General features: G+C 30.8%; 11 protein-coding genes across 11 annotated transcripts; 5 read left to right on the forward strand and 6 right to left on the reverse strand.

The window, feature by feature from the left end:
- The first annotated feature begins 9,244 nt into the window (after nucleotides 1–9,244).
- Nucleotides 9,245–11,241, forward strand: LOTGIDRAFT_238221 (hypothetical protein). The gene has a single exon (XM_009049442.1). It carries the CDS (start codon nucleotides 9,415–9,417, stop codon nucleotides 10,807–10,809), a length of 1,395 nt encoding a protein of 464 aa, XP_009047690.1. The 5' UTR covers nucleotides 9,245–9,414; the 3' UTR covers nucleotides 10,810–11,241.
- Nucleotides 11,242–13,754: 2,513 nt separating this feature from the next.
- Nucleotides 13,755–15,239, forward strand: LOTGIDRAFT_205140 (hypothetical protein). Its single transcript, XM_009049443.1, has 3 exons — nucleotides 13,755–13,832; nucleotides 14,227–14,320; nucleotides 14,797–15,239. Exons 2-3 carry the CDS (start codon nucleotides 14,256–14,258, stop codon nucleotides 15,167–15,169), a joined length of 438 nt encoding a protein of 145 aa, XP_009047691.1. The 5' UTR covers nucleotides 13,755–13,832; nucleotides 14,227–14,255; the 3' UTR covers nucleotides 15,170–15,239.
- A 1,707-nt stretch (nucleotides 15,240–16,946) lies between these two features.
- Nucleotides 16,947–21,812, forward strand: LOTGIDRAFT_225261 (hypothetical protein). The gene is made up of 14 exons (XM_009049444.1): nucleotides 16,947–16,961; nucleotides 17,080–17,127; nucleotides 17,412–17,513; nucleotides 17,794–17,907; nucleotides 18,104–18,225; nucleotides 18,400–18,523; nucleotides 18,723–18,818; nucleotides 19,029–19,134; nucleotides 19,524–19,599; nucleotides 19,775–19,814; nucleotides 20,170–20,352; nucleotides 20,626–20,689; nucleotides 21,085–21,170; nucleotides 21,687–21,812. Exons 1-14 carry the CDS (start codon nucleotides 16,956–16,958, stop codon nucleotides 21,738–21,740), a joined length of 1,221 nt encoding a protein of 406 aa, XP_009047692.1. The 5' UTR covers nucleotides 16,947–16,955; the 3' UTR covers nucleotides 21,741–21,812.
- Nucleotides 21,813–35,162: 13,350 nt separating this feature from the next.
- On the reverse strand, nucleotides 35,163–37,197 carry LOTGIDRAFT_180286 (hypothetical protein; the record flags this gene model as incomplete). Its single annotated transcript, XM_009049445.1, has 5 exons — nucleotides 35,163–35,381; nucleotides 35,629–35,744; nucleotides 36,015–36,181; nucleotides 36,445–36,544; nucleotides 37,134–37,197. The coding sequence occupies 5 exons, from the start codon at nucleotides 37,195–37,197 to the stop codon at nucleotides 35,163–35,165; spliced, it is 666 nt and encodes a 221-aa protein (XP_009047693.1).
- A 5,510-nt stretch (nucleotides 37,198–42,707) lies between these two features.
- Nucleotides 42,708–61,858, reverse strand: LOTGIDRAFT_238227 (hypothetical protein; the record flags this gene model as incomplete). Its single annotated transcript, XM_009049446.1, has 27 exons — nucleotides 42,708–42,853; nucleotides 43,046–43,157; nucleotides 43,920–44,016; nucleotides 44,269–44,383; nucleotides 45,613–45,633; nucleotides 46,361–46,407; nucleotides 46,838–47,091; nucleotides 47,525–47,602; nucleotides 48,874–48,957; nucleotides 49,155–49,241; nucleotides 49,588–49,727; nucleotides 50,853–50,915; nucleotides 51,548–51,599; nucleotides 53,130–53,171; nucleotides 55,066–55,151; nucleotides 55,394–55,529; nucleotides 55,758–55,847; nucleotides 56,060–56,143; nucleotides 57,388–57,494; nucleotides 57,815–57,933; nucleotides 58,225–58,322; nucleotides 58,580–58,707; nucleotides 59,039–59,176; nucleotides 59,663–59,769; nucleotides 60,030–60,158; nucleotides 60,311–60,551; nucleotides 61,804–61,858. 27 exons carry the CDS (start codon nucleotides 61,856–61,858, stop codon nucleotides 42,708–42,710), a joined length of 2,856 nt encoding a protein of 951 aa, XP_009047694.1.
- A 3,260-nt stretch (nucleotides 61,859–65,118) lies between these two features.
- LOTGIDRAFT_172554 (hypothetical protein) lies at nucleotides 65,119–66,925 on the reverse strand (the record flags this gene model as incomplete). The annotated part of the gene is made up of 3 exons (XM_009049447.1): nucleotides 65,119–65,132; nucleotides 65,483–65,568; nucleotides 66,603–66,925. The coding sequence occupies 3 exons, from the start codon at nucleotides 66,923–66,925 to the stop codon at nucleotides 65,119–65,121; spliced, it is 423 nt and encodes a 140-aa protein (XP_009047695.1).
- Nucleotides 66,926–67,379: 454 nt separating this feature from the next.
- Nucleotides 67,380–73,522, forward strand: LOTGIDRAFT_238228 (hypothetical protein). The gene is made up of 11 exons (XM_009049448.1): nucleotides 67,380–67,552; nucleotides 68,283–68,378; nucleotides 68,625–68,738; nucleotides 69,007–69,357; nucleotides 69,545–69,800; nucleotides 70,188–70,286; nucleotides 70,541–70,713; nucleotides 71,093–71,639; nucleotides 71,913–72,111; nucleotides 72,501–73,040; nucleotides 73,355–73,522. Exons 1-10 carry the CDS (start codon nucleotides 67,466–67,468, stop codon nucleotides 72,586–72,588), a joined length of 2,010 nt encoding a protein of 669 aa, XP_009047696.1. The 5' UTR covers nucleotides 67,380–67,465; the 3' UTR covers nucleotides 72,589–73,040; nucleotides 73,355–73,522.
- A 9,542-nt stretch (nucleotides 73,523–83,064) lies between these two features.
- LOTGIDRAFT_200201 (hypothetical protein) lies at nucleotides 83,065–84,734 on the reverse strand. The gene has a single exon (XM_009049449.1). The coding sequence runs from the start codon at nucleotides 84,471–84,473 to the stop codon at nucleotides 83,271–83,273; it is 1,203 nt and encodes a 400-aa protein (XP_009047697.1). The 5' UTR covers nucleotides 84,474–84,734; the 3' UTR covers nucleotides 83,065–83,270.
- An 814-nt stretch (nucleotides 84,735–85,548) lies between these two features.
- LOTGIDRAFT_172557 (hypothetical protein) lies at nucleotides 85,549–87,591 on the forward strand (the record flags this gene model as incomplete). Its single annotated transcript, XM_009049450.1, has 5 exons — nucleotides 85,549–85,728; nucleotides 86,147–86,267; nucleotides 86,666–86,736; nucleotides 87,031–87,157; nucleotides 87,470–87,591. The coding sequence occupies 5 exons, from the start codon at nucleotides 85,549–85,551 to the stop codon at nucleotides 87,589–87,591; spliced, it is 621 nt and encodes a 206-aa protein (XP_009047698.1).
- Nucleotides 87,592–88,561: 970 nt separating this feature from the next.
- LOTGIDRAFT_238231 (hypothetical protein) lies at nucleotides 88,562–99,703 on the reverse strand. The gene is made up of 20 exons (XM_009049451.1): nucleotides 99,569–99,703; nucleotides 98,084–98,227; nucleotides 97,733–97,880; nucleotides 96,949–97,075; nucleotides 95,670–95,757; nucleotides 95,190–95,290; nucleotides 94,803–94,915; nucleotides 94,468–94,582; nucleotides 94,037–94,246; nucleotides 93,486–93,611; nucleotides 93,037–93,155; nucleotides 92,810–92,828; nucleotides 92,410–92,590; nucleotides 92,015–92,118; nucleotides 91,429–91,603; nucleotides 90,423–90,511; nucleotides 89,955–90,035; nucleotides 89,667–89,800; nucleotides 89,324–89,398; nucleotides 88,562–89,098 (listed from the first exon to the last, which is right to left on the reverse strand). The coding sequence occupies exons 2-20, from the start codon at nucleotides 98,190–98,192 to the stop codon at nucleotides 88,951–88,953; spliced, it is 2,262 nt and encodes a 753-aa protein (XP_009047699.1). The 5' UTR covers nucleotides 98,193–98,227; nucleotides 99,569–99,703; the 3' UTR covers nucleotides 88,562–88,950.
- A 4,740-nt stretch (nucleotides 99,704–104,443) lies between these two features.
- On the reverse strand, nucleotides 104,444–118,053 carry LOTGIDRAFT_172560 (hypothetical protein; the record flags this gene model as incomplete). Its single annotated transcript, XM_009049452.1, has 12 exons — nucleotides 104,444–104,660; nucleotides 104,831–105,102; nucleotides 105,442–105,619; nucleotides 106,006–106,160; nucleotides 106,408–106,595; nucleotides 106,992–107,097; nucleotides 107,712–107,873; nucleotides 108,210–108,377; nucleotides 108,553–108,653; nucleotides 108,867–110,502; nucleotides 116,306–116,521; nucleotides 118,051–118,053. 12 exons carry the CDS (start codon nucleotides 118,051–118,053, stop codon nucleotides 104,444–104,446), a joined length of 3,402 nt encoding a protein of 1,133 aa, XP_009047700.1.
- Between the last annotated feature and the right edge of the window lie 14,695 nt (nucleotides 118,054–132,748).

Here is a 132,748-nt window from a genome sequence, read left to right on the forward strand (position 1 = left end):
TCAAAGTGATGTTGATTTTCAATATCTTTTGGTAATTTAGACCAGTTCAAAACATTTATGAGAGAAAATTAGTTTTTTACACGAATATCTCAAAAAAAGTAATTTATTATGAGTTGAAGGAGAAACATATTTGAAATAGATATAGAGAAATTTTCTGGTGATAATTGTTGATTTTATGGCTTCCATTCATCATTCAAACATCAAAATTATTTTACTTTTTCTACCATTCATCTTCTTTCTTTTTTAAAAATCTTAATTACTGTAAATTGCCTTTTTTCTGGTGATAACAGCACGCTTTTAGATCAGTGTCTCTGTAGCATTTAGAGCACAGCACAGTGTAGGCCTACTGGTTAATCCAAGCTATTCCAATTGACTAGTTACCATTTACCAGCATCGAGCTCACAAGACAATAAAACCTACAATCCTTATACAAAAGACAGATTATTGTTTCGGGGACTTTCTTCATTTCAAGCGAACATCCCTACTTTAAAAGCATGATTTGAATAAATTTTAAAGACCACACCCCATGAAAGTTTGTAATATTATTTATTGACCTTTAGACCTTTGAGTCTAAAATATAATCCCTACAACCTTTTGTCGTCGTTCTCCGTTGAAAAAACTAAACTGTTCTTGTATTTTGAACATGAGAACACGAGTTGATCCCGCACAGAAACAAAAAATATATCGTCTGCTTTTCTTATTCAGCGGCCAATAGGAGACGACGTTAGTTGGTTTCCGGTTGGCCAAGCAATCAATTGCCGCGACCCGTACAGTTCAGTTACTGTATTATCACAGGCGCTTGGAGTTTGTATGAAAGATAGAAGAAAACAGTAGCTATTTGTAGATTTTTATAGGAGGAACAGTTTCAAGTGGTTATATTTAATAATTATTCAACATTCTGGTATGTGTCTATATAGATATATAACATTAAGGTAAGCCGCTACAGTTATTTTTACACTATATTATATTCTCTTAAAGGTTACATGGGAAACTAGAAAGTTTTCTCTATTTGCAGACGATATTTGATATCAGCTGGCAACTATTAGAACTACTATAACACGAGAAATCTCAACTTGAACAGCCAAAAACAATTGTAAGGTCGGGCGTACGAACCTAAATATCTTGATGTTTCCTTGGAAAACAAACCATTTTTATTTCTTTACAAATGGCAAAGTTGGCTGTGAGTTTTTTTAAAGTCTAGAATGTTACAGTAAATTATACTGGGTGTGTATGTGTTAGGATTTCTCTAGGCAATATTTTAAATCTGAGAATTCAGAAATTACATGGTTTCTCTCGAATATCTTCATGTGTTCTTCAGTAATCAAAGCTTTTGTAGTCGACCCCCTGGGTACCGAATCAATTTGTTACAGGCGCTGCACTTACTTCAGATGATGTTCCATTACATCAGTATATTTCTGAATTATGTATTTCCTAATCGCCGTTCTGGTTTTGATTACCTTTCCTCTGAAATACATGTGGGTTTGAGGGTGCTACTTTTAAGTGAAGATGATTTTGCCTTTTATTACCTGATGGACGTCAATATTTCCAGCAGAGTCATTCCGAACGCAAAGCTTATTGCAAGCTGCCTTTTTCGAAATTCCTTTAATTTATAATTTGGTGGTATTAGGCTTAATTTAACATCCAAAAAGTGGTAATTTTTCTTTAAAACTCCCATTTTACTAGTATTTTTGTTTTGTCATTTTGTTGGTGAAAATTAATATCCTATAAAATGTGTTTTATCTGTATTTTATCTTAAAATATTTTATCATGAAAATCTGAAACTGGGTACAATATTCTTGTTGTGATTAAAATTATTAAAAAAAAATTCTCTCTCGAACTTGGCCATAGAAAATCATGGGGGGCTAAGTACATGTCGCATGTAAAGTATTAAGATGTTCTAGTGTAGCGTGAACATGAAAGAACACTAAAGCTTTTTGTCATGCTAATCTTAACAAAAGACACTCTCAAGTTATTTAGTTTTTATTCAATAAGTAATAAGATTCTACATCTAATCATCAACATTGCACTTACTAGACCAGTTGTGAAGTCAAGTGAAACAGATAAAAAACTTATTATATAAAAGTCATTTTGGTACAATATGTAACATTTTCCTTACTTTATATTCAATACACCTATTGCTCTTTTAAAAGATAATTACTGTCTTTATTATGACTAAATTTTCGATGAATTAAACCATAAATTACTATCAAGATATGCTATTCATTTATTTTTTACGCTTTATTCAATGTTCATTCAAATCATAGGTTCATGTTTCTAAACAGATTTTGATTAAAATGCAAAAACTGATGAGGTGAGATAGTTGGAGAGCACGTCATTTACGTCAACTCATATTCACTTGTAAAATATAAGAAAAGGTAAGGTGCTCATAGGCAACCTTGCTGTACCCCGTCATTGATACAATGTGAAATAACGTTTATAGATCAAAGAATTAGTTTGTACAATCCCAGTACTTGTATTTATTCCAAGATTTGATTTAGTATAATGTAACTGTTTGTGAGATATTTCCTACATCTGGAGATCTGGTTATTGTAAAGTGCCTCAAAGAATGTCTACAGAATTGTTAGCTTTGTGATGTTATGAATAGATTCTGATAAAATCATCATTTTTGATAACATTTTTGAGGTTAAAAAACACTGTATGCACATATCTTTTGATCTATATTATTAAATTATGTGAAGGAGAGAGGTAACTAAGGACTTTTATTCAGAAATAACGACGTAAAAACTAACAAAATGAAAAGTTAAACACACATCAGCATGCATAACTTGCCGATATCTGAATATTTCTGTCTTGTTTTTGTCAAGACATTTTTATAGTTTACCTGAAATTGTTCCTCCCTATTCCGATAGGTTATAACTCCGTCTAGGTCGCAATCACTTATTAGGCACAACCCCTTCTTCAATATGGATAAGGGGGCCACTTGAAGTTGTCGTGTTATTGAAGAGTTTGTTATATAACTAGATGTAATTATGGACTGTAATAAGGGGACTTGATTTGAGATTAAAGAAGATTTATAACAGTCTTATAGGCCGACATTCTATATTACCTTGTGTCAGAATATTGACTTAGTATCTATACATTACACTACAAACCATCTTCAACAACTCATTTTAAACATGTCAAGTTTAGTCACACACACAATTTCAAAGATAAAACGTAAATATTGTCTTTAAAATATGTCAGACCTTTTTGTAAGGGTTGTTTGCTTTTTTTGATGGAAAAAAACTTCTGGTGTCCAACACAAGCAGTGCATGTTTTGTATGGTGAGATGGTGGGATTTATTTTGAGATTTTGTAGGCCTACTTGTGCACATTATTTTAAATTAATGGTATGTTGAAACTTAATGTTTTTCCTTAGGCGAGACTGACATTTGAAAAATATTTAAAATCTGTATACAATCGAAGTGCAAAATTCAAATAAATTTGATTTTTTAATCAAGTTGGGTTAATTTATGATTATTTTGCTTGATTTATTTTACAAGATAACTTTTACAAAACAATGATGAACTCCAGGGCGGTGTCTACAAAGTCATTTCTATTTCAATATAATCGTGCGTTCGCTTTATTTTAGTTTTTTTGTTTTCAAGTCATGTTGAACCTTGGTCTTTAACTAAATTGAAATTCGACATTTTGAATTAACTGCGAGTTTTTTGTTGAATGTTATGTTAATTGAATTGGCGAGTATATCGGGTGAAGTTAAAGTCAGTTTGTTTATTTTTTCGATGTTTATGAATAAATGGAAATTGTTAATTAAATGAAGTCGACGGTGAAATATTGGAACAGGATTTACCGTGAGTAACAAATTATTTATCTAAAGATTAGTAAGGATTACAATAGACTGGTAACTAGACTAATATAACTAAGTTTGATCGAGTTTATATACTGAGTGTGACTTTGAAAAAGCCTTCGACAACATTGATGGAATTGTTCTATGGCAAATTATCAAACAATTTATGCCCGTTATGCAACACTTCCTCCCGAGAGTTGGAATGGGTAAAGTGAGCTTGAGCTGCAGAGGCATGGAGAGATGGAATGGAATAATGGAATTCATAATTGCCTTTATATAGTCTAAGAATTATTTTATCGGCTATTCTACTTAAATTTACGACATCTTGATAAGCCACATATAATTATTTTCAAAACGGAAATAAATTTTCGGAGAATTTAAGGGAAATATTGTATTAGAATTGGAAGTATTGTTTTGACTAAGGTAAAATACATGGTTTAGCCTCCCCTTCGCTCATTCCACAGAATCTACAGCAAGTGTTATATTTAAGTATTTGATCTGTAGGGGAAACTCGATAAAAAAAATCAGATGTCGAATGCATTAACTCGTGTCAAAGAATAGAAAGGCTATTTCTTTTCCTTCTTTGAATAAAATCTTAAGTTGTATACAATATAGGTTATTGTTATTTTCTTTGGCTCTAGAATAACCGATTCCTCGAGTTCAGCTATGTCAGAAAATCTGTCTTTTGTATAAAACTCAACTAGAACAATATTTGGTTAAGAATATTATGTATTTTGTCTAAATATTATAAAAACAGCTATTCAAGGCAATCATACTTGCAGAAAACATGCAAACTTTAGTGCGAAAAAAATAAATTTGAATACAATTATAGCCTATACAAATACAATGCTATAATTATTGCTCTATAATTTATTGGCTGCGTGAAAAAAGTATCACTTCGCTGTTACGACTAACTGTGTTGTTTAATAGGAAAGGCCGTGCACTCATATGATCACAGATTGCATTTTATTTATATGTTAAGTTATTTCCAGATTGTCGTGAAAGTGCAGGATTAAATGACTTAAATGTTTCATGTGTATCGAGAACACTGATAAAGCTTTGCACCATTCCCATTTAGTGGTGCAAATTGATGCTATCAGTGTCCCCGATACACATACAATTTTTTCAAAAACCTCTTTACATTCCCTTTAAATTTTTTTTGGTGATGCCATGGTTTGCTCATATTATAATGCTTGCAAAAATGCAAATGTTAGTTGCGACAAATTATCTTGACGACCATTTTCAAGATATGAACTTATGTAGATAGACCCTCCTTTTCTATACTGCTATCTTAAAATGACAAGACACTTTAATCTTTATTAATGGCTTTCAATTGGTTTTAAATGGGATCAATGTTTATAATGAAACTAAACTACAGATAAGCGACATTTTCATTCGAGACACTAAATCATTTAATATCAACTCTTTCTCAAGGAGATATTGTTTACAGATTATTTTAAACTTTACATTATTCTTATCTATACCGTAAGTTTAGTTTTAAGTTGGGAGGAAGTGACTCAACTGAAATCATAATTTATTAGAAAAGGATTCAAGCCTCTAAAGGCTAGTAGCTTTTAGAACAAATGACCAAAGGTAAATACTCTACAAATCCTATTGTCGTATTCTTGACTTGTCATACTTTTAAAAACTCTGATGTTTCGATCTCTAATTGCTTCACCAAACATTCTGATGTTTTGTTGAGCATGACTTGGAAAATTGCTTAGCTGCTGATGACCACAAAAAGCATCACACCATAATTATGAATAGCGAAAGCCTGATAGATACTGGGAAGATTTGAAGGTTAAAAAGAGAAAGGCTGGGTTATCAAGATCAAATAGAAGACGAGTATTAGCAAGGATAAACAACCAAACAAAAGACCTTTTTTGAAAAGTCGTTTTTAACGTCAAACAAAAAATCTCTGATGTATTGTTGTCAATTGAAACAACATTTACAACAACACGTTTCTTGAAAACAACCGACAATATTCTTTTCTTTACGTCATCAAACAGAGAAGACGGAAAAATTCAACTTTCCAAATAAATGCTTTGACTGGGAGACAATATTAAATGAAATGCTCCATATTTTCCTAATTCCTATAAATATATTTTTTAGAAAGAACCTGAACTACATCATCACGTTTTTGTAAATGCCATCTTGTTCATTTTTCTGACAATTCGCGGTACAGTATCTACTGTTGTTGATAATTGACCTTAAACAATCACGATGGTCACTGTTGTGGGCAACCGCGTCATGTTCTGGCCAACGATAATAATGATTATTGTATAATGTATCGATAGAGTTCAGGTTTTAAATGAATAATGTGACCTTTCGTATATTTATAGACCACCCTCTGGGATAATTTGAAGTCCTGGATAATTGGGGTGGTTTAAAATGGTATGAATATTTTACTAAATGGCAACTGATATCAATCGCTATGAGAATTCTCTTGCTAGGTGAGGAAATCGTTTTAACGTGCAATATTTTCAATTTTATTTTCGGTTTTGACTTTATTGTCCTAGAATGTACAAAAAACAGCCATTTGGAAGAGTTGTAGGGCCATGATAGGACTTAAATTAATCCAATGTTTGTTTGAGAGAATTTTAATAGAAGAATTACTTGGTTAGTTTGTGACCATATCAATGATTTGATGAACTACTATTTTTAAGGCGTTTGTGAATGATTTCAATAGAAAATTCAATTTGACGAAAATTTGGAGAAAGAATAAGGGATTTAGTCAAAACCTTTATCAAAGAAGGGTTATGTTTGTTAAGACCACAAGGGAAAAGCTCAGTTTACCGTCTCGGCTATCTTGTGTGCACTATACTCTGTTTACAAACAAGAAAAGAGACCACGGAATAAAGTCCAACATGATTTTCTATTGTTCAACTCACGTCAAAATGAACAAATATCTTTCTTGGCTTTCTGTAAATGGATAGCGTTCCAAACATTAGATGACGAATATTGTGGGTGAGGTATTTGAATTGGGCACGATGGTATGGGTAAATTTCACCTCTCCCATTCCTTTGTCAATTCATTCTCACAAATACAGCTTTATTTTTACTATGACAATGCACGGAGGAACGCTCTTATATGAGCTTGGTCGGGTATTTCGTGTTGCTTTATTACTCAATTATTGATATGCGGTACTTTTTTCTTCTTAGGTTTTTCAATGATAGATATTACAACAAAAAAAAAACAGAAAAGGGGATTGAAACCAGTAAAACTAACGTGATATTGTACTTGGAAATCTATTTTGATAATATTTTGCTAAAGGTGGGGTGTGGTAGTCATTTTGTTACTGACTAGGTTTGTGACATTTTCACTTTGAATGTCACCTCCATTGGGATTCTGATTACAGTTTAAACGATTCCAGCTTTCTCTTTTCATTTGCCTTTAAATACCCAATATCAAACATTATTTTATAGCAGTTACTCTTTTAACAATGTAATTCCGATGATCTTTACGAGTGTAACAACCATCTGAATCAAATTTTCGAAAGGAAAAGGATGTAGAAAGCAAGGGAAGTGATCAGATTGTCTATCCTTCACTTATAAAAAGGTGTGATGATACAAAACGGGATTTCTTAGCATATATGACGCTGCCTATAGATACAGGACATGCTTTTCGTTTAGGACATATTTTTGCTTGAATGTAGAACCAAGAACTAAGAACCAAACTGAATGACAAATTTGCCAGGTCTACTTGACAGGCGTTAAGAGGATATTTTTGAATAATGTCTGGAATTTAGTTGAGTTGAGATAACTAAATGTTCGTTTCAGACACTGACTATATCCTTTGTTATCTGCTTCAGTTCAACAATAAAGACAGTCTCCAACTAAGCAGTGTATTGTTATGTATTTTCGTGGATCAAATTGCTAGCGATTCTAACTTACTAATGACAGCCTGCCAAGCCGGAGGCCCGACTAGCATTACTGGGTTATTGAGGTGCAGTGGAGGGGAATAACCTCCTAGTGCGATAGAAGCTATACACGAAAAAAGAACAGCAATTTTCGCTGCGGAGGCGAATATGAAAAGAAAACGCTATCAAATTCTATCCTCCATTCAATCTTAGTATGTCGTTAAGGGTTTGACGCGAAGCATTGTATTTCTATGTCAGTTAAATTATAATCCATCCGATACATTGGGTCGCCTGTTTTCTTCTCGCTATATAGCTCCAGTCCGCTATTAACGGAAAAGATTAGCTGAACTTTAAATTTGAAGAGGTAATTTTAAGCTGTTTCTCAACCGAAAAGAATTTGTGTAATTATAAAGAAGAGATATATTGTGCTGACAAATGAGGAAAGGTTGTCAGTTTGACTTATGAGAGGAACAGGCGCAAATTCTGTTACAAAATTTCAACTGAAATTCGATCAGCAGAAACGAAAACGTTAGCAGACGACAGAAAATGTCGGTTCAATGAGTGATGGCTTTTGGAATATAACTTTTCTGGCTTGCACCCGTTTTCTCTCTACAAGTTTAAAGTTCAGAGATTCAATTGCGAAGAAAATAGAAAACATTTGTAACGGTTTGGCCTCAGAAATATGCTAGGATCATAATATGTTCAGACTTTCTACTAAAAGATATCTGTGGATAAATTACTTACATGTTGCAAGGATCTATTGATGTTCTGATAAACTGAATTATTTTAATCCTCGGGGTAAGACAAGGAGACGTTTTTTCACTGTGATGTTTTGCGGAATGTGTAAACGCACTTGAATGTATTTTGATACTTATACACGCACATGTGAATGGTATTTTTTTATTCACTGGGGTATTGACTTTTCTCTTCTCGACCAACTACAAAGACATTTCTTTCGCTAATGTTTGACTTTACAAGATAACGTTTGGTAATTGCAAGGGCTTAAATACTACTTGTTTTCATCTTTCTTTCGCTGTATATTCAAATTAAGCTGGGTGTATTTTGAAGGAAAATGTTGTAAGTTTGTATCGAGTTGTGAGTGAAAACTGTTATTTTTTCATTTGAAGGAAACCAAGTAATAGAATTCTTACATATTTCCATGTAATATGCTAACATTTGATAAAACTAAACTATTGGATACTAGAACTAGGCTATATATAATTTCTCTCAGCAAATGTAAAGTATTATCTGGGAATAAGAACACACAATTGTTGAATTATTTCCGTTTGGTATGTTTCTCAGACTGAAGATATGTGGAATTCCCCTCTCTCTTCTACAAGTAACATTCCTGACAGTGATTCCAGACTATTTAGCACCATGTATTTATTAGATGTAAGAGCTACATCTGATTTCTATTATTTATATCCACTCTGTTTTATATTAAAGTAGTATTTATTGTTATGTAGAAGTATTTCTCATATTATTTAATGTCTGCTATGTTTTCTATTTGCAGGAACCAGTGAGTAATTCTCATTTATCACTTAGAAGCTGAACGATTAGGAACATTTTAAGTGGTCGCCATTCAGTCGCCATCTGAAATACTTTATATTGGTTTGAGAGAGAAATGTAAGATGAACAACGCCAAACCATGTACCAACTTAAAACTACTTAAACTCGACTGTTTGTGTTTTACAAGAGAAAACGAATAAAGCGTTAAGGAATGCGAATAGAAAGTGTGGAGAAAAGAAATGGAGAAAACACATTATAGTAATTTAAGTCGACTTAATTTCGATACTGTTGGCTTTCAAGGATCGATTCATACAGCTACTCTCGCTGTGTGCACAGTTCTTGTTATTTTTGTGTTGTTTCTGGGATGTGTTGGTAATGGTTCAGTGATACTTCAAGCTTTAAGATGTAAAAAACTGCGCTCTAATTTTGATTTATTGGTCTTAAATTTGGCAGGAGCAGATTTTATTTTGTGTACATGTCTCTCACCAGCCTTCTTATATTTATTATTTAAAGATCCTCCGTCTCCGAAAATATTCTGTGGTAGTTTCTTGTTTTTAGGAATAACTTGTGGATTATTATCCTTATTAACCATTGTGTCGATTGCCGTTCATAGACAGGCTAGAGTGGTGGGTCAAGCTCGTGGAACCTTAACTTTAACACAAGTTGCTGTTATTCTAGGCATTGTGTGGATTCTTAGCTTGGCTACTGCTTTAGGGTCAACGTTACAGATGACATTAAATTGGCACGATTCTTACCAAAACTGTCAAGTTATAATCAACAGTCCAGACATTAACAGTCATAATTATATCTTATTCTTTATTAGTCCATTAGTTACCGTTAGCTTTGTGATAATCATCGTATCTTACTCGATCATTGTTCGTGTCGTTCAAGATCAAGGATCGGTTCGTGTTCCACTTCAACCTGTGCCACATCGGACAATAGGCATTGAAAGACGTGCAACACCAGTGGTAGTAGTGTCAAGGAGAACAGTAACTAGACCATGTCCTTGCTGTGCTCGACAACCAGTATTAGATAAAGAGAATAAAGCCATCACAATGTGTTTAGTTGTTATATTGATGATTTTATTGTGTTGGAGTCCACTTGTTATATCACAATTTATAGAGTTGGCTACTGGAGAATCTATCATATTATATCAAGTAAAACTATGTGGCATTGCTCTTTTATTTCTCAATAGTGCTTTAGATCCTTATGTATATGCTCAAAACAATGACAGGACTAAATATAGATATGGACGGGTGTTGTTGAATGCGTTGCGATGTCGTAAACAACGTACAAACACTACAAGGACTAATGTTCGAGTGTTTAGTCGGATTAAACCTGACTTTAAAAGACAAAAATCATCTCCAATCAACACAGAAACAAATACTTTACAAATAGTTTCTCCTAAACCAACTAATAAGATTAGTGAACCTCAGCTAAAACTTTATTATACAGACTCGATGAAAACAGACATTATGTCGAGGTTATTGTTAGTAGAGCCGTGGGGGTCGGCACAAGGGAATAAACGTGGGATGAGCAACCATCTGGAAGATATTCATATTCATAATAAACCGAATACTACCGCTCGTAAGTCACCGACATTAGCTGAAACCCAAAATCTAATTGACTCCTGATGCACTGCATTAACTCAGCTGTAATTAGAAATTTAAATATGGAGTCTTCAAGTCTAATCGGTGAGCTTTAAGAAGATCAGTCAGCCATTACAAATTAAGATGTTTTAATGCACACAGTCAGTTTACTGTGAGAAAGTACAGTCATTATTATTTATTGATAAAAGTAATTATTTCTAAATAAAAGTGCTTATTGTTGGTATTTTGAATAATGCAATGGAGGATTCGGTTGATGGTTGTTGAAATTATACCCCTCTAAAGACAAGAGAAGGACTTCACAGGCATTTATTTGATCAATTTCCATTCGGTATTTAGATTCCGTCCCAGAATAACTTAAATGTTACTTAAGTGGAGAGGTTGTTTAGTAAAAACTGTACCCTCGACAAGAAATTCTGTGATCTAAACGTCAATAATTGAAATAAAAAAATACCTCACATTTTCTCTTTCTTTTTTCACTATGCAGAAAGCAACTATCCAATATCGCTTGCATGACTAATATACAACAGATGCTGGAGAATCTGGTCTAAAGAACATGATGGTGCAAATGAACTAATTTGTTTGCTACAATATTCAGTAACCAATTTTAGAAATCTTGATTTGATTTATTTGGAGGAGATGCGACTTTTGTCCTAAAGATCTGACTGGTGTAAATGAAATCAATGGAGTTCAACATCTTTGTGATGGAGATTAACACTGATTAAATCAACTGAAGAAAACGAAAACGACATAATAATACTTCATTTAGAGTCGTAATGGCTACGTATCAATTATCCAGAGCTTTCTCCAACCGGTTAAAAAAAGGTCCAAAGTAAAATGAAATCTACCATCCTTAAAATAACAAAACTTATTTTAGCGCAAATTTTTATCAGCTTTCGAGCGGTAGGGTGGTTGGGATTTAAAACCCACCTTTGAGATTACCAATACGCTATATTATACTCTGTCAATATCCACAGTGTTGTTTAACCAATTCCATCTGAAATAACTAATGCACATGTATTCTCTCCGAACCAGACTCATACAAATAGTTGGACCTATAGTTAAAACTAATATATTATGAAGTGTTTGTATGTTTTTCTTCACAATACATAGTGAAATAATTAGTGTTTTTTACATCATGTTAACTAGTTTTGGAGTATATACTTAGGTCTACTCCAATTCACTTGACGACACAAATACCATGTGATTTCACGTCATGTGTTGGCAATTTGAGCTAGTGAAGCTGTGGGCTAACGAGTTATCACACGACTACTGGGAATTTAGCGACGTGTCCATTACTGAACAATTGACAATAAAACCCGTTTTCTCAGGTAAATAATAAAACTGATCAAGCCCAACTTTTGTTATACTGTATTCAGATTTATACCAATTTAAATCAAATGTAACTCAGTACAGCATACTGACTAAAATATAATATAGTATCTTAACATATTGGGTTTGTCAGTGTTTGGTTTGCATTGCTGCTTATTTCACCTTTTAATTAGGTGGTTATAGGTACCTATTATCCCCAATATCCATATCTGTAATAAGGGAAATGGGCGTTTTTCTAAGAAGAAATTCAGTGATCTGATTGAAACGCCAGTGAATACAGCCAGTCATACCCCACCACAGTAAGATTGTAAACATTATGGCTTTACAGACGTTTTGTCTGATTGACTGTATTCGCTAGCGTACTATCCAAACAAATCGCTGTATTTATTAACTTTTGTGGCAAAGGTGGCTATTGCAGTCAAAGTATAAGACAAAGTCCGTAATAGCTTAGGCATTTGAGCGCCCCGGTGTCCCTTTTCGAATTTTAGAGGACAGGTGGGGGCCAGGGAAAATTTTCTAATGTAGGAAGCAGGAGAATGGAAGTGAAGGTAGAATAAATTAAGGGCATTTTCTACGTCGCACCCATTTGCCTGTACCATAATAATGTGTGAATATATGTGTGAACTGTTTCAATACTTATTCGTTCCGGGGGGTAAGGATAGAAAATTTCCACACGACTGATAAATCATAAAACACCACATGATTTCTTTTTCTTATAAAAGAACAGATAATACCGCTGGAATACAATGGGGTTTAGATGATAGACATACACAATGTCAGGCTATAATATATGCCTGAACTATGTATTTTGAAATAATGTCATAAGTAAACTCTGAAAGAAGCAAGTAAACTCTGAAAGAAGCAAGTAAACTCTGAAAGAAGCAAGAAGGGCAAGAGAAAATGAAGTCGTATACACCAACGTGTAAAGTAGGTCCTACAGTAGACCCAAAGGTGTACCTCTATTCCAGCCTCTGATATAGCCATAAGTTGTCAGCTGGTGAGACAAACAAGGCACTGCTTTGTGGATATTTTCCGCACCACCAAAAGTGCGGGGTTTTAAACCTATTTCTTTAAATCGGATCCACGAAACCCCGATATACTCGGAAAGATAAATATTTTTGTAGCTCAGTCATACAATCATAATCCCCTAACACCAATTATTACTCGTCTGCGGTTCCATCCAAGTTTTTTTTTCGACTTAACTGATGTCTCGTCGGCTATTCAAAACTGCGTGTGCAGCCAAAAGTTCAAGGGTTACGGATAAAACGAAAGATACGGTTATGCCCTACACTTATTACAGTCACCGTAAAGGAATTTAATTATTATGTTAGAAATGTTAATAATTTCAAGTTCTATATTATCTTATAATGGACCAACTCTTTCCGCCTGTACCTCAGGAAGTATGCAGTAGGCCAAAGGTTTTATACGAAAGGGATATAGTATTCTAAATGTTTGCTTTCTCATCCCAGCATAGCTTTTCTGAATCCTTGTTTAACTATCTTAGCTTACTATATTACCTAAATTCTTTACCTCGCGGATACATACTAATTTCATTGACATCTCACAGAATGTTTCGGATTATCCGAAGACTATAGTCAATCGAAGGGAAATTACTCTGTTTTTTTTTTACAAGGGAAGTAATGAAATCAAAATGGCGTCCATAACATGAGTTGATTAATAAAGTTTTTTGATTTGACCTTTAATATATTTCATGCCAGGTGTGTATTTGTTTTATTTATTATTCCTAATGAAAATTGAAAAGGATTATTTGCAATTTCTGTTTCAGTCCGACCACAGTGTTTACACAATCGTATATTGCCGCTTGACAGTAAATCGAAAATACTGCCGCTTGACAGTAAATCGAAAATACTGCCGTACACTACAACACTGACTGGTGAACTGAGAGACTCACTGGGAGTGGGAGTCTGTTACTTTAGACTATCCAATCTTTGGATATTTTCACTGTTGTTAGAATAGTGTTCAATACCGTACTAATAGTGATACTGTCAATACGACAATAGAGCCTACAACATAAACTGTAGAGCGATGTATCTATCCTACAGGAATTATTCTAATGCAGAATGAATATAGATATATTATGTCTATTTTCAGGATTATTGAAGTAGATTTAACCTGTCAATATGAATATGAATGTAGTTAGATCAATACAACCAGTTGTTAATTCAATTAGTAGTAGATTGTTCAGGTAAGTTGTATCGGTACAATTAAAAATAGTATTTGTATCAAGAACCTATGACAACAATTATAAAGTATCACTTATTTATGTACCTCTCTACACCTTATTATATTGCTGAAAAGTTAAATACAAGCTTTATAGTCAAACATCAGTCTAATGTCTTTTCAATTATTTTTCCTGCACAGGTAGTAATTTTGAGAATGAAAATAAATTGTTTCCAGTTGTACTGGTTCTTGAACTTAAACAGAATTATACGATGTGTATGATTACTTCATTGTCTTTTATATTATGATTATCTGACCATTGGAATAATAAGTATTATTCAATATTTCAAGATCATGGTACTGTTAGTTGTCATATGTTAATACACTTCTTTGGATTCTAATCAATTCCTGTTTGAAGTTTCACAGTGAAAATTCAGAGATAAGCACAACATAAGTGAAATGAATGATCAAGTTAAGTCAATTTAAGTTTTTTAATTTCAGCACATCAACATGTTTACAAGAAATAAGAAAGATGGCTAGAATGAGAGTTGTTGACAATAGTAGTTTAGGTAAAGCAGCCAGAGTATCAGGACAACCAGCCCGTGTAATACATGTTTATACTAAAAATGGTGTGGCTACCTTAGGTGACAAGGTATTAGTGGCAGTCAAAGGACAAAAAAAGAAAGCCTTCATTGTTGGTGTAAAACAAAAGCAAAAAGCTAAAATACCGCGATTCGACACAAATAATATAGTTCTCATTGAAGATAATGGAGCTCCTATAGGTAATAAAATAACTGTTCCTTTGCCATCACTTCTACGTAAAAAGGAAGGTGACATTACTAAGGTTATGCCTTTAGCAAACAGATTTGTTTGAATATATGTTTAGTAGACATTTTCATATGTGTGGTGTAAGAATGCAAAATAAAAAGTCTTTTTATATCTCAATTTGTTTTTTTTTTGTTTTGTGATTTATGTGTAAATGTAAAAACTATAACTGAGTAGAATAGGCTCAAGAAGAAAGAAGATGCAATAAGGAAAATAATGATTGGAGGTTACATGTATAGTCACATAGTAGTATATTATTTACTTTATAGGTTTAATATGAAATTCTATTTCCATCTGTATCGCTGATATTGTTAAGTTTCTGGTTTGCCCACAATATAATAAAAAACCTTTCGGTTTTGCTTACATACTTAACTGATAGGTTGGTATTGACTTGAGCAAGGCTCCTCTAGTAGCCTCTTACATGTCCACATTGAAAGATAATGTCTACACTTCGGACAAGTTCAAATTAGAGTGCAATTCGACAGAGTTACATCCCTTGATATAACTGAATTTACGTTATAAATGGATTGTAAACACAATAGAGGTCACGGTTGTTATTTCGAACGTTGTGTGCAGCTATATATTCACAAGATGTTTGAGTTGAGCACCGTCCGACAAATGCTTGAATATAGAATGATGACTCGTCATTTCTTGAGACTCTGGCCATATAGAAAAGGCATATAAAAAAGAGAAAGAGTGAAATCCTAGTTTGAGATATTTTTGAAAGAATTATTCAATTTTTTAACATTTCTGGTACTTCTGAAGATTATTAACATATATTCAATACCCAAATCAACCGCCGAAAATGGCGAACTCAGCCCATTTAACAATCAATAACCTATAAAGTATTAATGAACACAAGAGGAAATATTTTTAAAGTCAGAATTCCTGTTTTAATGAGTAAACTCCAACCATTTAAAAAAGCATAGGCCTATATAGTCAAAAGAAGGACGTCAAATTGGGGCATTTCATTCGACTTTGGTCTCTTCGCTAAAGTTATGTTAATTTAAAGGAACAGATTCTCCATTTTCGGAGGTTGATTTGAATCTTGAATATCATATCTATACAGTTTTCAGAAGGAATTCACAAAAATTGTATAATTTCTTCAAAAATACCTCAAACATATACATTGTAGGGTCTTGAGAATTGACGAGGCGTCATTTTAACATACGCGGATTTGGAGTCTCAGATTTCGATGGTGAACTATGATTACTATTACTGAGTAGTTTTACAAAAAAATTACCGTTCTGGGACTAAGGTACAATATTCGTCGAACTGTCCCTTTAAAAGACGAAGGCCTATTCCTCTAGAATTTGATGAAGGCCAGTGGCCTATAGTTTTAATTAAGTAGCAATTTGATTGGATCATACCTTAGAATATACAACCAACCAGGGCCCAGACAGCAAGACTGTAAGCCATAGGCTACTCTAGTTATAGTCTGTCTGTCAAGGGCTCTGATTGGCTGTAATGCGCTGGCGTAGGCCTACGATCAATCAAATTGCCACATTCTGTGATACAAGAATAGTGGCTATTGCAGTCAAGGTATAGGACGCAAGTTCGTAGTTTGACATTGTGAAGATCAGTACTGGAAAGTTTAATCATACTAAGACGAATATTTCGGATTATCTCGATGATCAATGAAGATACGAAAATAATGTTTTCTCTATTCAAAAACCATTTAATAAATATATTTGGAAATTTATGTAGGATGTCTCATTTTGGGAGGATGTTTCGAATTTGATATTTAATATTATACTCATAATACCTTGCTGTCAAATATGTAATACGAAACTATTTGATACGAATCTAATTGCATCACGTGATCATCTGCAGCCATGATGGTGGGTGGTTTCTTTTCTTATTTGATATTTTTCTGGTTTTTTTATAGATTTACGACCGGTAAATAATGGTTTTGTATTTCATTACGCAAGTAATGACAGTTTAAATTTTGTTTTTTAGGACGGAATCGATGACAGTCCTGACCTCTTAGCCGAGGACAATGTTAAGGTAATGTTTTGTTAAAGATATATTGATATAGATATAGACCAACAGGTTCTACAATTGACTACACTGCTTTTTCTACAGCCTATGAATTTGCATTATTAAAAAGATAGTTTAATCTCTCTACCATAAACATCTTAAGTGATATTATATAAAGTCAATGTTGCTAGCCTTTACTCAAGTAGGTATGTGAGAATATGAGTTTGAGTCACACTCACAGGCTATCTAACTTCTAATGAGTCATATCATATTGCTAAATAAAGCTTTATTTTAAATATATTAAATTAAAGAGTCGATCAGATACAGTTGACCTGACAGATACATCATTAGTTGTAGATATATCAGATGCTTTGAGTGAACGAGATAAGGTTAAATTTACAGTGCATACTAAGGTAAGTACACTAGACACTATCTTAAAAGACCATTCAAAGGAATAATCAAAAGCGGTCTCTTAATGAAGGTGACTTTGTTTTGGATTAATCAAATTGTTTAGCAAATGGCCAATAAACTATAAGTTGTTTAGTCTCACCTATATGTAATGTAATATTTTAAGCAACACACTTTCAAGTAATGTAGAAGCCAGACTTCAGTATATCTTGTAGGCTTTAAGAAGTTGAACATGATTAAATTGAGCTTTTTCAATATTCAATTAATTGTTGTTATTTTTTACAGACCACTTTATTGCAAAGATTTAAACAAGCTGAATTCTCAGTAGTGAGACAACATGAAGAATTTATATGGTTACATGATAGATATGTTGAAAATGAAGAATATGCCGGTATCATTGTATGTATACTACCACATTTCATTTTAATATGATAAGGCTTGCAATTTGATAGAACTCTGCAAAATAGTCTTCTGGTCAAATATTAATCTTGGACACTAAAGTAGTTTGTCTGAAGACTCTATTCATGACAAAGCTAAGATTATTATTGCTTAAAATGTACAGTTTCACCTTGAAGTCTTGTATATTGTTTTATAGATCCCTCCTGCTCCCCCAAAGCCAGATTTTGATGCTTCAAGAGAGAAGCTACAAAGACTTGGTGAAGGAGAGGGGACAATGACACGGGAAGAATTTGTTAAAATGAAACAAGAGTTAGAAGCGTAAGTTATATATAAGCTCATATATATTATTATATAGAATACTAGATCAGACTAAAATACAAGTAAATTTAACAACCGTCAAAAGATTTTTGAATTTTGTTCAGTTTCTAGGAAATATGAGCTTGTAACTAGTGTGTTCAAGTAAACTGTATTTTAATGATACTCTATTTTCAGAGAATATTTAGCCACATTCAAGAAAACTGTAGCTATGCATGAGGTGTTTTTACAAAGACTTGCAGCACATCCTGTTTTAAAAACTGATGTTAATTTTGAAGTTTTCTTAGAGTTTGATTCAGATGTAAGTAGCTAATAGTTCAACATTTCCATTGTGTTGATGATATGAAATGCAATGGGTGTTTTAACTTCCTACTTTTGTGCACCTGTTGCTGATAATGATCGGTCAAGATAACTGCAACATATTATTGGGTGTTTTTATTAAAGCTAACCTAATGTTTACAGATAAAATTGTGGGTAGTAAATACATTTTTGTTTTTTAGTTAAGTGTACGTGGTAAAAACAAGAAGGAAAAAATTGGTGGATTTTTCAGAAATATTGGTAAAACAGCTGATGAGGCACTTTTATCACAACATAAGGTTTGTTTTACATTGGTTTCCTTGATGATGAATTCATGACTATTTAGTAGGTATTAATGAACAAAGAAAAAAGTAGTTAAACTAAATCGAATTAAATTTTGTTACCAAAAAATTGTTTTTTCTTTCAGATTGTTATCAAAATGTCAGTGAAACAAACAAAATTCTAATTGTTTTGAGATGTTTTGTGAAAAATATTATTTAATTTTTCAGGATGTTGATGAGTTTTTTGAAAATGAAAAACAGTTTTTAGTTGAATATCATAATAAAATTAAAGATAGTACAGGGAAAGCTGATAGAATGACCAGAGTTCATAAAAGTAATAATTTTTACACTAAAATGCCCTAGAAGCCCCTCTTAATATTGAAACTGGTAGGCCTGGTAGAGTTTGCCAACTAATTCATGGAATGAAAATGAAATGAACGGAGTTTTATGTACCAGCTAATCTATGACCTGATAGTTGAATAAAAAAGGACTGAAAGAAAATATAACTTAAGCATTGATGTTCACGCTAAACAGATGTTCGAAAATAATATGATTAAAAGAGTAGAAACTGTCTCAGTAATGATAAGAAATGGCATTTATCTTTATAAAGTATTTTCTTCCTGACAGATGTTAGGAGAACTGGCAAGGAAATGGTATACACAGGTTACAACTTATTTTTAGTTCTTGTTAACAGAAGACTTTTATTGTAAATTGTATTTGTAGATGTAGCAGATACCTATATACAAATATCCTCAGCTTTAGTACAACTAGCAACATTAGAAAATACAGAATTAGACAAGTAAGTTGATTAAACAGAAAATATCTATTACCTTTTATTAATATTTCTTAAATTTGAAAGTCATATACTAATTTTAATAACTTATTACTTATTATGTGGATTTATTGGATTATAAAGGGATTCTTTTGTAATCATAAATTTTCTATAGTTAAATCTTGTCCTATTATATTTACAGAATATTTACTAAGGTAGCAGAGGCATTAGAAAAGGCTAGGGTAAGATGATTATTTACTTTGATTATTAAATTGAATGGAATACTTCCAGCCTTATCCTTCTAATTGAGGTCTGGAATTTTATTAATACATTATATTCTTATTGTTACTGAAAGAAATGAAAAACTTGCTAGACCTTCAGTCAGGAAACATTATCATTGAAAATTACTAACATACACACAGGGCTTTGTATTGATGTCTATCCTGTCAAATTGCATTACTAAAAATTGGAAAATGGCTTGAAAATATGAAAATAAGTATTATCTTGGTATTATAAGACCTCCAGGTTAGAAAGTGTGTTTTAGTCATTGTTTCTGAATCTGTAAATATTATTATGTATTATTTTTTTACACCATAGAAATTAGAAGGTCGTGTAGCTACAGATGAAGATTTAAAATTAAGTGATACATTAAGGTATTATATGAGAGATTCTGCTGCTGGTAAAGATTTATTATATAGAAGAGCTCGATCTTTAGCTGATTATGAAAATGCAAATAAAGCTTTAGAAAAAGCCCGCACAAAAAACAAAGAGGTTCAACAGGTAGGTGGATATTCACATTTTGGATACATTTGTGTGTATTATTCAATTATTAAAACAAACAAAAAAGTATTGAAAATGTTGATGTGGCTGTTTTCCAAAGTAGAGAGAAATACAAATTTTAGAATCTAAGCCTCGTCTTGTTTTTATGATTATTTCAATTTTAAATTATTACGTGTTGTATGATAGTTCATACTTTATGAAGTCAGATTATAGTAATTACATAATCAGATTTGATCAATATATAGCTATTGATTAGTACCATTCCTTTCATAGGCTGAGAGAGTACAACAAACCTGCTGCGAGAAATTTGAGAAGATTTCAGAAACGGCTAAAAAAGGTTGGCATCTTTTGTAATCCTGCAGTTACTATGTCAGCTTGTGTGGAATTATTCATTGCATAACACAGTAACTCAAATAAGCACATCCATCCTTGAAACTATAACAGCTAAATCTGTCTTGGTAATTAAAGGATAGATTTTGCGATACTCTTCACTTCCAGCATTTCACAATTATTTGTCAAGCGATAGTAATATTTTACAACCTGAATATACTACATACCTTTTGAGTCCTTAAAGAATTATTATTCATTTACCAATGATACATTTATTACCATTTTCATAGTATTGACTTTGTTTACAAATGCTTGTATTCCTAAACAAACAGCCTCTGATGTTAGAATTATCATGATCACTTATATCCTACTCAATTCTAAACTGTTTATTTTTCCTTTCAGAATTAACAGAATTTAAAACTAGGCGAATTGCTTATTTTAAAAAGAATCTTGTAGAAATTACAGAGTTAGAACTAAAACATGCCAATGTAAGATTTTTTTTAGCAACATTGATATTTTGAGATAAATTAAGTGAGCTTATTAATGAAGATAAAAAAGAGACACAGCACATGAAGTACCATTATAATATCCTCTTGTCTATTAAATTTGTTGGAATAAACCTATGAATTCATGTGCATCTTGACAAGCTATTACGATATCTGTCAAATGCATTGAAAGAAGGCACTCTTCTATCACAGAGGTTTGTAAATGGAGTGATTGGATTTTCAGCGATTACAGCCAATCAGAGCCCTTGAAACACTTGTGCATGTAACTACTAGTTCTTATCTACGTTGTGAACTACTAGTTCTATTTATAAATGAAATATTCTGCTTTTATATTCAGTAAAAATCAGGTGCAGTAAATGTCTTTTTTGAAAAGGCATGCTTTTGGTTATAATTTGCACAAGGGAGATTAATTGTACATTTAACCCGTACAACTTTCAAACAAAATAATGTTACATGCATGTGTTATAAACTGATCTTAATTATTTTTTACTATTCTAGGCTCAGATTCAATTACTGAAGAATTGCATAGGTGCATTAAAGAAAGAATCCTAGAGAAATATTGGTAGGGTCGTGCCTTTCATATCATCTGAACACATTTTGTTGAAAAGCTGTTTTTGTTTGTATGGTCTGGTATTATCAACATTTATTGTGTCAAAAGTAGTTCTTGAGACCCTTGTAATATTTCAAACAGTTGTTGTTGTTGTTAGTTTGATACAAACAATTTATATTTCTATATTCCTATTGTTATATAATATAAATATTTAGATATAATCATCATATAAACTTGTCACTGTCAGTTCTCCCATCACATGTTCATATACATAACCCTCCAATATAGATAAATATTCTTTTGGTCCTCTTTGATATGAGTAAATTATACTGCCTGATATCTGAATTTTAAAACCATTTAGGCTAATTTCTAAAACACTAGTTTTTAATATCAAATTAAATCCCAAGCACTGTTTAAAATTGTAAAATCAAATTGGTTATTATAGAAAATGGCTCATGAAGTGTTAAGTATTATGATGTCAAAAGCCATGCATGTCCCATTATATTTGTAAATCTGTATATTAATGTATTTAAAGACAGTCTAGTTGCCCAAGACTACATTATTATTGTAATTAATGTGATAATTGTGAAGCTAAGTTTTCAATATAGTCCTTTTCATGTATTTTTCAGCAATAAAGTCAGAGCGGTTCAGCAAGACTCCTCAAATTGTCTTAATAAACAAGAACAAAAACATGATAATGTCTTTAATAGATGTGTAGTTGATCAAAAATAAGTTTGTAAATCCAGAGATTTCTTGCATAAATATTGTTAGCTATATAAGATGTATTGTTAATATTTTAAGAACAATACATTAATACTGTTATTATTTATGTTAGTAAATATTTATTTTGTTAAAGCTTCAGTTGATTTTTTTATTTTGTTATATTAAGTGCTTTTCTTTTCTGTTAGCCTACAACAATATGTTTTCTTTAAAACCAATTGTCTCATATGTGCAAGTTGACATTATATACTTGTATTATTACTTTAGGAAGGTTAAAAAGTACATGTAAAATGCCTCTTCATTGCTCAGTGATACTGTATTAAACAATCTGAAGATAACTTAAAAAAAGTTCAACTGTAAGAATGCTTGGCTATTAACATTCCACATGATACAGCATTGTATATTTAGTTTTATGCACAAACAATGTAAGAATGATTTCTATTATATTACTGCTATTGATGTAGCTGAGATATTGCTATTGTATAAATACCATTCTTTAACAAAATAATGTACAAAACCAATAAAATGATCACCTGCTTCATGTTTATTTTCCCATACCTTTATTTGAATTCAATTGATTAAAAAAATGATACTGAGTACATCTTTCCTTGAATGAAAATTCTAATGGTCATAGTGCAACTCCACTTTAATTGCTTTTTTGATCATGAACTGAAATTGCCTTTGATACGGATTATTCAATTAGTGCTGTGGATGTTCATATGTATCAAAAACTGGTCCTCTGACACAAATTCTATTCAAAAAAAATTTATGCTATTCATTTTTGTGAAATTGGTCCCTTAATTGTTCTCTTTTGTGAACATAGATATTGTAAAGGGAATGGCCATGGTAAGCAAAGTTCTTTTCTGAAAACATATATTTAAACAAGCTAGGTCATAAATACACTAAAAAATATCACAGAGTGTTATGCTCTAATTTAAACACAGTTAACAGTTTCTTTCTATCACTTGATTCATTTCCTTCTTGGCTATAGGAGGTAAAGGAAGATCTGTAAAATTAGCTGATTTTCTGGAGTGACTGGATAATGTTGTTGATGACCTGGTTAATCCTGACTGATCTTCTGATTGAAGTCTTAGAATGCTACTAATTGGTCTGGGACTCTTTGAACTGGACCTTGGACTTCCTCTCATTGATCTTGGAGTTTCGGTTGGTTGATTTGTCTGGACTCTTGCACTGGACTTTTGAGACATCCTGCTTCCTCCTCGTGATGGACTTTTTCTTTCCCGAGATTCTGAAATAAAAGATATTTGCTGTTGTAAATGCAATTCATAACAGTTTTACTATTGTGACCTTTTTGTGAAATCGCAACAATATTTGAAGTCAAGTGAAAGAGTTACATCATATTAAGTGTGAAATCAGAAAAAATTTTAAGATTAAACTTTAACTTAGAATTTAGGGTTAACAGAGGAGTCAACAACTCTATAAGGGTGTAATGTTCTTGAAATGATGAGGCAAAAAGCTGCTTTGTAGTTTTGTAGCTTTCTCTTGGATTTATTGTCATTAAAGATATCACACAATACTTTCATGCACATACTTTACATGCATATATAATAATCATAATATAACTAATAAGATAAATATTCAAAATGATGATGAATTGGAAAATTGGAATGAACATAAAGATATTAAATAATGATAAGGGCAAGGCAACATAAATAGTAACCATGCTTAGTGGATTGGCAACTAAATTAATAATATAACAGGGTAACTTCAATCACAATCTTCACTGCCCCTAAATACAACATCAAAGAGATATCTGCATTTTGAAGTAATTAAAGGGAAATATTGTCCAAATAATTGCTTTACCAGCTGATCAAGCTCAAATTAGGTGTTAAAATTAAGTCACTGTCATTTGCAGTAATGAACAATATTGTGGTGTCATTGGATTTGAAATGTCTCTGTTGTTCAATTCTGAAAATAATGTAAATCAGCTAGTAAAGTAATTATATAGTCCGCTATATCCTATTAACCTCATGCAATATATATTTAAATTTCCTTGATAAAAATAAAATCATAGTCTATTTAAGCAATTTCAACTATGCTGGATACACAAATCATATATTGACAAAAGAGACAATACTTAAACCATGTTACCTCATAACCTTCTTAGTAACTATAAAGTTCCAGAAAAGGAAGAAAAAAGAAATGGAACCGATGATATTTGAAATAATACTCATGCACACTGTCATAGTTTAAATAAAGGTTTTAGTTATGTTAGAAATTATGTGAATTCCATCCTTAACTAAGGCAATAACTATTTTGAAAACGGAAATTTTCAATGAATCTTTTGAAAACTTGATTAATTTTTTTCATGGTCCAAAGTGAATTGAAAACTATTTCTATTTTTCAGATATTAATGGCACAGAATGCCACAGATTAAAGCTTAAAACAGAAGTTCCATAAACAAAATGTTCCAACATACCTTTAGGTCTTCTTCTAGCAACATTATCTAGAAATTTAGTAAGAACTGTTAACTCATCGTCTAACTTGACAGAAACTTCTCCAATTTTAACTTCTCTTTTCTCAGTTTGTAATAATAATTTACCAAAAGCATCCACAGTTTCTTGATCACGAGTAGCAAAAAACTAAATTCAGGAAAATAAAACAGAATTATCATTGTCTATAGAACTTGTGTCATAAATGTAAAATATTTTAAAAACATATTGTTTTCCCATCAGAACCAATTTAAAGGGATTCATTCGAAGGATCTCTATAGCATACCTATTATAATAAACATAAGAAAAATGCTTATATCAAAATATCAACAGACTACGTGCAACTGTAACTATCTCAATATTGATAATGACAACTCAGGTTGATGACAAGATCCTTTTATTAAAATTTAAGATGAGAAACTGATGGCAAACTACAATTATTCAGTCGTCAGGACAGATTCACATAGATGCTGTAAATTACTGCAAATCCAGTTGCTCTCAGTTGTTGCCATTGACAAGATTAACCTGAGTAATGGTTAATTTATTTAGGGACACAAACAGGATTGTGCATTCATTTCTCAATTTTCTGAAAAATATATTGCCTTCAAATCAGTCAAACGTTCTTTACCTCTTGCATATCTTTATCTTCAGCCCAATGTTTAACAAGTTCATCTAAAAATAATAAATATTACAATTATTATAACAACATCAGATGATAACAATAACAGAATATTTAAACTAAATACATTTATTCCATCTAAATACAATCATGAAATCATACATGGAAATATGTTTAATTTCCAAATTTATGCTCCCAAAACAGCTAAGAAGATAGATTACGCTGCAGTGTGCACTAAGGTGAATTTTGTTTTCACAGCTGCATAAGTCTACTCATTTTTGATTAATTTGAAAGAATTATTGGATCTTCAACATCCTCATCTATAGCACAGATTAATGATTCATCTAAACACTCAGAAACCAACATCAGGTTATGTTATATTTAAACATGTACCACAATGAAACCAGCCCGCTAGTGAGGGTCCAAATTAAAAAATAAAATAAATTCAGAAAATTTATGACAAGTTAAAGTTATCAAATGTTGACTAAACACTGACCTCTGGTATCAAGTAAATTATTTGTAACTTGTACAGTAACTTTATCATTGTCAGCCATTTGTCTATGTATATCTTTAATCTCATCTTCTAATTTCCTACACTCCTAAAATATAATATTTAGAAATTCTACATTTCAGGTGAATTTCACTTAACTCACATATCTAAAATAGCTCAAATTTCAGCTAATTGAATAATCTGTGTTTCTGGAATGAAATCTCACACTGATAATGAAATTGCTCCTTTATTTGAGAGAAAAAGAAAAGATTACCTCCTTGAACTTGCTATTTTCTTCTAAAACTGTTTTTAATTTACAACCCTCAAGGTATATTTCTTGTTCAATAGATTGTGTACTTTCACCATGTTCACTTAACAACTTCATATATTCTTCTCTTTTCTCTTTTAGATTACTACGTAACTTATCCTATGTATATATATTTTCAAGTTTAATAAAGTTTTTGTATCAGCAACATGATGTGTCACCATGAGATGAGCTCTAGTCAATTAGAAATTGGAAAATGTCAAGATGAAATCATTTGACAAAATGTGCAATTTAGCCATATACTTCATTTACCGGTAAATTGATGGGCACAAATATAAAATAAATAAATGTATTTTACCAATGGTTTGATGATCTTTTCTTTATCCATTTTTGATTTTCTTATGTTGTCTTCTAAATTATTTTTCTGAGTTTTCATAACTACAAGAAAGAAATAAAATCTAAGCCTATATTAAACACAACATAAGAAACTTAAGAAATAAAACCCAAACCATCTGATACATATGTTCTTTTAGTAACTCCAAATCATCAAATATTCAAGCCATAGATTTAGCACTATTCAGAAATAATTTTCATATACTTTCAACTAATAAGAAATAATGAGACTAATCTTTTCAAGACTTAAATAGTTTATTTTTGATCTTACCAACTATGTCTTTTTTCATCTTTTCATATTCCTCTGTTCTTGATTGATATGATTTTTCAAATTCTTCAAAAATAGGTGAATTTTCTTCTAAAAACTGTGTTTTATCTGTCATTTCCTTTTCCATACTATCTATGTCTGTCTGAAAAGCACCAATCATAACATACCTTAATATAAGATCTAATGTATCATATAATTACCTCTACAGAGTTCACTTTATAATCTAATGTATCCTATAATGACTTCACTTTATTGTATTATAAATCAAATAAGTATCTCTACTGTGTTTACTTTATAATCTGATGTATCATATAATTACCTCTACTGAGTTCACTTTATAATCTGATGTATCATATAATTACCTCTACTGAGTTCACTTTATAATCCGATGTATCATATGATTACCTCTATTTAGTTTACTTTATAATCTGATGTACAGTTTACTTTATAATCTGATGTATCATAAAATCACCTCTACTGAGTTCACTTTATAATCTAGTGCATCATATAATTACCTCTACCGAGTTCACTTTATAATCTGATGTATCATATAATTACCTCTACTGAGTTCACTGTATAATCTGATGTATCATATAATTACCTCTACTGTGTTTACTTTATAATCTGATGTATCATATAATCACCTCTACTGAGTTTACTTTATAATCTGATGTATCATATAATTACCTCTACTGAGTTCACTTTATAATCTGATGTATCATATAATCACCTCTACTGAGTTCACTTTATAATCTGATGTAATATATAATTACCTCTACTGAGTTCACTTTATAATCTGATGTATCATATAATCACCTCTACTGAGTTCACTTTATAATCTGATGTATCATATAATTACCTCTACTGAGTTCACTTTATAATCTGATGTATTATATAATCACCTCTACTGAGTTCACTTTATAATCTGATGTATCATATAATTACCTCTACTGAGTTCACTTTATAATCTGATGTATCATATAATTACCTCTACTGAGTTCACTTTATAATCTGATGTATCATATAATTACCTCTACTGAGTTTACTTTATAATCTAAAGTATCATATAATTCTTGATATTGCTTCTGCACTTGTTCTAATTCTGATTTTAAAGTTGATAATACATTTTCATCTTCTCTTAATTCACGTTGGAGATGAGCGCCCTGTAAATACCAAGCTAAAAGTTAAAACAATGACTTTCCTCAACATGTATTTTTGAATTACATTCTCTCATCATTTCATTGTATTAAATTAATCTAAAATTGATACATGTCTTGAAATTTGTCAGAGTCACATTGGCTAATTTTTTTAAAAGGAATAGGAATAGACTCAAAATTTATAATCCTGACAAAAACTGTGGCTTTGATTGCCCATTTTAACGTATTTTCAGTGTATCAACAGAAACTGTATTAGCTGTAACTCCATCAATATTTGTCAAAAGCATGTTGTCTACCTACCTCATTTGTTAATTCAACATGTTTAGATTTGCCTTCTTGTATCTTAGTATTAACTGTAACTAATATTTTCTGTGTGTCTGATTTAATTTCTTCTAGAACTTTGTGAACTGAATCTTTCTTTGTCTGCATTTCCATTCTATCTTTTCTTTCTTTCTCTACTTGTTCTCTTAAATCATCCATTTGGTTGTTTAACTGGGCCTCTACAGCTCTATAAATATATAAAGTCTATGGACACAAAGGCATAAGTGTTTATTTTCTAACATAATGTTTACAGCCTTTCTGCCGAGGGACCTAATTGGCTGTATTCGCTTCAGGAAGGTCGTATATCTTAATGACTTCTAATATGTGCTGATGTTTTATATTCAGATATGACTTACTTGTGTGATTCTAGTATATCAACTGTTTGTTCTTCTATCTCTGTATTCTCTGTTTGTAATTTACCAACTTCTTCAGCTTTTCGAGATAAAGCATTTTTTGCTGCCTGTAATCTGAAGAAAATATTTAAAAGTATGAATTGATGGTGATTTTGATCAATTCTTTATGTATTAAGTAATCAATAGCCTATAGCTATAGAATAATCTCTTCATCCTTCGTCCTAAATAATTCCAGATATATTAAGTATCATTGAACTCCTACAGCTAAAGATACTGATATAGGGCATAGTTATACTTACATTTGATCTAAATTTCTAACTTTATCCCCATTAGCCAATTTCTCTTCTAGCCTTGTTTCAATTTCTGAAATAACAAAATTTACATATGATGTCACATAAAGCAATGTCATATAGTAATACTGTGATCATAAGGGTTGCGCTCAATTGGTTAGTTCTGAACATTTTCAGCTTGTTGCAATTCTGGCTTCAATCGGATGATACGCAACCTGATATGTCATCATTCAACATTTACCCTTCTATTCCTTTCTTCATTATTTGGAATTCTGACTTTTTACAGCACAGGTGGAACACATTCTTAATTCTGTTACAAATTGTTATATGGAACTCACCAATTGAGCAACCATGATATCAAGTCTATATCAAGAGTTATCTCTCTTGGGAGAGTGATTGAGGGCCTGAAAAGATGGTGGTCAGAATTTTTACCTGTATTTTTTTATCTTTTAATCTAATCTATCAAACTTCAGTACAGTGCAGTAAATTTAATTTGGTCTCCAGAAGGCTAATGAGTATACAGAATACTATTTTGTACTAATATCAAACTATTATAAAATAATTTTTGTGCATACCTCTCTGTAGGCCTATAGATTTATCTGTAAAACCATCATTCTTTACCAGTTCTTTTTCAACATCAGCTTCATACTGTTAAAATAAATATTAGTTTATAAGTTTGATTTTTTACAATGTACATGTACATATAACCATGTCCAAGAGTAGATCAAAGATCTATGTAAAGACCCTGGAGCCTGTAACTCTGTTTTTTAAGTTTTGAACTTAATAAGTGGAAAGGGCTTGTTGGTTATTGACTCTGAATACTTTTTTTTCAATGAAAGCTCAATACACACTGTACATTAAAGAGCTCCAAGAAATCTGTCCTTAACAGGGCAGAAGCTGTGCATTGTACAGAAACATATTGTGTCATATCAAGATACATTGTAATAAAATATATCTTCAATCATTTACTTACTCTTTTAATTTTTGCAGTAAGCTCTTCTTTGATTACTGCAAAGTCTTCATGGGCTTGACTCGTGGCAACTGATATTGCTACTCTGTATTGATAATAGCATAAATAAGTAAATATTTCCATGAATAGAAAACTGGCATTACTTGGGTGTCTATTTACAATACAATTCATGTATCACCAATACCTTGGTGGAAAATTCACATAATAACTTTAAGTCCTACCCTTTATCCACCAAATTTTGATTCATATCAAGTTGTTTCTTTAGTTGACTATTAAGTTGTTTTTCTTCTTTTTCTAATTTCTTGATAGTAGCTTCATAGCGACGTACTTTCTACAAAAATCAAATGAACTTTGTACCCAATGTGGTTTAAAAAAAAGATAAAAAAAATGTCTGTACTTTACAAGGTTAACATTAAATTTTGCTGATGCTGTTTAAAAAATATTACAAACCATGTTAAGAACATTATAATTAGTGGAAATGGAAATCAAAATAAATATTGTTTTATGTAAATTAAATGGTCAAACCTTTTTAACTATATCTAGTTTACCAACACTGTCTTGTAACTGATCTTGTAGTTCATCTAATTCTCTTTAAAAAATAATATAATAGAATTACTTTACTTTGAACACTTTGCCTCAAATGAAGAAACATCATTCAATGAATAGAATAGTTCAGCATAGATATTTTAGTACATCTAAAGATAAGGTAAGATTCAAAACAAACATGAGCACTCTTATTTATATTTAGGTAGGGTTAGTAGTTATGAACAAAATATAAGTGTGGATTATGTTACAAACTACTACGTATTCTACCCAAAATCAAAACGAAATAATCGCTTGTTTTTATTTATACCCTGATGCATATATATATATATTTGCTTGATAATCTTGGTTTGCTTTATAAGATATGACAATAAAATCAATATTGGATTTGAATTGGACAAAATACCATGAAAACACTTACTTTTTCTTCTCTAAGTTTATTTCTGTTTGTTCTTTTGTTTGATCAGATGTATCAGCCTGAAAAAATAATAAAATGATCAAAATGTATTTCAATTCATTTCAGTAACAATAAGGCATTACTTACAATTGCCATTTTCAGGGGATGAATCTAGACACATATGGATTTGAAGGTTCAAATTTCAATGGTAAGCTGTGAACAGTATTAGCTTAGTTAAAAATAAACTGAACAATAAAAAATCTTTTTAAAGTTAACTCACCACTGCACGTTTTAATCTTTTCTTTTCATGCCTAGCTTCAGTCCTTTCTTGTATCAAATCTTCTTTTAATTGTAATATACCATCTTCTAAATCAACAATCTACAATTTATATAAAATATATCTAGAATAGTACTGATAGTAACAACATTTATCTTTGAGATGAAATGTAACATTCTTCTTTTATAAATTCATATTTCACATTAAACAATACTAAAATGTCTGATATAAAATAGAGTGTTTAACAAATCTCTTACATTTTGATTGGCAGATCTGACTTTATCTCTAGTTTCATTCAATGTAATCTGCATACTGAAAAATAAAAAGTACATATAATGTAGCCTGCCGTTATTACAGCCCCGTCATGAGGGTAGAGTCAAAGAGGTATGGCCACAGGCTTGTAGTTTTTCAAATTTCATGGGAGAGGGTCTTAAGACCCTCTGCTCTTAGTTTAGAGGAGACAAGCAACGCTCGCCCCACTTAGACACAAAATCCGAACTCCAGCACCAATTCACTTCTGGCGACATGGTTGCATTATTATAATCCAATTGCTCAAGTGTTCCAGTTATCAACTCTCAAAGGTAACAGTATAAAACACATGATATAAATCACTGTTCACAAATCATAGAAAGCAGTGAAAAGAGATCATTTTTAAAATAAGACATTATCATATTGTATATTATTGACTATAGATCTGTTTTATTAATATTAAATATCATATCTCTTCTATTAATTATCAAACATAACATACCTAGCTTTTTCAGCTAAACGTTGATTTAAAAGTGAAATAATTTCTTCATGTTGTTGTCTTATCATTTCTCTCTCTGGGCTAAAAATAATAAAAGATAAGATTAAATGGAGTTTAATCAGGCTCAAATCTGACAATGTTATGCAGTGTGCATTGGGAAATTTGGTCAGAACTGCATCATTCTATTCATAAAGTGAAGTTTTTGGCTGACACAGATGCTAATGTTAAAAACAAGCAAAAAACTCTCTATCTTGGTACTAAAAGAACAAAGATCATATCTTGTCCTTTCAGCAGCTCTCTTGGTCTGCATGATAGACACTTGAAACATTGACAAGAAACTTAAAAAAACGTACTGCAATAGTGAATTTTCATGTTCTAATTCTTGTTGTTCTTTACCCATTGTTATAATATTATGATTAATTGTATCTAGTTGACTCTGTAAATCCTCTAAACTTTTAGTGTTAGACTGACGAGCTGAATTGACTGCCTCTGAAATGGAAACAAATCATTGGAAAGTGCAACTTATGAAAGGTAATTCTACTTTTGAATTATCTGCATTTGGATAATTATGTCTAGTTATATTGTCTAGTTCCAATGATACAGGATTGTGCGATCAAAGCATGTTATATCAGTTATCACAGCATCAATTTTAAATCTGAGGTTCCTGCAATTCCACTAGAACTAAGTGTTTGATGACGTCACTAATTGAAAAGGGCCTTATGTGATATAAGCACACTTTGTGATTAGTGACATCATCAAACTTTTGTGGAATGGCTGGAAAAACAGGTGTTTGATTAAAATAAAAAATTTTGAAAATCTCCTTACAATCCCTTTAAATACCGGAATCAAAATTTCAATACTTACTCATGATTTCATTTTTTATTTGTGAAGGTAAAAACTGTAATTTATGTCTGATAACACTGGCTTTTATTGTTTCTGTTTCAAGTTTATCATGCATTCTTAATCTTTCTTTGTCCTATAAAATATAACAAACACTATCTTCTTCTATTCAGAAATTTATATCTATAACAATCTTTTCTCAAACAAAATAAGATTTTTCAAATGACTCATAAGTTAACTTATGTCAGCTTTTAAAGAATAAAAGTTGTCTACATGCTTGCTATATTCAGTGATAGCGCTTAATTTCATCTATCTTTATACTTCTTCAAAATAAATTATAAAAAGCTGGAATTTAAGAATGTTGACAACTGCCTTAAAGTCTCAACAGTTTAAACTTTCATTCAGCTTATAAGCTTATATTGATTGGACTCATTGACCTTGAGTGAAGCAAAAAAGAACAGGATACAAATATATTTCATATACATACCAACTCCCTAATAGCAGCAATAACTACATCAATATTTCTAACATCTTTATCTTTAAAACCGAAATCAACACTTCTCAAGCGAACAGCTACAAATAAGAATTACTCAAATATTTTAATTTTGTGATTTTTGAAGAATCAATTGTCATTCTAGTGTACTCAAATTTTATTGAGATAAAAGCTTAGCCATTAGTAGTCCAAATAAATATTATCTTTTTAACAGTCAATAACAAAATTAAAAATTGGAATGAAAACAATGATTGATTGATTAGCACATACTTGCATTAATACAACATGTTGTTTCGACCTCCAAAACCTTATAAAAGAAGACTTACATAAATCTAATATTATGATATTAGATAATTGGGATTTACATTTTTTTTTATTAGTAACGTAGGCTATTATTATTACTAATTCTGTTCTCAAATGAATATTGTCTGAACAAATTAAAAAGTTTTTTTAATTTATTCAATAATTTTAAAGATAAATGGAATATCAGCCTCAAAATAGTATTGACATCAGAACGTCTTTGCGTTGATAAAAATATAATTGTTTGTAAGTTTACATTGAAAAGGAACACATTTCTCGCCTAGAAATTTCAACCCCAAAAAGTCACAAATGTTTATATTTCTATATTCTAAGACTAACAGTACAATTTTGTGGTTGCTATTCCAATTGTCATAAAAATTGGATTCAAAAAGAGTTTTTACTTTGCTATCCCCCTGCTGATAGGATACCATATCCTAGATTCCTAGATTATGAAAACTGTAAACATCATCAAACTACTTCTTTTTTTTACTCAAAGCCATAATATAGTGAACGTAATTGTAGGCCTTCAACTCTTAATAAATAAGTTAATAAAATAACTGTCCTTCTACTAAAAATGAAATGGGGAAATAGGATAAAACTAATGGATAAAACATTCAGTAATCATACATAGCTCCTCTAATTTGCCAACAACACTGTTGATGTTGGTTTCTTCTGTTTGTAACGACATGATCTTTCAAATATTTTGAGCTGTTAAATGTAATTATGCAAAAGAAAACACTTCTTCAAAGAAAAAGCTGCAAATGTCGGCCATTTGTAAACTAAAGGTTGTCATCGGAGTATTTGTGTTTTCTTAAGGAAGATCTGTTAAAGGGAGTTAATTTGTCCGCATTCAGACTACAAATAACAAATTAACCCGTATGCTGAGTGGTATATATGCATAGACAAGACACAATTTTATATAAACGTTGATCATTTTCAACACAAAATTTAATTTTTTTATCATTTATCATTCTGACTTAAGAAATTAAATGTATTTAAACAAAGTAGATCATTTCACTCTCCCTCCAACTCCAACAGACAAAAATGATAAGTTTTTAGATTCTTTAATTCTTTTAGAGATGTAACATAACTCAAATTAAGTTTTTTATATTCTTAGGCATTCATTAAATCTGTTTGATTTGTGCTTTGATATGATAGAAAAATTAATAATAAAATATTTTCACCGTTAAAATAGTGCTAAATACATGAATTGCAGATCGATATAGAAATTATAAAACAGAACTTGAATCACGTTGTGACTCAAAGTTACATAATATGTATATTATAATCAAATTTTATATGTAAAATTTATTGAGAAAATATAAAAGTAAAACTATGAATGAAAATATATCAGTTATAGCAAGAGTGAAAGTTGATTTTGAAAGTGATTTTCTATAATCTATAATTGGGTACATTGGGTTTTAATTTGATATGAATTTTATCTGTGAATATAATGTTCGATTAAGAGAAGCGATGTTCACTCTATGCAAATGAATAAATTGTCACTCAGTTATCCTTCCCCACATTTTATTCAGGTATCTGTTGAGTGATCCATTTCTTTACTAAATCTAATTCTTTCCTATATAATGAGTGGCTAAGATTGTCAAATGAATGAAATTCTCCCTTCACTCCCAATTTTTTCAATTGTTCATAGGTGTTGACTCCCCAGTCATAATGCACTAATTCATCATCTTTTCCATGAGCATAGAATAATGGTGGTACTGGAATTTTAGCTGCTTGAACGGCCTGAAAAAAACAATTCAAATAACTGATACTGACAGATGGTCTACATTGGCCATTATCAAATATCAATGCCTAAAGTGACACAAGTATTGTGCAATGGTTGTTATCATTGTCAATGGCATTATAATAGAAAAAAAATTTATCACTCTAAAAAATGACTATCTATTTAGGTCTATTTTTTGCCAATTTGTATGCATATCTAGGGACAATTCTTTAAAAACAACATTCACAAATAACCAGAGATACTTACATCATACACACTTGATCCTGTATTTAAAAATCCTGATAACACAAAACATCCTGCTACGTCTGGATGGAATCTGTATGCCATATGCATAGCTAAACAACCTCCCATAGAAAACCCTCCTTTAAAATGAGAAAATCAAAATCTGTTATATATAACAATAAAGAAAATATCGTATCAATATATTTTAGTTTCTGCACCTGATGCATTTTGAACTACATGAAAACCAATTAATATATATACCAACGTCTACAAAAGACATTTGGTTAAGATCAATAAATTTTCAAATTGTTGCAGTATTTTTCAATTAAATGGTTAATTTACAGTTAGCTCTTGACAAAATCCTTGATTTAGCACTAAATATTCAATAAAAAATGTGTATATATGCTTACCCAAAATTATGTTTTTCTTTGGTACTCCTTTCTCCACTATATCTGTGATTAATGGCTCTAGATTTTCACACATAGTTTTTACTGATTCTGTTTCTGGCACATTCTGAGAAATATCATTCCGATCAAACCATACATTACTTAATGCTCCACCAGCTGGTGTGTAAGGCCTTTAGAACAAAAACACTAAATTAAACTTTTTCAGCTGGGAAAGAAATTGTTAACTATTTAACTATAATATACGGTACCTTATATTGTAAGCTCAACTCTTGTCAAATGCAATTTTCTCATTGTAACATACAACCACTTGGTAGTATTTAATAGAAGATCTATTTTAAGGTAATTTAAAGGGTTACAGCAGTTACTCATCTAAATCTTAATAATAATGCTAGACTATAATACTATAAAAAATAATTTTCCGTTGGCCCTATACCTAGCTGGTGCTGTAGGTAAAACAACATTTAGATGTGGAAATGAAAACTCTTCACCAAGTTCCATCTTAAGCCATTGCCTGATTCCTGTACCAGAGTCACCTAGGACATCAAACAGAAAATAATGTTATAAGGCTTTGCTTCTTGCTCAGTAACTCTTACTGAAATACTCGACATAATATAAATATGATATTGGCTTCATTAGAATTTTTCAACTTTTAGCAGTTAAAAATCTTAAAAATCTAGCTTGTAAGCCTATGAACTATTAAGCCTAATCCAACTTTCATAGCCTACTAGTACTAGCAAAGGACAACAAAGCAAATTTTATTTTTCATTTGTAAGTAAAACAAAACGCTTAAAACAGATATATCAAATCTTTAGCTTTTTAATAAGAAACACTTTTTTCACACTTTAAAGATAAGTTTGCCAGGCAAAGTAATAACTGCCCACTGGTAGCTTTGTTTTTAAATGAAAATATTTTGCAGTACTGGTACTGTATGGTAACAATCACCAGTTTGAAATATTCATCCTGTAGGCCTAGTCAAAGATTTCAAATATTTTCTGATTTAATAGATTTTCCATCCTTTCATCATTCGCCAAGGGTGACAATTCCATCGAACAACTTTTTAGGTTGTTTTTTGATAATTATTGGATGGATATTTGATATCTTGGTCAAAATCAAAATAATTACCTGATCCATGAAAAAATATCACAGTGCCTAAACACTTTGAAGAAGAATTTGTTATGGTTTGCATCAAAAATTTCTTTAATGGAATTGACATATCAAATTTTAATTCAATATCAATAATCAATGAGTGAAACAGATTGATATGCTCAGCTACTACTAGTACTAGTAGTTTCTACAAACTTCCTCAACTTCCTCGTGAAAAGTTCATTAATGGTTTAGACTAGAATTATTGACTTAGATTCTAAGTTAGAATATCTGCTACCAATCATGTCCAATGTTTTGCCAGTAGGTCTATATTGCTTGGATTTCGGGTTTTGCTTTGCGATTCGGCGTAGGCCTACTAAGTTTATCTATTTGTCTTTATGCCCGGTTTCTTGGAACTTAAAATAGTTGATAAACAACAGTACATTCAAATTGTTCGTTTCAGTTGTTTCAAAGCTAGGAATCTGTACACCTATTATATACTCTCTTGACGAATTGACACTGTCTTCACGTCCAATTTTAGTGTCCTATGCTGATTCACTAAATTGTTGGAATTATTGTAATTGTTGAAATAGAATTAAAAAGCGAAAATATTGTTATTCTTATGAAACGACGTAAAGATTCTTAAACAGTAAGTTATCAAAATCTAGTAGATTATTATGGCAGACATATCGCCCTAACTCAATTTTTCTGTTGTTTTGAGTATGTTTCAAATTACTTGTTTTTGTTATAATATTGTAATATATATATATATCGACTCTTAAATTTGTACACCACCACAGACTGTCGATTACAATTGATCAGTTGACATAAAAAGTTAGCCCAAATAATTAATAACTAATCTTTTCGAGTCAAGGTCGAGAAAATGTCAGGAACATTAATTCGAGTATCTTCAGCTTTCTTGAGGCAACAGAGGCCCTTTAATTTGAGACACCAGCCAAACTATGCTACAAATCCACAAGAAGCGGCAAAAAAAGCAGCAGAAGGAGCTAAAAAACAATTTGATAAGCTGACTGAAGGGAAATCAAGAGAGGTAAGTTCCATGCCAATGTCATGCTGTCGCTAAGTGAAACTGAATCGAATATTGTTGGACTGCTTAAGCATTAAGTAGAAACTATAAGTTATGTTGTGTTAGTTATATCTCAGAGAACTGGTGGGGCGTTTCCTGGTAGAAATATGCATTCGAAAAAGCATGTCCAGTATACAGTTCTATGGTCAGACAGTGTTACCTACAGTGGCTACCGTACAGTAGTATTAACTACCCTATTTGTTTACGTTCACCAATGAGGCAATAACTTTATGGAAAGTCATAAATTTTCCGATGGAAATATCATGTGCAACCCGTCATGGTCATGATCCAAGTCTATGAATAGTGAACTTTCAACATCATGAGGCTTACAGCTAATTTGAATCTATTAAAATAATGCTCTAATAAGTTGATCTAAAATAGTCTATTGCTAAAAACTAGATTCTTATTAAACCACAGGCAAGCTGAGTTTCCAAGATGCTATACAAGTAGCTAAGTAGGCCTTTTTAATAAAATCAAGTCATAAAGTAATAAATTTGACTTTAGGCCTATAAGCTTACTGGTATACATCTTGTGTCATTGGATCTGCCAAACATTTTACTTTTATACGCCCACATGAAATGGGGTGCGTATATTGCCGTCACCAATATCCGTCCGTCAGTCCACTATTGCTCGTAAACACTATACAAGGCACAATTCTTGACAGATTTCGACGAAACTTGGCATGCTTGTTTGTAATCACCCAAGGATGAACCCCATTGAAAATCAGACGAATCGAAAAATATTTACTATGAGTTATTGCCCTTGTTCTTGAAACGCTCGTAAACACTCTAGAAGGTGCAATTTATGACGGATTTTGATGAAACTTGGTATGAGTGTTCCTAATCGCCCAAGGATAAACCCTATCGAAAATCAGATGGATAAACCGTATTGAAAAAGAGAAAAATTGAAAAATATTTAGTATGAGTTATTGCCCTTGTTCTTGAAAACGCGTTCAAATTTTAGCTTGTAAACATTCTAGAAGGGACAATTCTTGACGGATTTTAACGAAGTGGCTTGAGTGTTGGTTATCACCCAAGGATGAACTCTAATGAAAATCAGAAGAATCTTAAAATATTGAGTATGGGTTATTGCCCTTATTCTTGAAAACGTGTTCAATTTTTAGCTTGTAAAGTTTCTAGAATGCACAGTTCTTGATGCATTTTAACGAAACTTCGTATGAGTGTTTGTAATCACCCAAGGATGAACCCTATTAAAAATCAGAAAAATTGAAAAATATTTAATATGAGTTATTGTCCTTGATCTTGAAAAAATGTTCAATTTATAGCTCATAAAAACTCTAGAAGGCGTGATTCTTGCCGAATTTTGACAAAACTTGGTTTTATTATTCATTATTGCGCTGAAGATTTAATATTTGTCTTCTAGAGTTTTCACAAGCTAAAGATTGAACACGTTTTCAAGAACTAGGGCAATAACTCATACTCAATATTATTCAGTATCGCCCTAAATAGTTCAAAAGAAGTGTATGACTGAAGGTTGAATATTTCATACCGGTGATTGTTACTGTACTGCTAAATATTTATGTTCAAAATCAAAGCTGCCAGTCGGGCGTATATTACCTTGCCTGGCAAGCTATCTTCTTTATTTGAAATTTCTTTATTGATTGTCATTTCAGGAAGTAGTTGGATGGATTTTTCTAGGAGTACTAGGATTCGCTATAGTGAGAAAAATGTTATGCAAGTTGACAAGAAGTAAGCAGTAGTTGATCATCTGTGTTGAAGATATCTATGGTGATGAATGACTAGACATTAATGACATCTTGATGATGATTCAAGTTCTGTATTTATTGTAAAATAATCACCAATGCTGTTAGACCTTTAATAAAATAGTTTTGAAAAAAGCAAAATTTTTTAAGGAATTTTATTGGAGGTTAAATTCCAACTTCAAAGATTGTTGTTCTTGTTACCTGCCAACTTCCATAGAAAGTTAAAAAGTTATCCATGTAATTCGGTTACATCCTAACAATTGCATTATTGTGTATAAGTTGAATTTCAACTTTCTTGTTAATGTGAGTTGGTTGGGTTTCTATCTTTTAAGCTTGACTATTAAAATTCAAATGATCCGATATATTTAAATGAAATTATACCCATTTTCTGGTGAAGGGTTCGATTGACTGTGTGCATTAGTCAAACAATTGGAGATAAATCCCTTATAAAAAAAAAACCCATTTGCATCAAAAAGAAAGGAAATCTGGAGCTTTTAGGTTTTATTTAAAATATCATTAGAACTGAAGCAATAATAAAAAGTTCATGAAAAAAGTTACAGAAACAAGTAGTTGATAGACTTTACGACATTTCAGTGAATAAGGTGTTTTCACTAACATTTGGCTCTGTTCCTTGCTCAGGTGATGAAAACCCCAAATAGATATCTAAAGATTAAGATTCTGCCAATAATATTGCTGCCTTCTTAACTGTCTACTTGGTCCTACTGTAAATAACGGAGATAAAAATTTTAAGGTATCCCATACACATACATAAAAATGAAATGATTACAAAATAGGCTAAGCCCTATAGTTATATGTTAATTCTAAGAATTGTCCAACACGCATTCTGCCCTTCACCATGTTTGTATTACTCGAAAAATGAAATGTCTAAATGTCTTGAAAGCAGTATAAAATTATATAATCAAACTCAAGTGTCTTTTCCAAAAATGCCATATACAGATGAATACTTATTTATGATACTATGTCTCATCATAGTAAATCGTAAAAATTTGAAATCCACTTTCAATTCTACTTGAATAATTTGGTAACAAGAAGTTTCACCTAATGTCGATCATGTAAGTTTACAGTGTGGTCATACTGTGGTTATGTTAGAGCACTTGACAGAATTCAAAATGGTGGAAAAAGAATAAATCAAGTTAAATTTTGAATGTGACATATCACATGTTTGATCTTATATCTTGTGACATTGCAGGTGAAACAAATGCAGAACATGTTCAGAATTAACAAATCGAGCACCACCTTCATGTTAATGCCATGATATTCACATCTACAAACTATATAATAAAGTAGCAGACTCAAAGTCAATTAAATCTGTTACAATTTTAATATATATCCTAACGTAATTGACAGGTATATTTTGAGAGCTGTGAATTTTTAACTACCAAATTGGTAACTTGATCACAGGGATGCTAAACTTTACTCCTTCAAAGTTATACCATCAAAGACGTCACAAATACATACACAGTCATGTTAAAATCGAAATCAGATTAATACAACCTTTCCTTTCCCCTTGAAAAAAATATATAACCTTAAACAATCAAACTTTAAGATTAGAATGAGGGGATTTATTGGTTATTCTACTTCTAGAATTAGTACTCACAATATCTTTTAATTAACACATACAAAACAGGCCAACCAATACATTGAAGATTTACTCAAAAAATTTTCATTTTAGTAGTTTTCTTAATTTTAACTCTAATATTATATCAGGCATTTAAATTAACTCTAATATTAGACATTTAAATAACCCAGTCGTTCTGATGTTGGAGTTTATTCAAAACTTGTGTAAACATTAGGTTAGCTCATATAATATAATTGTATGGAGTATGTTAGCTTTTTTGATCTCGAGATGGTGATTTCATCCAAGACACATTTCTTTTTGAAATTACACAAATTTTTAATTTTATAATGAAGATCTTGAATCTATAATCTGCTATATAGACTATTTGCAAGCATTATCAGGAGTGTATTTTATATAATTGGTCCCTATCAAAGATGAAACACAAATGACATGTAAATATATCAGAACACTAATAAATCTAAATAAACACTACTTATATACAATAGAATATACAATAGATAAAATATATACTAATTTATTTATTATGACATAACAGAAATAAATTAATTTTAGCACTATTATTGATGATTTATCAAAATAGATTTAAATTTAACAATATTTGAAGAAAAACACAAAACCACATCCAAATTGAAAGATTATCTCACAAGTTGAAACATGAGTATTGATAATCTTAATGATAAAATGGAGGGTGAGTCATGGACATTGATAAAGAATATAATGAAAGATATCTATAAATTCTAAATAACAAGTCTTAGAGATAAAAAAAATTGTCAATGAAAAAAAGGAAAATGAAAAGTCCATGAGAAAAAAAAACTGTCTAAACATGATGTCATTTTTGTGCATAAACAGTAACTAGAAAGAAAAACTCGATGTAAATGTATTGAGGATTGTCAGTTGAATCTATGAACAGATTAAAGGCCACATTAATAGTCTGAACATAATATCATAAAGTATATTATGTATAGATGAATATATTAAGGCTTCTAAAAAAATCTTGAAACATTATTCTGATATACATAGCTGAAAACCATGAAGATATCCTATGTATATCAAAACACTGTTGTTATCCATCGAAGGCATTTCCTTTGGGTGTAATTGCCTGTCAAGATTTCCCAAGGCCTATGATGGTGATTCAGCCAGCTAAAATATTCATACAACCCATGAAAGTCATAGACAATCTAGAATAATACTGACAGGAGATATTTACAGATGTTTATCTTTACGAAATGATAGGTTACTGATTAAACGTCGACGATGGTGTGTAGGTTTACCGTGTTCTAGTGATATATCTATCTCTATATTATTCTGAAGTGGTATGGTTAATCTAGTCTTCCATTCATCATCAGTTTCTAAAAAAAATAGCAATAAAAATTGAATTCATTCTGATATCATCCCATTATTTAAGCACTAGTCAAGACTTCAAACAGAAATCTTATATTTTATTTAAGCAACATTGTACACTAAATTTACTTTGCCACATTTTGTTTCAAGTTTCAAGAATTATTACTTTAGCACCAATTAATTTAATAAAGCTAAATTACCTGCTAAAAGATAACGTAATGTATAGCCTTTAGTAGCCAAATGATCTTTACTGGATCTCTTGATATCAAATATCAATAAACTATCAGCTGATATACCATGACCTCTATCAATCTAAAAATAATATAGTAACAAAATTTGAGAGACTGTTGCTGCATTTTCACTGAAAGAGTTGACAGATTTTCCTTAAACAAATGAGATAGTCTTTTTTGAAAATTCTGCTTACAGTCTGAATCATATCACTGTTATGATGGCCATATTTTCTAATTTTTGTCCAAATTGTGAATAACAAATAGTCATGTTACATTAAACGCATATGTCAAGAGTCAATATTATATAGATATGAGTATTATAAGGCTACAGAGTTGATTCACATTGCTATGTTACACGTGACAAATCAATAGTAAAGCATCAAATGCTGCACTGGAAGCGTTATCAAACCGATTCCGGAATTCGCTTTCTTTATGGCACATTCAATTTGGTAGCATCACACTACACTCTGAAGTGATTCAATGCGGCACCACACGTGTCAAACTGACAGCGTTATAACCAAGTATAAACCAATGCACCCTCATCAACTACCCCTTAAACTTCTCACAGAGATGAAGGTAATTCATTCCAAGATGGATGCACCTGTGAAACAACATGATCAAGAGATGTCAAATGTTAAAAAATGCGTGGTCTCTTCTTGAAACACTGCCATATATACAAAAGACATCTATAGAAACAGGAAAAGAAATTCCTCGTTGAAATTTTCGTACATTTCCAGTAGTTCCTGAGACTATATACATATATTCAAGATTTCAAATGGAGCATTAACATGTCCCTTTAACTAACTTATCTTTAATCTACTGAGCCATAAATCCTGTTACTTACCTCAAATGGTAGATAGAATGTAGGATTAGTAGATTTAATCAAAGGTGATTTTGCTATGACTCGTGTATTTGAAAACAAAGAGATTCTACTTCCTGGCCTGAAATAAAGAATAAATCGTAAATAGTTATTTCATGTAATCATGTTAGCTTTACATTAACATCCATGAAAATTGTACAGACTTGATAAGATAATACGGGCTGACTATTTAATATAGTGATTTGTTGTAGAACTTTTGAAGTAGACTGTTTGTTGTCTATATTTTCAATATCAATGTCATGTATCAAGTTAACTATAGGTCTACTATTAACAGACATGACAAAGATTGTCAAGTTGAAGATAAGAAACTTACTGTTCAACTCTAACTTTACAGTATATATCACCATAATTATTATTTTCATTTAACCCTTTAGCTGATATAACTTCACCTTTAACACTATATACTTTATCACCAGCTATAGAACTACCTACAATTAAAAAACATATATTTTCTTGTACACATTTTTCACTATTACACATATTTGTTACATAAATACAGTTAAAGAGAACTCTCGATAGAGAAGGTGTTGTTAACAATCACAAAAATCCTAATGAAGTACAAATCCTACAAGAATAACACCTTGCAATGCGGAAAACACCCAGCAAAATTATACATTCAAGTGTGAACAACTAAGCAACTATTGTTAAGGATGATCAATTTTCATATGTACTTAATAGTAGAATTTATTTTTTTCAATAAGATTAATTATATAAAAAGAGATTAGATTTAAAAATTGAAATTTTAATGAATCATTCTAATAAGAAAATCCATTGACATAGACAAGTTGAAATTTCAGTATAAGATTTTAGGACTTGACAACATTAGCTATAGATCAATTGATATTTTCACAAGTAAATAACAAAAACCTTAAGACTTATTATAGTTTAATTTTCTACTAAAACATTAGAACTACACGTACAAATGACTTCATCTATACAAAAGTACCATATAAATTTCACTGTTATAATTAATTTCATACAGTGTCACAAAAAACATGTTTGTTACTTATAAAATGTTATGTTTTATTCAGCATTTATTTTTTCCTAGCAAGGATCAAATATATTAAACTAAAAGTACAGATAATTGATAGTTAAGCTACACAGAAATCTCAAAAAAAAAAAAAAAAATAAGACAAAAAATTACAAAACAATGTTCTAATTCTACATTTCACAAATAGTATATATATGTATTCAGTGAATAGGTATGATGTATGAAGCAGTGACAAGTTAGGCCAAGAACACAGAATGTTGACCAGCTACTTGTTAAACCAAAATAAATATGCTAAATGAAAGCAAAAAAAAATACATCACATCTTTTTTCCAGATTTAAAATCAGTCTCATTAAAATTAGACCAAATTTCCATCCCAATTTTTATCAGCTTTAATTTTTAATGTCGCCACTACATTAAGCTCTTAAACATTTATCCTAACAACCTTTTGATCTAACCTGATGACCTCTGCTTTAACCAATTAAACTTCTTATCTTTAACACTAGGAAGTTAAGACGCAAAAAAAGGTATATTCCTAGGAGCTCATAAAATTGTTGTCTAAGACAGTAAATAGTCAGGATTATTAGTAACTGGTCAACATGAGCAATAAGACAGACATTACAAAATGTGCAAATAATAAACAGACTACAAGGACTCTAAAAGCTTACCATTATTAGACCTGGAGAATTCTAAACAAAGCAAATGCAAATAAATATAACTTCTGCATAACAAGCAATGCAACCAAAAATGTGGGCTAGGACATATCAAACCAACTCAAACTTTCTATTGGAATCTTCATTTTTTCTAATATTTATATATATATATATATATATATGTCATTAGAGGGATGGTAGAGAGAGAGGTTTTATAAATGTTTTAAGTGTATCAGGGACACTGATAGGATCAATTTGAACCATTTCAATTTTCAGTCAGACGTCTGTGGTTCCTGTAATTCCACAAAAAATTAAGTGTTTGATAACTAATCACCAAATATGCTTGTATCCTTCAAGTCCCTTGGCAATGAGTGACATCATCAAATACTTAGTTTTACTGGAATTACAGTAACCACAGACATCTGACTGAAAATTGGAAAGGTGCAATTTGATCAAATCAGTGTCCAAGCGCAAGTAAAAAATTAAGAAAACCTCTTTACAATCCCTTTCACTGTTGGCATATTCGCTAATAAATTACTGGAATTCATATTTTCAGGTTTATATATGTGTAGGCACATTCACTTACATAGTGCAAAATAAATATTTAAAACTTCTACTCTGTCTGAGTTGCCTTGCTTAAAATTGTGGAAATGACTGTGAAAAGAACTATGTGAACTTGTGAAAGGATACAACATCAGAGATAGTTACAGTGTTATCTACAGTATTTTATTAGTGATAATATGGTAAGAGTCAGATTATTTACCTGTAGATATATTATCTCCCCTTGATCCCAAAGCAACAGAATTCACTCTGAAAAAATATATCAGGCATGCAGAAAACAATGAAGAAACAAAATAAGAAAAGATATTTTTCGGTAGAATAAATAGTAAGAGTAACTAAATAACCTAAACTTAAGTTGTCTTGATTAATACTTAAAGTACCTAAATATCGACCACGTGTTTAAGTTATAATGGGTTGGCTAAAATATCTTTGATTGACTTTAAGCTTACATGTACCATACCATTTGAAAAAATCCTTTGAATTATTTTAAATTATATACACTTCAAATGGCTCTGGAGATACACTGAGTAATTATATCTTAAGATTGTCTGGTTGCAGTTTGTTGGTAAGTAAGCTGTAACATCATAAAAAGCAAAATCTGTCAGTGGATTTAAATGTAATATAATGATTATACCGTTAAATCTGTTAAATTTTGAGTATATCATATATCAATACTTACGATCCACCATGTCTTGTATTAACACCACCTAAACGTCTTCCTATACTCATAGTATCATTCTCATTAAAACTTTTAGCTGTCCGACTTCTTGGTACCGAATTATTATTAATGTTTAAATCAGATGAGGAACGTTGAAGTTGTATATTAGGACTAACTTCAAATGTTGCTGATTGGTTACGATCCATATATTTATTATTATTATCATAAACTTTACCATCATCTGGACTAACAGCATTTATAGTGGGTATAGTTGACTAGAAATAATAATAACAAATAAGTTTCACCATATGTTATCTTAAAGCCAATGGAGTCAACTATTATTTTCCCAAATTCTAAAGACAATTTTAAAGCCAATAACTAATTCCCATCTTAAAGCCAATAACTAATTCCCATCTTTAAGCCAATAACTAATTCCCATCTTTAACCCAATAACTAATTCCCATCTTTAATGCAATGGACTAATTCCCATCTTGAAACCAATGGACCAATTCCCATCTTGAAGCTGACAGACTAATTCTCATCTTAAAGCCAATAACTAATTCCCATCTTCCAATAAAGTTTCAAAATTCTAATTATTCAACAGCAAAGATTTTTAAGACATGTTATGGTATACATACATCCACATTCATGGACTTTTTCATCAACATTCATGCAAATTATTAGTAAAGTAAATACACTTTAAATTACCTTGGGTTGAGGTGTTTGTTCTAAAGAAGAATCAAAAACCTCATTATAAGTTGATTGCTCAAATGATATATCTGAATTCTACACAGAAAAAAAACAAAAAGTGCACAAACATATAAAATATCTAAAAAAATACAACATTCATCTATATCTAGATAGAATATAAAACAGTTCCTACAGAATGGAGGTGCATCACTTAAACAAAATAACAGAAAACAGAAAACTGATTCAAATAAAGATCACTCTAATCAAAAATTAAACCAAACTTTTGTTTCGTTTTTTCATTAGCTTTTGTTTGCAATATAACCACTTCAGTTAGGGTCTAACAACAATTAGGGTCTCATGACAGCCATTGTCAAATTAACCTTTTGACCTTTTGAACAAGAGGGCTGTCATTAGACCTTAACTGAAGTAGTTATATCAAAAATAAAAGCTAAATAAAAAACAGCACGCAAGTTTGGTCTAATTTCAATAAGAGTAAAAAGAAGACCATTATAAATTTGATATATTTCGATCTATTCAACCAGATACAAGTTGATTTATGCACATGCTTGCACAAATATCTTCCCTAGACTATACTACAGTGCTAGAAAACTAATGTTCACAGAATCAGTTTCAATCTTGTGTTTATTTGAAACATGCATTTAACAATGTTAAATACAATACAAAAATCTTATCTTTTAAATCTATCAATACCGAAAAGTGTTAAAAATTGCAATAAAATAGGTGTATTAAAAGAAAATAAGTATAAACTAGTAGACCAGTGAATCTAAAAAGATTATTTTGTAGCATGCAAGGATATTTTCAACACTAAACAGTCGTTAAAAGCATAAACAGAAGAATTTTGTTTTATTTGTAGAAAAGCCTAGGGGTGCAGACACATGTTATACGATCGTGGTTGCCGTTTTTTGTCGCTGACATGAACCTTGCATAAAATCTCATATGTGCCCACGCTTTCACAACAAGATTATCACATTTGCGACAGGATTTATAATATCAAACAAGTTTGATATATGTCGACGATTGTTTTACCGTCTGCAAGACAGAGCACCATCATCAAATTAGAATCATTTTCCTTTTAATTGTATGATTCGCATGTGATTATCAACATGGTGAAAACTGACTGACTGAAGTTTTTTTGTCTCCTTGTGTGCTCGCAGCAGTCAATGAAACTCTTGACAAGGCTCTAGTCGTTGACAAAAATGGCCGACCAAGGCTGTTTGTTGTAAAGGGAAACCAAATATCTATTCCAAGACCAAGGAAACTGCTAGCCTTTCCTGTTTGTGTTTTGAAATGTTTCTTTTTAATAATTATAAAGACACTAGAAATGAAGACACAAGACAATAACTTACAACCATATCTTTGGAGATAACAGAACATCTTAACTGTATTTTACCAGATTTAGTTTTCTGTAGTGGAAACCATTCTGATATTCCCTGTAATATATTTATAATAACTATTAATGTAAACACTTTAAACTACCGAATGTATATGACCATTTTCTTAGGACCTATGAATGATAATGATTACACTAGAAAGTACCAAGCATATGTATGGAGCTGGGGGGACTCATTTTTTTTGTGTAATTTTTGTAGAAATTTCTCTGGATCAGGGGCTATTCTGAGAGACTTACCTTAATTGAAAGTTCCTTCAGTTTATCTAACTCCACAAATAATTTTCCCATAAAATCTTTTCCTAATATATCTTTATCATAAACATCCTGTTAACAAAATTTATATATTATATATTTATTTATTTTCACAAAAACTGCATTTCACATCATTCAACATGGCTATTTCAGTGAAATAATACAACATTTTCAAAAAAGCTTAAGCCATCTTAATTTCACGTTTTCAGCTAGGGAAAAACCTGGGCCTTTTTAAACAGATATTCCATGAAATTTAGTCAAAAATCATAGCCACTATGCTACATGGACTGTTACAGTGAAGTAAATAAATATTGATAACATAATCTTATCATATAAAAGGGGTTGGTTAACAATATTTACATATTACTTCTTGAAAAGACAACATATAAAGAATCGCATTAGCATACATCCAACTTACAATTTCTATTTCACTCTTATCTGAAGGTAATTCTATTGTTACAGTTTCATTCCATTTAGGAAATAATGTCTTCTTCTTGACACCAGTTGTAAACACCTTGTTTTTATCCAACAAAACAACACAGAATGGATCACTGTAACCTATATAAAGATATATTAAAACGTCTTAAAGTATATATCTAATAGAGTATACAAAAGTTACAGTTCAGCTCTAAAAAGTACAGGTTCACCATGTTTGGGGGGTTGATTTGGGTCTTAAATATATGAAAATAGTCTTCAGAAGTAAAAAAAGAAAAATCGCCTAATTCCTTGAAAAATACCTCAAACTCGAAATTTCACTTTCTATTTCTCAGAAAAGCAAAGTCATCACTTTAGCTTTCAAACATAACTATTCTGGACACACATAGATTTGAGATCTTGACCAATCAAATTTTATCACATGAATATCAGCATGCTTCATGGAGGGTTAGCTGGAGGAATTCCTCTAATGGCTTTTGACTATTTCATTTGAAATCTCTGTCAATATTAGTCACTGTATCAGCAAATATTCAATACATCCAGTTGATTAATCAGATATCACAATACAATTTATTTGGTGTTCATTGAAAATTAATATATTTTTACTATAAACTTGCATGACATTGTATTTTTTGTAAAACAAATACTATCTATCAAGTCCATGCAAATTGAAAATGATAGCTTGTAAATTTGAAGGTGATATTTGTTAAAAATGATACAACCCAAGCACCTCCTCCAAATTAAAATCTGGTTGAAATCATTAATCAGGATTGAAACTAATTATATCAAGCTACATGCTTATCACACACACGGTGCTGGCAAAAAAAGATGTCAGAGGTCTGCCAGTTCAGTCAGACGCAGTACTGTTTCAGAGAGGGGATTGTACATAACTATCAACCATTTCCTGAGAGCTATCCATGTATTGGAGATATACATATTTATAACATAGCTGAGACTCTGAGTAACAACATGTTTCAGGTTTTAATAATTCTAAATTTTGAATTACATAAAAATGGGCTTAGGAAACAATTGCAATTAGTAAAAGTTGGTCTAAGAATTAAACTTAACGTCCATGCTTATAGTATAAACTTTACCTTCTGTACCAAAAGCTAAAGAACAAATAAATTCAAAACAATAACAATGTACGTAGATAGTTTCTAAACAATATATGAAATCTCATCTTTTACTCTAAAATTAAGCTAAATATGTATAATCAAATAATATATTTAATGTAAACACAATACATACCATTTCTATCCATAGCAACCAGATCTTTCCCTTGTAATATTGTTAATTCAACAATAGTTTTCCCTAAAATCAGACAATCATATCACAACAGTTTATTTCATAATAGATATATACAGAGTATCATCGTATTACAAATACGGTTTTGACATGGTCTTATAACACGTATTAAATTAAGCCCACAGTTCGTTTTGTGGGCATGGAAATGAGATTGGTGCTATTTAAAAAGGTTGGAAGAGATAAGAACACATTAATTTCAAGTAAATATTCCAAAGAAAGGTTTGATTTTCGCTCTGATTCAATTCTTTACCGAAAATCTTACTCAATTCTGTACCATTCATATTAATCAAAACATTCAATGACACGCTGCTTTCGTTTTGTTTACATTTGCAAGTCAAAACGATGGATTCCTTCAGATTGGCTGAAATTACACTAGCAAGACAGCAGGGTCAATTTTGATTGGACAACAGTTTGAGACAGCCTACCTCAGATATTACACCTTTAGCATTTGCAACTATTTCAATGGTATGCTTTGGAATTAGAGATTAATTCATCCATCTTGGCACAGACATCAGCCAAGAAATTAAACCTTTACAAATAAAACAAATTAAGTCAAGTCTAAAATATAGAAATACTCAAAAGAGATATGACCTTTTTTTACTTGAAAATTACCTTTAAACAAATAGAAAACAACCTACCTGCTAAATATGTATCCATATAATTAGCATGACTCGGTAATCGATTTGGACCCTAGAAAAATCATAATATCAATAATATTATAAATAGAACTAATATTGATGGATAAAAACTTAATCATATGATCATGTTAAATGAATAAAAATTACTTATTGATGAAAGTGACAAACATCATTCAATATTCATGAAGACTATTTGAAAATAATGATACATATAATACAGTATAAATTATGAATGATTTAATATCCAACAATATATAACATAAAATAGTAGTTTGATGAAAACATAACATGAAAGATCAATCATTTGGTATACAATGAAACATGGAAATTATAGGAAGGGAAGTGTACAAGAGAATTTAAAGGAAATTACGATTTAATAGAATGAATAATAGCTTTGATACAGATATTTGTGAAACAAGAATTAATATCTATATTACAGTACTATAGTTCAGAGACATCAACAATTTTAGGAGCTATAAGGATTATCCTTTAATTCTTAACAAATCATAAGAAAAGAAATCTAAGTTTTGTATATGCAAAATAAACATAATGTTGTATCTTGAACATTTAATGCACATTACCATTCAAATATTCTCAAAGCACTTTCATTTCTAGCAATTCTTCACACAAAAACAAAGTCACTCAACAATTAGCAGTGAACAATGCATTAAAAATGGTTGCTTTAAAATGACACCTTATACAATCAAAATATGCAAACATTGGAATACATTTATTATTGTATCTAATGTATTTTTCTAGTATTGTATTTTCACAGGACTTTAAGTTCCATTAAGAACTACAAATTGCCCATATAGCCCGATAGTTGCTCAATACAATCATTAGAGCGACTTTCTCACTTTACCAGCATATCTTAGTTATTATAATCTAACCATTTTGTATACATTTGTGTACATTTGTTTTTTGAACAAAATGTGATAATGTACTTGATGTGCACTTTTGTAAAATTTCTGCATTTCATACATTATACATCATGTATACATGTATTTAATTGTTTTTAACAAAGTTTTGTTGTTTAAGACTTTAGCTGATATTGTATATATACATGTATAAAGTTGACGCTTGTGTTAAAGTAATGCTTTCGTCCATATATTTGCTCTGCTAAATGTTTTCGCCAAAGGCGTTATTAATTTTTTCAATGCAGCTAAATCATTACAGTATGTGATCAGGTGCAACAACCTGAAAACAACGACAAAAAAAATTGGCCTGGACAATTTTTATTGAATTTCATATGAAACATGGTTATCGGATTTCTACTCTCAATATCTGTAATAAGATGTGTCAATATATCTTCAATTGACTATAGTTTTCAGCATTTATAAAATAGTGTGTATCCCAAGATATGTATCCTGAGTGAAACAACTAGTTTTCCATCTTATACAAAGTCTTGTAATGTAGTTAGATACAACCCTCAAAATCAACAAAAAACTTCTATTCCAAAACAGTTTACCAAAAATGTAAAATAAACCCTAACCCTTAGATTCTAGACTATTTCTATCTAACATGCACCATAAAAAGAAAGAAAGAAAATCACAACAGCAGAGGGAACAAAATTATTTAGTACCTCATTTACATTATAATGTGTAGGTCTACCATAAACAGCACTCTGATAAACAAAAAACAAAAACAAGATGCAAAAAAAAAGTAAAAAAAATACATAAATTTCAAGAAAAATTATTAACCCTATAAACACCACACTATTAAATAAAACATTTTTTTCTGCTAAACAAATTAAAATTTGAATTAAAATCCTAATTTATACCTGTAAAAAAAGATGAATGACGATGAAAGTAACATGGGATAATATGTGACCTAGATACAGACATGCTATAAAGACATGCTATACAGACATGCTATATAAGTTATAGATTACACATTAGATAGATAAAAGGTGCTGATAATATGTAAATGTGTAGGATAAAGATATAATATATATGACAGTCATTAAAAGAAGAAGCTTTAAGGATGAGTGGTATTCGTGCACTGAAGTGGTACTCAAATTTTGAAATGTGTAAAATAGATCATAAATCAAAACTTAGTGCATGTTTTGACTGTATTTACATATTTCAGGTTTACATTCAATATTTGTACAGTCTGATGTTATGTTGATGGAAAATGACATATTTTTGTTTGATGTAATAACTGAATACTGATAAATTAGCAAGTAACACTTGAAACTTTTCAATTGTCCATTTCTCCTTAAATATGAATTATTGTTAATCTTTAAGGTTCATTAAGAATTCAAAATAACTTAATGAGTTTTGCATCCATTTCTTTTTGTATTTCACAAATCTTACATAATATGAATAGACAATCTTATCACAATATACCATGTATCCATACATCATATTATGATGAATATGATGTTGTTTACATCAAATGATGAATGTGTTGTTTAGATATTGATCCTTAATATATCTTTCTGTAAGAAACCTTTAGGTTTAGGATCTTCCAGAGCTTCAATACAAAACAATTCCCTTGGAATTTTCATTCATCTTTGTTTCATGTTATGCTTTTGATGAAAATCAAACTTTTTTTTATCTTATTGAATTTCTGGCATATCATCCTACTCAAATTTATGACACTAATATACAGTTAAAAAATGTTGCACTTTTGATATGCATTTTTATGTGTCAAGCATCTAATGGGAAACATGCAATATTTCAGAATAATGCCAGGAAAATACTATATAATACACCTATATATTCAGCGTTATTAATTTCATTTAACTACATCTATAAATATATACATTGCTTAATTCACATACCAAATATACAGAATATTTATGTTAAAAGAATGATATACATGTAAGTAAAGAGAATGACTAAGATGTTAATGGACTAGAATTAATTAATAATGAAATATCTTTAATTTACCTGTAGCTAAATAATAGGAAAATTTATATTGAATATTAAAAAAATATTATCACTTTAAAAATTCATAATTAAGCATCACTACTATTAACTATAGCAAATAAGAATTAAAAACTTCACGAATATTTAAACTTAAAATTTACCCATGAAACATGATGATTTATAGAGCTTACATAAATACATAACTAGCCATTACCTTACAGGACAAAAAAACATGCAATATCATTTGAACTCATCTTTTTATGGGAATTCAATAAAGTGAGGCTAAGTGTTGATCATTTTTAAGTAGAGTTACATGTCAAATGACCTCAAATTACAGCTTAAATTTTTATTAAGCTTGATTGCAAAAATATTCATAAAATAATATCATCCACATTATTTCTAGTGCACAATGAAAACAAACATAATTCTAGGTATAAGACTAGGTTTTGGATTTCACATCCTTTGTAAGAGATCTAGATTCATTTTATTCAAAATAAGTTCAAGCACTAAAGTTTTCAATCTTTATTTTCAATTTTGATCAGATATTCATATTGAATTTATTATGAAGACAGTTATATCAACACTTACCCTGACCTTAAAGAATAATAATGATGAATGGAAAATAATTAGAGAAATAAAACTTACTGAGGTGGCTGGTGACATCAGATCTTCTCTATATAAATAATCAGTATTATTTTGACTGATACTGTCTAATAAGGATCGGAATTTCTCTGAAAAATAAAAAAAAATAAAAATACTTTGACAAAATAATAGAACAAAAAATATCAAATCTCGAAATGCTGTAGAAAATTCTATTTCAAATCTCCAAACCAATGGAATTAAAGATAACTCTTACCAAAACTTATTTCACATTTGAGAGCATATACCTAAGTCATAAGTATAGTCAAGATATAAGTGAAATTCCAAGTCAATATAACTGATCATGTAACAAGCAATAATGGTGGACTTCTACCTGATTTAGCTACTGATGGTACTGGTCTAAAGATAACTGATACTGTTATTTGACCACATGATATATCTTCTATATAACCTTTATTAGGATCATTATAGCCCAGTATTAAATTCTTCTTGATCACACAACATTCTTGCTGTAATTATATCAAATTAAAAAAGTTCTCAGTCAGTTAAGTTGTGAAAGAAATTTTTTCTGATGATGAAGAACATAATGTGAGTTTGACATTGCATTGCAGAATTTGTCATGCATTGGCTCTTTCACCCACCAACGTGAAATTTGAGCATGGTTAAAGATGGTAAGTTAGTCAGCATGTGGAAATCACATGATAACAAGGAAAAACAAAGCAAGAAGAAATATTTACCTCAGATAATGAGAAATGAGCTGAACCTAAGAAATCATCATCAATAGTGTTGGTACCATCCCAATCAAATACAAAGAATGATAAATTAGTCTGAAAATATATGACCAGTATTTAATACAATAAGTCAGTACAGAATGTAGTATAGTATAATTTGCTAAGCGTTTGTTTGTTTTTGTTCGCTTCCAGTCAAATGGCATTATCTAGGCATCTCTATGACTAGAAGCCATTATGGCAAATTTTCTAGCCATTTAAGCAGAATTATATCTTACAGTTATGCCTAGTTCAGAAACATTCATATCTACCTTGGTAAAATCACGCACAAAGAATTCAACACCTCTTTCCCATCTTGGATTTCTGGTTTGAGGTACATACGGTGTAGTGAATACCTAAATTGAAATAATATAGGTGGTTAGTTGTATAAATTTCTGGCAAAATCATACGGTTGTAATTCTCGGGGAAACTTCTCCATATCAGAATAAAAAATACACTTCTCTTATCATTACTTAAACAGCTGATATATTTCATTTTCCTTCTGGTAGCACTGTTTAAATTATCTAACAACTAGTTCATGTACAATTAAAACAACAGTTTCATGATTATTTTATGTTATTTATTTACATATAGTTGGCACATAATATTGTATTTTTATTAGCTGTTTAAGTATGTATTTAGAGAAAAGTACCTTAATAAATATAACATATAGTGCTAATCTAACACAACACAACACATATAGTGATATTCTACTAATGATGTCATGAATAAGCAAATAATTCAGCATAAAACGGTAACCAATAAAAATTTAATTTTTGGTGCCTTTGATACGTCCTTTAATTGGAAATCTTATCTTATCTTATTACTACTTCAAGTTTAACTTTTTAAGTCAAAAACACCCGCATTAAGTTGAATGAATGGTCTTTTTCTCAATATTTAGATTGTATTAAAGCAAAACTGGAGTTTGTGATTGATAAAACATACATAATATTAAAAGTTCTTTATAAAAATTGATATGAACTAAAAGAGTGAAGATAGTTTAGACAGTGACACACTTTATCTTACCCTGTCTTTAGACCTCTATTAGCAAAATAAAAAAGATGATATATCACATGATATATGAATACTATTATATGAAACAACACTTATATCTAATAAGACACACTCTTAAGGTACACAATCTAGATCTATTACATGTATAACTTGCTTTAAATGCATTGTCTATGATGATAAATGAACTAAGTATGTTTCTCAACTAAAATATCAGTAAGCTAACAAATTTATTTTAATAAACCTTTAATCAGCAGTTAGTTGGCCATAAAGTACCAATCACATGATCAATAGATATAATCCACCAAGTGAGTATGCTCTAAAAAATTTTGCTACATTTGACCCTTTGTGCTTAGGCATAAAAATTTGCTGGTAATATCAATTGACATGGTCAGGTGATAAAGTACCCTCGTCTGTTCCCAGCATGAGGACAACATAAGGTTGTCTTTACATGGCCTAACATTTTCTTTAAGGGCTTTAATCGTATTTTATCCAAAATGTTCGCTTAAATTATAAACAAAATACTATACTTTTGTATACTTTGGCAAAGTCTCAAATCAAATTACAGTAACTTGCTAAGTTGTCTTACCCTTCTTCTATCAGAGAATAAAACACAGTAAGGATCTGAAGCACCAGTTCTATCAGCAGCTTTAACATTAGCAGCACCATGAAGTTTAACATACAATACACCAGCAACTATAACATATACATATTTATATCTTATATTAGATATGAGGGTCTTGTACTGAAGAATATTCTCCTTGTGGATTTTTGTGGAGTTCATTTACTTTGCTCATAAGCCAATACAATCCCATTTCTAAAACTAGCTGTTTAGCAGAAGTATGAGATAAACTCTAGTCAAACTTTAATGAGTTAAGAACTTATTTACATGTAAATATACGGTCAGTCAGTTATCTCATGGTCAGATGATTCCTGGCTAACATTAGTTAAGATTTTAGATCACCTTACTAAATAATATTATGAATTTAAATGAAAAGATATAAAGATATGCCTACATTCTTCAACGTTTTCAGGATTTTTGGGTACATCTTCAAGATTTAATTTTGGTAATGCCGAATATTCCATATTTATTGTTAGTTTGGAACCATCTTTGTTTTCAAAAACATCTTCAGCACTATAAAAAAGAAATAATTTTCGAATTCATATGAATACCTGAATTTATACATTAACAATAATCAGGTTGCATATTTCTTTCCCTTATTATCAAATTGGTTTTTAGATATATTTCATAAAAATGTCAATTTACGTATAAAATACTCTAAGATTTATGAAAAAGATGAAAATCCAGTTGCAGACCTCCATTCACTAGAACTTAACTCAGAATGTCATACATCAAGACACTGTCAAATTTCTAATTTTTGCAAGAATAAGGTCCATAGATTAATGATAAAGTTTTAATACTCACATGTTCCTCACTTGAAATGGATGAGAGGAGAGGTTGATATCATGGCGATCTAAAACTGTACTTGTCAATAACCTTTTACATTTCTGTTTTATCTGTATCTGTATTATCAATATTTCATTATAATTAGATTTTAATTATTATAATTATTAGTGGACACTCTATATTAATACAATACAATGGAAATGATACAAAACTATTTTAAAGATAAAGAATTTCCCCTAATTTTTTCAGAATAATTCTTTCTGGAGATAATTACATGACACTTTAAGACAATCAATTGAGTGAAATGTTACAAACATAATATATCACTTAACCAAGTAACATGAAATGAAGAATTTAGAATTACTAGTGTTACCTTTTCTTTAGCTAGATTATAGATAAAGAATGAACAGATATCTTCCCATTCTTCAGCAGCAGGTACATCACGTGTTTCTCTCTTTCTATTGTCAATACGTAATACACAATATCTTATATCTTCTATAGCTATAATATACAATACAGATTTTTATCAAAGCAAAATTAAAGAACAACATGTAAAAATCATTCTTTTGACCAAAAATTGGCCACTACTAAGCTTATGAGTAAGGATTCAATGGGCAGGTGCTTCAAGTTGAAAACTTTATTCGGCTTTTCTTAAAGTGGCAGTGGAATATCTCAAGTCTGTTGCAAGATAATTGTTGTCTGCTAGGAAAGTAGGAAAAATCTGATGCAAAGGCACATGCTTCTGTGAATAGGTATCATATTGCTCTTTTCATTCATAATTCTGATGATCAATTCTGCTATCATTGTAAATACCGGAATATATGATACTTACTTGCATCAGATGGTGGTTTTCCTTTAATTTTAACAGTCAACACTCCTTGAGCTGGATCTACTGTTGGGCTTGATCTGTTAATCTGTACTGGACCAGTCTTAGCGAAATGAAGGTCTACAGAGGCTGGGTCCACCATAGCTGTAATTCGAACAAAATTACCCTTTATAAAAATATTTGAAAAAAGAAAAACAACTCAGGTTATCACGATTCGGTCTACCAGCAGATTCTTAGCAAAAGCATTGATCTTTCCTACACACTGTACTGATATTAGAACCAATAACCACCATTTGTTCAACCAAGCAAAATTATGTCATGTAAGATTCCAAGTCCTCATTGACACTACTACAGCTTGTCCTTTATATGAAATGAGCAACTTATTAAATTTAATAAGGTTTTTTTCATCTGTTCTTTTCAAATATAAAACAGAATGATACATAATTGGAAATGAAATGAAATGAATGGAGTTTTACGTCCTACTTTTCTGCTCCATGTGGTCGAATGAAGACCAGCTGCATAAATGCAGCCATATGAACAAACAATACTAGACTTATTAGGGTGCTAAGGTTTATGAATTTCTTACACTGCTCAATAATCAAATTTATGAAAAGAACTTTGATTTCCTACCCTTTGTAAGCCCTTCAGTAACATTAGTATGAATCCAACTCTTTAATAATGGTACTTCCATTAACTGTATGGCTCGCAACATGTGGATGTTGAAGGTCACGTCTGGCCTAAAACAAAAAGATGATGAGATTTTAATACTTGTACTTTAATACATGCAAATTTTGCATATTTCATTGTTATTTTTATGTCATTGCCTGAGTCAGGCAGCCCGACATTGGTGTAGACTAGTGGTGGCTGGCATTGACCAGCTTTTCTATCCGGTGGTATCCGACTGTGTAGCTCTATGCATGTCATTTCCAATTATAACTTTAGTATTTCTCGTATTATATTAGTCAGGAGTAAGTTCATAAAATACACCTGTACTTACTTTTCAACAAATGATATGGTAGCTTTAGATATATGTGGAAATGGTATATCCATACTAAATTGTACTATAGCTTGCATAGTACCAGATATATTTAAATCATCTACTGACATATCAAAGCCCAAACTTACTCTGTAAAAAAAAAACAGACCAGTTAAAAGAGTTCAATAAATTTTATCTTTCGTCTTTTAATCATAGATTTTAGCATTTTCTTTCATATAGAGAAAAATAATTGGATGTGTTTAAAGAGTAATTGAAAGTCTTCTTGATAATGGTTTACTAACCTTTTGTTACCAACTTTAGCATGGAATATCATTTTAAAATCTTCACAATGTAAGGTGATATCAGATTCTACTATGACTTTATAGGTAGACATTCTATCTATTCCTGCTGGTGGTTTATTAACGCTAACCCATGTAATGGGTTTCTGACCTCCGGGGACCCCTTCACAAAATTCATACACACGAACATTTTTAACATTTGGTGTCTGGTTTCCAACAGTGAATGTTTTTAGTTCCAGTTTCTCTGAAATGTCATCAATATAATTCAGTCATATTAAGTAATACTTTGTATGTATTGTAAAACTAAAGAGATTTCCACAAAAAAATCTGACAAATCTAGCCTGAGGGATATAAATTCAAGTGAATATCATGATATCAAAGATGGATTTCTTTTTATTTAGTGTTAAATTAAGCAAACTATTCCATTAATAGGTGTTTCTAATGAATTATCATGTATTCTTAATCATATCATTATGTTCTCATTGCATATAATTAATAGTTTTAACCAATCATATGAGTCCATGTATGTACAGCCTGGATAAACAAAAAAAAATACTTTTTGACCTTTCTTCAGCCATCACTCATTGGAATTCTGCTGGTTATTCTTTTCTAATTCAGCTAATTATGAATTAATTATGGACAGCAATATTTCGTAATATTGCCAAACCCTATTAAATACATTACCTAGTTCAAGATCAGATCAAAAGATAGATCAGTCTAGTCAGATCAAGAAGAGCGATATATATTTATAATTTTATAATCACATCAGATCAATATTCGAACTGTCCATAACTATAAATACATTTTTCAACTATATAAGTGGTCAATGAAATTACTCAAAAAATAAATCAAAAGTGTAAATCAGCAAACAGTTATCTGTTTTGAAATTATCACACCTCAAGTTAGAGGACAGATCTTTGCTGTTATTTTTGCAAAATAATTTTCACTAAGGTCAAATCACAAATATGTTTATTGCTAAAATTGATCCATATTGCTATTGGTAACTGTTTAAACACTAAAGCTTTTATGAAAATGTCAAAATGATTGTAGTTAGTCTTTTTTTATTACCCTTAATGACTATCAATTAACCATGTTGAGGAAGATATCCATCTGTTACAATACAATTCAAAAATACAGAATAGGCCAACAATATATGACTTATGACTGAATCATTACTCTTGTAAAACTCAATACCCAGATATTTAGTCACTATTTTTCATCATATCTGTTCAGTATAAAATATCAGAATATGTTGTCAATTATTACCATTAATTTAAATATTAATTATAATGGGGTTCAACTGTCACTATACCGATCATACTAATGATAATGTTTATATGACAAATGACACTGTAATCTATTGTAATAATGTAATAACATCAGAATGTCAATTTAAATCTGATGCTAACTTGTCATCTACTAGTCCAACAAATCTGGCTGTACCCATTACTGAGTGTGATATAAGCTAACATCAAAACTCTGTAATCAAAGCCTACCCCTACACTGTATTTTGGGACTGTTTGGGGCACAGGGATATTGTAGAATATTCATGGTTCAGCTTTGTATAGACACCAAAATTAATGTCAAATTTGACGTTTGTCATGGTGAAAATTTACAAAAACTAGCTATCAAAAAATGTGATCAACTCTCATACATATGACATCGTATGTCTTGCCCTAAACGTGCTGATATGCCATTGAGTTTATGTATTCGAGAAACAGGTGGAGCTAGATTTGTCTGGCTAGTTATCTACAAAACAACCAACCATAAACCTAATTCTAGATATACTGTTTCATTTCATTTTTGGATAATTCAGTAATTAAAAGTCCAAACTACTGAAAAATTATTGTTATAGTTTTACTATCTAGGTTGAAGTATGTTTATTATTTATTGGTGTAGAATATTTATAGGACACCGCCTACTATATTTACTAGTATGTTTATAGGTCAAGTAATTCATCATTACCACATGCTTTACTAGCAACATTTTACTCTACCACTACCACTCTACCACTGATTTTAAACAAATACCATATTCTGTATCATTGGTATGATCTATATATATGAGATAAATTAGATAAGCAAGATCAATGATCAAGGCAATACATCTTCATCTTTTAAGATGAAGGCAGAATACCTTGACCATTGTGAAGATACTCTTACACTTCTTTATTAAAAACTCATTCAAAGGGAATAAATCCTCTAAATACCGGTATTTGCTCTTTTCAGTTGATAGAACTGTAACAACTACTCATATGACTTTTCAGAATTAAAAAGTGACATCTGGTTTGTCAGTAATTTTCGAAAAATGTAAATATTCATTGAAAAGGATGAGATCAAAAATAATGAATTTTGTCACTTTTTGTGTAAGATTATATGAAATGAACAGGTTCATGATTTTATATGAAAATATTGATATACAATACTTTGTAATAAGAAATCATGGAAGTGGGAAGTCTGAATTTAGGACATGGTTATTTTTATAGGATATCTCATATTTCATCAATACACAACTTCTACATACTGGATTTTATTATTATTCATCTTAAAGAGTGCTTTGAAATCTCTGTGAACTGATAAAATGAATAACAAGATGATTGTAAAAATCATTTCACATTCACCAACAATCTCTCATTAATAACAATCAACAGAAGTAACAAGTTTATATATGTCAAAGTCAAATGTCAACATCATATCCTGGAATAAACAAGACCATTTAATCCAGTTGACCTTGCATAAATTTCTAGATTTACATTTAAACATTGTAACTCCATTGGAAACAATGATATTAATTCTATAGTAAGCAGGATGGTCTGCAATAATATGACCCAAAATATGAAAAAAAACCTTCCACTTTCTAATGCCATATGTAAGTAAATTAATTATGGTTATATTAAATTTGATAATAATTCAACTACAGTACCAGTAGGAAATATTTTATCTCTTATTTACTTTGAAAACATCAATTTATCATCAACAAAGCCTTAAAAAACCCTTTAAATTTTTTTTTAATACAATATAATTCTTGAATAGCCCTATTAAACCTTATCTTCATAAAGTCAAGTTATAACAAAGTCCATCTAATGTCTTGACTTAAACATGTATCAAGCATGTTCGAAAATGCAGCAATTTTATTTGATTGTAATCTAGTGGAAACAATCAATCAGAACCTTAGACAAACAAAGACAGTAACCAATATGGTTCATTTGTTGACAATCTCTCTGTAGAGGACTCTGATTGGCTGTATTCCTTTGTGCACAATGCAATCAAATCGATGCATTCACAAACTTGCGTGGTATGAGAAAAGTCCATAAAGAAGTCAAGATAAACTTTGTTTTGAAGATGATAAAACCTGTACTTTCCTAGACAGAAAATAAAATTGATATCTTGACCTTTGAATAAACTAATCTCAAATCTGATCTAGTGAAGGCAAATCAGACATGTTTCATAATATTAATCATATTTTAACATAGTTTCCACTGACTTTATGTGTTTCAACCTTTTAAAATACTTTGTTACTAATAAAATGTTACATTCAGGAAACATTTTTACAAGCCAAGATTTTGTTGACTATTATATTAAAGATCTACCGCCCATCCAAATTATGGTTGAATTTTAAACTTTTCTAAATATTATTCAAATAATAGTATCGCCTACTTGTAGGCTCATAGCAGTTGATGCAATACAGACTTAAGACTAAAATACTGCATTTGGTCCTCTTTGATTAAAGCGCAGCAATGGCATAAATTTGGTCTAACATGATCACAGGTTTCAAGTGCAATTTTATTCTACATGGCATGAGATATTGTATGTTGATTGATTGCAGACAGAAAATGTTTCATAAACATGAACTGAAATTTTAGCTCCATCTGCAGTTAAGGCAAATAATAATCAAGCTGAAGTGTGCCTCCACAATACAAGTAACATATATACCTTGTACTTAAAATAATAGATTTTAAGGCCAATATCTTCAACAGGAAAAGTTAAGTGTATATAGAGGAGATATTAAGTGATTTATATATTTTGAAGAGGTAGAATTATGTTTATCAAGTATGACCTATTATCAAATCATACCTGAGCGTATTTTGAATAGTTGAAGCAGAACATTCAATGTGACAATAGATGAATACCAATATATTAACATCTACAGTTATCAGTATCTATTCAACATTATCAGCATTATTTATACCATAGTAGGGGGTAACTTTTCCATTCATGTGCAGTAACGTACCTCAGTCACCAGCTTATGGCGTATATGTTTCACAACTCATTCACTATGCCAGGGCTTGTTCAATTTATGAAGACTTTCTGGCCAGAGGTTAAGTTTGACTTTGAAATTGCTTTAAGCAAGGTTACTTGAAATGAAGACTTCACACTTCATTTGGGAAATTTTATGGTCATTATAATGAACTTTTGGATAAATAAAAACAAATCTTTTTTTTGCACATTTTGGGCGATTTGTTTGGTCAGGCATGAATTGATCTGGTTGTATCTCATGATGTTGACCTAAATATTAATGGTGGGTGTCTCGCACAAAACACACATGGTGTTTAGGGTTTACGAGACACCTGATGGTACTTCTCTTTGAGGAGTCCACTAATATACAATTTTTGATCTTGATTTTACCATACTTTAGATGAGATTTAGATTAACAGAATTGTCTTGTTTGTCAAGATTTTTATTCTTCCTTTTGTATTACTTTAATTTGAATAGAATCTTTTTAGAATCAATGAATAATTTTCCTCAAATTTATGAAGCAAATTGCCCTCTCTTTAACATTCTGAAACTACTACATATTTCTTTACTCTTGTTTCACTTGGTTAACCCTGAGATAATAACCATATTAATGATTTCATATGATTTCCAAACTTAGCAATCAACACACTTGAGCAAGAAGCATTTGAAGAGTCAATTCGCTGCTTCTTAAAAAGTTGTTTGGATTTAGTGTCACAGTCCCATCTATTTACCATTAAGGGGTGCTGTTTCAACAAAGTTGAAAGTGAATAATTATGTGAGTCATACGTCGTAAGTCATTCAAATTTGCAGTTTGGATAGTCCTGGTACTTTACAACCTAATGCCTTTTTAAGAAAACATAACCCTCAAAATTTTCATCGAAATATGATATTAAATCTGGTAATACGGGTGACAAATGAAGTTAGAGAAAATAATACAAACCTATAAAGGACGGAGTTATACCAATTAGCCTCTCATCTAATCTCTTTTTAACTAAGTCTTCTATAGAATAGGTACTAAAAACCCACCTACAAAAAAATTTATTGTAAGAATATTTTCATAAATTTTTATTTAGACACTAGTCATAAATCACTCCTGATATATCCATAATTATCTCCCTACATTTTATCACTCTCAAGCTACTCTTTGTTAGCAATCTGAGGTTATACTGAAGACATACAAGGTTACAAAAGCACATGCACTGGCATTTCAATTTTTAGGGCTATTGATTTATCTATTGACTGTTCTGGTGATATCTATAAGTATGAACATTCCCTTAACAGTGTATTGTCTGTGAACATTATTCATTTCAATGCAATACTTTGACTTTTGAAGGTATGGTATAAAAATGATATTTCAAGTTTTAACCCAAGGTAAGACCTCATGGGACCTAAAATTCAAAATATCAGGATCATTGATTATGACAATCTAGTTAATTTGTATTTTTTTTATCAATAATGTTCTTTCTGTAGTTCTGAAACTGAGCCTTGATTCATGATTGATTAATAAGTGTTGTTTCAAAGCTCAAGTCTCAACAAGTGTGTTGTAATCACTGATCTTCGGTGCATTACAAATCTAATATTTTTAACCATAAATGCATTAAACTAAGCCTATAAAGATAAGGATTTAGGCCATTAAGGCGTTAAATATTCTTATATACAGATTAAGCAAGTTTTAACCTATAGACTGAATGTACATTATACCGGTTATTCTCTATGCAATGAAGCAGAAAGTCATATTGATCTAGATATATATAGAGTACCGGTAATGTAAATTGTATGGATCAGTAGTTACACTGGCTATACTTTACTATTCAGCTTTTCACAAACCAGTTTAAATTTTCAACAGCTGGGATAATTTATGTTAGGCTGCATAATATTAAATATACACAGATTGAACAATGTTTTAACTTTAAAGCATGCACCAGAGCAATAAAAATGTGTTTTTAATGATGGAAAATATATATCTATTTCATCTAAACTGCAAGAATAAAAACCGGCAAAATTAAACAAAAACATGCATAACATTTTGTTGAAAAGATCAAAGTCTTCATAACACTTACCATCTATTCAATAAAAAGTTAAACCATTCAACACTTTCACTCTGTCTCAAGGCTCGCTTTCTATGTAAATTATCTTCTTCAAAATCCAAATGACGTCTGATAATATTTCCAATTTTAGTTTTCCACACAACGAAAAGACTAGCTGACAGCATAAACACCCACAAGAAGGAAAATTCTAAATATCCAAGAACCCAAGAAATGGTAACTGCTCCAGCAACTAACAAATACATTCCCATTAAATTGGTCACCTCTTTTCTGGTTTTGAGGTCTTTTGCATCAATCTCACGATTAAGATCTCCATTAGCAAGTGACTTGGATGCCATGATTAGTTCGAAAAAAATTGAATAGATGTGAAAAGACAATCTTAAGATTGCCAAATGTTTACAACCACCAAGTCTAAGCCATCAGTAAGGCTGTACTACAGTCAATACCTGAAGCTATACCTGTTTTATAAATAGTAACGACCTTGACCTATCATAATACTATTTCTGTGTAGATTAGACGTGGACGACGTGTAACGCCCTATACATATTCAATCAGCACACGAACAACGATTACATCAATTTCTTAACAGACTTCTGTCTTGTAAAAAACGTTCAAAATCAAACTACTAATATGATAATAATGTTCTAGTTCAATGAAGTATTAAAAAAAGACAAATTGTTTATATCTACTCCCAACACTCGTGTCTGCCATGACAAGGTACATAACTCTCATTTACCAAACATCAACCAATCAAATCATTCTGCGCATATTTTGAACTAAAGTTACCACTTCCGACAACAAAGGCGCCGCAAGAAAAACACGAACATTTTACTGTTATTATTAAATTTATTCACCATTTTACCGTATAAATATTTGTGATGATGGGGATCAATGAATTGGAAAATTTGAAATACCACGAGCTACAAAAGCTGGCGAAGGCGAAAGGGATTCGGGCTAATATGAAGGTGAACTAAACTAGGCGAAGGACAATTTTTACACGAGTGATGATATTTAAATTAATAATTAATTAGACTAAGTACATATGATATAGCATTTTAGGCCTATATCTAAATTGATTTAAAATTGGCCTGTCATTGCCATTGGATTGATATGGTCAAAATAAAAAAGGTGTATGGTGTGGGGCCCTATCATTAGGGTATGGTAACTTATGTTCTCAGACAAAGTTGCTTTTTTTTTTAGATATATCTGCAAGGTCATTTTGAGTCTTGATACTTGCGAATTGGAGCACAGGATTTCATGACACTGGCTGCAATCAAAAGTTGGAATGTTCTTATTATGTATGATGAAACAAATAATAATAATCTTTTTCATTTTTCGATATGAAATTTTTTGACTATGAGCTTATATCTATTGTAAGCTTATAAATACGTTGATATAGCAAATGTTAGCCACCCCACCGTATCAAGTTTAATGTATGTACACCATGTCATTTCTTTTAAATTTACATGTGAATGGAGATTATGGCATTTAAAAATATGAATTTTCACACTCGCATGCAAATTTAAAAAGAAATAACATGGTGCACTTCTTGTCAGAGTGGACTCGCAGAAACCAAGACACTGACTTTTATAGCCTATAAAGTATTACCGGCCTGTATTATAATCAATGACGAAAGTGATAGTCTTATTCTTAGCCTTTTAATAAGTGGTTTACCTTTCATGATTTATTTTTCAGGTTGAAAAGTTAAGAAAAGCTTTAAAAGATCATTATGAAAGTGATGCCAGTAACACTGCTACAGACCATGGTTCATCAAGTTCATCAACTGAACAGGTATGTCTCGACTCTTATTATTATTACTCGAAGTAGTTGAATGTGACTGGGCTGAAATTAAACGTCTAGATCTCTAGACTGGCATTTAGTAAATTTTCAAACAAAGTTTTATTATAGGTGCATGATACTGATGGATGCATATATTTCTATGATTTGCAGTAAAGAAGTCTCATTGATTGCATTAAGCTTACTCTAGCTGCAGAGCAGTACATGATCACTAGATTCTTAGCTATTTATTGATTTTAGGAATCCAAGAAGCAAAATTCTCCAAAAATTAAAAAATCTCGTGGTCGAAAAGATGGAAGGAAGAAGAAAGATATTGACACATCAAATGATGAAGATACATCTAATGAAACAAAGGTAATTTTTTATTCTAATTAGCAAAACTTTCAAAAGAAAAAAAAATGGAAAAAATGTAGGTACCGGTATGTCCTTTTGATCAATATCAATATCAATGATATTTTGTTGTCATCAGTACCATAATACATGTATGTGTTTGGGAGATATTAAAACAAATATAATATGTAAATTGTTGATGTTATAAATTATTCTTATTCCATGTAGTTTAAAAGATTTTTTTTTTTTTCACTGTGTTTAGAATTTAATACCTTGATAATTTACCTTTTAGACTAATGAAGAAGAACAAGCTGTTAGACAGACAAGAAACAGAAAAACTAGAAAAAGTAAAAAATCCAAAAAGGGGGAAGTCGAGTTGAAATCACCAGTGCCAAAAAAACCTGTCATAGCTTCAATTATTAAATCTCCCTTTGCCAGTATCAAATCCCCTGCTGTAAGAAGGTCAACAACAATATTGGGAGTCAAGTCTTTGAAATCAACGCCGACTACATTTAAATCTCCAGTTTGGGCTAAAAAACAACCTATTCAATCACCAGCTCTAAATAATAAAGCATTAAAGAAACAACTGGCACCTAAAAGAAAAAGAAGTAATTCTAAGGAAGAAAAGAAAGAAAACGTAGAGGTTTGTGCCAATTTATTTGGGTGGTATTAGCTTTGAAGTTTTGCTTGTTTCCAACAATGACTTTCATCTTAGCATCAATTTTACCTCCTTGAAGACTTAGCCCAGCTGCTGCATCTCATCAAGTTTCAGATGACAATCCAACTATGAGTTAATTTTTTAATGAAGAAAAATTCTACAATTATTTCAGCAACCAGTTAATGTTGAACCCAGCGCAAAACGTGTGAGAAAAAATAGTTCTCCACCGAAAGTTAATACACCAACTAGAACATCATTGACTAAATCCTCACCATTAAATAATACTCCTAAAAATAACACACCTAAACAAGGCAAGAGAAAGTCTTCAAGTCCTGGTGTAAAAAGTATGTTACAGGCTATGGATGGACTGTCAAGTGAACAGATGAAAGCTACCTTATTAGAGGCTTTAGATAAAAAGGTTGCCGAAAGTAAGTGAATATCATTGTTATAGAAACACATGCATTAAAGCTAGAGCTGTAGTTTTGACATATTGGTGATTCAAAAAATCTGATAATCTAGCTTAAATGGCATCATAGGGATGCCTTAATATGGCCATCAGACTAATTTATCATTCCTTGTACATGTATATCTTTGACATAATCAAAACAAAATATAGTTAGAGCAGAAAATTTTCAATCAACACGACATATAGGTATATAATTAAAGACATGAATTATTCTTGAAATCATTCATTGTTGATTATCCATTATTGACCCTAGATCAATATAACTATTATCTGTTTTTTTAAGATGACAATTATAATAAATTGGTTTCATACAAGAAAGAATAATTTATAAACCATTTCTTCCTTATAGATCCTGGTACAAGTTCACAAGTCTCTAATATTCCAAGATTCACAGCATTTGTGGGACAAAATGGTGAAAAAGCTGATAAGAAGAAAGCCAACACTCCAGGTATGTGAACCTTATTAAATGTACTGGATAATAATATTTTGATGGAATCTGATTTGAATGTAAATTTGGTTGAAGAATTGAACTACTGGCACCAAAATGGATTTGTATATATCGTAGGGCATAGATATGTTCATATCGTGTTTCCCATCTAGTTAAGAGTCACTATTTTAGTCATTTACTGTATTCCATTTTTGTGTTTTATTCCATTGTATCAAATGGATGAATTCGGCATAAGCTATGAAAACATTTTTTAGACTGGAAAAAGATACACAAGAAAGAGTTTTCTAGATGGGACAATTTGGAGACGTATATGGAGAAACGAAAGAAAAGGGCTGAAGGTTTAACTGGATCATTCAATTCAGTTCATAAGTTACTGAAAGAGACACAGACAGCTGTTGATAGATTGAAAAATACAAAAACACCTCAGGTAATATATTTTTTAATACACCAAAAAGTTCAGTTATAGAATGTTTAAATGTATGACAAGAAAAGACCAACTTCAGCATGCAGTTGGTAAAACATTAAATCAAGTTTTATGAAAAAGAAAAATCAAGCACCGATTTTTTAAAAGCACTGCGAATTGTTGGAAACCATATAGGTTATCTTAGAGCATTCCAATGTCATAAGTAACTCATTTCATTATTTAACTGCTAAAGTTCATTCTTGATCTTGATTAATATTGCAAGCCTATAATCTATATTAGCTTACACATTTTTATTGAAAACTGAAGGAACTTAATCAATTTCTCTTGAATTTTAGAATTATTGCAACTGCCAACTCATATTTGTTGTTACTTGTTTATTCAGATTGTGAAACCAGTAAGAAAAGATTCAATTCGTTCATCTTTTCAATCACCAAAAGGCTTCAAACCATCAACCATTTCTACTAAGAATTTGAATCTGAAATTTGGTGCTAACAAGACTCCAGTTGTACAGTCCAACAATAAAACGCCACGTTCAACCAGTAAACCAACACCTGTTACACCAGTTGTTAGAACTGTCTCAAATACATCAAGTGGAGTAAAAAGTACTAAATCATCTAAGACGCCTAAATCTAACATCAGTAAGAGATCCGTATCAAGACAGTCGACAACTAAACCTAAATCACCAGCATCACAACAATCGACATCTAAACCTAAATCACCAGCATCACAACAGTCGACAGCTAAACCTAAATCACCAGCATCACGACATTCAACAGCAAAACCAAGAACACCAGCAGAAACCCTAGTTAAGCCACGAATAAACATAAAACCATCATCAACTGTTAAATCATCACCACATTTTAATTCACTAACCAATATCACTCACAAATCTAACAAATTATCTATTGGTGATGGATTTATAACTGGAGGTACATTATCATTTCAGCTTTAAGATCTCAGTTATAACTGGTATAATAGTCTTTTGAAAAATACCAGGCCTATGAGCTTACTATGCAATAGGTGGCTTCAAAAATAAAAATGTAATGTAATGATGCTCACAGGATTCTGTGCAAAAATTTATTATAGAAGGGCAGAAATGAACTGTATTTTCTTAATGTTAGCTGATAATTTTTGTATTAATTATATATATATATATATATATATATATATATATATATATACTATTCTTTCTTATTTTATAGGAACCCCTTTGAAATTTAAAGGATTGAATACATCAGTTTTGAATAGCTCAATGAAGAAACCATCCTTTGATTTGAAAGCTAGTTTATCTAGACCTATGACATGGAAAGCTCATAAAGGAAAACTAAAACCCTTAGATCTCAACACAGCATATAAAACATTAGACAAGACATCATATAAAACACCACAAACACAGACAATGTAAGCTTTAAAACTTTTGTAGGAGCAAGAATTCCAAGAATCCTCAGCAATCATATGATCTTTTGTTCAATTTGGTAATAAAACTATTAGTTCAGGATCCTCTTTAGAAGTTTTAACATCAATGTATTCATTGATCTTATGTTAACATTTACAGAATACAATGTACTTGCTTCAAAAGTTTTTTACATTGTTTTTTCTAAACTGTCATAATTTATATTTGAAAAAAAAAGCAACATATACTGCATCAATCTCTTGAATTTTTAGGATCAACTATTCCAATAAAGTGAATTATTCCAAGGATTTCTTTGATAAATTTACCCAAAATATGAATTCAGATGCTTAAAAAGACACTATTTTTACATTAATTTCATCACTTTTTTCTTTTTCAGTAAAGACAGACGCCGTAAAGTTGAAGTGAACAGAGCCGATAAAAAGTTTGAGTCACAAATGCGTAAAAGAGGATTATCTTTGGCTTAATTTAAAATTTGTTATATTGTTTGTTATTATTGTATGTTATACTTTTAAAACTACTTTCTGTAATAGTGCTCTTTAAGCTACTCTATTCATATAATGTAAATATTCATTTCATCTGTGCACATTTTAGTTCAATTTAGTTTTTACTCTTTACTCCTGTTTCTCATTATATCTCTAATTATATCAATGTATATATTACTCAATTATCTTAATCCATTTTTTTAAAATATTTTTTGGGGTGTTGGGAGGGGATATTATCCTGGAAATATTTCTCAAAAAATATAATATAATTTAATCAGTTTTTAGACATCAAAATTACTGTTTCTAGTTGTTGCAAATAACTCAAAGTTCAATCGTAATTTTATGATTAGCCTATCTATTCAAGTTGCATCAAAGTAGGTTTTAACCTGTAGGTTCTGAATCAATTACAAGCTATTGTCTGAGCAAATCAAAAAGTTGTTTGAATTTTTTCGATAATTTTCAAGAGAATTAGAACATTGGCCTCAAAATAGTACTGATAGTCTTAGAATGTCTTTGCGTTGAAAAAAATTAACCTTTTGTAAGTTTACTTTGAAAAGAAACACTTTTCCCTCATTGAAATTTCAACCCAAAAAAGTCCCAAATTTTGGCTGAAAATTGTAAAAACAAATTTTGAAGACATATTGTGTGCTTGTGTTTATATTTTTATCAACTCAAAGACATTCTACAACTACCAGTACTATTTTGAGGCTGCTATTCCAATTCTCATGAAAATAATGGGAAAAATTCAAAAAAAATTTTACTTTGCTCAGACAATAATGAATGTATCAAAATTATGATTTGGGGTCAAAATCTTAACTCACTTTTCATATTTTTATATTAAATTTTACTGTTATGCTGTAGATAATAGGCTTGTAAAGTAAATACATCAATTGTAGAGCAATATAGAATTATTAAAACAGAACCTAAAAATATATGTTGTTAATCGCTATAGTATATCATTATTATTATAAAGAAGACATTTATAAAAACAACAATCAACATGCATGAATCCAGAATATGCAATACGGGACTATTTTAAAATGAATATGTAAAATAGAAAACCTCTAAATTGTTGGGTAAGATAAATATGGCTTATTATAATATGATGATAGTAGGCACTGTGTTTTTCTGGAAATCCCTTCTTCGTGAAAATAATACACTACTTTTTGGAGTCGGTCAGCTGCACGTGCATATATTCCACGATCAATTAATCAGTTTTTGAACCTTTTTGTCACGGTTTACATTTGTATCTTGTGTGTATAGGTATCTGATTCTTCGTGTTAAGTAACGGTTTGGAGCTCTATTAATAGTATAGTGCATTGTTTTACCTCTGATCTGACACTGCGCGCCCAGTCTAGGAGGGTACTTCAAAACATAAAACTGAATAGATATAAAAAAAACTGACTGGTGGTAATACCAGGCATTTATCAGACATTTTTAAGAAAGCGAAACTTTGGAAATCATGAAAGAAATGTGAGGTACATCTTTAAAGTGGTGGCTAAACAATTGGGCAAAACCGCCGGGCATCGTTGCGGATACCGTCATATGCCTTGAGAATGAACTAAGAACTCAACTTGGTTACGGAGAAAAAAAATGTCCGAAATCCTACGGCGCACAACGCTTAGCAGATCTAGAAGTATATCAATTCTTTTAATCTACAATCTACCCTAAATGAATGTATATTAGGTAGATTAAAAAGAATCATCATTATGCTTTGAAAGGTTGTCACAAAATTTCCCGCTAAAATATTTTAAACTGCGCGTGCGATTGCTAGTCTTATAGGGGACGCTGTGAAAATCACGTGATCTACAGAGTTTCAGCTGGTACATTGTCAAGTGTCCCGTTATTCCTTTTCATATTGACACAGAGAGTAGTTGCCGGCATACACAGTTGAGTATATTATTTGAATTTACTTTCTTGATATTTCTTACTTTTTGTGTTGTGACTCATCCCAATTCCCAATGCACACTCGTTGAAGCTCATAATAAATGCATTGATGGCATTGTTGAAACTGAAACATACTGATTCAATCATATTATAGCCCAGGCCCAGGAGAATGGATGGATACATTCTGTGAAATAGGATACAAGTAATAATGGGACTGTAAAATGTATTATATAAATGTCGTCTTTATATTTGAGCGTCATAAAAACCATTTGCCTTTGATATTATATTGGTATTTGACACTGTAAATCTAACATGTTAAAAACATGCTTCCAACAATATTATTATCAAAAGGATTTCCGAATCCTTAGGTAGTGTTGTTATATAGTTTGCGGATAGAGATTCAGTCATCTAAATAATTGTTGACATCTGATAGAGTTCAGCTATCTAGTTCTAATAAACCTCCAATGTCCAGTTTTTCATAGAACTTAAAAAGAATTTAAATTTTATGTCCATTTTAAGAGATAGTATTCCTTTAACAACCTTTAAAATATAGAGACATAATTTATTTGAGATCAAACATAAATAGATTATTTTGTTTTTATTATATTATGTATCAATCAATGTAGGATCAGTGACCCTTCAAGCTTGGTGTAAAAAGGTCAAATTGAAGTATTTTGCACCATATGGACATGGTTGTCATAGTTTCTATAGATTTATTGTGTCAACACCTAGGTTTATGCAGTGAATCATGCCTGGCACAAATTAAGGGCACCATGTCCAATCAATTTATTAGGTGTTAGTTAAAAATCTCAGTTTTATCTGAATTAGATTCTGGTAGTCATATTATGCAAGGTGCCAAGTCAGCTTCATACTTGATAATTTATTGATCTGGTAACTATCCCAACAGCTGCCTGGTTGGTACTGGTGTGACTGTATACAGGACCCTGTAGCACTACTAACTGGCTTATATTGATATTTTTAAAGGTCAATAACTTTCATTTCATATACAATAAAATAATTGTATGAATTTAATATATTATTATTGCATGCATTGTTTGGCCTACTGAGTCATTTCAGAATTAATCAATTATATTATTTAAGACCTATAATAATGTTATGTGTTTTTGACCTTCATACATGACAAATAACTTTGTTTCAAGTCAAAGCTCTTGTCTGTCATTTAGGTCTTACCTTCCTTATTAGAATTATTGGCCTTAAAAATTGACACTATCTTGAACCTATTAGATGTATTAGTTCATTGAAGCATGTTAATTGACAATACAATTGTTGTCTTAGTGAACCTCACTACGAGAAAATAGGGTTCATCTTAAAACCTGAATGATGCAAACTATTGACATATTTTATGTTTTAGTAGTCTGTAAACTTCACAATTTCAAGCTATTACTATCTTCGTCTTATATGAGGTATAAGAGAGAAGTATGTAATAGCTTGACATTGAAAAGATTGTAGTCTGTAGGCTATTATAGTTTTAGTGGTATGTAAATTTCAGTAAAATTTGTCATTAACATGTGTGCCATTTCGATTTTAATGGTAGTCTAATAATTGTTTATTTATTTATTTTTTATATATTTTCAGATAGTTTCTAGCACAGTTTAAAAATGGCCAACTGTACCTTCCTATGGTGTATCATATGGTTTATAATATTGTTTGTCTTTGGATTTCCAATTGGCTTTTTCTGTGCAATATTATTTGTGTTGATCAGTCCATTTGGTGCTTGCTGTAGTGGATGTATGGAATTAGTCAATTTATTAGAAAGAGGACTAAAACTACCTCTGACATGTGCTCAGAACATGGTAGTAGGAAAATCCATGTGTTAATAGTAGATGCTCTAGAATTTTATTCTGCTCAGCTACTGAATTTATGCTTTATCTGTCATAGTTGAGAAGGAAGCAGGGATTAGCCACTATCCAAATTCTTTTACTTTCCAAATTGGTGCATGGGGAAAAAACTGTACTTGGTTCCTTTTTAAATGAATTGTCTTAAATGTTATAAATTTGAGTTGTGCCTTTTCATATTGTTGATTGTTACAGATGATATACTTCTATATTTACATGTTATCAATGTGTTTTTTATCCCAGTTGTTTTCAATCTTTTTATAACGGATATTTTTACTTGGTAAACATGCATAACTTATTGAACATTCTCTCTTCAAAATCTGTTTTTTATTCAAAAATTTGTTTACTTATAACAAGATAGAACTAGTCAAAACTGGGTAAAAGTTGTCTTCCCTGACCTTATCATTATATTAATGTATATGTACTGTAAATTTAAGCCTTTGAAATCCAAGACCTCTGTTTGTATTCAAGCTATTATTTAAAATGCATAATATTTGTTACTGGTGCTTCATTTTATACTAATTTTACCTCAATTGTTACAAATCATTTTATATCATGTTTCATTATTCAAATAGATTCAGTTGTTCATCTGCAAAATACTCTAATTCTTCAGAGTTACAGGAGCCTAATATTGGCTGTTATTTCTGATTACAGATTTAAGCAATAACTTTTGGCACACTATATCATAACAATTTTGTAATTATACAATGAAAAGCTTGTTTTGAGCTTTCTGTGATCTAATAAATGAATTTTAAGTATTGTTTTTTTTTTACTGAAGAAGGATTGCCTTCATCTCTGCATTGTCTAAGATTTCAGAAAAGTATTTTCTTTTACAGAAGCCAAAATTCATCTCATTTTCAATGGTCAATTTACATTGAGGTCATAATAAACATGATATATTTGTTGTTGAGATATAGGCTAGTATATATATATATGTTGTATGAATATCATAATGCCCTTTAATCTACCTAGGGTAGGCAAGTTCGAAAAAAATTTTCAGTTAAATTGAATATTTTCACTAAAGATAGTGACCTTTGCTCTATGCTTTTGTCAGATGTTGATCACTTATTTATTACTTTTCTTTTTACAATATTTAGTTTTGATATATGGCTACTCTTATATTTTTTATGTGCATGTAGATTATTGCTTATATAACTTGCATTTGCTTGCTTATTTCTTATATTTTGAGTAAAGGGATACAAGGCTTAGAAATTCCTTGTCCTTGGATAACTCTGCTAGATTTCATAAACAAAGCTTTTATACGTAGTGCTCAATTAAACTGGTCAATTTTGAATCCATGTGCATTACACATATACAGTATACATATTGGTGGGTTGGAGAGAAAGTGGTTGAAACCCTTGGAGAAAATAAAAGTCTGTCTTGTTTCTGATTCTGCATCAGCCAAATGGTTCAAAAGATTATCAGAACTTGCAAAGTCAGACTTGAGTCTCTCTTGCACAGGACTTAATGGATTTTTGTATCCCTTTTAATATACTAATAAAAATCATTTACTACATAAATTTAGTTATCATTATGAAAGTACACCATGGCATATATATCAATAATTGTAATGTTATAATATACAACATCTCACACCATGATTTATGATAATATACAGTTGTATATAGAAACACTTTTTTCTCGTACATGTAAACAAAAGTTACTAAGTACATGTAAAGTGTTCAAGATGTTAACCAATATCTGTGATAAGACTAAATCATCATTTCATCTTCCTCCGTATCGTCTTCTCTTCTCTATACATTGCCATCTGACGTACTGAAATTATATATTTTATACTAAAAATAAAATGGATGAAACGGTAGAATAAATGAAATATTTTTGCTACTTTTCTGCTATTTTAACTGGGCTAATGTAAATGAATAACACTTGTGTTAGATGTTTGAGATATGCATTTGCCTATTTTTTTTTAAATAGCATCCCATTTGAACAAACAGGTGCTGTTTCCATGACAGCCTCACTACTTTTATCCAAGCTTAAAATCTAAGCCAAATACCTTATATTGTAAAAATCCTATAATTAAAGGGATATGTTTGCCATTGTTTTGACCAATTGTACCTTAGTCTCAGAAACAGAATTTTTAAGCTAAGCCATACAGTAATAGTAATCAAAGTTGAATGTGTCAAGAATTATCTGAGTTTGAATGTTGAGACAATGCCATATATAGAAAAGACATAAAGATAATAGACAGTAAAATTCACCTGCACCTTGAATTGTCAAAAATCTGCTTTTGAACTCTGTCACCTAAAAACTATTCATACATATTCAAAACTAAGTACTTACCAAAAGGATCAAACCAAATACGCTCAAGAGGTTTATTTGCCTTCGGTCTGCATCTAACTAATGTATGATTACTTCCTGTCATACTTCTTAGTAACACCAAAATGTACCTTTGAAAATGAAAAGTCACAATTAGCTTAGAGTAATTAGTAAAGAAAGAACCAGTTCAAATAATATTTTCCACTGCACACCATTTAAGAAATATTTAATACAATTACTATATTTATTACAGGCGACGTTTCAACTAAGGATCTCTAGTCTTCATTCATGCCAATTAATAAATGCCATTCCAAGAATAAGCTGATGTTTGTCGTCAATATGGAGATGTTGCTGTTAACCTAATGAAACATTGCCTGATGAAGACATGAGGACCCTAGTTAGCTGAAATGTCGCCTGTAATAAATATAGTAATTGTATTCCAAAAAAGTAGTACAGTATTTTATTTCTTATTCATGCCGATTACAAAATGCCAATCGAAGAATATGCACATCATTTGACAACATTTTTACTTTCTATTCTAATTTCAATGTAACAATTATCAAACCTTAGGCCTACATATTTCCATTTCACTTTTCACAATAATGGTAAAATACTTTATTTAAATAGAGTGTGAAGACAGTAGTTGTAGTGGTAGGCCTATAATTCTGATCTGTAGGCCTACCTAGCCCATGTCATAGGCTTGATGTATTTGCAAATTTGCCAGTAACTAAAACATGGCCACTATTTTGTCAGTTAATTTGAATCAGCTTCAAAGCGGTGCTGAAAGGAATGACCTAAAATGATTTTGCATCAATGGAAATTTAATTGTTTGCATTGATTAAAAATACACCTCCATTTCAGACATTTCAACAAATTACTTCTCAAAAATTTGGGCAGAAATGTGTTCTGTATTTGTACAACTAAAAGAAGAAAAAACTAAATATTCTAAAATTAAAACTAAAAACAAATTTTATAAGAGATATGACTGTGTTCTTGTGATATTTTTATCGACGCAAAGTCATTATTAGAATAAACAGTATTTGAGGCTGATAATCCAATTCTCTTTAATATAATCGGGAAAATTCGATAGGCCTATATCCATCGAACTTCCAAAGACAGTTGGTCAGTAACTTGTTGGGAAATTACAGACACCAAAGTCAGAAACGTACCAGATTAAAATGCATGCTTTAGTGTGAAATTTACTTACTTTCTTGCCATGGTAGGCCTTCACCAAATTACTATTATCTCTATCAAGTAGTCTTAAAGTTATCTGTCATTCCACCCGGCCTGGGACAATGTCTTCTTGAAATGTTGAATATTATGGTGTTATGTAGAGTACTAAATGTTTTCTTCCTTTGCAGCCATGCTAGTTAATCAAGGGAAATAACTCTTCTTTCTGACCACAATGGCACCAATTCAACACCAAAGCCTAACAAACTTTAAACTGAACTCAATTTAAAAGCACTTAAAAAGATAGTGGACCATAGCCATATATGCCCACCACGGCATGCGGATGGTAATATTCAAGATTTTGGGGCAAGGGCAATAACTCTGCTTCTAACGGTCGAAAATAGCTCAAATTGATGTTGATAGAAGCACTTACTGTATAGAGGTTAAAGGACGATAACTCCTCAAACTGACATAAGAGGCCTAAATCTTGAAAAAGCCTTAAATTTAATCAAAAGTAAACTAAACTTTGACATTGATACCTTTAATTTGCACCATTCATATTTTCAGTCAGACATAGTCCTTGCAATTCCACAAAGATAAGTGTTTAATGCAATTAATGACATGATCCATCACATAGTTTTAGTGGAACCACAATCTTCTAATTGACAATTTGAATGGTACAAATTGATCCTATACACATACAGAAATGCACCAAATTTTATTTGAGAAATCTTCTTTACAATCCCTTTAATGGTTACCTTCTTGTATAATTATGATAAGATAAAAAATCTTCCTGTCATGGAAATAAAGTGAATAAGAACAGATTGTCATTTAATAGGTGGGATAACAGGTAATTCATTCAGATACTTTTGATAGTGTTTCATTCAGTATTATCCTGGCCAAATTTTAGGATACAAGTAAAATGAATTCCAAGAAATAATTATCAGGAACCATAGTTTATTGCTTAAATGTTAATAAGGGTTGATATATAAGAATAATTTTATATCTACCTGGAAACTTCTCCAGAAAATGAAGGGTCTGCTTTACCTTTCTGTTAAAATAGATGGAGTTGGCTAAGTATTCAAGAGGAAAGGCCATCATATTTTAAGGGAAATGAAAAAATAACAAATTCTACTATTTCTTAGTTTTCCTCACATTTCAGAATTATATACATAAAAATAACTTCAAAATTTCTTGATTTACAATAAACAATTCAAGATTTAAATATTTTCTTTATCTTAGATTGTCAACCCATGTGAAGAAAATAACAATTCTGAAATTTTTATTAACTATTTTCTTGCTAAATTATTGTTCATTTTGAAAGAAAGTGAACAAATTATTCCATTTAATATTTTAACAAAGTCAAAGAACATATATGCATTTGAATACATTTCACAACATATCAATAAAGTCAAATAATGTATCAATGTAAAGATTTTAATTGTTGAGTCAAAATCATTTCATTTTTCATACTTTGTTTCATGTAATGAAATAAATTGAATAAAATGAGTAATTCAATTGTATGGTTCATCATGTTCCTATAGCAATGTTAACATAATTCTCCACATCCAGCCAAAAGGAAAATCATTATACCATTGCTTAGGGAACATGATGGTCTATAAGATATAATACAATATAATAAAAAGGAATCAAACACTATAAATATTATATTTCAGCCTATCACATCTTTTTTCACAATCTGACCTTTTTTCTTGAGATCAAGATTACATCCTTTCTATATTGTATTTTGTGCAATTTTGAAATCAAATATGAATTGTCACATCTAACCTATTCAAAAATACTGTAAAAAGTGTTTAGACAATAAAAGTCAATGAATATCCCAGAATTCCTCACATAATAAGGAAATATTATCATTAAGAATTTGATTGGATGAATATTGCTAGAAAATGACACTGAGAAGGTGAAAGATAACAATTTCGTCAGTCTTCATGGTGAGAAACACGAATGCTACGTCAAAATTTGCACATTTATCAATTTATTCATTGGCATTTTGCCATATGTTAATAATAGCCCTGACAATTAAAATGCCTTCACATTGGTTTGGAAGTCATATTAAAAGCCATACACATGTTATGCAGAGAGCTGAAAGTATAATCTATATTTCTGATTTTATACATGAACAGAGAAACTAACACAATGTTGACTGTCACCTGTCGATTATAAATAAAATATTCACAGTAAAAACTCTGCAAATGACTTATCAACAGGCTGCAAAATTATCAAAAAAAGAACAATAGACAACAATCCAAGGGATAAATTTTCTTCACATGGTAGAAAAATATTTTTCTAAACAAACTTTACACTATTACTTCCAAAGAAGTTTGGTGTATTTCTATAATTATGTCCATTGCAATTAAATAGATTAATGATATGAGAATCAACATTATTAGATTTATCTTTAATTCACCTTATGAAGTTTGGTCAGACAAATTTGAGTATTCCATGTTCCTGGAAAAGCGAAATATGTCCCATTGAACCACACAAAATATATATAATTCAATTAACTAGTCTTAATTACAATAACAAATGTATATCCCTGACCCAAGAACAAAATGAGATTAAATCAGCACATTATTATCCATAGTCAAAGACTTATTTGAGATGAAACTTTTTTTTGGATAGGTCTTTCAAAACTTGGATCTTATCAATTTCGTAAGTACCATAATAAGTTACATTGATTTGATTAAATAGAGTTTAAAACGAAAAAAAAGATCAAGTGTGTGTATGTTGACAGAACATTGCCTTAATCCATAGAATATAATTGTAACAATAAAACAAGTTGTTGAAATCAATTCAATTTACACAATGAAAATTAATAAAAAAAAAAAATTAAAACTGTACTTTTAAATAACATATGTACATGCAGAACATTTTATCCACACATGAAAAAGATTTGCAAAAATATATTATTTTTGATTGGTAATGAAAAGATGAAGAAAACATTATTCAGGGCTAGCACTTCTTGATATTCCATGTACTTCATTAACCTTAAACAAACTTTATTAAGTGGACAAACATTCAATGTGTGATTTATCTTAACATTCACCTTTGGATCGGTTATACACTAAGCAGAAATTTACAATACGGGAAAGCTAATATAACTTAAATCAAAACCAAAATGATCTAGGGCTGCAATGATTCATATTTAAAGCAATTCCCCCCCCCCCCCCCCCCCCAAGAAACTGTCGATTTTCAAACAATTAATTAAGCTAACAAAGAAGTACAAGTAATGAATAAGATTACTGAACAAAAAACATGACTCTTATTCTGTAAGTTCATCATCATTGCAGCCCTGTTTTCATATTAAAAAAAACCTATATGAGAATCCAACAATAAACCTGAAAGCGCATTACTGTACATGATGGTGAATGAAAGGAAAGACACTTTGAATAATTCACACATGGTCAGTTTGCATAATGCCATATGAAGTTGTACGGAGTTGAAATCAATAATTTAATCTAAGAGTTTTAGCACTTTTCCAATCGCAATCGTTCTGCCTTCATCTCGCAGAGTAAATCGTCCCATTTGTGGAAAGTCTTTAAAGGTTTCTAAGCAAATCCTACCACCATTGATTTCTATACTTGCAATTCCAACTTGGTCTTGTTTGATAAATTTGGGTCCAGCTTGAGCCTTTTTACCAGTTTTCTTGTCTAAAAGGCATTTAAGTCCTGTAATAGTAGCTTCTTCAGAACAAGAGTGAATGTGTAAAACACAGCTATAGCCAGCACAGATAATTGATTTACACTCTAATATAACAATCTGAGCATAAAAATTTTTGGAGGTATGGCACAGACTATTTGGCGAACAAAGAACAAATCCTTGAGAAACATCATCTTCTTCTACTCCACCAAGTTTCAACTTGACATTTTCTCCTGGCCAAGCTTCATCAGCATCATCTTCATCAGACCAGATCTGGGTGACTTTAACCATCTGCTTGTTAGGCATAAGCAACAACTGAAGATTTTTTGACACAACTCCAGATTCAATTTTGCCCAATACAATAGTTCCCATATCTTTGTATCGATCAGCAATAGGAACTCTAACAGGAGCATCTTTGTCTCTAGCTAAAGGTGCATAATCATCTAAGAATGTAAGAAGAGATGGTCCTTGATACCAAGGGCATATAGCTTCATCAACTTTATCTTTCAAGAATGCTCCTGTTAATCCTGAACAAGGCATGAAAACAATATCTGTCTTGGGATTAAACCCACATTTCTTTAGGTATGGTAGTAGCTTTTCTTTACATTCATTGAACCTTTCTTCAGCCCAGTTAACTGTTGGATCATCCATTTTATTAATCAATACCACTAAATGTTTTACTCCTGCAGTTTTCACCAACATAGCATGTTCTCTTGTTTGGCCACCTCTATCAAACCCAGTCTCAAATTCTCCTCTTCGAGCAGATATGACTAAAATAGCTAAATCTGCTTGAGATGCACCACCTATCATATTTGGGACAAAACTTTTGTGACCAGGTGCATCAAGAATAGTAAAATGTTTCTTGTCTGTTTCAAAGAATGCTCTACCAACTTCAACAGTTTTTCCCTTTTCTCTCTCTTCAGAGTTGGTATCCAAAGCCCAAGATAAGTACCAAGATTCTCTGTTCTTTTCCTTCGCTTCTCTTTCATACTTTTCCAAAGTACGTTTATCAACCATACCAGTCAAATACAATATATGGCCACCAATTGTTGACTTTCCCGCATCAACATGACCAATAAATACAATATTGATATGTTCTTTCCTATCAGTCGTTGTGTCTTCAGAATCTTCTTTAATCTTTGGCTTTACAACTGCAACCTTTTTCACTTTTTCCTCTTCTTCCTCCTCTTCTTCTTCTTCTTCTTCATCTTCATCATTTTCTTTCTCCCAATCATTTTCCACACTTTTCGTTTCAGATGTGCATGGTTTCACATCATTAACAGATGGAATAGTTTTATTTGTTTCATCTGGAGGAGTTTCATCTGGAGGTGGTGGTACATCAGTTTCATTTTTAGTGGTCTCATCTGTTGGCTTCTCATTAGGCATAGAAAAGGGTTGGGCAAAAACGTTTTGACCTGGGACAAATGCTGGGGCATTTACGTTTAGATCGCTTAGTTGGTTTGACATATCATTTGCACTGTTTCCATTTCCACTTCCATTATCGTCCCAAGCATCAGGAACACCATCCTGTCCGTTCTCAGAAGCCATTTCTCTTAAAATATGTGGTTATTATGAGTCCTACCTACGTTTCAGAAATCTGGCAGATGACACGTGACCGCCTTTGTCTCTAGGTTTTTCAGTCTTTATACAACAAATTTCCCAAAACTATTCACACAATTTTATCAAACTGTTCCTGGGACATGTGTTTTCAATATTATGATTATATCAGATCTTCTTATATTAATTACACAACGCCCAGAAACATATCTATTCCAAAAACGTGGTCCTCGTCTACAAATTACGACCTTGACCTACGAAAATTAACTTCGGAAATATTATTACATGATAAAATATCTAAGAAAATGAAATGAGGCATGATAACATTTTTCTATGATAATATTAAAAACTCTTATTTGCCATGGTTGTGATAATGTCCTATGATTTTTTTTCTATTGATTCTTCTTTTCAGCGCGTTTCTGTTCCCAATCACCGGATATAACGGACGTGTACGGAAATTGCCGAATGCCACGTTACAAACGTGAACACTTCCTGTAACAACACGTTTGGTAGAAGGAGAGAAATGAGGTTTAAAATGCAATATTTTCAAGTTTTTGTTCTATTTATGACATTATGTATTACGAATTTAAATGCAATAATGTTTCACCTCTCTCCAAATCAGAAAAAATGCTTAAGAGATGAAATTCATAAAGATGTTTTGGTAACTGGTGAATATGAACTGTCGGATGCACCTGGTCAAAAGACACATCTTACTGTGAGTTTATACTTTGCTATTTAGTTTTGGCCTTGGTTGATTTCTGAAACTGTAGCTTGAACTGTAATGTAACAACTGGGTTATTAAATGATTTCATGAAGAAGCAGATCCAAGTGGGCCAGCAAGCCATTCATATTTCTAATGACAGTCAAAGTGACATGTAGTAAGTGAACAGGGATACAATATGGATTTTATTATTTTTTTTAATGTCATTGAGATATCCGATATATTTGTTTTCTTTGAAGAAATTTGACCATATATAATGTCACTATATCACAAGAAATCAGATTGATTTAAATGGAAGATAAAAGTGTACCCGATAAAGACACACCAAATCAAACTATCAAACTTGTTTACAATGTTGATGAAAATAATATATTGAACTTTATATTATATAGCATCTTTATTTGAATTACAGGTAACAGATTCAAAAGAACATATTCTATACTCTAAAGAAGGAGCTTCGAAAGGAAAATTTGCATTTACAACAGAAGAATATGACATGTTTGAAATATGTTTTGAAACCAAAATGCCTGGAGGTAACTTTTAGATTTTTATCCCTTTTAAATCCCCCATATGGTAAACTTGTGTGTTTGTACAATTTATTATCTCATCATTACTGCACTGTCTTCAGATGACAATACTGGATAGATTTGCCAATGAGGGAAGATAAGAATAGTTTCCATATTGTGTTACACATTATGGTGTGTTTATAAACTAAATCAAATTGTGCAAGTTCTCAGATTTCCTAAAAACTCTATTTCCAGTTATATTTCTTTTGAAGGGTTGTTTATATCCACTGCTTAATCATTGACTTCCTAGTTTTTATTAAAGCTTCCATTCTGGTCTGGTATAACTGTAAAGCTAAACTGAACTGAAATACAGATGATATCTTGTATGTTTTCAATTTGTTAAAAAAATATCAAATTTATTCCAGGTGGACATGGTGTTGATAGAGAAATTTCACTCATATTGAAACATGGTGTTGAAGCTAAAAGTTATGAAGATGTATGTATATTTAATATAGTCTTCTGTAACATAACCTTATTACTATTTACGAGACCAACAAGTGCAAATTTCACTTTAAAGGTGGCATATGTTAGCATTTTGACCATTCTTAAAAACTTGTTCCTTTTTATTTTGAATTTCCTATCATATGGCATGGTTTTGGACCTTGCTTCTATGGAATAGGTTACTCATTTCTGTGTAGTCTAATGGGATACTGTGCTCTCTTCTGCTTTAATTGTAATTTAGGTTTGATAATTTTTTTGTAATTCATTTTACATTTTTTTTAATATTCAGATTGCAAAAGCTGATAAGTTGAAACCTTTAGAAGTAGAATTAAGAAAATTAGAAGATATGTCTCAGTCTATAGTTGATGATTTTGCTTATATGAGAGCTCGAGAAGAAGAAATGAGAGATACTAATGGTAAGATTTTCATAATTATCAGCAGCTCAGTGTTGTGAACACCTCTCTTGTCACTTCTAGGTAGTACTTATCATCAGGAAAACACATCACTCTGTTTTAAGCCAACATGGGGATGTACTTTGAAATGTTATCAAGTGAACATCTGAGTTGTCTTCCACCGGAAGGTTTCTCATCTGATCTATTTACAATCAAATCCTATTATACAGATATAAGCAGTTTAATTAAAATGCACAGAGCCTTATTGACTAAACTATTGCATATAATTTCAGAGGTTTTTTGCACAATATTAACTGTTTGTCTTTTATATTTCAGAATCAACACATACAAGAGTGATGTATTTTAGTATATTTTCAATGTGTTGTTTGTTTGGTTTAGCTACTTGGCAAGTGTTATATTTACGAAGATATTTTAAAGCTAAAAAGTTAATAGAATAAACTTAGACAATAACTTATATTATTTAACAGTTTTAATAATTTTGGTTCAAATCTGGTCTTTTTGTTTGAATTCATCATTGTCAACAAAATTTTGCAAGTTACTGGAGAATAAATATTCTTAAATGTGCCTTGCAGGATAAAATTATACAAATGTAAACTCATTTAAAAAACAAACCTAGTTAAAGATTATGTAACATTTTCATTAAAAAATAAAAGTTTGAAAGAAGGTTACCTATCATAAGCATTTTGTATATAATTCCCTATGTACTATATTTTATATTACTGAATGTGGCAAGGTTTATATTGTTTGTATATAAGGTAGCATGTTTTTAAATGTTTGTCTTGTCTCTGTATTATTATTTTTTTTCATTCAGTTCGTGTTGTTAGTTATTCAGATAAGATTTGGATGTGTTTTTTTCGTGTGTACAATAGTTCTCTGAAATTAAATGTTACCTCATGTTAAATGTCTTCACTTGAAAAACAAATTAAAGAACCGACTATATTTTGGTAGTTATTACTTAATATGCACAATGAAGCTGAGACAGGGTTGATCAAGACGGTAAATGCATGGCAGTTATCAATGAAGGAAAATTTTGGCAGGACAGCAATATAAACCAACTTTTTTTCAATGTTCAACTATTAATGCATAATTTAGAAGACCAGTCCCCTCCAACATATTAATCTTTTCAATGCCCCATATTTGGTTACTTGCAGGGTGAAATGGTTGAAAGTTTAAGGTAAATTTCTACCTAACCACAGTGCCTTATATTGTTTGCATTGTAATGTTAAAACCAGCCCTTAAAGTCATGTAGATCAACTCCATTGATCATCTCGTAAAGTTGAAGCCTTAATTCAGAAGGATTATATTGAGATCTACCAGTTGTTAGAGCAAAGTACAATATACCTCTAACACAATGGAGCAAGTAAGATTCCTGGTTGGTACTTTAAGTTTAAGGAATCCATACATTGTCATATTAAATAATTTACTACTTCAAACAGTAAAATAGAAGGTAATCACAGATGAGGTACAAATATATACAATTTAAGAACAAAGTAAACTTGGGAATATATCTAAATATTTGGACGGTAATAAACTTTACATTGATACTTAAATAAATCTACAACATCTCAGACTGATAGCAAATAAAATCAAGTTTTTACTGTTAAAAATATTAACTAGAATACAAAACTATATATAGGGTATAGACATACCAACTATTAAACAGAAGCTATAACATATTACATGTAGTCTAACTGTGCTTTTCTTAGTAATTGAAACTACTTCAGAATGGAATAATAAATGCACCAATTATTTAAAATAGAACTATTTTACTAAAAGTATAATATAAAACTTCACATTTAGTTTCTGGGTTTGGTCATTTTAGCTAACTGGGACATTCCTAAGGCAGATGCAAATTTGGTGACAATACTATCAAAACCAGCTTTTTTAGCTAGATCTAATGGTGTTTCTCCACGATCATTCTTACGATTCTGATTAGCTCCATTTCTATAAATAAAATATCACAACATTAAAAAACAAATAAGACACTGCTATGTAATATAATAAATAAAAAGTATTGTATATATTACGCCACAAAAAGCACCATAAGATATTTCTCAGTGAGGAATGGTTCATTGTGTACAATTATTGGTAAATTAAATTAGATAAAATTCATGTCTATAAAAGGAGTTTTGTTATTATTTTCAATATATATAAAATATTAAAACTTACTCTAATAAAACATCAATAACATGTAGTCCAGATGGTCCAAGATTAATAGCATCATGTAAGGCAGTGTTTCCTTTCCTGTCAACAGTAAACAAACAATGAGGTTAGATAATAATAAATAAAAGTGTGAAAACTACAGCATATGTCTCAATATTCATGTCTATTTTCCTCTTCAATAATTTAATTCTGTATCCAGACTTGTTAAATAGATTTTTAATACTGCTTGAGGTTAAAAGAACATTTTCACAATTTTAGGGGAACTGTATGTATTAAAGCACTCTATAATAGTGACTTGTGGATGTAAAGACCAAGAATAAAGGTGACAATACAGACATATATTACTTACAAAGCAGATGGCCCTTTTTTATTGATATCAACACCTCCATCAATAAGAACTGGTATACAATCTACTTGTTTATTTCTTACAGCCACATATATAGCTGGTAACCCATTTTTATCAACACAGTTTACATCAGCTCCCTAAAATAATTCATGATTTGTTTATATTATACATAAAGTGGTGTTTATAGGGATCATAGGTGGACGGGCCAAGTATGGTCCACAAAATTGTCTAGGTGGGCTCACTGCACCATACATCTAAGAACTCAGTGATAACAATTATAATAATACTCACTTCATCTAAGAGTTGTTGTACTTCAGTTGCTACTCCTTCTCCTTCATGACTCAGCTCTTTCAATAGTTGTTGGTCTAGAGTCTAAAATCAAGAAATAGGTAATGTAATTGAAAAACCTGTTATACCCAATGGCCCAACACACAAATTAATATCTTACCCATTACTCTCTCAGGCTATCAAGAAATTTAGTTTAGATCAAATACAGAACCAAGGTAGAAAATTTCACAGCACAGACTTAGGCCTTTCTATAGATTCACACAATTAACTCTACTGCATCAGTTTTGGCTTATGAAGATTGGCATAATCTATGCAGTATGCAATGAAGAAAACTTTGCCAGAACGATTTTGTTTAACATTTGTCAAGGGAGCTCTGTTCATATCCTAAGGCATTATGTTCACCTATGCTAGAATTGAACCTAGCACCCCTAGCTCCACAAGTATGAATTGTGAAATTCAACCAATGCTTACTGAAAGTTTGGGACCAGTTTGTTTCTTCTTAGCTTTGGTTTTCTTCACTGTTTTCTTCTTATGAGCTTTTGGAGTTTCAATTTCACTATCTACAAGATATAAATATCATTAAACAAACCAGGCCATTTTATTATATAAACTAGAATGTTACTTAACTGACAAACAGGTGCAGATGTAGCTATTGACTCAATTATACTCAAAATACAATACAGAAAATAACCATATCTCATGATTGGTTAAATTATTGGTAACTGCAATGTATCATGACAGATTAAATTGTTAATAACTTTATCTTTTATCAAAAGCTATATGTTCCGATTCATTTTGATACAAATAGATTCATTAGGCATAATATGGTTCATTTTAAAGATCATTATTCATTATTGGCACTTCAGGTCCATATTGACATAATAACTAGTAATAAAAGTCAAGATCAGGTCCTTCTTGACAGAATTAGGTTTATTTAGGTATTACCAGGTTTATACAGGTACAATCAGGTTTATTCAGGTATAATCAGGTTTATAGAGGTATAATCAGGTTTATACAGGTATAATCAAGTTTATACAGGTATATAATCAGGTTTATACAGGTATAATCAAGTTTATACAGGTATAATCAAGTTTATACAGGTATAATCAGGTATAATCACATTTATACAGGTATAATCACGTTTATACAGGTATAATCAGGTTTATTCAGGTATAATCAGGTCTATACAGGTATAATCAGGTCTATACAGGTATAATCACGTTTATTCAGGTATAATCAGGTTTATACAGGTATAATCAGGTTTATACAGGTATAATCAGGTCTATACAGGTATAATCAGGTTTATACAGGTATAATCACCTTTATTCGGGTATAATGGGTATAATCAGGTTTATACAGGTATAATCAGGTTTATACAGGTATAATCAGGTTTATACAGGTATAATCACGTTTATACAGGTATAATCACGTTTATTCAGGTATAATCACGTTTATTCAGGTTTTATCAGTCACTTACCATAATCCTCAGAATCTGTTCTATCAGTTGTATCACGTAGTGTATGCTGACTTAAATAACCTTGATGACTAACACCTAGTTTACTACCAGTTTGTTTATCAGAACCTCCACGTAGAGGGAATGTCATTGTTAAACTTAGTTCATATCCATCTTCTTGAACTGTTGAAGTTATTAACTACAAAAATTATATGATGATTATACTTGTAATATATAGCATTCTATTAACATATAATTCCACTGAAGGTATTTGAACCAATTCTGAATATTTTGTGGATTAGGGGTAAATTTTGTTCCTTTTCCAACAATGAACTCACTTTAATTAATTTTAACTGGTTGAAAGATTTTGCACTAGAAAAGTTGTTCATAATAATGAACAAAGGTGTTACCCCTTTAATCAATGATCAGAAAACTTTTTTTTTTTCAATGAAATAATCATCAATCCGGTAATAATAAGACATAATAAAGTTTTCAAATCAAAACATGTATTAAAAGGCATATATATCAGTTTTGCCCATTAGAAATGTACGGCATATTAATTAGTATAAATCTGAAGAAAAAGACAATGAATTATTCATCAACACTTTACCTTTCCCATTTTTGGTTCTCCAATCAAAGCTCTAAAATCAGCATTATTCTGGGTATATATCTTTAAATGTTGACAGACGTGTTCAACTTGCTTTCTCCAATATCCTATAAAAGATATAGTAAAATAGTATGTCTAGTGAGTAGCTTGCTTGTTAACCGAGGTGTTTAGATTTTCAGATTGGACAATAAACCATGTGGTTTGTATGATACAGATAAAGCATGTGAAAGATCATTTTCAGTTGACAAAGTTTCCATCAATGCACACTGCTTGAGGTTGCCTATAGTTTAAGTTTGAGTTAAATATCAATCAGGACTTGAAGTTAAGGAAAAAATCAAAGCAATTAAGTTACTCTAAAAACCTAAAATAGTCTACTACAATACTCTGATGGGACATACCTCTTCCAGGGCTTACTGGTGTCAACAATGGTTTTCTTTCTTTTAACTGTTTCTCAAATGTTGCTTCCTCTGATTTACTAGGACCTCTAGAAGGATAGAATAATCCTACTGTTTGTGTTGAAGCGTTAACTATTGGTCTGGGAGCATGGCTAGAAGTCTGGGTTACGGGTAAAAATAAACTCTGAAACTAAACAGGTAAAAACAAACATTATAAAACCATTTAACAATTCAAAGGAATTAATTCATTAAATAACTTACTGGAAGATTTTTCTAGGATGGGAGTGGTTTGATACAGTGATTGGCACATTTTGTCCCGCCTTTTACATTGTGTACTTAAGCAGGAAAGTAACAATAACACAATGATTTAATTTGATATATGAACATAAACTAATCAACTTACCTTTCCAGAACCATCTAATCTGAAAATAAAATCAGAAATATATAATGCATGAAAATTTGTAATCAATAACACTTTTGCCTCTTAAATGATTTTTGAAGGTAAAGTGGTTAAGACTAACAACACTTGAAGAAATCATGACAGAAAATTCTTTGGGTAATTGAAACTGGAAGCTACAGACTACTTTAATCTGTGCCTAAACCCTTACTTTCATAACAGTTAGAACTTACTTGTACTCTGTTCTACCTGGTGCCTCTATCTTCACAGCACAACCACCACAATAACTACTGTATACATTATTACTAGCTCCACATTGAGAACATTGTAATAATGTTGGTGGAGCAGACGCCTGCAATAATATAACGGAAAATTTGGACTTCTTGTTCTATACACTCTATAAACAAAAGTTTCATAACATGCATTAAAATGCAATGAGGTTTACGTCAGTCTGTGAAACATCTTAAACTGTGAGCGATGAGGGAAAGTTTGAAAAGACATTGATGATAAACCATAATCTTTGATATGTATAGTCTGTATTATACACAATCTCACTATTTCAATCAAAAGGAATTGTTTCACTTCCTACACATGTGGAATAATACTACCGGTAGCTAGACAATACTAGTCTAAGGTAAGGAAATGCTGCAGTACCTTACATTAATATATAATTTTATAATACCTTGCATCCACACCAATCACAAAATCTAGCATCACCATTATTAACTCTACTACATTTATCACATCGAACAAATTTCCTATCAGGATTACTAACTGGTGGTGCTGATACTCCATTTAACATAGCTCTCTATAAATGAAAACAATATTTAATGTCCTGTATTTTGCTGACGTCTCTTTGATCTGTTACAATGATTTGGGGATCAAGTCAACTGATGACTAACAAGTATCTCATAAGATCTATAGCACTCTACTTGAGTAAAACACATGACAAACTCATTGGTAGATCACAGATTCTTAGCAGTAAGGTTAACCTTCTAGAAAGTAGAACAGCAGATGGCAACTGATGGCAGAGTATGTTTAGGTTATTAAATATAACAATTGTTCAGATTCTCCAAGATGTTGCTAGTATCTGGCAGTCATTGAAAATGCAGATCAATCCCAGAATATGCTAGTCCCTTGAGCCTCCTTTTCAGAGATACAAATTAGAGTAGTGATGGATATTAATTTGTGATGAATAATGTATGCTTTGAATTTTGTTAATAATGGACCTACTTGTTGTGCTGTAGTTGGTAATCTGGAATCACAGGTAACACAGGTTACTAAATTAGACGGATTAGCCGTGCCACATAATGAACATACAGTTTTATCATGTAGCTTTATATTAGCTTTAGGTTGATTCTGTATCTTAATAGGTCCTTCACATACAATACAGGCTGTAGTATTCATCGGTACCATAGATTTACAGTAAACACACATACCCATCTACAAAATATGGTTATTCAAAAATAAGTTTTTGATGGTTTTTATTAAAGTTTCTCAATTAGTTAGTAGATAGCCCAGTCAATTTTGGGAATAAAACCAGATTTTACAACTGTAAATTCATTTGCTTCAAAGTCCTATAAATTCCTGTTGGACTTTGTTTGGACATAGTACTGCCAAATCCAGTAAAATATTGACCTATGGTTGTGGACAACAGTACTAACCTGCCCTGGTTCAGCTGGTGTTAACTTAGCTGGTATTTCAGGCAGTGAATTACCACATGTATTACAGAATCGACAGAAAGGATCAGATGGACGGTCAGCAAAACAATAAATACACCTACAAAATAGTCATTATTTATTATAAGTACTGTGCACATTTGTTTTACATAAGCTTACATGAGCTTAAGCAGAAAAAGGGCCCAATAAAATTCGGCACTTGTAAGTGGTCATTGGATGAAGGATCATATAAGAATAAAATAAATATCAATAAGGATATACCTACTTGAAATGAAATGAAATGAACGGAGTTTTACGTCCTACTTTTCTGATATACCTACTTGAGAAAATCAGTTTCTCTTTGTAATCTTAAAGCCTGAGTTGTATTATCTGGTGGCAGACGTCTCGCTGATCTTCTTGACTCGCTTCTTGCTAGATCTAGACTATCTAGAGGCTAAAAATACAACAATTAAATATTTCATACATCAATGTAACAAAATTTCATAAAATCACCTGATCAATTAAGTTCAAAAAAAAATTCTGCAATTTCTGTATGTTTTAAAAGAATAACAAATGTGACTCTTTGCAAATTCAAGGAGATAACACATCTGACAACTCCAAACAAAAAATCTCTTATACATTTCAATGTTAGATTGAAGATCTTGTTCCTATCTCTGTGGCACAGTAAATCATTTAAAATAATAATGATGACATTAAAATAAACCAACCTCTGTTCTGTATGATTTATCAGAAGTATGACCCATTCTAGAATTCAGAAATCGGGTACCAGAATGTGGTCTTCTATTGGTACTTCCTGTTACCCTCATATCTGAAATAAAGTATTGATGTAAATTACACAAGAAAACTTCAAAAAACCTCGGGGTAGACCATATTAAGTAGATCAATTTTGAACTTTTTAGGGGGTAATGAAATTTTTGGACAATTAAAATATTAGATGTTCTGTTCATTCAGGCTATCTGCTCCTACATTGAAAAGATTCAAAATAGTATACATGCAAAGGGGATAATGTAATCAATCAAGGATACTAAACAAGGTAATAGAAAGAAAAAGGTTGAAAATCCCTTAAATAGATAGTCTTTCATATTCAATATGACTTAATGTAACCAATAGACTATAATTCCTGCTTTACTAGTGAATTGTGGGAAATATTATACAGAACATAATTCATCATGATTTATGGCTCATACCTGAATATCTTTGTGAAGCTCCAAAATGATCATCATTCCATGCTGATTTAGGTGTTGTCACTTTAGATACAGCTCTTTTTACTTGAAGCTAAAAATATTGATAATTTTGATATAGGGAAAAAGACATTAAAGGGATGTAAAATATTTCACAATAACAATTACAAGTGGTTGCCTCGCAAGATACGCCCACTTTCCTGATAAATTTTCAGTATATAAAGGGCAGTCACCAATCTCTGCCAATTTGTACCAAAAATCTCATTTGTCCAAGATATTGTTGATTTTAACAAACACAAAAAATTTCACAAAATTCTTACATAAACTTTCACCTCCATTGCATTCACAAGCCAACAAATTTTTTGGTAAGTCAAGGACAATAACTCAAAAAACCATTCATCAAATAATAGTCAAATACGAACTCGACCAAGATCTTATCAATATATATGATCACACTAAATTTCATTAAAATCAGATAAAAACTGTAGCCTCTATTGTGTTCACAAGTCAATTGTGGATAGACGGACCAACAGACAGACAGGGGCGACGACAATATACTACCACATGATAATGAGGCCGTATAAAAATGTCTGGAATATGGATCATGTACAATTCAATACAAATAATCTTCTGGATGACAAAAATTTAGCTTTTTTAGTAATTGATAACAAGATAGATAACCATATAAATATATCCAAGTGAATTCAGTATAAATATGTAATCATTGAAATACGCATTAGGGCACTTCAAACAAATGAAGTTTTGAGATGGCTTGTGATGAAGTTGATGAAACAAGTGAAAGACAAGAAGTGATGAATAATTGAGTAATTATTGTTATTAACCTATAGGAAGAACTAGTATATTTAGAAGTATTAATCTGGTATCAACTGATTATCTAGTAATCATGATATATAGGTGTGAATATAATGTTAATTATTCATTCAGACTAAAATCTTGATCTTTCAATCATATTGTCATGTATGTCAGTCAAGGAATAGCCAATATTTCTTAGATACTGGGGTTAACATCCAAAATTTCTGACCTACTCAAAGAACTAATTCTTTTTTTCATTTGAGATTTTTTCTGCTTCATCAGATAGTTAAGACTGTTAAAAAAACCAACATAATATCAATATATTGTCAAGAGTGTAAATCTTTTAAAACAGTCAAAATATTTATGCAAAAAATAAATAAAAAGAATTCAGTTGTTATGGTTGAGAAAGGGCATGTGTATAGTATAATCAAAACTGTATAATAAGTTATTTTAGAAAGAAAATGTAACTCACCTTTGACCTTTCTAAGTTTAAATCTTGTTGAAAACCAAGGTCATCATCTTCAGGAGGTAATATTGGTGGTTTAACATAATCTACATCAAATGTTTTAGTCACCACATAGCTTTCTCTCATACCATCTCTACAAATAGTCCATGATCAATTACATTTTGGATAAAACATTCATACTAGCATCACAATAATATCCCAATACAGATTTCTAGTGACAAAATGTAGGGCTCAAACAAGCATCAAAAATGATATTACTGCTTCTGCTTGAGAAAGTGTAACAGTGACTTAACAAAATACATCCATACAGTCCATTCATAAATACAGTGCTTCAAAAGCTATGTCATGTATAGCTTTATAGTCATTAGTTCAAATCATTGTCTTCAATAAACCATACCCAGAAAAATAGAAATGTTACACATGTAAAAACACTGTTTATCCTGTCATATCAAAAATAAATAATAAGATAGTGGACCACACCCATATACGCCCACCACGGCATGCGGATCGTAAATATTCAAGATTTTGTTGCAAGGACAATAACTCTGCTTCTAACGATCGAAAATAGCTCAAATTCGAACTTGATCTTCTTTTTATGAATATATATACACAAACCGGTACCGAATTTCATTTGATTCCATCAAAAATTCTAGTTTTTAGAGCGTTAACAAGCAAATGTTGACGGATGGACGGACGGGGGTGCCAACAATATACGTCCACATAGAGAGATGTGGGCGTATAAAAATGGCTGATTGTTGTGCATCATATTAAAAAAAAAACAGAAACTTACTCTGATACTGCTACAGCCTTGACTGTTTGACGTCCAGCAGGCAATGTAAATGGTCCATGATACTGCAAAGTACATTTCTGTCCAATCTTCTTAAAAGGTTCTGGTGTTGATCCATTGATTGTATAATGGATAGGTGAATTACGAGTGTCTGTAAAATATCATAAAAAATAAACCAAATTTATCTCTCTCAAATCAAAAGTTTGGAGTTTTATACCTATTTTCATAAAACAATTACTAATTCAATCCAACAAAACATTTCCAGGCATCATTCGTTTTCAAAATAAACAATTCAAATGATTTTTTTATCTGTTTTCTAGATCTGAGTTCAGATTAAATATCTAGTTTACATACCAGACTTAATCTCTATCTTGGTGTTAGAGTCTATGGCTAGTTTTGAACGTCCAGGTGTTGGCTGACGTAATGGTATAATAGTAGGCACTATCACTGATCCTGCAGTCATCTTGTTGGTAGTTTAAGCTGTGACGTGAAACTGTCCTGAAATTAACACCTTCAATGAAAAATTCACCAAATAAAGGGATACCGGGATCATATCTATATTAGTAGCACATAATATTAGTGCTCGAATAATAAGAGCTGCATTTTATTAATACGCTCACTTCTTTCAAATTTAAAATCCAACATCCATGTACAACTTTGTTGTTTCAAGACCAATAAATAAGCATTTAGAAAATAAACAACCACATTAATTCCCTAATTCATCAAATATATCTGTCACTGTCTTATTTCTTACAAAAGAAATTTAAAATGAGAGGATTAATAGCAGGAATTTTTACAATACCGGTAGGCCTACTCCAAGTTTATCAAAATTAATGTTCTATTCAAATAATTTTTAATGAATTAATTTAACTCTTTACCATTGATAAAAGTATCCAATGTTGTGATGGAAACAGTATTTGTCAACTAATATAAACAAAGTCCTTTAATCAATAATTATATATAATAAGTATGACCTACTTATTGTTAATGAATGGTTGTACTATGACATTCTATTTAATAAGCAATCTTAGTCAGTAATGAGTTCACCACATAACAATATAACATAGTTTAGGTTGTATGAATTTAAGTAAAATAACACAGATACCAGGCCACGTATTCTTGAAAGTTAAGATCCTAAGATATCCTAGCGCTGAGAACAGATTTATAAGTAGGCCGATCTTGATATCTTGTAGTTTTACTAATATATAAATGCCACATTATGCATGACTTTCATTTCTTTCAATCTACAATGGAACCTCTGCTCTGTTTGTTGGCATAATAAAGAATGGCACCTTAGCCCTATCTAAGCCAATAGTTTCTCCCTCACATGACGTAGATCTTACTGAACTAAGCATTGAATTAGTCAAGCCTAAGCCTACTAAGTTTTGTTAACTAGTTAAAGTGTTGTTTCAGACACATCATGTCACTGTCAGCAATGATTGAATGACTGTCACTGTCAGCACATAATATTCATAATCGTTCCTATTCCCCTCTCTGTACAACTATTTGTAGGCTCTTGCCTCTACTAATCTTAGTCTTAAAAAGTAAAATTTACAATTAATTCAGTTCTGGAATACAACAAAAAGTGACTGTGTAACAACACTGTCTGGTAGAGACTTTTTTCAAATCTAAGCTGAGGTAAAATTTAATTATCTCTTGAACAAGTTGGAAGCTGAAGTCCTTATCTAAGCAAAAATTACAGTAGGCTAGAAGTAAAATAGTGGTCTGCATTCTGAAATTTATATTGCCTATTTAATTAAGACAGCTGCCTGGTGCGTAGTAGGATTGAAGAAATAATATTTTTATCATTAGATCTACAATACAAAATTAAATTGATACCTTTGCTTTATAAATAAGACTGCAACACCAGTTTACACCAAACCTTGAACAACCAGAAACATGTTTAAATTCCCATCATGTCAAATAAAAACCGATATTGCGATGTGTCCAGACACCTGCCTGATCCTGGCTGAAAATAGCGTCCTAGTAACATCTAATACTCTCATTTGATTGGTTGAATTTTAACATATTCACCTTTTATTAGAAGAAATAATTAAGGGGAGATAATAAATATGAAAAACAAAAACTAAGACTACAGTTAAATATTCATGCATGTATCAGAGCCGTATCTCTATATACGGCTCTGATGTATGATCTCTGCTTTGTTACATATTCTGCAGATGCAGCAGTGGTGATAAAAAAAACCATGGAAGGTGAGTGGGAATACCTGCTAGCTCGAACTGTTGTTTGGATGTTGTTTGAACCGATTCTACTGCAATGATGCAATGGTACCAGTATCTTACAAATGATATCCCATGATAATATAGAGAGTATTGGTTAATATTTGGTATATGTGATGTCCTGTTCCTGACACCCATCAAAAAATCCAATAATGTCAAAAGATCGTTTAATGTATGCATAGCTGAACAATCAGGCAACTTCCTTTTGTAGGCCTATGTTCTAAATCTCTAAATGCCTCTCCATTTCCCCCTCTCCAAGAAAAATACACAGTTCAAACTGATATCTTTTATTTCAAAGATTGAATAAGTCTTTTTAAGAGTATCTGATACTACAGAATACTTTTTTTATATAAATAAACATTGTTTTGTTTCAATGATATCAAATGAACACAAATCTCATAAGATTTCAAATCAAAATTTCAAATGTCAATAATTAGCTAATATACTATATTAGCTTTGCTAGCCTGACTTATCTTAAAGTAATCAGGCCTGTCTGCCATTCATAGAAACTCCATTTCAAATATTGAAAAGTATAAAAATACACAAAAAATATTCCACATTAGATTTACAACACTGATGATTGCACTTTCATGAAAATAGTTTTAACATGATATAAAATATTTTTACGAAATTTGTAAAATTGGCATGATTTTTTTCTTTTATCGTTGCAATGTCCACGTCAAATTCCTGATAAAGTAATTGCATATACAATCAGTAATGTAAATAGTAATTTTCAACATTAACCATTAATTTTTTTTTATATCAAAATATAAGTCAGGTACATAATCTATTAAGCAAACAATACAAAAAATTAGTCATCTACTAATACAATATTCATATACACATTAGTCAAATAGTAAATAGTCAAATAGTAAATAGTCAATAAGACAGATGTGTGAGAAACAGAATATGAAATAAGCACTATTAAGGACAATCTATTGAATGAGGGTGCTAAAAACAAAGAGGTAGAATTAAATAGGTATACAACTTACACAATTAATGTAGACTGTAAGCAGCACATTACCAAAATATATATAAAGCACTTTATCTAAATAGTTTATTATCAACTGCCAAAACCTCAAAAGGATAATATTTCTACTCTACATGTAAAGTTCAATTTAGGTACTTAAAACAAGGGCCCTTTCAATAGAAAAAGTCTTTCCTTAAGAATTTATTGTCAATGTGGAATTTTACATTAAAAAATACCAAATTTGCAACAAAATTATGCAAAAGGTTTTTTTTATTGACAGGTCCCTGGCTTTTTTGTTGTTTTGATAAAAAAAAATATCAAGAATATACTGAAAAGACAAGATAAAGCACTAAAAATAATTGAAAAATAACATAAAATATAGCATGTAATACAACTCTAACTGTATCACAAACAAAACTTCACTATTCATTTATTTAACCATTATGCTTTCAAATAGATTTCCACTTGACAATAAATACATTAACATTAACAGTAACCTTTATACAAATAGCAGCCATTTTCTTTATGGCACTCATATTGTCTAATGTCTTTTGTTAACTGTCCTGTTAATACAGTTTTTTTTTTACCATACTATCGTGTTGGAGAGTTTTACCTTACAACCCTGCTGGGTATTTTTTTGGGACAGTTTTTTCCCTATTACACTTCTGGACAGTTTCCCTGGCCATCATTGGACAGTTTTGCTTTACTATCCTATTGGACAGTTTAATTGCATAATAGAATTAACAATAACTTGCTATATGTACATTAATTCTTTTTATAGAATGATGATGTTAGTACATTTAACAATGTTAAGTGAAGGCTTAGCTTATCCAGTATGTTTTTAACACTGTTCAGACTTGTAACATAGAATCAATCAATTATAAATAATTTAAAATACAAGTTATGATGTTTCTGAGGAAAATATTCAATGTAATGTGAATTGTTTCCTTACAAATGAATTAGTTACAAAGTTTAGGCAGTAATGAAAACAAAACATGGTTTAATACCAGCACCAAATGAATATGTTCTTCGATTACATGTATTTACTCGATATATTATTATAGCATGGTATATTAATCAAGAAATAATTGCAAATATACTATTCACAAGTTACCCAAGTGGCATGCTACAGTATAGAAATCATTCATGAAAAAATAATGGTATATAATAAAGCTCATTTTAAATGCTGCTAATAAATCAAACCTTTAAATTGAAATAGACAAGTTTAAAATTAATGAAAATAAACATAGGTTCGTGAATATGGAACTATTAAAATATGACAGTGAAAAAGGCATGCAATGAATTGAGGTGTAGAAAAACAAAACAAGAGACAAAATAGCGCTGCCTCTAAATATGAAAATAACATATTTTCTACGTGAATCTACAATTTACATGATGTATCTAAGACTAGAACTTTGGTACAAATGAATCAGCAAAATATGATATTTGAAGATGATTTGAATTTTGAATTTTTTTTCTTTTTTAAATTCAAAATAATGAATGATAATATAAGATTTATTGTTTTTGAACATTTTTAACAAAACCTTATCAATTGATCACTATCTGGTGATTTAAATGAAGTAATTACAGATAACACTTTTGTAAGGTAATGTTTAATTCAAGTAATTTTGTTGTTATATTGATGGTAACATTTATAATGCTATTAATAAAAAAGTTTATGAAATGATAATGTTAATATGGCATTATGACCTAATGATAATGAACTCAAGTGTAAGGCAGTCACTGTAGAAAATTTGATGACATTGATATCATATTATATTATCCATTCTGTATTTAGCTATCTTCACAATGTCAATCTATTACAAACACAGTCTTATACCTTGACACTAATAGCCACCTTACCTGTACCACAGAATGCACCAATATGATTAGATTGTACGCAATTTAAGCAAATACAGCCAATCATAGCCCTGACAGACAATAATCATTACATATGTATACTTTCTGTCCAGGACTGGCTGTATTCTCTAGCATATAATCCATTCAAATCACTGCATTCATATACAAGAACAGTGGCTATTGTTGTCAAGGTATTGAACTTCTTAATAGCTTGACAAAGTGAAGATGATATTTAACATACATCTATACAGATAAAATGATAATATTTGATTATTTAGACATGAACTATTAGTTAATGATGAATTATTATTTATACATTATTAATTAAGGGTTCACATGTTTCCATCTTACTAGTCATTGATCAGAGGCAAGTCAAAAGTTACCAAAAGGTCAGTACAAAGATGCTGCTAATTTTGGTATCAAATAACTTGCAAATGGACCTGGCCCCTGCTTCTCAAAAAAATTTACATTAGAAAAATCAAGATTTTTTGAGAAAGGGGTCCTGACAATTATCTCTCTTCCTCTTACATCAATGTTTCTGGATTGAGACCTATAGCAATTACTGCTATATAAACAGTATATTCTACTGTATATTGGTATATAATATGTATATACATATAATACCATAACAAACATTACTAACCTGACAGCTAAATCAAATGGGCAACTGACCTTCATAACTTTCTAACTGTATGTATACCCAATGATTCTGACATAATAATTCGTTCTCTTTAAAGAGAAAATCGTAATTTATTTCATTCCAAGCATTACTAAGGATCCCAGAAAAGTTACAGAAGACTGTACTATATCAGAACTAGGGGATGCCTTAATTCAATCATCTATTGTCTAGGTATAGTAATCTATTTAACATTGAGTCTAAGCTACAATGGAGACATATTCAGTCTCTTATTTTATAATTATTTAGTCAAGACGTGAAACCAAGGTTTCTTTCTTTAGACTTTTTCTATCTCAGAAACTAGCTCTAAACCATGAACTTGTATGTTTTAAAACAATAACCAAGTTAAGGCATACATGGGACTATTCCATCTTTAACCATTCAAACCTATATCCCAATATAACTACAATAAGTGCTTTCATCACTTTCTCTAGAATTTCAATCAATTCTACCCAAAACTCACATCTCAATACATGTGAACCCTTATCCTTAACCTGTTATTACATTTTTTTTTCTATTTTTTTTAGTTTTTTTTTATTTAATTACATTTTCATACACCTCATGTACATATTCCATTATAAAAGGTATAAGAAAATTCCCTACACAATTAATTCTTAATTACATGTTTCCTAATCAATTGCTATATACCAGTAGTGTAACATCTATGCAGTATAGCAAACGCCTTTTTCAATTTCATATTATATCAAATTTTAACTTCTAATTATAATTATATTCTGTATATTCTGTATTCTAATTATATCCTTACAGTTAGATTCTTAAACAATGTGCAATTCTTTATTATCATTATTAATCAGTAGGTAAGCCTAGTAAGAGAGTTGTTTCCCTTTACTGAGGAATCTTTACCCACAATAAAAGAGGTAAATTTATTCTGTATATACAAATATTATTATGTATTGCACAGACTATATATATATATATATATTAATATTTATGTAATATGTATATTATTATGTCGGAGGATTACCATTAACGTAACGTAACTCTGGTGATAAGGTTACCGAGAAGTTAGTAATACGATCAATGACCTCTGGATCCATGAGATAAACTAAACCTGCTATCATAACTAGAGCTGCTAATGGTAGTGGATATGATGACAACCAACTTCTGTTACCTGACCTTTTATTTAAAACATTATCATCAGTTGTATCAGCTTCTAAACCATTGCTGAAATATATAAAAAAAAAATTAAATAAATTGGCATATAATGAATACAGTGGAAAATTAACTGGTATAAAATATCACATCAAGAAATACTTTCTAATATGGGTATTCTAATATATTTTTTAATATCAAAACACAAATTTAACTTTAGAGAAGTAAATGAAGTAACCTACCATTTTCCTATGTCTTGGAGACTGGCGCTATGAACATCAGTTTCAGAACTGACATAATCAGCTTCATCAGTACGTAGATATTGTTCATCTTCTAAATCTAATCTGGCATCTCGACATCGTTTACTAATAGTAAATAACTGATTACGTAAATCAGCTACTGATGCTAAATAATCACGTTGGGCGGAATCATCAGATGAACATGATAAACGAGATCGAAGTTGTGAAAGGCACTGTAATTTAGATTCATATACTTCCAGATTGGATTGAATATCCTGAAAATAGACAAAAGAAATTTTTAATAAATCTGTCATTAAAAGTTGTTGCGAAAATGATAATTGAAGAACAACATAGTTTTAATGTATTGACTGACTAGAGGGCAACAACAGTCATGTACAGCTAACTTAGTCACAAACTTTCAAGTACTTAACACTCTCAACCCCAGTAGCTGGTTTACAGGACACATAATTTAATAATATATATCCCAGCCACCAGTACAGAGGCCTATATCAAGTATGCGCTTTAAGATATATTACTTGGAAGTTCAGGGTATATGACATTATATTTCATTTACTCTCAGTGTTCAAAGGGTTCAACAGTAAATAAAAGCTTACCTCAATATCACGTAATAAATGAGTGGGTGAATTATATATACCAATTTCATGTTGAACTAATAATTTTTGTAATTTGAGACGGTCTTGAGATAGTAAATAATCTAATTCTTTTCTACTATCATTATAATCTTTTAATACATCTAACTTTTCTTCTTGTTCTCTAACCTGTCGTTTTACCCTGTAATATTACAATATAGCAAAAATTACATAATTCTGTTGAATACTTTATAAGTGAGTTGGAATATCAGCTTCAAAGTTCTAGTAGTCTTTAATTGGTTTTTCAAAAATATGTTTTGTTGGATTACGTAAAATACAAACTCATTTAAACATTTAAGAAATTTATACACATTTGTGTTAGGCTGAAAATTGCCTTGTGTAAAAACAAAATTCAAAATAGTAACATATTCATAATTTGATATGTTTATCAACACAAACTCATTCTCAAACTATGAAGTTCATCTTCCGATTCGGACAAAAATAATAAATAAAATTACTGACAAAGGGCTAAGAAAAATAAATATTTACTTTCTAGCTCAAGTTTACAAGAAAAAAAGAAAAACATACCATTTTTGTAATTCTGTATTAGTTTGTTGTATATCTGATATATCAGTAATATATTTATCTGTATTAATTGATTCATGAGTTTCATTAAATAATGTAACACATTGAAGTAATGTTGTTATATGATCTTCTTGATCCTTTAATAGTTCTTGATGATCCTGTAAAAAACAATTTAAATATTTCTACTAGTGTTAGCATACTGTTTGTGTTTTATTCAAGTAGAGAAAGTATTAGATTGTATTTAATTCCAAATACTAAATAAAACACATTTTCTGACATTAATTATGAATATTCTTCCAAAAAATGATAATGAAAAATCAGCATAAAAAGAGGTCAAAAACATCAAAAGTGATTCATAATTTAAAATATGATTGGTCAATTACAACAACTAACATAATAACTTACATTTAATGCTCTAATAGAGTCACAGAGTTCCTGTATAGAATTAAAACTGGTATGAGATAAAGACTCTTGTACATTACGCTGTGTCAACTTCATATCTTCTAATTCTTTAAAGAAGTCAGCTAACTGTCTAGATTGTGACAATCTTTCTGTAGCTAGAGCATGTAATTTTTCCCACTGGTACAAAAGATCTATAACAAATATGGAGGTCATTAATAATAATATTAAAATAGTAATACTTAATTCTAGGTCTACCATTTTTTTTACTTTTTTTAACTTAATCCCAAAAAATGTAAAATATTTAAACCTATTTACAGTTACCACCCTAAGCATTAAGTTCATTAACATAATATAATTTAAACCAAGTGACTAACTGTAGACTATTGTCAATTAAAACAATCAGTAAGTACTACTTTTTTTATTACTAAGAATTTCTTGGGTGAATCTTGACAAAATTCACATTGGTAACATAACCTCCATAGCAGGAAAATTCATGTTTTTTTACAAGAAATAAACTTGGAAAAAGTTTCTAAGACAGGAAAAACGACATTTAGAAAAGTATAAGAAAGTTTAATGTGATAAAATACCTTGGACTTTAGTGACATCAGAATCTGTAACTGAATCTGTAGTCATATGCTGACAAATACTTTCTACACAAGACTTGTTAGTCTCACAGGTAGACAATATTTCAACCTGCAATGTGTAAATTAAATATCATAGCAACAGTAATAACTGTGTTTATAACTGTCAATGTCCAGAACCAATGTTGCTCGTCTTATTTAACAACAAGTTACCTAGCCTACTTCCCAATAGTCTATCAAGGGCCGTAACTCAGTCAATATTTGTCGCATTGTACCCAAATTAGAACTTGTCAGAGAACTTTTTGGATATAAACGCACACACAATTCTTTTAAAAAAAAACAGACAAAAATACAATGTTGACTGTTGCCCCTAGCGTTTTCATATATTTTCAGTATATTAAGGTTTGAAACTCAACTATTGTCATAACATGTCCTAATTTGAACTTGTAAATATAAAATTTCATAAAATATGTTGGCTCTATTGCATTCACAAGCTAAGTGTGGATTGATGGACAGTCCAAAGTACAGGAGCAACAGCAATATACATCCACATTAAAATATTGACTTTAGAATTTAAACTCATTCTATATCTCATTTACGTAACTTTGCCTGTAGATTTTATCTAGAATTGGAGGCAATATTGTAGAATATTTGATTCAAGATCAGTTATTCTACAATCTTTTACAGACAGGGTCAAATTAGCCGAAATTTTAATGTAAATCTTACATATTTGGCAGGATTTAGATGTATACCAGTTCCCATTGCATCTTTACGTTTCTTCTTCAATGACTGGTCAGCTTTCTTAAGTTGCAATTTACTTTGATCTATTATATGATGAAAATCTTCAATATCAGAATCACTATCATCAAACTGGCTCGGGACTGGTAACTACAATAACATATTCTTATTTTATTTTATTCAAGTTTGTGATATACTTCTTGTTAACGTTGCAACAGGCCTGTAGCTAGACCAGGGTTTCAGGGTGGCCAAAATTTAAACACTAATTGTTGAGATCTCTGATTGCCTGTATTTGCTAGCCTACAAATCACTGCATTTACAAACTACAGTAATACAAGAAAGGTTGTAATAGTTCGACATTGTGAAGTTTGTGAAAGAGTTAAGGAAAATTTCAATAGCTATATTGAACTGTTAAAGAATACTTTTTCAGACTTAACCAATATAAGCATGAAAGTCATAAGACATTGGATGAAAAATATATCTTACTGGTTTAGATTTTTTCTTCAATGTATTGGTTTGAGAGGCAGCCAGGACATGATTTATAATACTATCACTAGGGATTGTAAATTCATCATCAAACTCCATTTCATCAGTAGGTTCCCAATGTAATGGTTCTTCAGCTGGATCTTCACTGGCTGTAGGGTATAATGGAGCCTGTAATAACACCATTTCAACAAGTTTTAGCTATTGCTTATGACTCTTCCTTGGTTTAATCTGTTATTGAAAATAAGAATCCAGTCTCTTTCATGTTTGTAAATCTTGAAATCGGTTGGTTTCCTTATTTTAAAGAAGGAAAGTTAGCCTCTGCAATAAATTTATTTAAGTATACCTGATAATTATCCCAAGCATTTTCTGAGAATGAGCCAGTACTGTTTAAAACATCCTCATTTTCTGATGTTAATGGTTCTAGTGGTGCTGTATCATAGGCTTCTATAAAATAGTTCATTATACATTATTTTATCAACAGAAAATCAAAACATAAAAATTAAAAAAGGAATTAACAGATATTCATTTTGGATGGTTCAGTATTTCAGTATTGTATGTAGAATCAATGTATATTATTAGTCAATCTGGAATCTGTTTGGCAATCAAATGTATCCAAAATTTACATTTCTTAATCAATACACTAAAGTATATATTTACCTGAGGTTTCAGAATCAGATTCACTCAAACTACTATTAGCACTACTAGCTTTTAACATGGCACTAGCAAATAATTCACCAAAATCATCTTTCTGATTTATAGGTGTCAATTCATCGTCAGTTTTAATCAAACAAGGCACAACTTGATCAGTTTGTGATTCAGGACATAATGTAGTTTCAGATGAAGGGTAATGAAGTTTGCGTTTAGCAGCTCTTAAAGATGATGATTCTGTAGAGGACAGGAGACGTCTAGTATGATGTGATTTGGTCCGCTGCCTAGGGAATGTTGAACTTCCTTGTCGTAATGAGTTAAGATTAGGTCTACGTGTGGGAGAATCAGAGTCTGTGAAGGGATGATTAATAGCACCATCAGATGTAGAACACTGTTTCTTAAGTTCCTGAACATCCATAAAACTCCATGGACGTTCCTTACCATTTCTACAAGTTTTACTTCTTAATTGGACAGATTCAAAGTTCACAGGTTTAATTGGAGAGATGAATGATACACTTTCCTGACTAGCAGCACGGGAGTCTGAGGTGTAATCAGAACAAATAACACTGTCAAACATGGCATCACCGGAATCATCAGATGCAGTAGAAAACTCCTCACCAGAACTTTCATTATCGGTTTCCTCTCCACTAGCATCACATGATGTTTCTACAACACTACTGCTATCAATTGGTAGTGTTTGTGTGGTTTGAGTCTGTTTGCTAGGTGATTTAGGTACTTTTAGTTTGACAGGAGAAGAGTTAAGTTCCTGTTTGTCAGGTGTAGAGTGGAAGAACTGTTTTGGTGACCTCACCAAGTCTTCAGCCCTGTCAATCAACAGCTTTATTTTTTCAGTTGGTTCCATGCAATAGTCGGATTCCGATGTTTCACTGGTAATATTTGTTATATCCTGACCGTTAAGTGTTATGGGAGGAGGTGACAATGATATGCTATCACTATCCGTCTGCTTGAGATTGACTGTAGGTGCCATCTTTATTGGTGTAATCTCAAATCCATCTTTCATATCATTAAAGCCATTTATTGTGCTGTATTTTTCAAAATCATAGACATCATCATTATCTGTAGTTTTATCTGTGGAATCAACATCTACAGTTGTCATGAAGTAGTACTCTGGATTCAATGTTTTATCTGTAATCTTCATGGTTTCATTTGCTAAAGGACTGTCACTGGCAACCTGAACAAGTCCTTGGTAACGGTCCTCAAGCATCTGTAGCCGAAGAAGTTCGGCTTCGTCGTTTGAATGACCTTCACTACTATATCCTACGTCCTTGCTTTCTACTCTATTTTTGGTACGCTGCAGAAGTTCTGCCTCTCCTTCACTAGAGATATTTTCATTGCTTTCACCTCCCTGAACAGACTCCTCCATCTTTGACTCAGCCTCACTGATATTGGCACTGTCTCCACTGCTCTTATCCAGGAAACTTGATTTTCCTAAAGACAGACGAGCAATGTCAGTGGGACTTGGTGTATCTCCAACAACGTCTCTTTGACAACTTATAAAGTTAAAACTATCATCAAAATCACCATAGCTGCTATTGGTCAAGTCCTTCCCATTGTCACTGGCAAAGGATTCTTCCAAACTTGGCAGACGGAAATTACCAAAATCAAGTCCTGACCCATACAAGCTCTGAAATTATAAAATAACATAAATGTACAATTTACTGACAATGGGGTCCAATTGTGTTATCATAAAAAGCTAACAAACAAAATGCATCATTCACTTTTCAGCAATATCAAGCAAAATATGAGAAACACTATATCAATTTCCATACATAAGGTAATTTAAGATCAACAAGTTTGTATTGAAAGTATAATAAAATATCCCACTGAGTGAATTAACTATAGAAATCTAATATAGTTTAATAGTCTTTGATCTGACCTATTCAATAATTGTCAATTGAATGATGGGACAAGGTTTATTATCAACATAATATTGTCATTTATTGAAAGTATTTCATAGGTTTTTTATAGTTATATTGGTATTCATTGAGTACAGTATATATTGGTGACAACATATATTGAGTAGAAAACAACTTGTCAACTACTATACGTGTAAGCTTAAACTGATAGGCTATCCTAACAGACCCTGAAAAATTAACATTACTATCCAAAGAGACCCTGAAAAATTAACATAACTATCCAAAAAAACCTTCAAAAATAAACATAACTTTATCTTATGTTACTCAAATTCAAAGGTGACAATGTACTCTGCCTTTCTCGGAAATTGGGACTCAGTTTTGTGCCTTTCAACTTCAAAAATACATACATTTTTTATCATAGTATTGAGTCCATTGAGTTCTATTTACTTAAACTATATACAGTCAACTAGAAATAGTAACTAATCAATGTAACTAACTTGCCTTTGTTCTCCACACATTTCAAGTGTACAGTGTGTTGATCTTCACACAAAATAAAGTTAATTTACCAGACATTTCATGCCAGTTTCTAATAATTAGTTTAGTTAATGTTACATTTTACTATAGATGTCATTTACTACTGTCTATCAGGTAACATTGAGAGATTTTGAACTTTGTTTACTCAAACTATGAACTAAAAAGTCAGGTATATGAGCTAAAAGTAAAGTATATTACAAATTTTCAGTTGAGATGATTACTATTTGTGAAACTGTCTTCAGATCTACTGTGAAAAAACTTACAGTTAATGCAAAATTCTCTATCAGACTGTAAAAGCAGCATATGAGCAAAACTGAGTTCCAAAAAAATGTACTGATTGATGCCAAGCCCCTGCGTTTTCCTTAAGATAACCTTTTGTTTTTCTCTGATCATGCCAATAATCTCTCAAGAGACCAATAACATGAGTTTAATAACGAACACTGCCATGTGACATGCACCATAAACCACAATACAGTAAAAATACTAATTAAAGAATACCTTCTATATAAGTTTTTGATTTATGTATTGATTTATCAATCAAGTGTAAATATATGATTTCTAACAATAACAAGATTTCTCTTTTTACATTTCATTAGAACAATATTGATTTGATATGAAAAAAAAACATAACATTACTCTAGGTTGTTTAAACAATTTACTCTTTTAACAGAAATGTTTCTTTCAATCGACAAAAATCTCCAGCCGTTCGTTTTCCACCATTTCAATGTACTTCAAAGTAAAATGAATCTGATTGGATGATGACAATTTGTCTTGCAGATGATAAAACTCTCAGAGACAATCATCAAACTTGTTTAGATATTTTAAATCCTTTGGGGACACGATAATCTTGTCATGAAGCACGGGCACATGCAAGATTTTACTTAACCGCTTGTGTACCTGCACCTTAAACATCAACTGGATATTATCTTGTACTTGTACTATCTATACAATATAGTAATAGTGCTCCAGTAAAGTAATTTCCTGTGTTTTTGATGTCACTTTCTCAAGATTCTAGTCATTTAGGTCAGATATAAGATACTAGACTGTGTTAATAGGTTAATAAAGGCTTGTGTAGGTTAATATAGTACCAAAACTACTCTGTGATTACTGTCTTAGTACTGGAATCAATAACATTTTATTCTTCCTGCAACTCTCTATAGAGTCTTGTATTGACCAATTTACCTCCACTATCCTCTAATCCTAAAATAACTGTCTCTCTTGTGATCTTTACTATCACAATCAGACAGTAATAGTTCTTCAAATATCTTCTTAAATCATAGATAGCATTGAGCTGTCATAGTGTCTACTTCATTTGACCTATAATATGTCTGAACATCTCAACTAATATCATTTCCTTGCTTAATTTCTCTTACATGATAGAAAACTATTTCTGAAAACTGAAACCATTAAGTTTATTTTAAAGTCAAAACTGTTAAATGTGAAATGGAGATGCATGTGTCTGTCAGGTCAGATCGCCCAACCATCAGACATCTGTTGTCTCTATTATCACCCAATATAATAATGTAATTAACAGTGAGATATGAGACTCTCTATATATATCTATACAGACACACATCTACCTGACAAAATAGCACGATTTCATTATAAAATATTGATCTACCTGTACGTAATGAACCTAGATATACACAAATAATCATGTCTTGTAAAACACCATCAACTCTTACCATACTCAACAATGACATTATAATATCCTTATACTTGTGATCTTGTATGTTTAGGTTGGTACAGGTACAGGTATGGGAAATGTAAGTCAAGAAATACTATACCAATGAAAATTTACCAACCAGATAATTTCTGCTCATAGAATAATTCCAAGACAAAACTACAAATTTATCAAAACAAGATTTTAAAAACTGCTTATTCAATTGTTGGAGAAGGAAATCATTCCATTTTTGCTTTCAGATTTTTTACTTTTTTAATTATCATTTGACAAATCATGTATCAGATGAATTTCATTATTGAAATTCTTGGCACAGCAAAATAAAAGATGTGTCTTTTCATTGTGACATAAGTACATGTACCTTAAATAAAATTATAAACTACCATCAAAATAGCAGGTTTGTGAAGATGCTTTAGTGATCACCTAATCAATAAACATGTTCATATCTAGAAATGAAATGAATTGAATGGGGTTTTACGTCCTACTTTTCTGCTCAATGTGGGCTTATGAAGACAGGCAACGCCATTCAGATTGCGTTGAGGGGAATTTTACCAGGACAGCAGCATTAACCTGCTCTTTTTCGGTTTAATGTCCCATTCGAAAGACTAGACGCTTTTTCCATGTCAGCCCCTCTTACCTGCGTCTAACTCGAGCCACCGTGGCTCCCTGTTCATTTCTAGAGAGAAGTTATCTAAGACAACTATCAATTATTAATGATATATGTCTATATATTTACAATAGTCCTATACAGCTGTCACTGTCATATTGACACCTCATAAATTCAGTCTGCTCTTATTTCATTTATATGATTAACATCCAAATTACTCTTTTCACACCAAATAAAACAACTCTTCTGACCCTCAATTTCAAATTGGGTCAACTAAATTTCAAATCTAGCTCTGCAGATGAATATTTTTTTCTTTGAAAAAAATCTCAGCCCTCAGGCTTTGTGGTATCAAGATGAAAGAAAATAAATAACAAAATATATATCTATTGTGCAGAAACCTTACCCATTTAAAAATATATACATTTTTTAATTCATTTAATATCGTATGCTACTGAGAAGAAATTTCATCATTCTCAGCAAACATAGGGAATCTAATTAGATATATAGTAAATTAAGCATATCGACAATCTACGTCCTAATTTTACACATATCTACATTTGATATTTTATACACTTCTACATCTGAAATGCATTCACCTTGTGAACTACATAAAATGAGGACGTGAGGCCATAAAATATTACAAAATATGCACATCTAACCTGCTCATGGTCAATCCTTAATCACTATAATCAACTTAAAATTACCATCCCGTTAAAACAGCCTTTCAATATCCAATCACTTTACAGTGAAAAGTAAAACTTTTAGGTCACATGGGGTGACATAGCTTAAGGCAAGCATGCGTAACAGCTCACTCAACTATGATATGACTATGTTAAAAGCAAACCTTTTGACAATATATATGTGTAATACCATTTAATAAAGCATTCAGACATCAAACTGAATAATCTTTATTGAAGTTTAATAATGGGTTTAATGCAACGCCTGTATATTTATAAACCCATGAGAAAATATGTATAATATTTGTTGAGTCAACAAGTTATTAAAATAATAATAAGTTACATTACTATAAAAATTTATGATAAAACAACAATAATGGTCTATAGAAATCTTGATAAAGATTTGAATGTCATTTAGAAGCGAGGAGCACATATAACAAAACACAAGACAATATTATGGAATATAACACACTTCTTTAATAAGATTGGGCACATTACGTTTCAACACAATATAAACGTGTCGACATCTGATGTTATATAGAAATCTTGAGTCATAGTATCTTAAAGCCCTGTAAAAATATCTAAAACTAAGATTTTTCACTAAAAATATTAACTTTCAATACCATATCATGTCAACAAGATGAGAAGTACTATGTAGTTAACCATGACCAAAATTTTGTTATAATAGTAGTTCAAAGCCTTAGAGCATTTTCATATACATTACTGTCAAGATCAGACTACCAATGAAGTTATACAGTTTAAAATCTATAATTATGACATATTTATCATCATACATCAAAGTCAGTATTAATCTCATAATATGTTTGAATTTAAATTTTAATTAATAACGCTTATAGTGACCTAGTGACCAGAACCAATCAAATTCATTCATTCAATATCTATCTATTGGCTTTCTTACACAGAATATTTTAGTCTTAAAATTAGAATCAGCAATTCAAGCCAATTCATACAATTTGAACCATTTTTGTTATCAATGTGAAAAACATTTAACCTAAACATGGTAAATCTTGATCAAAAATTCCTGAAAATTCAAAATAGGCAAATTCGAAAACCACCCAGAAAGGCACAATGTGCATTAAATATAGTTGTGACCTTTATCTAGTAGTTTAAATGAACTGGTTTGTTTTGACTATCAAATAATTATCATTTCAAACTATATCAACTTTCTGATAAAATTTGAATTTTAAACAATCAAAAGGAAAGTATTAACAAGGACCTGATCATGTATTGAATCAACTGTAATTGTGACTGAAAATGAAAAAATATTTATCAAGTCAATCTTAAAGTAGTAGCAGAAGTTAAAGATCAAGTTGTCATAGTAACAAAATAAATATCATAAGAATAAAGTGATGAACTAATGCATATTGTTATCATTTTCACCTCATCTCTGACAGATTGATATATTCTATTTCAACAATAGTATTGATTTTAACCATGTAATTACACTCAACATGAAATTGAATATGGTGTTTTTAATTGTGAAGCCTTTGTCAGTGTCATATGAAATGCACAAGACCTGCCTTTAGTATAATTAAAATTTTGCCCACATCAAGGGAGCCTTGGGCTTTAATCCTGCTATTAATAGTTTATTGTTATAGGAATAAGATAGGTTTAGCTGTTAACAATTTTATATTTATGACAGCATTATCAATACAACAGTTTATTCAGTATAGTCACCATATTTCCTGCAATTGGTCATTTCTGACAACAACAAAAATACCAATACCAAATTTATTACATTAACTGAAAACCACTAATTAGACATGCTATAAAATATATCATCCACAAAATGTCTCCTAGAAGTATGGGGAAAATTTGTAAATTTTTACTCTTATCAGATCTATCATGAACTAACAAATTGTCCAAATGTTAAGGTAATTTTTAAGCTGAGTGCAAGGCAATCATGCTTAGTCTTTTCGAAACACCTGATGGTGATTCTCATTTGAGAATCCACTACTATACAATTGCTGCTCCTGATTTTATCATGCTTTAGGTGAGATATTTGGTTACTGGAATTGTTTTGCTTGATACTTAAAAAATGAAAATCATACCTTTTTCTTATTCAAAACTTCCTCTAAACGACACTGCCATTCTAATGACAGGAGCCAAATACCATGCCAACGTCTTTCAAGATTAACAGCCACCAATTGTCTTGATTCACCATCATCTGTTTCTGAATCAGACACAAACTCATTCTCCAGACGTCCACTTAGCTTGAGGACAGCAGAAACCACTTTTGATCTTGATTCAATCTCTTTCTGTACACTCTGAAAATAGACATAATTTTTTTCGTAATTAAATGGACTTTCTTTGTCTGTATAAAAGTCACTTATTAAGCTAAATTTTATCCTAATTCTAATTTTCTGAATATTCATCATGAGATGATAAAGACCATCATGTGGTGAATTTCCTACTTTAGGAAAGATTAAGAAAACATAAATTCCAGCCTCAGGCAAAATGATAGAGGAACTTGATTCTACAAAGCTGATTATATGCTGGAAAAGTAAGATGAAAGACAAGATTTGAGAAAAAAACTATTTTCTCCTTACCAAAATTACAAATCAAGATTAATTACACAAAGAAAATTTTTTGATGTGGGTTTGCGTGTATCTTTACTTTGTGGCTTCTCTTAAAATGGCATTTGACTGATTAATTTATATGTTTATTTTTAAATGACATTTCCTTCTCTCATTTCATTAATATGTTGACTCTTTTCAAATGAGAAATTCCTTCAAATCGTTGTAGTTATTTACACACATAAATGATTAATCATGTATTCTACACATATTCCATATTTGTTTTAGTATGTATTTTAAGCATATTCCATGTTTGATTCTACATAATCCATACATATTCCATATTTGATTAATCACGTATTCTAAACATATTACCTAGAAAATATTCTGTATATGATTATTTATGTATAATAGACAAATTCTATATCTGAGAAAGTGTTATCTTTACACCTGTACAAATTGATGTAAACTGTTATCTCTATAGCAGTATGATATGAGATATCTCATCAGGTCAATATGAGGATTAAATAATTTCAATATTAATAGATGTATATTCAAGTTTTAAGGACAAGGGGAACAGCAATCAAGCAGAAAACCATAGTGTCCTGGACCTGTCCAAACCATACTATGTGACAAGCATGTTGATCAGATGCCAATGCAGTGTGTTTTTTGTCACACAACAAGCAGATAATGCGCATAAGCCTTTTTGAAAAACCATTTGTAAGCCAGAAGGACTAATTCACATTGACGACACACAAATGTACATTTAATAATAGTTTTTCTTTAAATAATAACACAATCATTCTAATTCAGTAAAACTAATGTTATTTAATAAGTTATTTTCCCTAAGACAGCCCACAGACATTGTTTGTGTGTTATTTAAAGAATATTTTGAAAACACTAAATCTAAGGCCAATATTATAAGATTGCTGAAAACAACACTATATCACAATCATCATCATTCTCATCAAAGTCAATTATCAATTCAGTTGCTACCAAAGCAGCAATGACACAGATGTTGATAGCCATGTGAAAGTGCAACACATCCTGTTCTATCACATTCAATTTGACCCAGAACAGCAAGTGTGCTGAACATGTTCTGGACAATCCAATCGAAAAGACCTATAAATTTCAAGAAAACTGACGCAAAACTGACTCCCTCAAGCATATACATTACTACATAAATTTTCATTGTCACAGTTTCACTACAGAAGACACTTTATCTCTTAATAAAACAAAATATACCTTCCGAGTGACAGAAAACAACTCCACTGCTTTACCATTTCTCTTGATAAAAAGTGTCTAAGCTAACCTTTACTTACACATACAAAGTACACAAGTTATCTCCCTTTAGGTCAACACACACAACATTCTCTACAGATTAGATACTGTGCTCAGAATTTCAGCTGAGAATTTCTCAAATTATAGAGAGGAATCACAGTCCATTTCAAAAGGTTACTACGGTCAAATTTACTACAAATACAACCACAAAATAAATCTTGCTAGATGTCAATGATACAGTGCAACAAGTATAAAAAAAATTCTTATTCCATTGCTATGCCTACAACTGACAGGAAAAAAGTACCGCCAGAATATTTGGAATAATTTTATGCCATTTCCAGTAATCCTCAGAGATTATAAGTAGATACAAAAAACCTGATTTCTTGATTACCAATTAATAATTAAAGACTAATTACAAGTGACCAATAACGTAGCGATACAATCAGTCAAATCATCAGTAACAGTACTGTCAAATCATTGTTTATAGTTGTATATATAGTCCTTCTACAAACAATAATCAATTATAGTGTACAGTAGACAGGCAGGGTAGATATTGACCACTAGATTATCAATAACATCATTATTATTATCAAATATCCCTGAGGCTATTATCAACCCATCCTTGACACTGTATATATCTACTTAGTCCATTTTTATAGATTCTCTATTGGAACTCTTTCACCCCTTAACTTCAACATCTTATTTTAATTTTCATACATCAATCTAAATACTTCTTTTTTTGAAAGTTTTCAAGTACTGAAAGAAGCATCAACAGCTTAATCCTTGGTTTCCAACCCAAGTCACTAGTACGGTGACATGTTCCTAGTGATGACACCATGCCTGAGTTTACATTTTATATTGAATTTTTAAAAGGTTGTAGTAATATAAATAATAAATTTATATAAAAGGACATGGCTTACTATCGGAGTCTCAAAACCAGTTAACAAAAACCTGGCAATGCCAAGTGAAGTTTTGGTTGTCTAGTTTGCTCAGGCGAATATTAGAAATCAATTACACCGTAAGGTAACTTATTGCCTACAAATTATTACAAATAGCTTTGTAGAACATCAGTGAGCATTAACAATTAGTGCACTTTTTTTTTTTACATGTTTTCTCAAGTTTTGACATCAGACAGCAAAAAAAAGAAAAGTTTTACAATTCAATATTGACAGTGTTCAACTGACTAAGAATCGACAGAAGTCAATGTTGTGTCATTAATACAATAATCACACTGTATGATTTGTTGATCCTGTAGTCGAGTTTAAACAGTCAATAACCCTGAAGGAAATCAACATATCCAACATAAAAACTCCATTGGTCTTGTCATAATATTAGTTTAATTTGGACTCTATAATTTGGACTCCTTATTACAAGTTAAGAGATTTCTGACAGCAAAACTAGGTCAACAAATCACCAATAATAATCATTCTCAGTCAATCTTTGATTATTGGAAATCTAGGTCAACAATATAATTGGAACCATTTTCAGATTTTAGCTTTTCATATTTGTTATTGATGAGTTGGTTTTGATGTTGAAAATACTTCAGGGAATAATCTATCATATTGTAGTATACAAAATAACCTTTTCCACTTCACTTGCTATGTCTAGAAAAATTGTTGCATCCTTGAAAGATTGTGGAAAGTCATTACTTTTAATGAATATGTTACTAGAAGTACAGTACACAACTTGATAGTAACATTGGTGTGCACAGAAAAAACTACAAAAACACATCTCCACTTCCACATTATCGAGCATTTAATTTTGAATAATTACAATGTACAGTGTATGGGTAAATTCTAATATAGAAGATGACAGGTCATGTGTATCATCCCTGGCTGAACACTTTATTATTGCAATTATTCCTACACTAGATCATACCAAATTAGCTTTTTATCAATCTATTGTATGCGTTCTTGTAGCAGAAAATCAGACACATTACCATATTAGGTGTTGAAATAAAGCAGAAGTAATGCCATTAAAGAATAAAGACAGGTTAAAGTATGTGTTACAATGAAACTGATTGTAGAGAATAAATTGAGTCAGAATATTGAGATAGTTAAGAGACATGTGTATTGTTTATAGAAAAGAGATTTAATGATACACATCTTTAACATCAATCTATTGAGTTTGTCACAGCTTCATTAACTATTCTTTATATATGTTAATAGATTTTCATACTGCATATCAATTTTCAACCAAAATAGGAATGACAAAACAAAGACACTCATTATCTTAAATCATTATCAAACACAATCAGTGAAATGTATCACACAGTAAGGTCAGGATCATCCTGTATGATCTACCATATTCATAGTTTAATAGAGAATAATACAAAGCTTAAGATACAGTAGATTTTTCATCCTAATCCCTTACAATTCACAACAAATCACTTATAGGCAATAATTCATGTTCCAAAATGCAGTTATTACAGATGATAACATTAGAAATAACTGAATATGATAATGTGTGGATTCAGCTTTATCAGCAGGTAAAGCAAATATTCTGAGAGAGATAATCCTCTATGTACATTTAGGCTCTTATGTCCAAACCTTTCTTACATTTAAACTGGAAGGGCTGTTAGCACATTTACAGAACACATGATGCAGCCCTGCAACTGAGATTGTCAGATCGATCTCCCTGTCTGAGGTTCGATAGCTGATAATGTTACTTGGATTTATTTATGTACACAACATTGTTACTAAGTCACTTTCCAACAAAGACAAATTCTCTGAGATATTCTATATACATAATTATTTAGCTAAACGTGGACAAACATGATCTGACTTCTGAAAATGGTATGGTGGATTTTTACCACTTACCAAAACAGTGATACACCTGCTTCAGAGAGAGGCTGGTCATTCAAAGTAAGGTAGATATCTCCTGACTATATAAGACTAGCACCCCCATTGAGACAAACAGTATTGTTATGATATATAATTACATCATTGTCCATAACTTCATAAATGACCTGTTTCATAAAATAAGTCAACTGATTATGGATCCAATTGAGTGCTTCTTGTCTAATATGTTAATAACTGGTAAGCTTAAAGACCTAAAACAATTTCCGATGACCTTTACCTAGGATGTAATGGTAGAAATTGTAGTAGTAATTTCCAGTATCAAGAGACCAGAGAAAATTAACTATCTCAAGTATTGTGAGATGAATATTAAGGTTAGTTGAAAGGCTCAACTGTATCTCACAAATGACCAAATGAGAATATAATAACAACTTTAAACAGTTCCATAAATTACTTTCTGTGACATAAAAACATTATAGACAATATATAGAAAACAGATCATTTCTGCTACGGTCTGACAAAAGTGAAAATAAACTCAACTTCAAGAAATACAGTAATCTACTTGGCAAATACAATTAAATCTAGAATCGATTTAAGCTATTCCCTGAAATCAAACTAGTTAAGTGATCAAGAATAAGGCTCCTGGACAATTAAGGATGCTGTAGAAAAGATCACCCATCCTACATTCACCCATTCTATAAGCAATGCTATTAGAGCCTTTAAGATAAACTTCCCCTTTATTTGCAGGAATAAATTAATTAATCCAATCCACAAGATTTGTCTGTTAATCAAAATCAAGGTCAAACAAAACTAATAGTCTGATTACAGGATACAGATGGAAGTATTCAGATTTTGTCAGGGGTTTGGGAGTAAGGCCCCTTTAACAAATTTTCAAAATTAATTAAAGACAAAAACAGTATTGCAATTAATCAAAATAGATAATGCATTCAACCAGAAACAAACAACATAATAAATTTCATCTGTTGATGTCATCAGTATAAATTAATTGAAACTCAGATCAGATTCTCTATTTACATATTATTCAATACCATGGCAACTCAATTATAACTTTATTAAATCTAAAGTAGATCTTCACAATTTGTAATAATACTGTCAACATTAGGCTTTAATTTAACTTCATGCAGGGACAAGGACAGTTTGTAATTGAATATTCAGCATTTCTATTCACCTGAAAGCTGAATCATGAATCAGAGAGTGTGAATTAAAATGATTATATTCATATATTGATCAGAGAGTTAACATTGACATTGCATTAATCACCTGACGGTCAAGATGACCTCTATTTTAAAATCAAGCGTTAAATGTTATAATCCAGTTGGTGAACATTTACATAAAGTCATAAAGTCTGTTTAAGTTGATATAATAGAGACATACTATGTTTAAAATCCTTTCAAATCTTTCACAAACAAATAACAGCTCTTAAAGGCTAAACACAAATGTATAACTTAGCAGGGTGTAGCACTCTTTTTTTCCAACATGACATCAATTCAAATAGTGCTCAATTGCAGAGCGATATCAAAATATTAAAACAACTTGAATCATGTTTTTTCACTTATTCAAAAGAAAACTAGATGTAACATGGACAATAAACAAGTTGTTTATAATGTTTAGGTTTTCACCGACTGAGAATAATTTAACAGTACAATAGGTGTATAATATATCTTTTTAAGAGGATCAATGGGATGAAGGCAATGCTAGGGAGGGATAAAAACAACCCTCAATGGAGAAATAAAATATGTTTATAATTCTATAGTAGAACTTGAGATAATAAAAGACATGTATTGTATCTAAATATTTTATTATGTACAATCTACAATTCCCTTTCATGCTTCTTTGATAGTTTATACTATAACTTTAAAAAAATGTTGTCTGAGTTTATCTTAAATGACTAAGTACTAACACAAAAATATGGCAGACAATATGATAAAATACCAGTAGTGTGTGACATTGAAATATCTGGTAGTCTTAAGCAATTACATAATAATATACTACCATCTACATCAAGATGACTGATCAGAAAGCAAATATTAAATCAGCACCCCTGATATAATTCATGCATATTTGAAAAAGATGGAAGCAAATCTTTAACAAAAAAAATAGAACCATCTTTAAAGAACACCATGGATGTCAAAATTTTATCATGATCAAATGTTTATGATACTTTCTGAAGAGTGTTATTTGACATTTAAACTAGTGTTTAATATCAATCTGATGATTTTAATAGAGTTCACCACCTACTAGATGTTAAAGTAACTTTTCATCAGCTTACTGTGTATAATCTTATTAATGTTGTTTCATTTCACTCTTTACTTCTCTACATAATCTTTTATCTCTTATATATTCTTAACAGAAACTTAAATGTCATGTACAGAACTCGAAGTCACCTCATGAGTTCAAATCTTCCAGGTAAGTAAAAAAATTCTAATGCCATGGCCAGGACTTTTGAAAGTCTGCTTACTTTCACCTACTATCACCCAGATCCTCATCTCTTTGAAAGGGTTAACAACTTGTCTCAAAATGCTGGGTTGGAACATTGTCGATTTGTGTCTGGCATCTGTCAAGCGATAAACCCACAACACGTCTAAATGCTACTCAATCAAGGTAAAAAAAACTATTTACCAAAATTTGTTCATGTGTCCAGAACATGAATTTAGAAATAAATTGTTGATATATACAAATTTTAATTTTAATTGCTGATTACCTAAAACAATATTTCACCAGTATCCAAAAACCTTCATAGATTAAAAACATTGTTCTTTAATCTGTATTGATGTCCAGTCATAATGACCACCCACAATAAATAAGTAGGAAATATGTAAAATATTTATATATTGTAGCTATATGATGTTCACAATGTTTATCCTGTACTAAACAATGTCCTAATCATTTCATTGTTCATGGACTCATTTCAAACAATCTAATATTCTTAAGTACTTAATTAATGATTTCCACTTTGACTAACTGTGACCTACTCAAAATACTATTTTTATATATTTTTTCTTTTCCTTTCTTTAAACTCGAAACATCAGGGGTGTATCTAGAAAATAACAATGTGTCTTCTCTGAGACATGACCTGAAAAGACAAAGCCATGGCTCTTCCCCCTAAATATGCCACTGTGAAACATCATCATTCATTCATAAATGAATACTATAAATATAGCCTCTGAACCTACTTTCTGATATAAAAGTAACTGAAGGAATCTGTTGTTCATTGTTCAATTGTTTATTTCAGAAACCACCAATTTGTAGATGCCATTCAAATAAAATATCTATGAACTATACTATATTCTGGTATATCACTTTTACTAAAATAGGACAAGATTCTTGAATTGAAGATTTTCTTATCTAGATTAATTATTAAAATACAATTTATAACAAGAAATAAAAAACTAAAATAGAACTAAAAAAGTCAAGGTTCTCCATGGTGCTAGATCAATTATTTACCATTCTGTCAATTCCTTACTTTGTGTTTGTCGTTAAAATGAGAAATTGTAGATGTAAAAAAGAAATAAGAAGGATATCAAATGATTGTTTATATATAAAGATGGTATTATCAATCAACATAGAAACATATTGTAAATACCTGACTAGCCTCTACAGGTGTTTCTTTCACACTACCTATATCAACACCCAGTATATAATGTACTACACACTTCTGAATTGATTGGAAATTTGAAGCTACAGCAAGTCAACTTTCAAACACATGCAAATAAATTGAACCTTGCGTATAGAAAAGATTGGGCAAGGACAATTGGCATCATGTATTTCAATATCTCATATCACTCTAAGATACAACAAAATTTTGCATCTCTTTTTTTACATAGATGTGATCAACACAAAACTGGTGATCAATATTTTCTTGGTAAGTGAAAACTTTGTTGTCATCTTATTGTATTGCAAAACTTAGGAAAAAATGATGCAAAAAAATCAATTAATGGTTATTTAACAGTACAAAAAGCTTAAAGTCATCAGTAAATTATCACAGGAAATGAGATAACTAAGAAGTAAAGTTTAAAATGAACACCATGACAACTTGTTTTGTTTACTGATGACACAATGTTAGACTGAGACAGACATAATATCAATAATATTACACCTATATTGACAGTATCTAGAATACCTGACTCATATCATACCAGTCTCTCTACCTTTTATATTACTCTTTAATTATCTAGATTAATGGTGTAGATTATGAATATAAGCAGTATAGTCAATATTTTGTTTTATACTGAGCCTACCCTTGCTAACACGAACTAATTTAACTATCAATTGATACATCATTGAGGTTTATATTTTTTAAACTTGGGACCAATTATACCTTGATGTTAGGAAAGTTAAAATGTTTACATGCCCTCAGTAGAGTAGGGGTTTTCAACCTTGAGGTATAACACCGAAGAGGGTAATTTTGAAATTTTCAGGGGGTAATGATGTGCTTTGTAGTCTAGCAAATAATCTTTAAGAGAAAATCACGAAATATTAAGGATTTAAGAAAGGGATGAGGAAAGGGGGCTATAGACAGAAAAACATTGATAACACCTGCAGTAGAGACATCACAGAAAACTGAGTTTTTAGTACTATTTTGTACATTACTGACCTAATGACACAGGCAATGAGCAGTTTATGGAAAAGAGATTTTGCAAGAATACTGACAATGTTTATCGCTACAAAGATACTGTTAAAATGACTCAACTCAATGGAATAGATTCTTATATCATTATTTCTGACATAAGACAGACACATTCATCAATATCAATTAATAGTAATCACATCTCACCTTGTATAATAATATCCTTCTAATGATATACAACAAGTCTGTGAAAACAGTATTCCAAAACACAAGTTACTGTCACGTTACACTAATCAACACATTGAATGAAAAAACATTATGAATAAAATGATATGACGAAGTGAATTGAGTTAGAGAGTAGAGATATTGATTTGAAATTAACCAGTCGTATCACATGTTACATATATAGATAGCTAATCAATGTATCCAACCAGAAACAAGTGTAGTTTGTAACAGGTTTTCATACGTCATACAAGTGAGCATTTTCTCCCACTGATCATATCAGGGTATTTGTCACCAAACACTTGAGTTATCCTAGTGAAGAAAATACCTTCTGCTTCTTCTCCTAACACGTAATCCATTCACAGTCTAGTTCTCCCACTACAGTTTCACACACACACACACCATTGTGATTGGTGATCATGTTTAGCTAACCGACCTACAAATGCTGGCAAAAATATTGATTTTTAAAAGTTGTCTGAAATAGAAGCCTTCAAGCTCTTCCACTACTTTAGTTTGAATGAAAAGAAATTTGTGGCTCCATTTAGAAACAATTCTATAGATGAAACAATGCCAACAGTTGAACTTGAATAAAATTAACCAGGCAGCCGGCAACTCTTTACTGCAGGAGGTCAATATGGTAGTGATCAATTCTAGTATTTAGAAATGGACTAAAACAATAAACAAAGGCTTAGAAAAAATAGAATAACATGTAAAATATGTCCTATTAAAACTAACAAATCAGATCAAAAATATATTGAGCAGAAAACAGGGCATTAAAGGTCAATAAATAACAGATAAAAAGTTCAAACGATAGGTTCATTACAGTGACACTGACACTAGCAGAATATAACTCATTGATAAAAAAAAATCGCAATTAGTTTGATAATTAAAAAACATAAGAAGATTTATTTGAGCAATATAAGAAGTAGGATTATCTTAAGTAAGCTGCTTCAAATGACAAAGACTTTGACTGTAATTATGAATTCTAGTCAACTATCTAGTAGAATGACTATTTAAATATAATACCAAAATATAGACAAATTTGATACAGTTTTGGTATGTGGAGTGAAATTAATACAGTTTGTATAGAAATCCTGAGATAAATATACCGCTATATAATAATATGTTATAAGAGAAGATTTGTACCTATTTCAATGATTCAAAGATAACAAATCGTGAGTATCATGACCCTGAACAGCTTATTGTAATGTTGTGGTAAAGCCTTCACAAGTCCATCATGTAACTTGGTCAACAAACTACATCCTTTACAATAATAACAGTAAATTGGTATAGTAGGGTCAGATCATGTCATGACATACTGATTTACTCACACCTAGACTAAATTAAACACATGGCATAAATATTCTAAATTTTCTCTGTGCATCACAGCTAGACTTTTATACAATATTTTCAACTACAATGACAATCAGACTGACTCTCATTTTAAGCGCTAAAAGAATTATCAGGAATATTTGCTGCCACATGATTAGATTATGTTCAAAGATAACTTAGGTAGTGAGCCAAAAATATGTCTGCCTGATTCTCTTCACATTTGAAGAGCTCTGACAGCAAACTTTTTCACATGTAAGTATATATTTGAGGTCTCTGGTCTTTATATTGGAAATTTAAGATTTAGACCATATTATTTTCTTTAAGTAAAGGGGCTCTTAACCTAATAAGTATACAAGACAACCGCTACAATCTCCTTATATTGGCCACATGTCACTCATACAGAATCTGGTTTTCATGTTGAAGAGCTGGGGAATATGGCTGACAGGACAAGAATGTGTCTTAATAAATTACTGAACAAAATGTGTCTAATAGCAGCAGGTAGTTAAAGGTTGACATTTTAGTACCTGGAATGTTATTATACTATTGTCATATAGTAAAGATAAAGGTAGATAGTGACAGACATGACAATATTAATTAGTAAATTGACCTGTGTACTAGTACCATAACACTATTAGCTTGGACAAGTCTTTTTGACTCATATCATAATTGCATGAAGCAACTTGACAATGGTCAGTTAAGTAGCAAGTTTTGTGATTGTGTTTATGAAGAAACTTTTAGATCAAAAGATCAAGGTCCAATGTTTAAGATTTGAAATATTTCTACATTTGTACATGTATCATAATTTAAACTTATAAGTTCAAAATAAAGCCTTGAAAGCAAAAATTTAGAAAATCAAACGTATCAAAGTTTAAAGCCAACAAGGATTCCTTCCTCTTTCAGATGTTTTTCAATGCCAGTGTCAACAAATGATGAATGGAAAAATTTTGTGCACCACAACCTATAGTTGCATATTATCTAATCAACTGCAATATGTAAACCTAATTGACGAAACTTTAATAATTTCACCCATTTTATCATACTTTGGCCTAAAGTTTCGACACCCTTTCAGTACAAAAACACTGCTGTAGAAAAAAAATAGCCGACAATTATGTTAGCCTACATGTAAAGATTTACTTGAGAAAGAAAATCCTTATTGCAAATTATATTAACCTATTTTCTTAGAAGAATAATGTCAATATTACACCCTGCAGGTATTCTACCATTAGATGAAGAGTTGTTCTCTTGACAAGACAAAAATAACCAGTTTTAACAACCCTAGTAATTAGTATAATATATTGATTATCAAGTCATGAACTAAGTTTGATAAGGATGTGTGATCACAGGCTAAATTGCCCTAGGTTAAAACTATTAGGTGAACCATCTGTAGCAAATACCCTTTTCCATCATGCGTTGAACATGTTATGTTTAAGAAAGTCATCAAAGATATTCAAAATTTGTTTGTTCGAATTAGTCATTATAATTTGCAGAATAAGCAGTGCAGATCCATTGATAAAATTGTTGGGGTACCAGCTATTTAGAGAAGCAGTCTCTTTTTCCTTTTTAGAGTCACGAGCATCGAAGAAGCTCAAGTTCCAAAGAGGCCTCCCCAAAAATGTTTTGAAAATTAGTTCGCCGGAAACGCCATTTATGTGCATTTCAATAGTTAATTCCATGACTTAGATATCATTTTATATTGACATTGGACCAAAAATCATGCAAACCAGAATTATTCATCAAAAACAGGTTAGGACTAGACATATCTCAATCTCTGCCCATAGTACTACTTAATCACAACAATATAGGCCTAGATTTTGATATTTACTCTTTTATGTTTAAATAGTGATAAGAAAATTGCAGTTCCTGTTATAAAACTTTTTTTAGTATTAAACTAGAATAACAAAAAAGTGTCAACATTTTCCAATTCTCGAACAAACTGGGCTAAAAATTTGTAGAACAATCGAAAAAATTCACTAGTCTTGAAAAAAATGTCTGACCAATATCCTGTAAATAAAACTAGGACCTTGTTTATTTGTCCACTGTAAAAACAATGTGAGAGTAAGGAACTGATGTCAACCGTAATATTGACAACTCTCTTTATATAAACTAGTCTCAACCTTCACAAGAAGCTGTAACATTTTTACCTCAAAACATTGTGATTTTGTTCTTTTTTCAACTCTATTATTGGCAATGATAAAAGGCTATTTGATTAATTAAATACAAGTCATGGACAAGGAAATATCTAGTTAATTTAGTTACACCTATTTTATCAATATTTCTAGTCATCAATTGATATAATTAATCACTAACTAGAGTGACGTACTAGAAAACTCTTCCATCCCAAATAATTCTTTCAAAGTCACTATAATTTACAGGCATACACTTCAAGGGCTTCGATAATTCAACACTCTAACTTTTAGAGGTTTGGAAAAGAACAAATATTTTCATCCGTAATACTGTCCCTAGCATTTTCAATCAGATTTTGCAAACTAATGGTTGAAAAGGTAACCATAAAGCAATATGTCATAATTTAACACTGTGTATAAACAATTGAGAAAAGAAAGGACACACAACAAGAATACAGCATAATGAAAGCAGGACTGCTGAAAGTAATACATTATTCACTGTTATATCTGGAGCATAAAAACACCTGCCATTTCTATACAATTCAATTGACTTTATCTCTATGCCCAAATATGGTATTATTTTGACACAATGCATCATGTGACATCAAAAGGAAAAAAATCTGCTACTGAGTTTTTACAAACATAAAGTTAAATTGTGAAAAACAATATAAAAAAATTCAGATTAGTGAAGTCAACACATATTTTTTCTACTTTACGAAAATCTCTTTGATGTTTACATAAATTAAAGGTTGGTTTGCCCAACATCAATTATAAATTAACATTTTGTTCTTATATCTTTAGATCCTAAAGCGTTAAAAATATAAACAAAATATCAAAGACGTAATGATCAGTCGACTTATTAATAATTAATATTATTGACAGATTATAAAAAGTTGAAACTTGAGATATAAGATGACATATACTAATTATATGATTTATCAGTGGTCTGATAAAAGAGTCGATGTTAATTATAAATTCAGCCTATCAACCCTTTAGCCTTGGGGTATGTATGGTTTTGACACATAGCGTCATATAGCGTTGGCAAAACTGATTTATGAAAAATAGTTAACACCAGTATTTGAGGTTCGAAGATCAAATTTAAAGAAAATTCTTTCATCTACCAGTCAAAATTCAAACTGATGATATTTAAACACAATTTTTCATGTATGCTTGAATGTGATAAACTAATTCAAAATTCCAAATGAAATTTAGCTATTGAATCCAGTGAACAACTTCTTGAGGACAATCTGATTTAGTACTGGAAACATAAAATGAAGCACGCAGAATGCATTATATTCATGATCAATATAATATTCCTACCTTTAAAGTAACAGCTAATCACAATACGTTACATAAATATAAAGATATAAAATATAATAATAATATAAGAAACGTGACAGATGAACACGTAAAATAATATCAAACTATATCAAATAAACCACAGTAAGTTTATCAACTAGATATACCAAGATAAAAAGAAAGTGTTCAGGATAAATCTAAGTTAAGAAGGATGACATATGACTTTATGAGAAGGTCATCATATATAAATACTCCATACTTAGTTACGCTTCATGTTTCATAGAATGCAGTTAATGCACTATCATCTAGATAAACCAGAAATGTGTTTATTTACTGCAAAATCATTTACACAAGATTCACCACAAATATGGTGTTAGCTATGAATGGATACTTTTTCATTTTCCATTTTACAGAATTCTACAAACTACTTGTGGCTTTTGAAATGCTCAGCACTTTAGCTTCAAATACAAGCTTGAATTTATCCATGTGCAAAAGAAACATATGTGAAGACAAACATAATAAATAGCAAATAATTTGATTTTAAAGGGAAAACTTTGAATTTATGTCTATTCATATTAGAATCTATATCAATAGCCACATATTTCCATCTATTTTTGGCTTTTAACACACCCAAATAATTTCATTCAAACTTCCTATCACAAGAAGATTTTCAAATATCTGTGTACATTTTTTATGGAGGTCAATTCTATCAATATGATGTCTTTATTAGAACATATAAACTTATAGTGTAATTAAAGTAGTGCGATGTTTCTATTTCTTTAAAAATGTTCAAAACTCAATCAAGTACAAAAATCAATTTCATCTCTTAGTCCACCTTAATAATTTCTATTCAATATATTCTTGTCATTAGATATAAATTTATAAGCTATGTTCATTACCTAGCCCCATTATATATTGTAAATGGTTCATGGACCATGTACTTTAGGTTTAGATCTATTAGCAAGATACTATAAAGACCACAGATTTCCTGTAACTTAAATTATATATGAGATGTTTTTTTCATGTTATTTGTGGTGTATGAAAGATACATTAATCTTTGTTTTAATATTAGAATTACATGGGATAAAAATCACCTCACACCTATTGCTTGATGAAAGAATTTTATGCACATGTTTCTGGTCATTAATCAAGCTACTTACAGGAAAAGAAAATATCTTGTCTAGATGAAACCAAAATGGAAATATCTTGTTGAAGTAGTAATAGAGACTTATTTCATATGGCTAAAACTGACAAGGGCTAATAAAGACAAGTAACATCATGCAGTGTATATTGAGTGAAATTTTGACAGGACTAATCTTTTAAAGATAGCTTGCCAGGCAAGGTAACATACGCCCACTGGCAGCTGTCAGAAATGATTAAACAGTCTTTAGTGACTACAGGGTTGCACAATATAGCTAATAGAGTGAAACGTCAAGTCAGACACGATATTTCGGTGAAATATTATCCGATCATCGCGAAAATCGATAGGGATCATCTTCATAATGACATTGACATACAAAATAAAAATCAAGGGAATCTGTAAACAATTGTAGCCTGTAGAGTGAGCACGAGTTGCACAATATAGCTAATAGAGTAAAACGTCAGGTCAGACACGATATTTCGGTGAAAAATTATCCGATCATCACGAAAATCAATAGGGATCATCTTCATAATGACATTGACACACAAAATAAAAATCAAAAGAATCTGTAAAGAATTGTAGCCTGTAGAGTGAGCACGAGTTGCACAATATAGCTAATAGAGTAAAACGTCAAGTCAGACATGATATTTCGGTGAAAAATTATCCGATTATCACGAAAATCAATAGGGATCATCTTCATAATGACATTGACACACAAAATAAAAATCAAAAGAATCTGTAAAAAATTGTAGCCTGTAGAGTGAGCACGAGTTGCACAATATAGCTAATAGAGAAACACGTCAAGTCAGACACCATATTTCGGTGAAAAATTATCCGATCATCACGAAAATCAATAGGGATCATCTTCATAATGACATTGACACACAAAATAAAAATCAAAAGAATCTGTAAAAAATTGTAGCCTGTAGAGTGAGCACGAGTTGCACAATATAACTAATAGAGAAAAACGTCAAGTCAGACACCATATTTCGGTGAAAAATTATCCGATCATCACGAAAATCAATAGGGATCATTTTCATAACAACATTGACATACAAAATAAAAATCAAAAGAATCCATAAAGAACTGTAGCCTGTAGAGTGAGCACGAGCCAAATGTGAACGGACGGACCGACGGGGTGATTACAATATACGCCCATCTTAAATGTGGGCGTATAAAAATGTCCAACTATCG

Source organism: Lottia gigantea, assembly GCF_000327385.1.
Source record: "Lottia gigantea unplaced genomic scaffold LOTGIsca_136, whole genome shotgun sequence".
Taxonomy (NCBI): domain Eukaryota; kingdom Metazoa; phylum Mollusca; class Gastropoda; family Lottiidae; genus Lottia; species Lottia gigantea.

What these genes read in the sequence shown, in the direction of transcription:
- LOTGIDRAFT_205140 (XM_009049443.1), top strand. Translation starts at nt 14,256, where the DNA reads ATGAATATGAATGTAGTTAGATCAATACAACCAGTTGTTAATTCAATT. An exon ending in ATTAGTAGTAGATTGTTCAG is followed by an intron (nt 14,321 to 14,796) that starts GTAAGTTGTATC and finishes TTTTAATTTCAG; the next exon opens with CACATCAACATGTTTACAAG.
- LOTGIDRAFT_200201 (XM_009049449.1), bottom strand. Translation starts at nt 84,473, where the DNA reads ATGGTTGATAAACGTACTTTGGAAAAGTATGAAAGAGAAGCGAAGGAA.
- LOTGIDRAFT_238228 (XM_009049448.1), top strand. Translation starts at nt 67,466, where the DNA reads ATGATGGGGATCAATGAATTGGAAAATTTGAAATACCACGAGCTACAA. An exon ending in GAAGAAAGCCAACACTCCAG is followed by an intron (nt 70,287 to 70,540) that starts GTATGTGAACCT and finishes AACATTTTTTAG; the next exon opens with ACTGGAAAAAGATACACAAG. An exon ending in AAAATACAAAAACACCTCAG is followed by an intron (nt 70,714 to 71,092) that starts GTAATATATTTT and finishes TTGTTTATTCAG; the next exon opens with ATTGTGAAACCAGTAAGAAA.
- LOTGIDRAFT_238231 (XM_009049451.1), bottom strand. Translation starts at nt 98,192, where the DNA reads ATGACTGCAGGATCAGTGATAGTGCCTACTATTATACCATTACGTCAG. An exon ending in ACCAGTAAGCCCTGGAAGAG is followed by an intron (nt 92,119 to 92,409) that starts GTATGTCCCATC and finishes TATCTTTTATAG; the next exon opens with GATATTGGAGAAAGCAAGTT. An exon ending in AAAAAAGGGCCATCTGCTTT is followed by an intron (nt 89,399 to 89,666) that starts GTAAGTAATATA and finishes TACTGTTGACAG; the next exon opens with GAAAGGAAACACTGCCTTAC.
- LOTGIDRAFT_225261 (XM_009049444.1), top strand. An exon ending in TAGCCGAGGACAATGTTAAG is followed by an intron (nt 17,128 to 17,411) that starts GTAATGTTTTGT and finishes ATTAAATTAAAG; the next exon opens with AGTCGATCAGATACAGTTGA. An exon ending in GAAAATACAGAATTAGACAA is followed by an intron (nt 19,600 to 19,774) that starts GTAAGTTGATTA and finishes TTATATTTACAG; the next exon opens with AATATTTACTAAGGTAGCAG.
- LOTGIDRAFT_238221 (XM_009049442.1), top strand. Translation starts at nt 9,415, where the DNA reads ATGGAGAAAACACATTATAGTAATTTAAGTCGACTTAATTTCGATACT.